The sequence below is a fragment of the Apodemus sylvaticus genome, chromosome 6 (genome assembly GCF_947179515.1).
Source record: "Apodemus sylvaticus chromosome 6, mApoSyl1.1, whole genome shotgun sequence".
Classification (NCBI taxonomy): domain Eukaryota; kingdom Metazoa; phylum Chordata; class Mammalia; order Rodentia; family Muridae; genus Apodemus; species Apodemus sylvaticus.
This window is the reverse complement of record NC_067477.1, coordinates 99,473,021-99,616,802: the sequence shown is the minus strand read 5'-3', so window position 1 is coordinate 99,616,802 and position 143,782 is coordinate 99,473,021. Positions and strand designations below refer to the sequence as shown.

General features: G+C 46.4%; 2 protein-coding genes across 2 annotated transcripts in view; both read left to right on the top strand.

Moving 5' to 3' along the window:
- The window catches only part of Taf1b (TATA-box binding protein associated factor, RNA polymerase I subunit B), a 63,570-nt gene extending 3,663 nt beyond the window's left edge, over positions 1-59,907 (top strand). Inside the window, exons 3-15 of the mRNA XM_052186044.1 lie at positions 2,795-2,882; positions 7,121-7,218; positions 7,492-7,587; positions 12,540-12,690; positions 14,364-14,514; positions 20,255-20,354; positions 44,923-45,070; positions 47,635-47,812; positions 48,672-48,718; positions 50,514-50,604; positions 57,036-57,106; positions 57,817-58,039; positions 59,506-59,907. Coding sequence (XP_052042004.1) covers positions 2,795-2,882; positions 7,121-7,218; positions 7,492-7,587; positions 12,540-12,690; positions 14,364-14,514; positions 20,255-20,354; positions 44,923-45,070; positions 47,635-47,812; positions 48,672-48,718; positions 50,514-50,604; positions 57,036-57,106; positions 57,817-58,039; positions 59,506-59,707 — 1,644 coding nt within the window. The 3' untranslated portion in view covers positions 59,708-59,907. The remainder of the gene's footprint in view (positions 1-2,794; positions 2,883-7,120; positions 7,219-7,491; positions 7,588-12,539; positions 12,691-14,363; positions 14,515-20,254; positions 20,355-44,922; positions 45,071-47,634; positions 47,813-48,671; positions 48,719-50,513; positions 50,605-57,035; positions 57,107-57,816; positions 58,040-59,505) is intronic.
- A 13,113-nt stretch (positions 59,908-73,020) lies between these two features.
- Grhl1 (grainyhead like transcription factor 1) lies at positions 73,021-117,316 on the top strand. The gene is made up of 16 exons (XM_052186043.1): positions 73,021-73,202; positions 76,570-76,756; positions 78,897-78,967; positions 81,584-81,974; positions 83,134-83,210; positions 84,533-84,689; positions 85,104-85,215; positions 86,368-86,462; positions 103,256-103,414; positions 107,836-107,887; positions 108,232-108,371; positions 109,454-109,491; positions 111,601-111,692; positions 111,929-112,014; positions 114,371-114,435; positions 115,724-117,316. The coding sequence occupies exons 1-16, from the start codon at positions 73,183-73,185 to the stop codon at positions 115,836-115,838; spliced, it is 1,857 nt and encodes a 618-aa protein (XP_052042003.1). The 5' UTR covers positions 73,021-73,182; the 3' UTR covers positions 115,839-117,316.
- Positions 117,317-143,782: the final 26,466 nt, after the last annotated feature.

Sequence of the window (143,782 nt, the reverse complement as noted above, 5' to 3'; positions counted from 1 at the left end):
AGTTTATCCTGTGCTTTGATGCTCACTGAGGCTCCAGTGGTTTAGTCAGTGTTAATTTTATACTGTGATTCAAATGTAAACACAGTGAAGGAGCCGGATGTCATAATGGAGGAGTCTCCATTTACAGATGGAGTCAGGGCACTATTTTTATAGGAATTGAACAACCGTAACTAATGGCTTCTTTTATTTCTGTCTTTGATGTTTCTTGGTTTGGTCTGATTAAGTCAACTACCATCATTTTTAGTTTGAAAGACTATAATATTGCTACTAAGCGTCCTGTTTAAGAGTCTCAACCGGAGGGAGTGAGGATGTACGGTTCTTGAAGGTGGATGACTTTTTTTTCCTACTGTTCAGGGGCATGATTTAGTGCATTCTGTGTGCTGGTCAAGGGTCCTGTTAACTACATCCCTGCCCCAGTGTGTTTCTGTAAAAGGCTGTGAACCTGAGAGGCTGCCCTCCACACAATAGACAAACCTGAGTGAAATTATACAACTTCAATTGTTTCTCTTGGCTTTACACTAACCCAGGCATGTTCAACATAGAATAGCATACCTCTGTGCTTCCTGGAGTTGTGTAGCATGGTGCTGTGGAAATTCAGTGGGTGAAGAATGGCCAGCAAGTGAGTCAGTACCTGGGACAGTGGAGGCTGCGACACAGTTCTCACCACAGCTCACCATGTGTGAGTCTTCAAGACCTTGGCACTCTGCACAATCCCAGCAAGGCCTTCTGTGTGGAAGGCTTTTTTCCTGGTGTGTTTTAGTCAGGAAAAAGAATTTAAGGTCCTTAATCTGGCTAGTTTAGATGACATATACTTTTTATAAGTTTTAAGTTTTTAATACAAGTATGTGCTTAAAATTTTGTGAGTTTGATAGATTTTGTAAGACCAGTGCATGCTTATTATAGGAGAATAAAAACTATGCGAGTGGAAGCCCAAGTCACCGACACTCTCAGTATATACCCGGAAGCTCCCTTCCAGTCTTTTGTTTTCCTGTGGAAAGGGATAGGGAAGCTTAGGAGACCTCTGTGTGTTTGTCTCGATGGTCTCTACTGTGTGGTTCAGAGCATCACAGATTTCTATTTAGTCTGTAAATATTCCACACTCTAACCATGGGGTGTTTAGCCTTCCCTAGTTTTTTGTTGTTCTGTGTCTTACATAGCTCAGGTGTAAAACACCTTCTCACCTCTGACAGTTCTGCTCTAGATAGCTGCTTCGGCGTTGCTTTGGCATGTCTTATCTTCATACTGCAGTCTCTTCAGTATATCATGTGCTTTGAAAACAGTATCTGCACCCAGAAATCTAAAGGCATGATCCTTATTGTATCTGAGATGGGTCTCGTGTAGCCCAGGCTGGCTCTTGGGGATTGAATAGGGTTGGGGCATGTTAGGTTGGTGGGGTACTCCTCAGCTTGTGCCTTTTATTCTTATGAGACTCATTCTGCCTTGGGGGGGGGTAGTAGAGCCCAGAACTCCGGAGCTCAAAGGGCAAGGGCTTTCCCAGGCTATCTGGAACCACCCCCTCAAAAAAGATAAGCTTCTTTCTCAATCTTTAAATTTAGAAAAATATATTAAGATTATTTACTATTTTAAAATTTTTATTTTTATACAGAAATAAGATTCAGTATTTTGGTTTTGGTTGCCAGAAAGTCAGTCTAAGGATAGTTTGTTGTGAATGGTACTATTACCATTTTAAAGTTCTTTATTGGAAATAAGAAGTCCTTTTATTTTACTTATTTTAATTTTTCAGATAGTGTCTTTGTCATGCCATCTGGCCTGGAATTCACTATGTAGACCAGGTTGGCCCTGCCTCTGACTCCCTAGTGCTGGGATTAAAGGCATGCTCCCCACACCTGTGGTAGTACTTTGGTAAATGAAAATCCCTTCTGAATTAGTGTTCACACACCCTTGCAGAAGGAGGACAAGCCTCCCTGTGTGACAGGGATTCAGGGTGGTGGTTGTTTTGTTGTCCTTTGTTTGTTTTGAGGGAGGGTCTACATAGCCCAGGCTGGCCTTAAATTCTTGAGCTCCCTGCCTTCACCTCCGAAGCATGTGCTGCTGTCTCTAACAGTAAATTGCTGCCATGTTAAAATGTAGTTTGCATGGGTAAAAATGAGTATATTTTATTTTTGGTCTTGTTTGATACCCCTTATTTTTAAAAAAAATTATATAAAAGTTATTTTTTAATACCTTTTTTTGTTTTGTTTTGTTGTTTTTTCAAGACAGGGTTTCATTGTGCACCCTGGCTGTCCTGGAACATGCTCTATAGACCAGGCAAGCCTCAAACTCAAAAATCTATCTCTACCTTCCAAATGCTGGGATTAAAGTCATGCACCACCATGCCCAGCTTTTTAAATTCAAAATTAATTGCAATATAATTGCATAGTTTAAAGTAAAGGTTTATGTGTTTGGTTACCGTGTAACTGGCTCTTTTAGGAACCAAAATCTTTTTAAATGAAAAAGTAGCATGAAGATTAACTGTCATAGCTAGGCGGTAGTGGAGCAGGTCTTTAATCCCAGCACTTGGGAGACAGAGGCAGGCAGATTTCTGAGTTCGAGACCAGCCTGGTCTACAGAGTGAGTTCCAGGATAGTCAGGGCTACACAGAGAAACCCTGTCTCAGAACCCACCCCCCCCCAAAACAAAAAAAAAGATTAACTGTCGTAGTATGGTTTCTCAGTCATCTGTCCAGTCACTCTCAGGTGTTCCTGGACACTTCCTTCCCAGTGTGCACTTGGCATATGTGTGTGCTTCAGGGCACAGAGCTTTCCTCCTCATTGCCTGTCTTTGTTTCCTGCAGCGCTCTGAGGAAGTGGTGAGCACCGCAGTTATTCCTAACACCAAGATCAACTCCATCAGCAGGGGGCTGAGACAGAGAAGCAAGCTTGGTGAGCACCGTGCCCACAGCAAGGCTCCCTCACACTTTCCTTCATGATGTGAGGGCACAGAATGAGTTTAAATACATTCCAGACAAAATGCCAGCCAGCATTTTAAGCAAAATCCAAGTAATTAAAGTCAAGTCACTGCTGGGGTCAACTTGGGAGCAAATGCGCTGACGTCTATGTTGTCCGTAAGCTCCTCTTCTGCAGGGGCACTGTTCAGCAGAAGGTAGTAACAGCGTTAGCTGTCTGTACCTGGCCTATGTCCTGTGCTGTGCCACTACTTGTGATGTGATTTTCTGAAATGGTTCAGCTGAGTGCTTCTCAGATTGGGCTAGCTCAACACCATATTCAACTTTGAACACTATTTCGAATGTTGAATCTTGAACATACCCTTTGAAAATAGGAAAGATTATTTGTCTCTAAAATAGCTGTAGAGTGAGTACTGATCCTGTGAATCCTTACAGTGGGCCATTATTGAGAAGGATCTGAAAATATCTGGCTAGCGCTTTGTATTTTTAAGAGTAACCAGGACCAGATGGATTCTCAAGTTGGAAACCACTGACCTAAGGGTAATAGTAAACATTTCTACAAAAGGTAGCTGTTTTGTACAAATATATGTGTGTATACATGTGTAGGAATATACATATGTGGACATACATGAAATATACATTGACATTCTTAGATAAATACCAGAGGGATGCTCAAAATACTAACACAGATTTCTGTTCAACCTTCAATAGTAACTTTAAAAGAGATGATTATTTTCTGTCTATGTATGTAGGTATTTGTGTACATGTATGTCTGTACCATGTATATGCTGCTACTCTTAGAGGCCAGAGGGCTATGTTACAGATGGTTGTAATCCCACCATGTAGATAGATGCTGGGAACCAGACCCAGGCTACTGAACTGTCCATCTCTCCAGCCCAATAGTGATTCTTTATAGGCTAAAACCTGGTTGATTTTTATTCAGTTTTATTAGAGTAACACATGATTAATTGTAACTCAGATATGTAAATAGTTAAAATGTATAGTTTGGGCTTAATGTCTACAGAACCTTGGATGCTGCATTAAGTGGTGTCTGCTAGTCAATAGTCACAGCATTGTCACCTGTGAAGGAAAACAGTGACACCATTGGTATATATGTTGGTGAGTGCAGAGTTAAAAAATGCAACATTGTCAGTTTCTACATTTGTATGACAGTGTGTGGGAACCTTGTACATGCACACCACTCAGAGGATTTAATCCTCTTAGCCTCTGCATGCATCAGAAATTATAGGCTTCCTGTTATATTTGAAACTCTGCCCAGGAAGGATTGGTTAGTCAATGGGGGCAGGAAACCCTGATATTCTGGTAAGCGAAAGAAGCTGGAGTCTTCACAGTGCACAGAAGCTATGTGGGAGTCAGTAACAGAGTTCAGAAGCCATGTGTGAGAAAGGGTCCTCACCCACGATTACACTGTCTCCAGTTGGTTGTTACCATAGCTAAACATATAATGCTGACTGCTCTGGCAATTTTTTTATGATCTAAGGGTTGTGGAGCTCACAAGAATAGTCCATTTAAAATATTTAGGAGCTGGGAAGATGGCTCCATCAGTGATGTACCTGAAATACAAGGAAGTCAGAGCCACAAAACATATATAAAAGCTGCTAATTACTGCATGCTCCTTGTCATCTTAGTATTGGAAGGGATGGATACAGATAGATCCTCAAAGCTTACTGGCCTGCCATCCTAGCCAAATCCATGAGTTTCAAATTCACTGAGAAATCCCATTTAAAAAAATAAAGGTGAGGGCTAGAGAGAAGATGGCTCAGTGGTTAAGAGCACTGGCTGCTCTTCCAGAGGTCCTGAGTTTAATTGCCAGCAACCACATGGTGACTCACAACCATTTGATGCCCTCTTCTGGTGTGTCTGAAAACAGCTACAATGTACCTATATAAATAAATAAATCTTTAGAACAAGAATAAAGGTGGAAGGGCTGGAGAGATGGTCAGCAGTGATGAGCACTTGCTTTCCTGTGATCTTCACTCAGTTTCCAGCACCCACGTGATGGCTTGCAACTGTCGGTATTTGAAGTCCAGGCAATTGGATGCCTTCCTCTGGCTTCTGTGGGCACCAGGCTTCTGTATGTGGTACATATGTACACACACACAAGCAGAACACCATATACATGAAATGAAATAATAGTAATTTTTGAAAGATTCAGAGTGATCAAGGAAGACCTTGTCAATGATCACAGATCTACACACCCACATACACAGCCACATGCAACCCACCTATAAGTGCACACATACTAACAATTACAAATACTGCACACAATACCGCTCATAAATACTTAGGATACATCTCATACCCAGGCACTGGGATATATCAGATTTCTTATTTTCAGTTTCTCTGTCTAACCCAGAACCATTTTCACAAAAGCAGAGTGCCATTGTGAGCTTGTTTTCCTAAATGTGTGGATTGCCCTTTCCTGACCTCTAGACATTATTTATTGGATCTTGACATCTGCATATTTGCCAACCAAAATCTGTGTTGAAATGGAACAGAAAGCTGGTGGATGCAGTGACTAAGTATTTCCACATAGGAATGCTTTGAGCACTGTAAAATATACATGAGTATGATGGCCAAGCCGTTAATTCCAGCATTAGGAGGCAGAGGCAGACTGATCTCTGTGAGTTCCATGCCAGCCTGGTCTATGTACTGAGTTATAGGACAACCTAGGTTACATAGGACACTGTCTCAAAACTAAAACAAAACAAAAACAAAAATAAAAATAAAAATCTCAAATAAACATACATTTCACCTATTTTTAAACGTGTCAAATAGTCAGTTTTCTGCCTTTTATGATAACATTTCAGAACAATCATAGATATTTGAAAAAAACTGAGTATAATAACAAAATGCTTAACTTTAGCATTTTTATACAAATACATCTGATTGGAATAAAGAATATACAGATAGAAACTATCAGGCTGGAGAGATGTTTCAGTGGTTTCAGTGGAGAGATGTTTCACTGGCTGCTCTTCCAGAGGTCCTGAGTTCATTTCCTAGCAGCAATATTGTCTTAGGGTTTCTATTATTGAGATAAAACACCATGACCAAAAATCCATTTGGGGAGGAAAGGGTTTATTGGGCTTATACTTCCAGATTATAGTACATTATTGAAGGAAGTCAGGCAGGAACTCAAGTGGAGCTGGAACCTGGAGGCAGAAGTTCATCCAGAGGCCAAGGAAAGGTGTTTCTTACTGGCTTGCTTCCCCTGACTTGCTCAGTCTGATTTCTCATAGAACTCAGGACCACCAGCCCAAAGATGGTACCCACAATGGCTGGTCCCTCCCTCACTGATCACTACTTGAGAAAATGCCATCCCTACAGCTGGATCTCATAGAGACATTTGTTTGTTTGTTTTTGGTTTTTTTTTTTTTTTTTTTTTTTTTGAGATAGGCTTTCTTTATGTAGCCTTGGCTGTCCTGGAACTCATTTTGTAGACCAGGCTGGCCTCAAACTCAGAAATCCACCTGCCTCTGCCTCCCAAGTGCTGGGATTAAAGGTGTGCGCCACCACTGCCTGGATGTAGAGGCATTTTTTCAACTTAGGGTCCTTTCTCTCTAATGACTAATTTGTGTCTAGTTAACACATAAAACCAGCCAGTACACACATGGTGGCTCACAACCATCTATAATAGTATCTATGTCTGTCCTCTTCTGTCATGCAGGCATATATGCAAATAGAGCACTCATATGCATAAGTACATAAATAAATCTTTTAAAAAAGCAAAGAAGCTATTCATGATTGAGTCTAGTAATGGATGCCCATGCTTTCAGCACTTAGGAGATGGAAACATAGGTAGGGAGACTGATACAAATCTGAGGCCACCTAATCTGCATGGCATGTTCCCTGCTGCACACAGTCACATAGTGGGATCTTGTTAAAAGAAACAAAACAAAACAAAACAAAAGTATGTACATATACACAGTATATACAAATACATATACACAATATACACATACACACAATATGTACAACACAAATAGACACAAAGTGCACGCACATACTACGTGTACATACACATACACAAAACATACATGTATATTCATAAAGTGTACATGTGTACACACAAGAAAACTATTTGAGGTACAAAAATAGAAGTCTTTTGGCCCATGTAAACAGAGATTGCATTATGTAGAAGCATCATAGTAAATTAGGAATATATGTGTCTAAAGCTTGTTATTTGTCCTTTAGAGAAAGGCTGGGATTGGTATGTGTGTGAAGGTTTCCAGTGCATACTTTATCACCAAGCAGAAGCCCTGGAGACCCTCGGAGTAAGCCCAGAACTTAAGGTAAGTAGCTAGATGTTAGCTATCATTGTTTGAAAAGTGAGACTTGAATGGACCTTCCCCTAACTCTTAGATTAGAAGTATATTTTGAGGTCTGTGTTTAATCCCCAACACTGAAAAATGAAATGGACTGTTAGTTGTTGGGTTTTCCCATGTCCCTGGTAAGGAGAAGCCGGTGAGAAGGCATTTAGATTAGGGCCGGCTGTAGAGTGTGAGAACTTGTGTGGTACCTGTGCCTGTGTGGCTGTCACCATCACTTGTTTCCTTCCTTCTTAGAATGAAGTCTTACACAGTTTTTGGAAGCGCTACCTTCAGAAGAGCAAGCAGGCCTATTGTCAAAACCCAGTTCATAAAAGCAGAAGGAAAGCCAAGGTGAGCCCTGGACCCTGACATGAGGCACTAAAATTCACTTTGTGTGTCAGAAAAACAAAGGCTTTGTGTGTGTGTGTGTGTGTGTGACTGCTTAAGTGTGGTGCTTGCCTGTGGATTTTCAGGGAAGAGGCTCCTGGTGCAATCCAGAATGATCTAGACTTTACAATGAATTGTGGCTGTTTATTAAACTAGTTGTAACATAAAATTTATCTTCTGTCTTAGTTAGGGTTTTACTGCTGTGAACAGACACCATGACCAAGGCACGTCTTATAAAGGACAACATTTAATTGGGGCTGGCTTACAAGTTCAGAGGTTCAGTCTATTGTCATCAAGGCAGGAACATAGCAGCATCCAGGCAGGCATGGTGTAGGAGGAGCTGAAAGTTCTACATCTTCATCTGAAGGCTGCTAGCAGAATAGTGGCTTCCAGGCTACTAGGATGAGGGTCTTAAAGCTCACACCCACAGTGACACACCTACTCCAACAGGGCCATACCTACTCCAACAAGGCTACACCCCCAAATAGTGTCATTCCCTGGGCCAAGCATATACAAGCCATCACATCTTCCTTTTAGAAGTTTTCGTTATTTTGGTTTTGGTCTTTTAAAGCAGGGTCTAACTTCATAGTCTAGACTGGCCTTGGACTCTAGGTAATCCTCCTGCCACAGCCTTTCAAGTGCTAGGATTACAGCCACCAAACCTAGCTCATGCATTTTATATAGATAATTTAAGGAATTTCTTATTTGTTTTGCATTATGGGGATCAAACTCATATGTTGTGAAAGCTCTATGCCTCTGAGCTCCCTGCCTGGCCTAGAAGAGGGCTCTTGAGGGACTTCTGTCATTTGACTGTTTAGTTTGTGGTATTTGTTTGTCTTGGATTTTTATTGTTGTTAGAATTTTTTTGCATATGCTGTTCCTATTATGATGATGGTGATGACTGTTTTTTGAGACAGGACTTGATTATTTCTCCCTGACTAGCCTTAGACTCATGGAGATCCACACTGCTTCTGTCTCCCAAGTGCTGAGATTAAAGGCAAGTGCCACCAGCCAGTTTATTTTATTTTGAGACAGGGTCTTATTTATCCCAGGTCAAGGATTACATTGGTTTGCCTTCACCTCCCAAGTGCTAGATTGGCAGACATAATTTTATGTTTCTATTCAGAAGCTCCAAGCCAGGGCTTTTCACATGCTAGGCAAGCATTCTAGCAACCGAGCTGCATCCCCAGGCCCTGTGTATGTCATTCCTTCACTTGGTCCTCCTACTTACTTTACCTGGCATCTCAATATCCGCTCCTTACTGTCCTTTGAAGTGAAAGTGAGTCCATCTGGGTGCCCATCGGAGCCCCTCTGTCTTTGAGCAGTTTGTTCTGAATTGCTTCCAAAGTGTGCTATGGTACTTTTAATTAGAATAAAGGGCAGTTCCAGTAGCCACCCTCCAGGACTAGTATGAGATTCTGACTCTATGTGACTCACATTTGCTAGAAACTTGGGAGGTGGTCTAGCATTTCCTTGTTTGGTAAGGTCCTCATAAGTCTGTATGCAAAGAACAGTGATCTAGGACCAAGGAGCCCAGGTCAAGATGAAAGACTAGGTTACAGAGGCGAGCAAAGGTGGGGGCCTCAGAGCTGCACATGGAACACTCACCTGTCAGAACAGGAGCCACACGCTCGTCACAAAAAACAAAGGTGCTCTGTGGTTTTATGGTGACTCTTAAAAGGAAAAAAGGAATTATGCAAAGTAGTAAGAATATGACCTTCAAATCTCATACTTGGTGTCTCTGGTTGTCCTTGTGCACTAGGATGCTGCCTAGCATGTACAAAACAGGAATGAAAAACTAGGGTTCTCTGTGACACTTTAATCTTAGGCTAACTGGAAAGTTACAGACAAAAGTTTTGTTGGTATGAGTAAACACCTGGTGGACAGTATCACATTAAATCCTGGTGAATAAGAAATGAAATTGGAAGCCCATCAGTAAATCGCATCATTTCTGTCACACTAGTATAGCTATACCCTTTTCTGAAAGGGAGAGAAAAATATATTTTAAATTAGAAATGATTTGGGGTGTCGCTTACAGACAACTTACCTAGCAGTTCTGGACAACACATTCCCCCCTCAGAATGTAGTTACCTCAGTAACTCTGCAAATGTGACCTGAGAGCTTTGGATGCAACTGTTCCAAGTAGAGAGGCCAGTATATGCATCCTAACCTACAACCTTTGAGCTATGGATAGCTGTTGATTCCATAGCAACTGATCAAATGTGTGTAGAAGAGGGCATTGGGAAGGATGTTGTGTACCCCAGACTGGCAATTGGGGACCCAGGTGAAGGGTTTTGGGAAGTGAAATTAACATGAATTATGGAAGAGAAGCAATGTTGAACTTCAGGCCTCGCGGGGACCACCGCCCAAGCCTAGACTAGGGGAGTGGGGCCCAGCAGGACAGAGGAGAAGCTGTAGAAGGGCTTTCTGGTGCTCTAGATGTGGGGTGTGGGAGGCAGGAGTCAAGGCCGACTGACTGCGGGGTTCTCAGCCTAAGCATCTACAAGGAAAGAACTGCCATGAACCGAAAGGGCAGGTGCGACCAGGGGCTCAGTTTGAGACAGCTGTTAGACATCAAGAGGAAATGTCACATATGTAGTGAGATAGAGTAGTCTGCAGTGGGGAAGATAGGAGTTTAAAACTGCCAGTGTGGATTATAGCCATGAAATCATCAAATCCGGGCTTCAGGCACACTAGGCAAGCATTCTACCTCTGAACTACAGCTTCTGACCAAGTGTCTTAGTTACTGTGTGATAAAACATCATGACCATAAGCAATGTGGGAGGGAAGGGTTTATTTTGTATACTTTCACATCACAGTGTGTCATTGAAGAAAGCCGGGCTAAGAACTTGGAGGCAAGAACTGCAGCAGAGACTGTGGAGGAGGAGTAACTGGCTGGCTTCTTGGTTTGCTCAGCCTATTTTATCACTGTTATTGTTTGTTTCACATGGAAAATGGAGGCATTTATGTGACCCTCCCTGTGTGGCTTCAGCCATCAGGACGCAGGCGGCCCCAGCACCCTTCATCTTTCCCTCAGCCTCCAGGATAACAGGCTGCTTGGGGAGCTGTCCCTTCCCCAAGACTTTGCAGTATCCTGATTGTTGCACATCAGCGATGGGCTCAGCTCCAGTCTTGTTTTTGCAACATTTCACCGTGGTCTGCTCAGCTTTCTGTCTTACACAGCCCAGGGTCATGTGCCCAGGGGTAGTGCCACCCACAGTGGGCTGGGCCCTCTGTAGCACTGATATTTAAGGGACACCACGGGCTTGCTCACAAGCCAATCTTGGCAGGCATTTTCTCAGTTGAAGTTTCTTCTTGCCAAATGACTAAGGTGTTAGCCCAAATTAGCCAGCACACCAAGACACACCAACATTTTATAAAGAATGCTGTGAATTAAACTGTGACATGCCAATGATTGTAAGAGTCACCTGGATTTCAGGGGTCTTAAAATGTGGGGTAGGAACACCATAGAAGTAAAATACAGTAGCTATGATTTAAATCCCAAGTTTGTTGGATGTCACCAAAAGGCAGACACAGAGGAAGACCGAAAACCTGAGCTCAGGGCCTTCCCAGGGTTACTGTGTTGGTGTGAAGTCAGGACAGCTGAGAGGAAGGATGTCTGTCTGGAAGCCAAGGAGACAGTATTTCATACGAGGACAGTGGTGTCCAGTGATGCTGCTGCTAGGTTAAGGAGAGAGAGGGCTGAGACTGATCAGACAACCAGTGGGGCTGAACTGGGGACATGGCAGAGAGATCAAAGGCAGCATCTATCTCTTCACTTCCACAAAGCATTGTGCTTCAAAGACATTCAGAAAAACTGGGTGGTACCTGTGGTCAAGGAAAAATTTTGTTTAAGTGGGAGAGATGATAGTGTATCTGGTATTGACAGACTGCTACAGTAGAAATGAGGGATTTGAGGTGAATGCACAAATAGAGAAGTTGGCTTTCAGTGGCTTACATAGCCCAGAAGAACTGGGAACAAGATGGAGTCTTTAGCAGAACAGTGGGCAGGTGGGTACCTGTGGGAATCTGTGGAAGTTCTCTTCCAGTTGCTTCAGGTTTTCTGAGTGCATGCTTCTTGGCCAGTTTTGTGATGCACCTTGCCTTGTGAGGCCCATGGCAAGGGCATTTAGTGTCATTCGGGATTTTTTGCTTCTGTGTTCTGTATGCTTCTTCAGTACATGAGTTTGATCTCCTTGTAATAAGGTCATGTTTCATGACCTTCAGGGATGAGGTCGTAGGAATATGAATGATATCAGTTCCTTGTAGCCATGTAAGCTAATGAGATCTCTAAGTAGCCAGTCCCCTGACTACTCTAGAGGCAGACCACCATTTCATTAGTTGACATGTGACAACAAGCAGTGGTATGAAATAGTACATCCTGGTCATACACAGAAAGTGCCATGCAGGAAGCGAGAAGTTGGGAAGAAGAGTGGTTGGAAAGGCAGCAAAGTAGAGTCAAAAACCAACTGAAACAAGAGAAAACAGGCGGTCTGGGCAAAAGAAAGGAAGCCACAAGATACAAAGTTAAAATTCCCAGGCAGAGGAGGTAGAAAGCTGCCAGTGTGGTGATCCAAAATGACATTGATGCTTTCATTGTGAGGGTCCTGACCCTACAAGAGAGGTACACCTGGAAGGAGGAGGTGTGTGTGTGTGTGTGTGTGTGTGTGTGTGTGTGTGTGTGTGTGAGAGAGAGAGAGAGAGAGAGAGAGAGACAGACAGACGGACAGACAGACAGACAGAGACTGTTTCCCCACTTAGCATTGTTTGCAGTCCCTCTCTGGGAAGAGTTGCTGATGGGGACAGTTCCCTAGAAAGGACTCTCAGATACAGTGACAAGCAGTAACTGTTTAGGGTCACAGAAGTTAACTTTTGAACTCCAACAGTAATTTCAGTTTCTGTTATCTTGTGAACAGGTATTAGAAGACAATCTGCAGTCCTCGGATTGGGGCAGTGATCTTGAGCTGCTAAGTGATACCATATGTCCTCTTGAAAGTGGAGCAGAGTTGCAGTCTGACCCTCAGACTCCAAAGACTTTCCCTGTCACCAAAGGATCACCAAAGTCAGGTAAAATGAAGAAACAGTCTAACTTAGCATCTTTTAAAACTTATTTATCGTGTGTGTATAGGAGAGTACACATGTAAAAGTCACTGGCTGCTCTTCCAGAGGATCTGGGCTTGATTCTCAACCTGCACATGGCAGCTCACAACTGTCTCTAACTCCAGTTCTAGGGATCTGGTGTCCTCTCTGGCCTCCGCAGATACTAGGCACACAGGTGGTACACACACACACACACACACACACACACACACAAACACACATGAACCAAAATAAAAAAAATTTTTTTTAAAAAAAAATGGTTTCTGGAGCTTTCTTTTAGTTTTTACACTAAAATTTGAATACAACTCAATATAAAACTCTAAAGTGCCGACTGCTACAAGGAAGCTAAGACACCAGCTACCATCCCACTCAGAAATAGCATAACTGCCGGAGGCTACATCCAGAAAGCTGTCTATTCGCATATAGAGAGAAAGGCAAGGGTTTTGTTTTGTTTTGTTTTTTGTCTAAGACAGGGTTTCTCTTTGTAACAGCCCTGGCTGTCCTGGAACTCATTCTGTAGACCAGGCTAGACTTGAACTCACAGAGGTCAGCCCGGCTTTGCCTCTCAGGTGCTAGGATTAAAGGCGAGGGCCACCACTGTGTACCATAATGCCTAGCAGAAAGGCAAGATTTTAAGTACATATAATTCAAATAGTTTCCATTTATAAAACAAATGCAAAGGGAGGGAAGCAGAGGTAGTCTGCTCTTCTCACAAATGTTCTGTTCATAAGAGACGTTCATTTTCAGCCTTCATTTAGGATTGTATCTTAATTTCTGATTTGGGACAGTAGTTCTAAAGTTGCCACCATAGGGCTGGCAGGATGACTCAGCAGGCTAAGGCACTTGCCACAAACTCCAATCCAAGTTCAATTCTCTAGGACCCACATGGTGGAGAGAGAGACTCTAACTCCTGAAATAAGAGTTGTCCTTCGGGCTCTACATGTGTGTGAGTCACACACACACACACACACACACACACACACACACACACACACACACACGCACGCACACAGCACTCTCTCGCTCTCTCGCTCTCACTTCCTCACCACTGCTGGCATGCTGGGATTTCCCCTCAAGGTAGAATTTGTTAGCTTTCTACTCAGCAATCACATTAAAGAGGTTTTTCTGATCTCCTGCTCAAAAGAGCCATCTTGCCCCTTTCTAGAAACTTTTGGATGTCCCTGCATTGATGTTTTTCTGGATAACACTTTCCTCTGTCCACCGCAGTAGTTGTTTATGGCTTAGTAGAGTGTAAATTACTGGAGAGGTGACACACAGGTCATTGTCATTTCCCCAGGCCTAGGGGAGTGGCACAGAAAGTGAGGTGGGTCTCTGTAGAGTAAGTAGGCTTGGCTATAGTGTCTGCTAAAGGACACCTGGAGGCTGGGTGGGGGATAGAGTGCTACCTCATCCATGCAGCTTAGAATTTCCACTCTGATTGTTTGACCTTTTATTTTTAAAAATAGCTTGCATTTACTATGTCAAAATTTACATCTCTTTTAAAAATCTCATTCTACCCTACTCCTACAGCTAACCCTGATTAGATTGTATACACAAAGTGAATCAGTCACAATTTATTTTGAATGATGATTGTTTTGTTACTCATTTTTAAAAATGTCACCGTGTTTCTGAATAAACAGCATCTGTCTGCTCTGGGTCTGTTGATGGAGTGCAGTACTCAGAGCGGAAGGAGAAGGGGCTTGTGAGGATGACCGTGCCCAGGACACTTGCTCTCTGCTATCTGTCCTTGCTCTGGCAGAGAGAAACAATTACACTTTCAGACCTTTTGAGGTAAGCTGAACTTACTTCCTGATTGTTTTTTCCTGATTATCTGTGTGAATTTAGGAACATGCTTTGGATATTTTTAATTTTGTAAGAAAGCCTACAATGAGGGAGGTCCAGGAAAGCTAGTGTAGTACATGGGCTACTTTCTCATTGTTCTAAGAACCTGACAAAACCAACTAACTTAAAGGAAGAAAGATTTGCATTGGGTTGCGGTTTAAGTGGACATGGTGGTGGTGGTGGCGGCGGCGGTGGCGGTGGTGGTGGTGGTGGTGGTGGTGGTGGTGGTCTTCTTGCTCACATGAGACCAGGAAGTAGAGAAAGGGGCTGCTGCTGCTGCTTTACCTTTGTTTCTCTTTTATATTCAGTCTAGGACCCCAGCCCATAGATTGGAGTCATCTGTATTCAGGGCAAGTTTTATCATAGTTAAACCTCTGAAAACATTTCTTTAGACATGCCTGAAGTGTATATGTCTCCTAGGTGATTCCAAATCCAGTCAAACTGACAATGATGAGAAATCAGTGCATGTAGCTTGGGTTCTAATTCTTAAAGTTAATTCCCCTTCAGTCTAATAATTTGAGTTTTTACTGATATAGTGGAAATTATACTGTTTATCTCACATGAAATATTAGAAAGTTAATTATCTAATGTAAATAAAATACTTTAAAGAGAAAAATGACATTAATATTCCTGTATTTATTAGGAAAAGTTGACATCAAAACTATAGAAAGGCCCTTTCACACAGTATTAGGCATTTGCATATTTCAAAATAGTCTACAGAATTTTAGACAGAAAGACTGGCCTAAGGTAGTAGACACTTGAACTAAAGCCATCTCCAATGCACAGGTTTTTATAACTAATGGGTCAAATGTATAAAGATCAGTCAGTTACTAAGCAGACCAAAAAATATTCATTTTCCCCTGTCCTTTATGTGTGTTCTGAATAATAAATTGAGTTTAAACAGTATATGGAATACATCCAAGGATTCACATTTGAAGCTAGACTTCTTTATCTTTCTGCCAATTCGTCCACATAACACATGACATTGAGCAAGCCTATAAATGTTTCTCTGTTTCTCCTTATGAGTCTATAATAGTAATGGCACCTTACGGTTCTAACTGCTTGGACCACTGGCATGCTGTGAGCACTTAGAGCAGTGTGTGCAGCATCATTAGTGTCCTGGAGAGTAGGATGTCATCTCCATCCATCCTCACTGTCACTGTTGTCATCATTGGCACTGTCCTTCTGTTAAGTATACTGCTCCTAGTTAATGATGGCAGTGCCTTAGATTTTGTCATATTAACCATATAAGAAAGCTGTTCTCAGGTGTGAGCCGCTGCACACAGACCACTTGTGAATCAGTGGACTTTACTCAGTTGAACCTTGCCTTGCTTGTGCCCTCACTAGATGACATCATCTTCTCCCAAGACTAATTATTATCTCTGTGCTGATGACTCTCCACTCTATCTCACCAGCCCAGGCTTGCCTGCTGAGGGCCAGACCCGTATATTCACCTGTATGGCTGCCCATGGTCATGACTACTTGATGCCTTTATTCTTAAAATCATATGACTAAAAATGCCTCACCATCTGTCTCCTTGATCCTGCACTCCTCCAGGGTTCCTAGCACATGCTATGGACCCTGGTGATATCAGGAATCCTAGGGCTTCTCCTGGGCTCTCCTCACTCTGCATAGACAGCCAGTCATTGTGTCCTAGCCCTTATGTACCTGACACAGCTAGCTCTAACCCATCCTTTCCTCCAGCCTCACCTTACCTCACCTGGATTGATTGCTTCCTGGGCTCCAGCTGCGCTCCTTCCTCAGCCTTGCTGTTCCTTCCATCCTGCTGCTGATAACCAGAGGGTCTTTCAAAAAGATCCTAATCATGATCATGCTTAATCGTGTCTTCAGAGCTGGGCCAAGGGGCTCGTCCAGGGCAGTCTGTAAGTGGGCAACAGAACTGCCCTAGAAATTTAACAGAGGGAGAACTTCTTCTCAGGGAAAACACTGTGGGTGGAATAGACAGTCCTCATCTTCAGCCTCCCTTGCTCACCCGCTCTTCCCTCTGACCCTCCTCTCCCACACAGGGAATTGTAAAATGCCTTCAAGATTAGATCCGGTTAGCTGGAGGGCTGTTGCCACCATGCTACTAGGAGTATACAAGCTGTGGACAGAGCTGAAGGCAGTAGGAGAAGGGGCTGTCACCACTGCTTCTCGTGTGCTCTGTTTTCACCAGAATGAACTCCTAGTCAGATCGTCCACTTGTCTCCTCTTGACCACAGCCCCAGCATTGTCTGGGGACTGCAGGGATCAGTCTTTTTATCTCTGCTAAATCCCTCCAGGGGGGTCTCCAGTGCAGTCAGAGCTTCTGCTAGAAGCTAACATTGTCTGCAGGGAGATAGGGCCAGCTTGGCTGGAATGTATGACCTACCTACCTACCTTCCTTCCTTCCTTCCTTCCTTCCTTCCCTCCTTCCTTTTCTTTTCTTTTCTTTTCTTTCCTTTTATTTTTTTAGACAGGGTCACTCTCCTCACTCTGGCCTCTACTCAAAGATTGCCTGACTGCCTCCAGTGCTGGTATTAAAGGTGTGTGTTACCTCACCCGGCCCTACATATGTTATAGTTGATGGTGAGCTGTTGTTTCCTTATTTATCTTCAGAGCAGCATATCCATAGGCTTTAGGATTAATTCTTCTTATCCCTTCATATTTACTATAATGGACCCTTCCCTGCTAGCAGTAACAATAGAAAGTAATAACAGTCAACATTTCTTGGACAAACATGTGTTGAGTAGCTGCTGTACTTGCATTATGTTCTAGAGTTTAGAGCCTTGAGATGCAGCGGGTGAGCATGTATGTCAAGTGTCCACTTTCATGGAGGGAGGCACGTGGCCATGAATAAAGAGAAGGGGATGAGCCTGGAAAGTGCAGAGCAGAAGGCTGAACTAGGCTGTGGGGTGAGGGTGCGGGGGTGCGGGGGAGAGCACGACTACATAGAAAGGGCTCTGAGCTGCTCTTAGAATGAAAGAGCAGCCAACCCAACCTGGAGTATCCCTGCATCCCAGGGACAGCAGGGCATCTCAGCAGGAGTGGGCTCTGATCAAGGCACAGAAAACAGGAGTGGGCCTGGAGGAAGAGGCTGGTGGGGGTGGGGAGGGCTGAGAAATGAGCAGGACAGAGGTGAGTTTGTACGTGAGTTTGCAGGGTCAGGGAGCTTTTCCCCTTCAAAGCCTCTTCAACACGTTCTTGTGTGTATAATAAATTTTAGTTGTTCTCACCTCCATTCCTCTCATTCTCATAACTTAGAAATATTGAGGTATAATTTACATATGATAAAAGTCTCAACATTAAGAATATGCAGTTCCTTAGGGCTGAGATATGGCTCAGTGATTAGGAGCACTTTGAGAGAATCTGAGTTCAGTTCCCAGTAAGCCCGTGGTATCTCAGAACTGCCTGTAAGTCCAGTTCTAGGGGACTGGCACCCCCTTCTAGACTCCATTAGCACTAGGCACATATGTATTATATATACAAATGTGCAGGCAAATGTTCATATGCATAAAATAAATAAATCCTTAGAAAGATACACAATTCAAACCAGGGGTGGTGGTGCAAGCCTTTAATCCTCTGCACTCAGGAGACAGCGGCAGGCAGAAGTATGAAGTGTATTCTAGGCTTGCCAGGGCAACACAGTGACACCATCTCACGAAAGAAAACAAAACAAACAGAACAGAACAGAAAGTAAAATGTGATTCAGTGTTTTTTGAGACTATCCACAAAAAATATGCAGCAGTCACTTTGATACACTTCCAGGACATATTTTATTATCTCAGAAATGCCCTGTGCCCATCAGGACTTTTAAGTGCTGACATAAATGGTGGGGAGACTGTAGCAGGAGTGGCCATCTGACCCTAAGGGCCACCCAGGCAGCTCTGTGGAGATGGTGTTCTGTACAGGGAAGGGAAACAGGCAAGAGGTGGCTGCTCCGATGAGGCTGTGCTGAGGGACACGGAAAGGATAAATGGGACAGACTGACCCACAGAGCACACAGCTCTAACGTGTGCTGTTGCTTTAATGGTCTGCAGCCAAGAGCCAAGCCGCTTGTTAAATTCTAATGTGTCTCAAATCAAAGCTACCAAAAACTGCAGTAAAACTGTGAGCAGAGAGTGTCTCCAGGAGATGTTGCAGAGGTCTTTGTTGGGCAGGAGAGGCGTGAGGGATGCTTTTTTCTCGTGCCAGTTCCTTTTCAGCAACTTCTTGGATTGATCCAGATAGGCTGCTGACAATGCCCACTAACAGCAATAGTGTGTTGGAATTTTGATTGAGCTGCTATCCAATCAAAAGTAAGCAGACTTTTGAGAAGTGTTTGGAACAGTGCTATAAACTGTGTCACTTTTAAAGCTCCACGTACCTCCAGACCTGCTCTGGGAGCATCTCTGCGTCCCCAGACTCAGTTCTCTTTCTTGCCTCTGCTTCAGCAGCACTGAATGAGCCTCTCTGGCAGCCCCTGACCGGGGCGTGATTCTAACGCCCTGTCTGCCTGACCGGGCAGGATGGGGGGCCAAGTCCTCATCTCTTGTTGCTCTCACTTCAAGCACGGGCCTGCCTCAAGCATGTATCCTCACATTTATTTTAAATAGATATAATATGTGTATGTATATATCAAGGAGTAAATAAATGAGGCGCATGTTAGCATTTGGAAGTCTAGATGTTTTGAATTGATAGGTATATATTTTATCATGTATATAATAATATTAAACCAATATTGTAGTTCACTATGCATAGATACTTATGTAACATAAAGCAATTAATGAAAACCCAGCTGGGAGAGGTTTTCATTTATTTTTACCTTGACTATTTAATTCTCAGGTTTCAATGAACTAAAAGTTAGAAGAATCACATTGTAATTTTGAAATTAAGTTTAGGTCAGTGTTTACTTTTCCAGGAAGCTGGTGTCAGTGGAGGGCAAGGCGGTGCATGCTGGGTGCTTATTCCCAACCAGCTTTTTCTATTTCTCTTGGTACTTGTTTAGGAATTTACGCAGGAGACCCTGTCCTGCATTCTCTATTTTGTTTCTTTCTCTAGTTTGTTGTTTTCTCAGCATACTATAGTTTATTGACTGACTGCCCACATCTTCTAACTAAAACACAAGATCTGTGGGAATGGGAATTTTACTGGTTGGGTTCTCTGCTGCTTCCCACTAGTGCTGACGGGGCCATACCCTAACATCTATTTTACTTGATGAATAAATACATGTTATAGTCCATTTTTAACATTTGGAGTTTTCTTCAGACTTAACATTTGACTCAAAATGTTTGACCTCTTTCTGTATACAAACGATTGGGATGAAAACCTTAAGAGTTTGTTCATCAGCCAGCATGCACTGGACTAGGTCCTGAAGACAGAAGGGAAACAGGAAAGAGGGACCAAGAAGAGCTTCCTGAAGAGGGGATTCACGGGGTGAGCGGGAGCTGGTCATGTGATGGGAGCTAGCCATGGAAGGAAGGCTGTGGAAGCCGGGTGACCACACTGGCAGACCCACACTCCTCAGACACAATGCATTGAATAGAGTTAGGCAATCTGGAGACTGTCAGCGTCGTCTTCATGGGTGCTGGGGACAGTAGCTTTTAAAATATGGAGAGGTAGAGTCCACTGAGCTTATTCTTTCTTCCCTTGTGAAAGGGGTAGATTTTCAGAAAGTTTATTCAGAGCAAGAATATAGCTCTCATTGAGATGTTTTGTCTGAAAAATACAGGTTTGTTGAAGAGGATCATATTCCGTACATAAATGCTTTTAAGCTTTTTCCAGAAGAGATGAAAGTGTATGGCCGTGACAAAGGCATCTTTGCTGTAGAGGTAAGTTCTGTTCTTTTGTGCATTGAAGTGACTAACATGACAGCATTATAGCTGCTTCTATGTTCTCTGGTGCAGTATTTGATTCTGCAATTTTCAGACATGTCTGGTTTCCAAAGTTGTAATTTAATGATGGGTAGATGTATTATTTTTTAAAATTTGCTCATATGATGGCTCTGAAAAAGATGTGGTTCTGTCCCTTCTTGCACACGGAAGCAGGGACAGAGTTTGTGTGTCAGGAGATGCTAGCTTAGTTTTCCACTTGTGGTAATTTCTCTCCTTTCTGAGACAGGTGTCACCCAAGCTGGCCTCAAACTCACCATCCCTCTGCCCCAGCCTGCTAAGTTGCCAAGATTACAGGCAAGTACCATATGCCAGGCCTCCCTTTATCTTCCTCTAGATCTGTTTCTAGTGGAAATGCTTCTGTCCTTCAACTGTGCATCTTTACTGCTATTAGAGTACTCAAAAGACTTCTTTCCTTTGTTCTTCATTAGATGATTGTAGGAATACTAAATATTAATATTAAATATTTTCTTCTATTTGCCACTTAAGGAATTATTGTCCTAGGCCTTTGTGGCCTCTGTGGCAACAGCACTGTTTGCATCTTAAGAGATATCTGTGGAATGCATGCCAGTGGTTTCCAGCAATGCCTATGGCAACTTAATAAAGACAGTGTTCTTTATGAGATGTGAAATTAAGGCTAAACCATTGTAACTTTTCTACAGCCTTATATAATGACCAAATCGTTAGACCTGGGTCTGGATTGTATCTCCCATATCAGAATTCTTCTGTACCATGACAGTTTCTCAGTCTTTGTAGAAAAAGACAGCTATTGAGGTTCCAGATCTTTTCTTTCAAAAGCCACTGTCGGACAGTAGTATATAAAAACTCCCAAGAACATGCATGGGTCTTGAGTAAAATTGACCAAAGTGAACAATTCATTGAGAAATATTACTTATAAAAAACAAAAACATACAACAGCAACAGAAAACTCTCCAGAACTTTGGATGAAAACAATGAGACTGGAACACTTTTACTTGAGGTTTTTCATACTTGTCACCTGACCTTGACATAGCTGGTAGAATAGTGCTGCCAGGATGGCACTGTTCCTGCTAGCTTCATTACTGGAGAGAAGCAGGGGCCAGGTGAAATAGTAGATTCCATGGGGCATGTTCAGAGAAAGCTCACATCCTACTGACCTGAGACTGACTACTGATGGATCAAGCAGACGAACAGTAGTTACTAAGGGGACAGCCCAGAATCTGAGCAAATGTACTAATGATGTCGCTGTGGGTAGGGAGACATTGGCATCAGTCAGCAAGTTGATATCTTGCCTCCCGCCAGTCAATTATGAGAGACTCACCTCCACCTTGGTTCTCAGATGCCAGAGAGATCAGACAGCCTGAGGTACACAAACATAACCCAAGGCCAACATCGCCGGGGTCTAAGCCCGATGGGCATTGACCTGCACCCAGGCCCTGGGCTATTCGGAGGGCCATCGGTGTGCCAACCCGGCCAAGAGGTTGTTTGCCCGGCCAGGAGGTCGTTTGCCTGGCCCAGCGCACATGCCACCATTTTGGCTGCAGGATGCCAGAGAGTTCTAACAGGCAAAGTCAACTAACAGTCATAGCCCAAGGCTAACATAGCGGGAGTCTAAGCCTGACAGGCCCTGGACTGCCCCCAGGACCTGGGCTGCTCAGTGGGCCATCTGTGTGCCAACCCGGCCAGGAGGTTGTTAGCCCAGCAGACTCTCCCGGCACTTTCAGGGAATGTGCATGCCGCCGTCCTGGCCACCTGACAGAACCAGTTAACACTCATAGCCCGAGGGGAACTTCGCTCGGGTCTTGGCCTGCCAGGCTTTTGCCTAGCTCAGGGCCTGAGCAGCTAGGCTAGCCTTGTGTGCATCAGCCCGGTTGGGAGATTGGCTGCCCAGCAGAGTGATCATCACTCGGAAAACGTCCTGCAGCAGTATACACCATCAGCACTCCCTGAAGGAGCAAACGGGCACCACTTGGTTCACAGAGACAATCTGGGACAAGGCACACTAGGGCTCCAAGGGCACCCAAGAGGAGGACAGCACATCAGCTATCTGTGACAGGGGAAACCCAGCCATCCAGTGTTGCGGAAATAGCCCTAGAGCCTCACAGGAGGCTCAAACAACAGCCAGAGACAAGACCAACTAATGCCAGAGAACAAGATGGCAAAGGGCAAATGCAAGAACACTACTAACAGAAATCTAGGCAATATGGCAGCGTCTGAACCAAACTCTCCAACATCAGCAAGTCCTGGTTACACCAACACACCACAAAAACAAGATTTGGATTTAAAAATCACTGGTCATGATGCTGCTAGAAGAACACAAAAGGACATAAATGAATCTCTTAAATACAGGGGAACATGAAAAAGCTAGAAACCCATGTAATGGAAACACAAAAATCACTTAAAGAAATTCAGGAGAATAAGGCTCAAGAGATAGAAGCCAATAAAGAAGAAACGCAAAAAAAAAAACCTTAAAGAAATGCAGGAGAACTTGAGTCAACAGGCAGAAGTCATGAAAGAGGAAACACAAAAATCTCTTAAAGAATTACAGGAAAGCACAAACAAGCAAGTGAAGGAGCTAAGCAAAACCATCCAGGATCTAAAATCAGAAGTAGAAACAACTAAGAAAACTCAAAGGGAGACAACTTTGGAGATAGAAAGCCTTGGGAAGAAATAAGGGGACATAGATGCAAATATCAACAACAGAATACAAGAGATAGAAGAAAGAATCTCAGATGGCGAAGATACCATAGAAACCATTGACTCAACAGTCAAAGAAAATGCAAAATGCAAAATGCAAAAAGCTTGTATCCCAGAACATCCAGGAAATCCAGGACACAATGAGAAGACCAAACCTAAGGATTATAGGTATAGATGAGAGTGAAGATTTACAACTCAGAGGGCCAGCAAATATCTTCAACAAAATTATGGAAGAAAACTTTCCCAACTTAAAGAGAGAGATGCCCATGAATATACAAGAAGCCTCCAGAACTCCAAACAGACTGGACCTGAGCAGAAATACCTCCCGTCAAATAATAATCAAAACCCCAAATGCACTAAACAAAGCCAGAATACTAAAGGCAGTAAGAGAAAAAGGCCAAGTAACATATAAAGGAAGACCTATCAGAATCACACCAGACTTCTCACCAGAGACCATGAAAGCTAGAAGATCCTGAGCAGATCTCATGCAGACTCTTAAGAGAGAACACAAATGTTAGCCAAGACTACTATACCCAGCAAAACTCTCAATCACCATAGATGGAGAAACCAAGATATTCTATGACAAAACCAAATTTACACAATATTTTTCCACAAACCCAGCTCTGCAAAGAATAATAGGAGGAAAACTCCAATACAAGGAGGGAAACTACATCCTGGAAAAAGCAAGATAGGTACCTTCTTTCATCAAACCCAAAAGAAGATAACCACTTGAATATAAAAATAACATCAAAAATGACAGGAAGTAATAATCACTATTCCTTAATATCTCTTAATATCAATGGACTCAATTCCCCAATAAAAAGACATAGACTAACAGACTGGATAAGGAAACAGGACCCTACATTTTGCTGCATACAGGAGACACACCTCAGTGTCAAAGACAAAAACTACCTTAGAGTAAAAGGCTGGAAGACAATTTTACAAGCTAATGGTCTCGGGAAATGAACTGGAGTAGCCATTCTAATATCAGATAAAATTGACTTTCAACCTAATGTCATCAAAAGAGACACAGAAGGACACTTCTTGCTGGTCAAAGGAAAAATCCACCAAGAAGAACTTTCAATTCTGAACATCTATGTGCCAAATGCAAGGGCACCATCATTCGTAAGCCATTAGAAACAATGAATTCATGAAATTCTTAGGCAAATGGATGGAGCTAGAGAACATCATACTAAGTGAGGTAACCCAGACTCAAAAGGTGAATCATGGTATGCACTCACTAATAAGTGGTTATTAACCTAGAAAACTGGAATACCCAAAACATAATCCACACATCAAATGAGATACAAGAAGAAAGGAGGAGTGGTCCCTGGTTCTGGAAAGACTCAGTGAAACAGTATTCGGCAAAACCAGAACGGGGAACTGGCAAGGGGTGGGAGGGAGGACAGGGGAAGAGAAGGGGGCTTACAGGACTTTTGGGGGGGGGCTAGAAAAGGGGAAATCATTTGAAATGTAAATAAATTATATCGAATAAAAAAAACTAAAAAAAAAAAAAAAAAAAAGAAACTTTACTAAAGCTCAAAGCACACATTGCACCTAACACAATAATTGTGGGTGACTTCAACACTCCACTCTCCTCAATGGACCGATTGGGAAAACAGAAACTAAACAGGGACACAGTAAAACTAATTGAAGCTTTGGACCAATTGGATTTGACTGATATTTATAGAACATTTCACCCTAAAGCAAAAGAATATACCTTTTTCTCAGCACCTCATGGTACCTTTTCCAAAATCGACCATATAATTGGTCACAAGACAGACCTCAACAAATATAAGATCGAATTAATTCTATGCCTCCTATCAGATCATTATGGAGTAAGAGTGGCCTTCAATAGCAACAAAAACTACAGAAAGCCCACATACACATGGAGGCTGAACAATACTCAATGACACCTTAGCCAAAGAAGAAATAAAGAAAGAAATCAGAGACTTTTTGGAATTTAATGAAAATGAAGGCACAACATACCCAAATTGTTGGGACACAATGAAAGCAGTGCTAAGAGGAAAACTCATAGCCCTGAGTGCCTCCAAAAAGAAAATGGAGAGAGCATACACTAGCAGCTTAACGACACACCTGAAAGCCCTGGAGCAAAAAGAAGCCAATTCATCCAGGAGGAGTAGAAGGCAGGAAATCATCAAACTCAGGGCTGAAGTCAATCAAGTGGAAACAAAGAGAACCATAGAAAGAATCAACGAATCCAGGAGCTGGTTCTTTGAGAAAATCAACAAGATAGATAAACCTTTAGCCGGACTGACCAAAGGGCCCAGAGAAAGTATCCAAATTAACAAAATTAGAAATGAAAAGGGGGATATAACAACAGAAACTGCGGAAATTCAAAAAAATCATCAGATTCTACTACAAAAGCCTATACTCAATACAACTGGAGAATCTGGAGGAAATGGACAATTTCCTAGACAGATACCAAATACCAAAATTAAATCAGGACCAAATAGATCATCTAAACAGTCCCATAACCCCTAAAGAATTAGAAGGGGTCATAGAAAGTCTTCCAACCAAAAAAAAGCACAGGACCAGATGGCTTCAGTGCAGAATTCTATTAGACCTTCAAAGAAGACCTAACACCAATACTCTTCAAACTACAGTGGTCCTCTCTTACTTCTCTAAGTGTGTACATGCATGTGTGGGAATGTGTGGGTGTGCATGGCTGGCTGTTTGTCTTCTTTCTAACAAGTACTGTTACGTCAGTGGCAATGGGAAGGATGTCATATTGTGTTATACAATTTCTTTTTTTGCTAGAAAAAAATAATTCCAAAAAAGAAAGTCAGTGTTTCATTCATTCTTTGATAGATAAAATTACAACATAAAATTTGTTCAAAATAAGATAAACTCTTTTATATATCCCCTTAGCTATCCATATCTTCTTACTATTTACCTGTAAAATTTTGGTCCCCATTTTTTAAAAATTACTTTTATTTTAAATTGCATGTATGTGTCTGTATGTGTGTGCACATGAGTGTAAGTTGGCCTACATGTTTTAAGTAGATTGACTTTGAGGGGCTTTTATTAATCTGGGTTATCTTTCGATAGTACTGATATTAGAATGAAAATTTACTGTTGCTACAGAAATCGCACTTGAGCTAGTGAGATTGCATATTGAGTAGAGGAGTTTTTCACCAAGCCTGTCAACCTGGGTTCAGTCCCCAAAATCCACAGGATCCAAGGAGAGAACCGGTTCCTCAAGTTGTCCTCTGACTATATACACACTCGTGCTACACACACACACACACACCCCACACATATGCACACACGCATGCAAGCACCCGCGCGCGCTCACACGATAAATAAATAAATACAAAAATCATACTTATGATCTAGAATGTTACATTTAAATAAAAATTCTGTAATACCTTACTTTCATTTCTAAAATTGTTGCTACTTTGGGTTTTGGGTTTTGTTGTTGTTGTTGTTGTTGTTGTTGTTTGTTTTTGTAGATTTATCTATTTTTATTTTCCATCAAGGTTATTGAGACACTGAGCTTGTTATATTTTTGTGAGGTACTGATTTGAAGCATTAAACCAGATGAACATATATGTCTAGAAAGACAAATAAATAAACAAGCCATGTCATGTGACTGATGTCTCCGGTATTAAACCTTCACAGCTTTCTGCACCAAGGTGAGACGTTGGGAGAGATTTTCTAGCATGTGATACTCCTTAGCTCCAGTGTCTACACCTTAAAGTCCTACCAAATTTGTGAGCAGCAGTCCCTAACATCTTGGTGCACAGAAAGTAAGCTTGGAGGTGGACTCAGTCCATGGGCTGCCATCTTTACTCCTTACTTGCCTTTTGCATCATGCCAGGAAAGATTGTGTTCCACGTGTGTGTGCACCTGTGATGGTGGACATCCATAGAAGCAGAGTATGTCTGCGGCTCGCACTTGGAGAAAGCAAAAGGCAATGATAACAGTGGAAGTCGTTATGCTGCAGGCAGCCCATGTGGATTTGCAGCACAGTAATTTTTTAAGTTTTTGAAGTTGGGTATTACAATCCCACTTGCTTTGTTCTTGTTAGTGTTACTTAGAAAAAACACACCTCCTGAACTTGTATGGAAGCACAAAGACTCCATAACTAAGTACTTTATGTAAAGACTATCATTGGTATTTGATAGAGATTGCATTGGATGTGTAGGTGGGTCACATTGGGTCACTTTGGACACTTAATGACTTCCTTCAATCCACAAACACGGTTGTCATCCCCCTAACTCCCCGACTCCTCCATCCCTCTACCTCCCCAATACCCCTACCTTCCCTCCCCCACCCCTCCACCCCCTTTGTGTTCTCTTCAATCCCTCAGCAGTGCTTCCCAGTTCTATCATGGAGTTCTTCCATCTCTTAGTTAAATCTGCAGTCTAGCTCTTGTCGACTTTCTTAACTTTCTGGTAGTTATCAGTGCATAAAAATGCTACTAATTCTTGCATGTTGATCTTGTACCCTATAAATGTATTGAATTCATTTTATCAGTTCTGATCTTTTGTGGGCTTTTTAGGCTTTTTATATGTTGTGTGCAAACAAGGATAGTTTGATTTCTTTTTTCCTATTTGGATGACTTTTCTTTCTCTGCCTTGTTCAGTTATCCTGTAACTGAAGTGTGTAGGATTTCTTACACACTTACTAGGAAATGTGGGAGTAGGCAGCCTTGTCTTGCTCCAAATCTCCCAGGAAGTATTTTCCACCTTTAGTTTGATGTTAGCTGTGGGTCTGTCCTACACAGCCTTAATGATTTCCTTCAATCTACCAACATGGTTGTCATCCCACCGACCCCTCCACCCCTCCAGGTATGCTCCTTATATCCCCGAATTGTGGAGATCTGTATCCTGAAGGGTGTTGAATTTTATTTACTGAATGCTGTTTCTGTGTACATCTGGTTTTTTCTTTCATTCTGTTGGTGCGATGTGTCACGCTTCCTGACTTGTGCGTGCTGAGCTGTCTACATCCCTGGGATCAGTCACACTAGGTTGTATATCTTAATGTGATCCTCCATTCAGTTTGCTAGTGCTTTGTTGAGAATCTTCTCATCTCTGCTCATCAGTGACACTGACCTACAACTTTTTCTTTGTTCTTCTCATCTTGTTTGGTTTTGGTGTCAGGAAATGCTATCCTCATAGAATTTTCCCCCTTTCAAATTTTTGAAATGGTTGGGGAGTAATTAAAGTTAGTTATTTAAAAGTTTGATAAAATACAACAGTGAAACTTCCCCGTCATACATATATTCTAATTAGAAGAATTCTTATTACTGATTCCATTTTGTTGTTTCCATGCCTTGTTAGGTTGTCTGTTGCTTAACCCTGAAACCTTGGAAGCTCATATTAGTCCAGGAATGGGCCATTCCTTTTAGGTCTTCTAATCTGTTGGCAAGTAGTTCTTTGTACACGCGAGTCCCTAATGCAGTGGTTCTCAACCTATGAGTCTCAACCCCTTTGGGAGGTTGCCTAAGATCATTTGCATATCAGATATTTACATTATTACTAATAACAGCAATATTACAGTATAAAGCAGCAATAAAAGTAATTTTTTGGTTGTTGGAGGGGTCTCCATGAGTATTAAAGGGTCTCAGCATTAGTTAGATTGAGAACTACTGTCCTAATGCTTCTTGTATGCCTCCAATGCTGCTTGTATTTCTCTGGTGTCAATTAAAATGTCTTCTTTTTGTCTTCTGTTTTATTTGAGGCTTCCCTCTGTTTATTTCTTTGTCTAACTAAATGTTTATTGACAAGATTTTAAAATTTCTTTTAAAAAAAATCACTCTTCTTTCTTTTGGGGAGAGGGTGGGGGTGGGTAGGTGTGAATGGTGTTGAGAATGATGGAACATGCCTGTAATCCCAGAATTTGGGAGGCTAAGGCAGGAAGAGTTTGAGGCCGACAGCCCAGGGTCAGTCTCAAAACCAAACCAAATCAATATCAGCCCTTTTTGTTTCATTGATTTCCATTTCCTCTCCTGGTGCTGAAAATCAAACACAAAGCCTGTGCTCAGCCCTGCTGTTCCCAGTGACCACGCTTGTCTTTCATTGGCCTTATCTGGTTAGTTTCTGCAGATCAACACTGCACTCGACAGATCTCTGCTTTTACTATTTAGCTGGTTTTGTTTTTTAGGGTTGTATTTTTTATTTTTACCATGCTAGCCATTTGGTCCAGACCTTGTGGGTCTTCTGGTGTTTCATTGCTGTTCTTTTAGCAAATTATATTCAGACACTTATATCCTAGGCAGCCCTTGAACTGAAAGTATTCCTCCTGCCTCATCTCCCCTACTGCTAGCATTACATACAGGTGTGTCTGTACCCTACTTTCTTGTACAGATCCCTGAGCTTTCTCTCCAAGCAACTTTATCCTCTCTGGGCTCTGCCTGTGAACTACAGCTATATAACTTCTGGGAATCTCCTGCTGACGCCTGGCTCCACCAGACCACAGGGCTGATGTGCCCCGTTCCTCATGGTGTTGGTGGACAACTGCGCTAGCAGGAAGCTGGGTGCTTGGGTTCCTTGCTCAGTTGTCACTCACCTGAAAACTCCTTTGCATACTCCTTCCACCTCTCTGTTGTTTGTGGTAAAGATCACTACCCAGAGTGATTAATCTCCCAGGGGAGAAACAGAAGTGTTCCAGTGTTGGGTTTTAAACATATAAAATGGAGTCAGTGTTCAGATGCTGAACAATTCTTTCCTGGATGCCTACAGGCATCTCAGCACTTACTCGATCTTAGATCTTAAAGTCCTAGTTGTCATCTGTGTTCCTGAGTATCATCACTAGTGTTATCTTTTTATAATCAAGACATCCCCCTGCAAAGTTTCAGCTGAGTGGTAGAGCATACTTAGAAAACTTCTCCTTAAGTGGGGTTTTGGAGGCCATGGGTTTGGATATGTAGAATACTTGTTTTATAATCCCGTCTATCAGCTATGTTTTCTTCCTTCGTTAGTATTTTAATTGTTAATGGTGATTACATACATTTAAGAAGTCCATCATGTGACCTCCACTTCCCTGTTTCTCTCCTCAGTACCTAGTTTCTGGTAATTATCATACTACTCCCATCTTCTGTGAGTGTAACTTCTTAAAAATACAGCATACAAGTAAGATATTTGGCTTTCTGTGACTTATTTTACTAAGTGTAATATATTCTGGACTTACTTGTATTATCATGAATAGTTGGATTTTCTTTCCTCTTAAAGCTGAATGTGTTTGTTTTCATTTCATTTATGTTGCGTGATAAAATATACTAATAACTAATTTAGAGGAAAGGGTGTTTATTTTGGCTTTCATTTTCAGGATATAGTCTGCCATTGTGGAGAAGCCATGGTGAAAGGAGCTTGAAGCAGCTCGTAATGTTACATCTGTAATTGGGAAACGAGGGGAACGAGTGCGTGCCTGCTGCTTGCTTATTTCCTTACTTGTACCCAGTGGGACTTCTCTACTCTTACACAGTTAGGGACCTTTTGCCTAAAGAATGGTTCCATCCACTGTGAACTAACGGACTGACGGAGTCTTCCCTAGAGCCTCGAGGAAACTCACACTAACAGGAAACGGTCACTAGGAAGCAGCCATTGAACAGTGATGGAGACAGAATAATGTGGTCAGAGGACATTAGCCACATCACTTAAGACAGTCTCTAATAGACATACCTACAGCTCAAGCCCGTGTAGTCTCTCATTGAGACTCCTTCCCCAGTTTCTAGGTTATATAAAGTAGACTGCAGAAGTTACCCATCACACTCTACTCCTTGTCAGTCTGACATACCAAACTTCACTTTTAAGCTATAACCTTCTACATCTTGTCCCCAACGTCTCTTTTTAAATATAATGTAAAATTTAAAAGTCCAAAGTCTCTAAACTATGGGCTCCTGAAAAAAGTAAAAACAATTTACATACTTCCAATACATGATGACACAGGGTTATGTTCTTATTCCAAAAGTGAATAATTAGCACATCACAGGGAAACATCAGATAAAACCAAAACCAAAATCCAGCAAATATCACATCCCATAGCTCACTGTGTAGCATGTGGGATTTGTCTTCTGGGCTTCAAAGAACCTTGGTAGCCCAATCTTTCCAGGTTTGTAAGACAGCTGAGGCTTCAGGGTCACTATTGGCCTTTTAGAGCCTTGCTGCAGCAATTCTGATCCTGCTACACAGCTGCTCTCCACGAGCCCCTCAATCTTGCATCTTTCATGCTTTCAAACCTGGTACTGGCAGAGCAGTGGTGGTGCATGCCTTTGATTTACCCCCCACCCCCCACCCCTGCTTTCCCTGGCACTTAGGAAGCAGAGGCAAGTGGGATCTGCAGGTTTGAGGCCAGCCTGATCTATATAATGAGTCCCAGAACAACCAGGACTGCACAGAAAAACCCTATCTCAAAAAGAAAAAGAAAAGAAGGAAAGAAAAATCTAGTACTTCCTGGAACTGAAATTACAGAAGATTATGAGCTGTCATGTAGGTGCTGGATCTGCAAGAGCAGCCAGTGCTCTTAACCACAGAGCTGTCTCCAGTGCTGAGCCTTTTCCTTTAATATGGTTTCATTACATTTATGTGGGGTTTGGGGGAGGGTACTGTGCCATGGTGCTTATGGGATGGTCAGAGGACAGATTGCAGGAATTAGTTCTCTCTTTTTTGAGGAACGGATCGTGCTGAGCTTATCAGACTTGGTGGCAAGTTCCTTTACCCTCTGATACATCTCTCCAGTCCTCTTGGAGAGCTTTTGAAAATAAGCAGTCTTTTAGGAATGATTTAGATTTATAGGAAAAACCATAATCCTAAAAGCAATACAAAGAACACCCATATTCTAACCTTTACTCAGATTTATCTATTGTTAGCATTTTGTTCTTTTTGGAAGTACTGGTTGTCTCTGTCTACCCGTATAGCCACATAATTCTACTTCTGAGTCACTGAGGAAAGTTAGCAGCCGTGGTTTCTTGCCCATAAATACTTTAGCACACTTTTCTTAAGACTAAGAATATTCTGTTACATATTGTAATTTACTTACAAATTTTTATTCTCTTTAGAGCTAAGTCATATAGATGTGCCCTAATTTAAGTAGCTTTCTGTTAATATAAGCTTTGTGTTTGGGGAGAAAAGGCTATAAAGAAGTCAACTGGCTATATGCCTGCAGTAGAAAAATTGATAAAATATGTTGTTTGTATTGACTACATTAAACAAATGTGGGAATGAATATAGACTGTAGCTACAAGAATCATGTGTGACTCTAAGAAACATGAGTTTAGAAAGCAAGATTCAGGGAAGTCTGTATAAAGGGATCCCATTTTGTTAGTATAAGTTATTGGTGGCTCAAATTCAGGATACCAGGAGACTGCCTCCAGTGGACAGAGGGCTTGGTAGGAAAGGTGCACACTAGGTGCATTCCTAGTGATGATGCCCTGGTTCCTGAGCACATAGTAGGCTCATGGTTCCTATCTTCCGTCAAAGATGCTAATATATGAAATGTATTCTTCTAAGTCTCTCAGAAGTTTAAAGGCAGCCAGGGGATGCTAAGTGGAGTTTCTGAAAGGGAAGACTCAATGGTAGTCTATGGTACAAGGCTGTTTTTATGTCTTACTCCTCCAGCTGTGAGGCATGAATTCCATGGGACTTGGGACTGTATTTGCTGACTCAGTCTCCTCAAGAACTGTGTGCATGGACAGGCTCAGTTGTGTGGTTGATCAACTGATGAGAGATGCATATGAAGCAAAATATATTTAAACACTGCTTTTGGGAGAGTTCAAATTGATTTGCTCAAGTTTTTGTTCTTCTACACAAACCAGAAATTTTTAGATTGCTTCTTATATAATCATTGTGTGATATACCAGAAGTCCATTAAATAGTATTATTTAGTTTTTAAAAAGGAATTCCATTAAGTTTGGTTAGGAAATGCCTTTGGGATATAGCTTCCATTTATAAGCTGGGGTATTTAACAGTAAGAGTCTCGGGTGTGTCAGTATCGGTTGTGAGATAAATCATCTTATCAGTTAGTGTGTGCTCCTCATCAGCAATGCTCACAAAGGGTGTCTCTGGGGAACGGTTCTATTTTTTGGGGGGCAGGGGAGAGCCATACTTCACTGCCAAATGAAACTGGTGATTTCATTGGATTATCTGTGATTTAGTTTGATCCTGACCTACTACACTCTAGTACCCAGTGTGCTCATCCCCAGGTTCTCATCCCCACACTACCCGGAGAAGAGACTAGAAACTTGCTTTGCACTTGATACCAACAGGTATGAATCTGCTGCAGAAAGTAGTCACTTAGCTTTTCCAGAGCCAGTCAAGAGGGGACCACCTGCTCTACTGGACACCAGTTCTTAGTTTCTTATGCTACGAGACTGTGACATTGGAACACAGATCCAACAACAGTCAGCATGGTTCCGAAGCTGTTCCTGCAGTGGCAAGTCCTCCTTGGTCCTCAGCTCCTAATTGTATTTGCTCACAGGTTAGATTTGCCTTTACAAATATTTCTGAAAAGCTCTCGCCTGCCCCACCGGGTCATGGTGGGGACCCAAGCTGTACTCCACATATGCACCGCATTCACCACCATGACCCGGTGAACATAGGAAGTACCTTTTGTTACTACACAGTAAATGTATAACCATTAAGATAATTCTAGCAGTTTAAAATTGGCTGGTGAGCTCTTTTATGAATCATAATATATGTGCAATCCATTTTATCCTTTCTCCATAAAGAATACATATTACGGTGCTTTGTCTTTTATTGTGATAATGTCAGTTTTCTTGGGACAAAAGTCTTATATTCACAGGTAATAAACTTATATTCACAGGTGCATCCAGAGCTCACCAGCGTCTTCTTAGCTGAAGTTTAGCTTCATAACAGCAGTAGGCAGGGTGTGGCCTGCACCTCTTTAATAGCCGAGCAGGAAGTCAGCTCTGATGGGGTATTGTAATCTGCTTTATCACGGGAGCCTGAAGTTGTGTAACAGAAACTCCAGCTTGTCCTTGCCTGTCCTAAAGCATTGCTTCATGAAGGGAAATAAACTCACTGGAATATTTGTGAAATTCAATTAAAATGCTTTCCCAAGCACTCTGTTTTTAAATGCATGCTGGAACAATTTATTATAGCCTTGTGGTCTTTTACAAAACATATTAATTGAGTGATTTCTTCAGTTGTAATTAAGTGGATCTGTGTTACTCTAGAAGCCCTGTGTCACATCTGGATCGGGTGGAGTAGTGGCAAACCCAGCCCCTGATTTTTCCAGGAGAAGGGGAAGATCTGGCTGCTCCTGAAGCACTGTTTGTTTAATGGACAGGCTGCTTCCCTTCACTCTGTGCTTTGCCTCTGCTCACAAAAGTGCATTCACTCCGCTATAGTATGTTGAAACTTTTCAATGGAAATGGCTTTTCACTAACAAAGGAAGCATTTTCTCCCCCTTCCCATGTCTTAGCTTTCCCCACAAAGTCTTGGCTTCTCCAGCACCTGTACCTCCACGAGCAATGACAAAAGGTGCGATTGTGTTCGGAGATGGCCGTGAAGATAATGCCACTGGAGTTTGTGTGGGCTCCTATGGGACTGTTTTTCTTCTGTGTTTTGTTCTATTTTTGTTATTTCAGAAGGTTTAACACACCTTAAGAGCACCAAGAACGACCCTCCCCCTCCCCCAAAAGGCTTTAGAAATCCTTTTTAAATCTTTGTCTGAGGGGAGCTGCTTCCTTCCATTAGATGTTCTGTTAGCCTCTGCCCAGGGAGCAGCAGCTTTGAAGAACTCCACCTAGACATAGGACTGGAGTGGGATCCTGAGAGTGTGAGTGGGTTGCTTTCTTGCAGGCAGGCCAAGGGAGGCCAGGCCAAGTCAGGTCTGACTTGGGCACAGACAGTGTGCATATTAAGCTTCTTACCTCCCTTCATCTTCTTTTCTGAGTTGTGACTCCAGCCCCAAGCTGGCAGCCTTCGTGCTGTGTCTGTTTACTTAATTAACTTGAAGATGACATGTATATATCTTTCTTGGTTCGTTTTTTCACTTAAAGTTCTGGGCAGTGGTGCTGATTCTAAAGTACCATTTGCTTCTAATAAAAACCTTTAAGGTTTTCCAGTAGTCAGGCTGAACACCTAATCTCCTTCAGGGGCACTCTGTCCACCCAGCAGTCAAGCTGTCAGTGAAACCAAATCATACGACCTCACCACGCTGGTCTCCATTAGACACAGTTCGGTTGATGAATGACCTCTCGTTTGGGCCGTGATTCCTTTGTATATTTATAAATAGACACTAGGTGGTATACATTTTCAACCACAGTCCTTGGCAGTCTTTCTAAAGCTTCCTCTCAAGATTCAGCCATCTTGTCATTGCTCACTAGACTTAGCAAGTGTGGATAAAGAAGCCACCAGAAAGTCCTTCTGAAGTACAAACACACATTCTGAATACTGATAAGCAGTGTTCTCTTCTTCCCTCCAAACAAGCAGAGAAAAAAGATGTAATGCCGGTTCAGCCAAACCCACCGAGTGGCACTCTGCCACGGTGATTCATTTTGCCTTGGAGCAATCTTACACCCTTTGTGAAACTAGGTCTCTTTTGGTCGAGGGAAGAAAAAGCCTCCTCCAGAGCTGTCAGTCACTGCTTAAGCACCACCAAATGGTGCTTAGTGGATCAAGTTTAATACACCTAGAGTGTCCAAGCCTTCCTCTAGAGCTGCTCACCATGCCACTCAGTAAGTCACCTGTGTCCCTGGAGCATACTTGTGCAATCCTGTTAGAGTAATAACCTGACAGCTTGACATTTACCTGGGGGAGATGAAGGCGAGTGTGCTGATTACAGGTGTGCTCGGCCCCTCCCCTCGGTCCCACTCCTCCCTTGGGGATCACTACTGCTAGACAGCATAAGGAGTCAGCTGATAGCTTCTGTTCCCGGCTTCCCACATTTAAAACATCACCAGTCTGTGTGTGTGCTTCTCAAGATTGTACAGTAAACCAGCTGAGGGTTTCTGCCATTCCAGGAGAAAAAAGAGAATGGGAAGCCACTGGGCCTTGCCTGCTACCTTTGCTTCCCCCTGCCTCAGGAATGTATGTTCCCGAGGCATCTATAGAGACCCCACAATGCCATTAGAGCATCTCAAACTTTCAGATGCGTAAGACAATGGCACACACCTGTCACTCAGAAGGATGAGCCAGGGGAATTGCAAGATCTGAGCCAGCCTGGGCTACGTAACAAGTTCTGGGACAACTTGCACTATTTAGTAAGAGACTCTTAAAAAAAAAAAAAAAGAGAGAGAGATACAATAAGTTCTGGAGTTGTTGTTTAGCCTGTGTCTTCTCAGACCCAGACTGCGTCAGAAAATCTGGTTATGAGATCTAAGCAGGCGCCTCAGTAATGAGCATCTTGCTGCTGATTCTGGATCTTGCTGCTGATTCTGGTAGAGATGTTATTTTGCACAGTGCACAGGAGTCTTATCTCTCTGCTCCATCCTGCCTTTGTATTCCACACTGAGCCATATAGAGTTTGAGGTTAGTAGTTGAGAATCAGCAGAGAACCCAAGGGTCAGTGGGAAGTGGAATACCTCTGCGCCTTACTAAACAAGAGAAGCTCTGGTTGCCCCCCACCCCTGACACTTCTGCTATGTTGGTCCGTCGTGGGCTCCGCTCATCGGTGAGAACATACTGCACACCCCAAGCGAGTCTCACCTGGGTGTTCTCAGTGATTATGTGCTGGCCATCTGAGCCTTAAGTCGTGTGTTGTCAGAGCTGACTCCCCACTCTGGACTGAAGGCAGTAGGACAAAGGCAAAAGCTCTTCACAGTCCTTCTCTAATCTGTGCTATGGAGCAGTGCCTGCACTCAAGCAGGCTGACCCACTGTGGGTGGGGCTGTGGTGTGTCCGTACGCAAGCTGTAGGGACTACTAAACCCTGTCTCATTGATTCCCCTCCTGGGACAGGAGTGAGGGTCAGTGGTGACACAAGTCTTTATCCCATTTGAGGCACGGAAAGGAAACACCTCATCCTACTCTGGGCTCCCGGAATAATAATCAGACAAACCGGACAGACTCTGCAGCTTCTCTCTGGTCTCATGGGAAGAAAGGCCCATATCGTTGTGCACATAGCTAGCAATGTTTCATGTCTCTGCTGAAGCATGCTTCCACTGCTAACATAAGATCTGGGTAACTGCTGAGTGGTGTCAGTTTTATCCATGTTGTTTTAAAATTGTCATTACTGTTATAATCTAAGCAATAAATATTGTTGGCAGATAGCATGTGAGAGAGGGAGATGACAGTTTATCTGGGATGTTTTAGCACACAGGAGAACTGTCTAAGTAGAAATATACAACAAGCCGTTGGGTTGAAAGCTTAGTGTTACAAACTTGGGTGTGCCCAACATGGCTGAGAAAAAAGCCCTTCTCATCGGAGTCATGATTTTTTGTTGCTTTTGGTGTGTGAGTGTGTGTGTGTGTGTGTGTGTGTGTGTGTATACAGTGTCTCACTGTAGTCCTGGCTGGAGTGGAATTGTGTAGTGAGGCTGGCTCTGACCTCACAGAGATGGGCTTGTCTCTGCCTGGTGAGCACAGAGATTAAGTTTGTACACATCACACCTGACTTTTGTGGCTTTGTTGCAGTTGTCTTCAGAATTGTTCTATATTGCTGAAATTTATGACTGCATACTAGTTTTATAATCAAACTTAAATGTTACTGAAATATAGTCGTAATTTAAATATATAGCAATGATGGAAGACTTTTAAAAAATAATGGAATGACATTGAATATCCTTTAGTCATCTTTAAAAACATTTTGGGTAATTCATAAATTTAAAAATTGGTTCTGTCTAAAAATAATATTACCCAAGAGTACTATCTCATACCTATAATCCTAACACCTACCTTGGGAGGTAGAGGCAAGGGGATCACACATTGAAGCCAGCCTGGGATACGTAGTGAATGAAGGCTACCTTGAGCTGCAAAGCAAACCCAAGGGCCAAGGGAAATACTTAAAGACGGAAATTTAAAAGCAAGATCTAAAATGCCAGATTGAGACTAGATAAATGTAAAATCTGAATTTATGTATAAATGAATAGCTTAACATTATGCGTGTTTATTTTCTCCTTGGTTCATATTTGAAAAGATGGTGGCCAATTCATGGCCAGCTGCTGAGACTGACAGATCAGCTCTTTGTGTGGCAGTTTTGGAAACATACTTAGTCCTATTAGCCTACCAAATTGCTGCTCATTAACGACCTGTTTGTCAGGAATTTGCCATATATTAAATCACTTTTTTGAGTGAGGTGATTTTTTTCCAAGGGGATATATACTGCTCTAGTGTTTTGCTTGCAGGTAAGAAGTATTCTCTTATGTCTCCTCCTTGCCTTATTTAAAAGGATTAGGGCTGCTGTAAATCCTGTCAGCCATGCTAAAATTGTCTTAACTTCAAAGACACTCCAGGCTCTGCAGAGAGAAGCAAAATTCTAAATGAATTATGATTTTTCTAAGGAAATAGATACTTTTCTTCCAAAGATAAATGAGAATTTATTTTTCTTTTTTTCTTCTTTTAAATTGGCAAATTAGAATACAGTTAATAGTATTTTAGCAATAGTATTTTACAAATAAGTAGAATTATTTTATCTCAACATTAAAAGGATTTTAAAAGAACACATTGCCCCTTGGAATTGACAACAGTCCCCTTTATATTCCCCTGCTGTGGATTACTTATGTGTTGATAACACATTAAATGATAATCATGTTAAAATAAATACAATACAGCATAGAGTGGGTACTGCACAATGCTAGAGGAAATGAACCGGCATAGAGTGGGTACTGCACAATGCTAGAGGAAATGCACCGGTATAGAGTGGGTACTGCACAATGCTGGAGGAAATGCACTGGCATAGAGTGGGTACTGCACAATGCTAGAGGAAATGCACCAGTATAGAGTGGGTACTGCACAATGCTGGAGGAAATGCACCGGCATAGAGTGGGTACTGCACAATGCTAGAGGAAATGCACCAGTATAGAGTGGGTACTGCACAATGCTAGAGGAAATGCACCAGCATAGAGTGGGTACTGCACAATGCTAGAGGAAATGCACTGGCATAGAGTGGGTACTGCACAATGCTGGAGGAAATGCACCAGCATAGAGTGGGTACTGCACAATGCTTGAGGAAATGCACCGGCATAGAGTGGGTACTGCACAATGCTAGAGGAAATGCACCAGTATAGAGTGTGTACTGCTCAATGCTGGAGGAAATGCACCGGCATAGAGTGGGTACTGCACAATGCTGGAGGAAATGCACCGGCATAGAGTGGGTACTGCACAATGCTAGAGGAAATGCACCAGTATAGAGTGGGTACTGCACAATGCTGGAGGAAATGCACCAGTATAGAGTGGGTACTGCACAATGCTGGAGGAAATGCACTGGCATAGAGTGGGTACTGCAAAATGCTGGAGGAAATGCACCGGTATAGAGCGGGTACTGCACAATGCTAGAGGAAATGCACCAGCATAGAGTGGGTACTACACAATGCTGGAGGAAATGCACCAGCATAGAGTGGGTACTGCACAATGCTTGAGGAAATGCACCGGCATAGTGGGTACTGCACAATGCTGGAGGAAATGCACCGGCATAGTGGGTACTGCACAATGCTGGAGGAAATGCACCGGCATAGAGTGGGTACTGCACAATGCTAGAGGAAATGCACCAGTATAGAGTGGGTACTGCACAATGCTGGAGGAAATGCACCAGCATAGAGTGGGTACTGCACAATGCTTGAGGAAATGCACCAGCATAGTGGGTACTGCACAATGCTGGAGGAAATGCACCGGCATAGAGTGGGTACTGCACAATGCTAGAGGAAATGCACCAGTATAGAGTGGGTACTACACAATGCTGGAGGAAATGCACCGGTATAGAGTGGGTACTACACAATGCTGGAGGAAATGCACCAGTATAGAGTGGGTACTGTACAATGCTGGAGGAAATGCACCGGTATAGAGTGGGTACTGCACAATGAAGGAGGAAATGCACCGGCATAGAGTGGGTACTGCACAATGCTAGAGGAAATGCACCAGCATAGAGTGGGTACTGCACAATGCTGGAGGAAATGCACCGGTATAGAGTGGGTACTGCACAATGCTGGAGGAAATGCACCGGCATAGAGTGGGTACTGCACAATGCTAGAGGAAATGCACCAGTATAGAGTGGGTACTGCACAATGCTGGAGGAAATGCACTGGCATAGAGTGGGTACTGCACAATGCTGGAGGAAATGCACCAGTATAGAGTGGGTACTGCACAATGCTGGAGGAAATGCACTGGCATAGAGTGGGTACTGCACAATGCTGGAGGAAATGCACCGGTATAGAGCGGGTACTGCACAATGCTAGAGGAAATGCACCAGCATAGAGTGGGTACTACACAATGCTGGAGGAAATGCACCAGCATAGAGTGGGTACTGCACAATGCTTGAGGAAATGCACCGGCATAGTGGGTACTGCACAATGCTGGAGGAAATGCACCGGCATAGAGTGGGTACTGCACAATGCTAGAGGAAATGCACCAGTATAGAGTGGGTACTGCACAATGCTGGAGGAAATGCACCAGCATAGAGTGGGTACTGCACAATGCTTGAGGAAATGCACCAGCATAGTGGGTACTGCACAATGCTGGAGGAAATGCACCGGCATAGAGTGGGTACTGCACAATGCTAGAGGAAATGCACCAGTATAGAGTGGGTACTACACAATGCTGGAGGAAATGCACCGGTATAGAGTGGGTACTGCACAATGCTGGAGGAAATGCACCAGTATAGAGTGGGTACTGTACAATGCTGGAGGAAATGCACCAGTATAGAGTGGGTACTGCACAATGCTGGAGGAAATGCACCGGCATAGAGTGGGTACTGCACAATGCTAGAGGAAATGCACCAGCATAGAGTGGGTACTGCACAATGCTGGAGGAAATGCACCGGTATAGAGTAGGTACTGCACAATGCTGGAGGAAATGCACCGGCATAGAGTGGGTACTGCACAATGCTAGAGGAAATGCACCAGTATAGAGTGGGTACTGCACAATGCTGGAGGAAATGCACCGGCATAGAGTGGGTACTGCACAATGCTGGAGGAAATGCACCGGCATAGAGTGGGTACTGCACAATGCTAGAGGAAATGCACCAGTATAGAGTGGGTACTGCACAATGCTGGAGGAAATGCACCGGCATAGAGTGGGTACTGCACAATGCTGGAGGAAATGCACCGGCATAGTGGGTACTGCACAATGCTGGAGGAAATGCACCGGCATAGTGGGTACTGTACAATGCTGGAAGAAATGCACCGGTATAGAGTGGGTACTGCACAATGCTGGAGGAAATGCACCGGCATAGAGTGGGTACTGCACAATGCTAGAGGAAATGCACCAGTATAGAGTGGGTACTGCACAATGCTGGAGGAAATGCACCGGTATAGAGTGGGTACTGCACAATGCTGGAGGAAATGCACCGGCATAGAGTGGGTACTGCACAATGCTAGAGGAAATGCACCAGTATAGAGTGGGTACTGCACAATGCTGGAGGAAATGCACCGGCATAGAGTGGGTACTGCACAATGCTGGAGGAAATGCACCAGTATAGAGTGGGTACTGCACAATGCTGGAGGAAATGCACTGGCATAGAGTGGGTACTGCACAATGCTGGAGGAAATGCACCGGTATAGAGCGGGTACTGCACAATGCTAGAGGAAATGCACCAGCATAGAGTGGGTACTACACAATGCTGGAGGAAATGCACCAGCATAGAGTGGGTACTGCACAATGCTTGAGGAAATGCACCGGCATAGTGGGTACTGCACAATGCTGGAGGAAATGCACCGGCATAGTGGGTACTGCACAATGCTGGAGGAAATGCACCGGCATAGAGTGGGTACTGCACAATGCTAGAGGAAATGCACCAGTATAGAGTGGGTACTGCACAATGCTGGAGGAAATGCACCAGCATAGAGTGGGTACTGCACAATGCTTGAGGAAATGCACCAGCATAGTGGGTACTGCACAATGCTGGAGGAAATGCACCGGCATAGAGTGGGTACTGCACAATGCTAGAGGAAATGCACCAGTATAGAGTGGGTACTACACAATGCTGGAGGAAATGCACCGGTATAGAGTGGGTACTGCACAATGCTGGAGGAAATGCACCAGTATAGAGTGGGTACTGTACAATGCTGGAGGAAATGCACCAGTATAGAGTGGGTACTGCACAATGCTGGAGGAAATGCACCGGCATAGAGTGGGTACTGCACAATGCTAGAGGAAATGCACCAGCATAGAGTGGGTACTGCACAATGCTGGAGGAAATGCACCGGTGTAGAGTAGGTACTGCACAATGCTGGAGGAAATGCACCGGCATAGAGTGGGTACTGCACAATGCTAGAGGAAATGCACCAGTATAGAGTGGGTACTGCACAATGCTGGAGGAAATGCACCGGCATAGAGTGGGTACTGCACAATGCTGGAGGAAATGCACCGGCATAGAGTGGGTACTGCACAATGCTGGAGGAAATGCACCGGCATAGAGTGGGTACTGCACAATGCTAGAGGAAATGCACCAGTATAGAGTGGGTACTGCACAATGCTGGAGGAAATGCACCGGCATAGAGTGGGTACTGCACAATGCTAGAGGAAATGCACCAGTATAGAGTGGGTACTGCACAATGCTGGAGGAAATGCACCGGCATAGAGTGGGTACTGCACAATGCTGGAGGAAATGCACCGGCATAGTGGGTACTGCACAATGCTGGAGGAAATGCACCAGTATAGAGTGGGTACTACACAATGCTGGAGGAAATGCACCGGCATAGAGTGGGTACTGCACAATGCTAGAGGAAATGCACCAGTATAGAGTGGGTACTGCACAATGCTAGAGGAAATGCACCGGCATAGTGGGTACTGCTCAATGGGTTTCTTCCTCTAGCTAGCAGCCAGCCTGCCCGCTGCCATGGAGTAACGCTGTCCTGATTTAGTTACGCATGAAACTAGGTCCCAGACTTTTGAGTCCTTTCTTATATCTGACATCTTTCTTTGAAAATAGTTTAAAACTCATATTTTTGCCTGTAGAGCATGGGTCTTGTTGCTGATTCATGGTGCATTGTAAGACACCCAGATCCACTCACGTCTCATCCCTGTCAGGCATTCCTGGAGTCTCTTGCTTGGGGTTTTACAGTCTCATTATACAATGTCTAGAATGTGCATCTCAGCAAGCTTGCAACATTTCTGCCAAGAACAGCTTAGCAAGGTCCTCACCTTAATGAAAACCTGGGGTTTCCTGAAATCCCATAAAACACTTGTTCATATCACTAGGCATGTTCATAAGCTTCATGTGGACAAATCATATGAAAAACAAAAACCAAACAAGGGCAGAGTGTATTCTCAAGAAAACTCCAGACTTTTCTAAAATTTCAAACAGGATCATATATGCCTTTCTGTGGAGGCATTACTATAAAGTTGAGCTACAGAGTTTTAGTTTGTAGACTTAGAGCTGACATTGTCTCCCTCCTTCACAGACGCACAGATGTTAGGTTATGGGCTGCACCTGCACGATTTGACAATGAATGGGAAAACACAGGAGAAGAGGGGAAACAGTGTATGTTAGAGCCATCATGAGAACACTGGGACTTGAACTGATTGATTGATTGATTGATTGATTGATTGATTGATTGATTTGTGATACTGAAAATGGTACTACAATGTCGCTAAGGCTGGACAAGACTGCCACTGAATTGTATCTTCCCCTATGTCTCTAGATGAGTCTCAGCTTTGTCTTCCTCCAGATCCAAGGCAGGAAGTAATGATGTCACTGGATCGTGAGCAAGGCCGGCATGAACTTTATGAGCCAAGCAGAACTATATGACATCTTAACTTAGTATCATTATTATTTAAAATTACCAAATTTGGGGGCTGGAGAGATGGCTCAGTAGTTACGAACTCTAGCTGCTCTTTCAGAAGACCTGGGTTAGTTCCAGGACCCATGTTGCAGCTCACAACTGTCTGTAATGCCATTTCCAGGGGATCTAACACTGTTGCACATATATACACAAAGACAAAAAAATACCAATACACATAAGATAAAGATAAATAAAATTACCAAATTTGAATAGTAAGGATCTTTCATATTTTTCTCAGTATTCTAAATTTTATTTGATGAATACATAATACTTTTTTTTTATGTGACTGGATCTCACTATATAGCCTTGGCTGGCCTGGAGCTTACTGTGTAGACCAAGCTGGCCTTGAACTCACAGAGATGTCCTGCCTCTTGTCTTCCAAGTGCTGGGGTCAAAGATGTGTACTGTCATACTTAACCCTATAATTATATAATACTTTTATTACAGTTGTTTGTGTATCTTGTAGGGGGAGGTACAGGTGTCACAGTGCACATGTTATATGGCATATGTGGACCTCATAGGACAACTTACCAAGGCCAGTTCTTTCCCTCCATCATGTGGGTCCCAGGGTTGAACTCAGGCCATCAGGCTTGGTGGCGAACCCATAGAGTGCTTGTACCCATTGTGCCATCCTACCAACCCATAGAGTGCTTTTAATAACAGATTTATTTATTGTGTGTGTGTGTGCATGCAGATGCCCATGGAGACCAGAAGAAGAGGGTGTTGGCTCTCCCAGAGCTGGAGCTCCAGGTGATCATGAGTCACCTGAGGCAGGTGCTGGGAACTGATCACTGCCCTTCTTGCTAGAGCAGCAAACGCTCTTAACTGCTGAACCATCTCTCTAGCCACCCCATCCTCCACATGTTACTTTTAAGTCAGAAATTATCTTCAAAATAATTTTCAGAAAGTTTTTAAATAATTAATATTACAAAGATTACTATCTTGATTATGTCTTTTTAAAATTTCAGTCTTGGCCTGACTATGAAGACATCTACAAGAACATGATTGAAGTCGCCATATTTTTAGATTTGCCTCGTTTCCCAGACATAACTGAAGACTGCTACCTCCATCCCAACACTCTGTGTATGAAATACTTACTGGAGGTCAATCTCCCCGGTGAGCTGTGGTGTGCATAGGGAGGAGGCTTGGCTGCAAAACTCTGTTAAGCAGAAGAGTAGGGCCTTTCTTTGAGCTGCAGACTACTTAAGCCATCTGAAGGAGTCCATAGTAACAGGAACTTAATTCAAATGCTTTCTTAAAATAATTTACACCATATAACACAGTTAAAGGGACACTGCTCAAAAACAAATTTCCATCTTTGTGTGATTTATGCTTGGGAGAACTTACATGGTTTCTGTGGCAAGCTGACTAGGTGTAGGCAAAGAATCTCTGTATGGGCTATTGATGACTGCTTGGAAAAGCTGCTCTGTCCATCTGAGGACATTAGTACTGCATAGTGACTTCTGCTTCAGAACAGAAATACCAGCCAAAGGTAATGTCGGCCTTTAAGAGTGGAGGAGGAAGGCCAGACCGAGCTAGCAGTGAGACCTGATTGAGAACAAGTACAGCAGTCCCCGAGGCTACTGGCATGGCACTGGGAGCCTGGGGACATTCACAAGCTCCAGTTTCCAAAGCCCTGGAGAGCAGTATGGATAATACAGTGAGCTCTTTAGGGCAGTGAGGACTGTTATGAGAGCCTTAACCACCTCATGCAGAACACACGTGTCGGGTAATCCTAGTGTAGCCTGTGACACTAGCCAATCCTGAATTTCATACTGGACTAGAAATACTAGAAGCCTAGGATTTTTATTGTCTGCCTGATGGTTTGTTTTGTTTTGTATTTTGTTTGTAGAGGGAGAATATTGAATCAGGGTATGTCTATGTAGTCTGCAAGCCCGATATCTAGACCTGGCTGGCCTTGAACTCTGTCTCTGCCTCCTGAGTGCTGAGACTATAGGTGTCAGTCACCATGCTCAGCCTTAGAGTAACTGTTGCTGTGTTATTGCAATGCATGTCATTTCCTCTTGCCTTACTCTATTGTAGATGGCCTCTGTTGAGTTCCTAGTCTATCAGGTGAGGGAAAGCAGTACAAAATAAGATATTGACAATCTCTGCATGTTGGGATTCACATTACAAACCAGCCATTCACTTAGGAGTTCTCAGGGAGCTGTCTTAGTATGGAGGCAGGTCTGACTGGGAAAGCCAGTTGAAAGGTGTTACACAGGAATCCTAAGAAACCATTGGTATAGCAACGACCTGTGACCTGAGAACCAACCAAGAGAAGCTTGTGATGCGAAATGGGGGAAGAACTGTTGAGGTGAAGGGACCAAAGAGCTGTGTAAATAGAAACAAGGAACACTGCAGGCTTTGGGAACATTTGAGACCTGCTGGGGCTGGGAGCTGAAAGTTTTAATGGGTTCATGGCATCAGAAGTCTGATGACTGATTATACCTTATGATCAGAAGAAGGGAGGGAGCCCAGTTCAGGAGGGAGACAAGGATACTCAGTAATGGAGAGGACAGATTGGATGGGTATCAGTCAGTGCTGACCTGAGTGCTTTAGGCAGGTTTAGGCAGGTTTGGTCATGCAGTGTTCATAACCATCAAGAAGTCACTGTGCTAGCTCATACTTTAGTGTAACACATCTGAGGTCACATGGAGCTGGTCCAAGTGACAGGACTCCACAATCTCCTTTTTCCTGCACCGTGTGCTCCCTGGAGGGAAAGAGGTCTGTGCATCAGACCTGTGTAGAGTCCATTCTATCTGTTAGAAAAGGCTGTGCTGCACCTCTTCTATGTAGGCTAGTGAGGAATTTGCTTAATAAATTTGAGTTTTCAAAGCATACTTCTGTATAATCTTATTTTATCTCATTCTGTTCTCTCATAACCCACTTAACAAGTAAGGATGATATTGCTAGATATATGGGTTCATGCCTATAATTCCAAACCTCAAGAGGCTGAGGCAGGAGGATCATGACTTTGAGGCAAGCCTAAGTTACACAGACAAATCCTGTCCTTAACAGAAGAAAGAAGGGTGGGGAAGCTGACGCTGTGTGGCTGTAATCATGTGGCTGCAGTGAGAAGCCTGCATGAAGGTCCTCAGGTTTCAGGACCTAGACTCACTAGTAAGCCTTCAAGCTGCAGACACAGCCTGTGCTAAATGCAGAACTTCTCTGGGAAAGCAAAGCATCTAGCTACGAGCTTTCATAGCCTCCAGAGCTCTCTGAATTCCTGGAGAAGGTTGACCTTGAAGGAGGTGAGTGCACCTTGCTGTAGAGACACAGATGAGGGGCATGTATGGTACAGCACAAAGCTGGTATGTGTCTGTCTGCATGAGACCCAAATGTGTCTCGCACATACATGTTTTAGGGTGTCAAGTAGGTCTTGCCAAGATTTGCCATTACTATTTCCACACTGGCCTCATTTTTTAAGTATTATTTTATTTAAAAAAAAAAAAGCTCTCAAAATTCCTGTTTGACATCATGTTTTAAATAAAAGGTTCCTGGGTAAGGTGTTGCATCCCTGTAATCTCAGCCTCCACACCAGAGGCTGAGGCATGAGAGGCATGAGTTCAGGGCCAATATGGGCTAAATGGAGACCCTGCCTTACAAACAAAACAGATGTGTAAAGATAACTTAGAAATGTGGCCTAGTTTGTGTTTAACTGTTTTGTTTTTCGACAGATGAAATGCATACTTTAACCTGTCAAGTAGTAAAGTTGACTGGAATTGGAGAAGTGGATTTTCTGACGTTTGATCCTATAGCTAAAATGAAAAGGACAGTTAAATATGATGTGCAGGCTGTGGCTGTCATTGTAGTTGTGTTGAAGCTGCTGTTTTTGCTGGATGACAAGCTGGAATGGTAAGTCAGTGGCAGGTGACTTGTTATTGCACTGACTCCAGTTGTTTTAACCCTTGCTTCTGCCAGCTGTTCAGGGTACAGGAACCCTGTGCTTTCACAGGGGGTGGGAATCTACTGTGTTGTAGCCGTAGGGCTTTCCAGAGTGCAGGAGCCCTGTGCTTTCACAGGGGGTGGGGAATCTACTGTGTTGTAGCCGTAGGGCTTTCCAGAGTGCAGGAGCCCTGTGCTTTCACAGGGGGTGGGGATCTACTGTGTTGTAGCCGTAGGGCTTTCCAGAGAGCAGGAGCCCTGTGCTTTCACAGGGGGTGGGGATCTACTGTGTTGTAGCCGTAGGGCTTTCCAGAGAGCACTCACATCTCTCGATCATGCCTGCTTTTGAGTAGCAGCATGCATTTGTCATCCCAAGGATTTCTGGTCTTTAAAGCACCATACATTGTAAAAAATAATTTGGCACCATATCAGGGTACCTTTAGGCTCCTGGCACTATATCTCTGAGATTATTTTAGATTATAAAGGTACTCTGCAATGTTACCCTCTTGAAAGTAACAAGAAATGAAGACCTTCAGTGTCTTTTTCCTGGACAGTAATTGCCTCCAATTTTGGTTCTTTCTCTTCAGAATTCAGGTTTAACTGTCCAAGCTGAACAGTTATGGTTGAACACACCTTTAATCCCAGCACTTGAGAGACAGAGGCAGGAAGATCTCTGTGAGTGCAGGCTAGCCTCTTCTCCAGAGAATTCCAAGCCAAATGGGGCTACAGAGTGAGACCCTGCCTCAAAAAAATAATTAATTACTTAATTAAAATTAACTGCCCAGACACATGTCATCTAATGCCGTTGCCCTGTGTCTTGCCCCTCCAGGTCTTACTCAGATCTTGCTGAAGCGTACAATGAAGAACACAGAGAAGGTACTGGATTCTTTTATTAGTCAGATTCAAAGTGGTTATAAATGATGGATTAAAAGGTAGCTGATGTACAGAAAAAGATGAACAGTCACATATACATGTGTCTGTATGTGCACCAACTGTGCGCATGTTTACTTTTCTATATATAGATCTAAATGTAGTGTCTGCCAGGAGATCCACGTGTTCTGTCACTGTTGTTCCACATTCGCCGCTCACCAGCCAGACTAGACCAGAAACTTCCTCCACAGCCGCGTGCTGGCCCCTCTCCGTGAGGTGCTCCCATTTCCTATCCCCACAGCCCTTCACACTCTGCACGTGCCTGTTTATTCCCCTGTGAGCAGTGTTCTGCCTGTGCTCCACACCCTCTCACTACACACAGGCTCCCCACCAAAGCCAGAGCTGAGCACGCTGGCCACCGCTGCTGCTGCCTAGACTCTCCTGGATTCTAAGTAATGGCCTAAGCACATCTGTCCTTGTTGGCCTGCCTGTGTCTGTAAACTCTGAGATGATGGTCCGGCAAGCGAGCTGTAAGCAGATGCACAGTGACTCTGTACCGAGCACAGGGCTTCATCGTGGCCTCACCGGCTCTCTCCCACTGAGCTACATCCTCAGCCTCCTTTTGCTTGTTTATTTTTAAAGACAAGAGCTCAGTAAATTGTCCAGGTTGGTCTGTGTCACTTTGTACCTGACTTAAGGTCCTCCTGCTTCAGCCTCCCAAGTAGCTGGGTTAGAATCCAATGTTATAGATTCAGTTCATATCTGTTTTTTATCTGTTTGTTGGACAGAACAGAGTTTCTGGCCCAAGAATAACTCAGTGCAGTTTTGTGTCTATATGAATTCTTACATTCATATGTAGTTCTGTCTATAGAAGGATTTTTATTCATTAGTTTTAAAAGTTCAGGTTTAATATTCTCAGTTCATTTGTGTTTTTCATAACATATATTTTCTATAACATATGTGAAGTTAAACACTTTTTACTGTCCCATACTTACAGGAACACATACATAGGGTTGAACTAGATGTCTTCTGGGGTTCCTTGAATGCTAGAGGTAATGTCAGGAGAATGGGGGTCAGAGAACCCAGAGATGACTTAACTGTTAGCTGTCCTCTGCCTCCACTGTTCTCTGGGTAGTTCCCCCACCCCCTCTGGCTGTATGGCCTATGAGGCTGTATCATTTGGTTATATTGGCCATTTGAAAAGATTTGTAATTAGACACTAACGAGGCAGTTCTTATTAGAGGATACTAGACAGTAATCCTGTTTACACTTGCCGTGTCTGGGTCTGTTGTCGTTCTAGCCTATGCCTCACACACAAGCCAGCTTTCCACTCCGTCCACTTTCTTCCTCATGGGCAGAGTCTCTGGATTAAGAGTAAGAACATCTATCCCTGAGGAGAATGGGACTCATGTGCCATAACTCCACTCCACACGCCTATCAATCCTGTGCTTATCAACACAGTGCCTAAGTGTGTCGGAGTCCTACCGGGAACTAGGCTGTGCATGCTGGGTGTGGGATGGGGAAGAGGCACGGGGTGTATAGCAGCTAGCAAAATGTGTGATCTCTTCTCCAGGAGGCATCAAGGCCTTCAAAGGTGAGAAGAAATGTGCTAAAAGGCAGTTTTAGGACAGTCTTGTGGGGCCACAACGTTGTCGCACCTTACAGCAGAGGGAGGTGGTTCTGCCCCTCCTCTTCAAGAGCTGTCATATAAATGTTCTGTTTAGGAATAAACTCAGATTTGAATAATGTGTGTTTTGATGTGATGGATTCCACTACTGAGCATGCATTTCATTTCTTTCAGACACACCACAGTTTGATTTCAGAAAATGGTACCAAGTTATGAAGAAAACTTTTGATGAGAAAAGACAAAAATGGGAAGAAGCAAGGGCCAGGTGTGTCCTCTGTCCTTTGTGTCCTGCTCTGTGTCCTCTGCGCCACATCTGTTAGTGTGTACTTGGCAGCATGTGGCTTCTCTCTAGACATTTTGGTCCTGTATGTTCAAGCTGGTTTTTCCCCCCTGGGGTTGGGATTCCAGCTCAGGACCTCACACATCCTCTGCCCCCCCGCCCCCACCTTTGCCTTCTTACATCATTCCTAGGTAACCACATTTGCTTTTAGATTTCCCCGTTGTTCTTCTTCTGACCTCTCTCTGCTCTAGGACCTAGCCTAGGTACCACACTGCACCTCACACTTGCATTCGTGCAGGGTGCACCTTGCCTGCGTAGACATTACTCTCCTCCCATGTGTTCTCTCAAAGCTGGTCCTTTTCCGTGTGTGCATCCCAGTATTGTGGAGATTGTAAGTGTTCCCTGTGGCATGTGTGATTGGAAGGTTTTCCAACACCAGTGACCTCTGAGAAAACCAGAGGGCAGACAGTGGGCTTTTGTCTCTCACCCTCAGCTCTTGTCCCTGCAGCACAGCTCAGGGCTCGGTCCGTGACTGTGCAGCAGGAAGAGTGTTGCTTTAGGGACAGAAGTATGAGGTCCCGTCTTCACAGACTCACTCTGTGACATCGCCTGCTTACCCCAGCTCAAGTTCAGTTCATTCATAAATTTCTAAGCATTATCTATTTAGTAGGGAGCACATCTCTACTGATCTCCAGCACAGTTTCATTTCTATTAAAACTGAGTCCCACAAGACAGAAGAAAAACCAACATCTCTTTATATAAATTTGCACTAATATTGATGTAATCAAATCATTTTCCATCATTTGAGAAGAGGAAGTTTCTAATGTCTGAAATGGTAAGTTGCTCTAGTTCCCTGCTGAGCAAATTAGAGATGGCCGGCCCTTGGAAACTAGTAAACCATTTTCAAGTTTCAAAGCAAAGCTTTTATTTTTCCCCTAAACGTCAGAGAAACGTGTTCAAAGGCAGATAAAGCACCATGGAGAAAAAGTTCCTTGCAAAAAGAGGAGTGACAGGTTTTTGCTAGACAGGCTCAGGGCACAGGAGTGGTGCGGCGAATGCATTCGAACAGGTAAGTGGGCTCAGGCTCTGACAGCAGAGGACGGGGTGTGGAGTGTGTGCTGACAGCCTGCTGGTTCCCAGGGCTGGCCGGCGTGCTTCCTCTTCTTTGTTGGGTCCTCCTGGCCTATAGATAGATGAGTAAGATGTGTCCTGGGCACTTGTGGAGTCAGCCTCCTCTGTGGTGTCAGCTGGGTGACTTCGCTCATCCTAAGGGTTGGGTGTTGCAGGGCTGTGCTGTGTAGTCTCCTTGGCTTGCCCCAGCAGGTCACCACCTTACATTTCAGACACTCCCAGTTCATGCTGCAGTGTGAGAGTCGGTTGCATGTCTAAACATACTGACATTAGCTACTTTAGGGGAGTGTTTACCAGCAAAAAGGAATAAGTCCATTTATAAAAACCCTTTTCCCAGGCATTAGACCCAGAGAAGAGATTGTCTATAGGATCCCATGCCAAAGCCATCCTCTACACAGTGTTAATACACACAGGTGGTGGCGGCTGCCATATAACTGATGTCACTCACTGCCACCTGATGTGTGGGCACAGCGCCCCTAGGAATGCTGAACACCTGCTTCTTTGTGTCATCTCTGCCAACCCATCTTCACATAAATTTTTATTTTCTGCCTTTCTTTCTAAAGATTTTTATCATCTATTATCTATCTATCATCAATCAATCTAGCTAGCTAGCTAGCTATCTTAGGTTATTTATTTTACTTGGAATTGAACTGTTGCTCTGGACATCACCTTTCAAACTGTCAGATGGTTATTAACACATTTTCTTCAGATAAACCTTCTACATTGAATGAGATTTTGAAAAATACTAGTAAAAACAGTAGTATAAAAAACAGCTTAGTAGGCGGCCTTGATGGCTGACAGTTTATCACAGGGGTTGAGAAGAACCTGAATGAAAATGTAAAAGCACATGCAGAAAAACTCATTCCCAGGCTGGGGGAGATGGCACAGCGAATGAACATTAACATATGAGTTCTAATACCCAGAACCCATGTAAAAGCCAGATATGGTGATAGACATCTGGAATCCCAGCACTGGGGAGACAGAGACAGGAGGGTCCTAGGACTTACTGGTTGCCCAGTCTAACCTAATTAGCAAGCTCCAGGTCCCTATGAGAGACCTGCCTCAAAAAAGCAAGGTGAAATGGCTCCTAAGATTGACTTCACACACACACACACACACACACACACACACACAAACACACACACACACCCACACACACCCACACACACACACACCCACGAGGAAGAGAGGGGGGAAGGATGAATGATAAAAAAAAAAAAAAGCTTGCTGATCTTTTGGGTTAGGTAAAAATTTCTTTAATATAAAATTAAAAGCATAATCCATAAAAGAAAAATTGGTAAATTAGACCTTAGAAGTAAGGATTTTTTCAAAGGTACTTAAGAGGAAATGAAACCCTGGGCTTAGAGAAGGTGGTTGAAGCCGGGCAGTAGTGGCACCTTTAATCCCAGCACCTGGGAGGCAGAGGCAGGTGGATTTCTGAGTTCTAGGCCAGCCTGGTTTACAGAGTGAGTTCCAGGACAGCCAGGGCTACACAGAAAAACTCTGTCTCAGGAGATAGATAGATAGATAGATAGATAGATAGATAGATAGATAGATAGATAGATAGATAGATAGATAGATAGATAGAGGCAGGCAGGTTTCTGAGTTCAAGGCCAGCCTGGTCTACAGAGTGAATTCCAGGACAGCCAGGGCTACACAGAGAGATATATGAGAGAGAGAGAGAGAGAGAGAGAGAGAGAGAGAGAGAGAGAGAGAGAGAGAGAGAGAGAGAAGGTGGTTGAAGCGGGGCATAGAGGTACACACCTTTAATCCCAGCACTGAGAGGCACAGGCAGAGGGTCTCTATGGGTCCAAGGTCTCATTGTGAACTCCAGGGCAGCCGTTGCTACATAGTGAGACATAGTGAGACTCTCGTCGTGGGGAGAAAAGCCAGAGAGAGAGAGAGAGTGGGGTAGAAAAGCCAGAGAGAGAGAGTGGTTGCAGATCTACTGAGTATCTGATGAGTAGCAGATAGAGATCTGATAAAAGAGTTTTATGTATAAAACATAAAGAATTAATAAAAATAGGAAAACAAGTCAAGTTTTCAAATGAAAAACTAAAGATGTACAGGTCACACAAGCGACACCTACCATAATTAGAAGGGGGTCTACTCTGACTGCAGTTGCTCCTGCTAAGTATAGAAGTATGAAATAGGACAGCTACTTTGAAAAGTTCAAGTGAAATAAAAAATGTATGTTCCTGTAGAAATCCATATAGAAATGTTTGTAGTGACTTTTGCTAGTGACAAGATAAATAACTGGCATATCCATGTCATACAGTCCGCTGAGCGACACCACACAAAGCCTTCTGATACAGCAAGGAGTGTGACTCCTGACATGCAAAATGAAAGACCCAAAGGTTGCAGTGTGTGTACGTCTATTTATATAACACTCTCCAATGGCTGAGCTTATAGGATAAAGACCGTGGTTGCCCAAGATCAAGGGTGTGGAGAGGACTGACTACAAAGGGCCTGGCTTTTGGAATGATGGGACTGTTCTGTGTATTAGTCACAGTACTGATTACACAGCTGTGTGTGACTGCTAATTGGAAGTGTCCTGAAAGAGGTCTCATTACATGTAAATTATACCTTGATTCTCTTTTCAATCAGTGAAACAAACCATGTCAAAAAGAGGGAAGCATCTAGATAGGGTCTAGGTAGAGTCCCAAGGCCTTTGTGGTGTATCTGTTTGGGAACTTTGTGTACTGTGAAAAGCAGGCAAAGCAAGGCAAATATCTGGAGAAGACTGCATTTCAGGAAGCTGTCCAAACAGTTGAAACATTAAAAGCTTCAATTCCCAGCCCATCTTCTTGGGGCGTGGCCTGGGGATGGTAGTAATGCCTCTTTGATTGTGGTGGCTACTTGTTTAGGTCACCATTACCAAACACCTGTCCAGACCTGTCATTCCAAGGAAAGCTTAACAGTGGACGTCCCTGAGGACTTGACTATACAGGACACTTGTAAGAAAATAAATGATAATTTTTAAAAGTTATTTTAAATAAAAAAATAATTAAAAATATAATTAAATTCACCACAGATCTAAATGACAACCTCGTTAATATTTTGAGTGTGGTATAATTTACCTAAACTTAGTTTACACATAATTTACAGGAAGACATTCTTACATTGCCTATATAATCACAATTGTGCTAATTTGAATTTTTTTGATGTTTGAGGAAAAAAATCTCTGTTCTTAAATTGGTTGAAGTGATCATTTGTTTCTAAATCATATTACTAAACTGTATGTTTACATGTATTTTTCTTAACTAACATTTAAAAATTAGAGGAAATTACCAATTATTGAGTTTTACAGGTAAATAGAGATATTTGTTTCTGGCTTGCTGCTCCTTAGTGTCTTTTCTAGAAAGTTCTGGTTGTCTCATGGGTACGTGTGAGCTAGGCACTTTGCTGGGCACTAGATGTGCCATACCTCAGTGATTGCACAGGGTTTGTCCAGTATTATTTGGTGGTTGCTTCTCTTGTTAAGACAGAATCTCAGGTAGGCCTGGCTGACCTCAATTCACTGTGTAGCTCAGGCTGGCGTTGACCTCCTCCTCTGAGTACTGAGGATACAGGGCTGTACCACCACTCTCTGCAGCACATAGCAACACCTGTCTTTTTTTTTTTTAAGATATAGTCTCACCATGTAGTTCTGGCTGGCCTGACACTTGCCTCTGCATTCTGAGCACTGCAGTAAAAGGCATGTGCCACCTCCAGTGGAAGCCTCACAAATACAATGTAAATTAGTCCTCATAACAGCTCGGTAAGAGCAGGAAACAGGGTTTGTTGGCTCATGTATTCATCTAGTCCATTATTAATGAATACTTAAGTTGAAAGCCTACTGTGTGCTATCCCATCTATTAACAAGGAACCTAGAGGGGACAGGGACCCCACAAGAAGACCAACAGAATCAACTAACCTGGACTCTGGGGAGCTCCCAGAGACTGAGCCACCAACCAAAGAGCATACAAAGGCTGGACCTAGGCCCCCGACACAGATGTAGCAGATATGCACCTTGATTATGTGGGTCCCCCAACAACTGAAGTGGGCTTACCCTGACTGTATTGCCTGCCTGTGGATCCTGTTCCCCTAGCTGAGCTGACCACCTTGTCTGGCCTCAGTGGGAGAGGATGGACTTGTGCCAAGACTGGTTTGTGCCCAGGGGGGCCTGCCTCTTCTCTGAGATGAAGGAAAGGGAAGATGGGGGAGGGGCCTCAGAGGGGTGGGGCTGTGATCAGGATATAAAGTGAATGAATAAATAGATAAAGTAATGAAAAGAAAAAACGAATATATAGCCATAGTGGTGTTGGGGAATGAATGGGAAGACCTTGACCCCACAGCTTATGAGAGGCATAGAGGCATTAAAATGAAGTGATTACGTTATATGTCTGGTGTGTGCCCTCGAGGGCACTATGGAAGGCCTAGAACTGTTTGTCTCCTTTATGCTGGGAACATGCACAAGTTGAGCAGACCCTCTGACTCAGTGTCTTCTTCTGTGCCATGGTGTCTTTATTATATTTTTTTTTAGTAGCCTGAATCACGAAAGTAGATTTTTTTTTTTTCTGGAAGGCTCCTCCTTAAGGAAGTGCAGGAAATGAGACATGCAGGAGAACAGGAATGAGCTTTGAAGCCTGAGTGCCGGCATCCCTGCTGGCAGTGTACTCATGGCTGCCTGGGCCAGAATGGGGGGCCACTATTCACTGCTGGTCACCCATCAGCCCAGCCGCAGGAAGCCAGATAGCACTTAGCCTTTGTCTGGGGGTGGGATGCGGTGGGGGACACTATGGACCAGATCATCCCAGCACCCCCTCTGCAGTGAACATGCCTAACTGGCCTTCTCTCAACAAGATCAGATTCTTAGGTCTGCCTTGCTAGAATCTGGGTCTTTCCTTCCTATTCTCAGCAGAAAGGTGGTGGTTTCCAGGCACTGGGTACCAGAGAGATGGGTACTCACTGTCTATTTTGTATGGGTTTCTAGACTCAGAGGGCACAGCCCTCAGTGATGAACGTTTGGGGTGAAGAGAAACAGCAATGAGAGTAACGAGCAAGGGAGTGTGTGGTGATGGAAGCCAACTCTGCTGTATTCTGAGTAATGGCTCCTCAAGGGTCCTTGGCGCCTACAAGAATCACACCGCTGGCCTGCTCGCTCTGGGCGTTTCTTTCTGGAATGGAAGCACTGAGAGTTGTAGGCAAGCACCCAGAGCTGCTGAGTTTCAGGTCCTGCCTCTGTTTCTGAGCTCTGGGCACCCGCCTCTCATTCTGCTTCACTTCTGTCCTACCTTGTACAGGTATGCTTGGAAAACCAAAAGGCCACTCTACCGTTCACACATTGATAAGTCAGTCGCATATAAGAGAAGAGGTGAGTCTGATGGTTTCCTTTCTGTGCCGCATAGCAGCACTGTTGGGAAGACCAAACATCTCTACATGAAAAGCAAGGGCATGCACAGACTTTGCACTCAGTGGGGACGCTCTTGTATATATATATCCTTCCAAAGGATAAATCACAGATGTCCATATTCTGGGAACTCGCCTGCTTCTTCATAGCAGAGCTCAATTTCCCTGTAAAACTGAGGTCTTGTGTTTCTGTGACCGTGAGAGCTCCGTCAGGCGCCCTGAGATCGGCCTGTGCTCTTTTTAAGTCACCGTTAAGTAATTTCCTGAGCCCCTCGTGCAGCTCCAGCCTCACTTAATGCTCCAGTGTATGTCACTGCAGTTAGGAAGCCAGCTGGGTGTGAGTGTGAGGCTGAGGGGAGGAGGGGAGGAGGGAGGGAGGGGAGGGAAAGGGAGGGGAGGGAGGGAGGGAGGGGAGGGGAGGGAAAAAGGGGGAGGGGAGGAGGAAGGGGAAGGGAGGGAGGGAGGGAGGAGAAGGGAGGGAGGGAGGTGAAGGGAGGGAAGGAGGTGAAGGGAGGGAAGGAGGGAGGGAGGGGAGAGGAAGGAGGGAGGGAGGGGAAAGGAAGGAGGCTCTGGGTTGTGAAGCCAGACTGTCCACCACCACCCCTATAGCAATCCATTCCGGTGACTCCAGGTGTTCCTTGTGCACTAATATCTGTCTCTTCTCTCTATCTCCAGAAATGGTGGAGAATCTTCAAAAACAATTCAGTACCCTGGTTGGTTCAGCAGCTGTGGCTGAAAAGCAGGCCCCTTCAAGTTTTCAGTTCAACTGGACTGAAGAAGGCACTGATAGCCCTTGTTTCCATGGACATAGCCTCCAGGGACTCCTGATAACAAAAGGCCAGTCCTTGATAACCAAGAACTCCCTGTATTGGCTCAGTACCCAGAAGTTCTGCAAAAGGTACGCATGTTTTTAATACTCCAAAAGCATGAGGCGTGATGAAATCTCCAACTCAGCCTGAAGAGCTCCTTTCTCTTCCTTTTTGAGGTTATAATATAATTACACCATTTCCCATCTCCCTTTCATCCCTCCAAACCCTTCCATATACCTCTTTTTGCTCTCTTTTAAATCCACTGCCTTGTTTCTTTTTCCATTAATTGTTTCATGTATGTGTGTACATACATTTGTCTTAATACATAAATACACCCTGCTCTGTTTGTATGTACTGTTTGTATGTGTGTTTTCAGGACTGACCATTTGCTGTTGGACCGGTTGCTCAAGCTCTTCCCTGGGGAAGTCTGCTCCGCACTCTCAGCACTCCTTAATTGCCTGTAGTTCTTGTGTAGGGCTGAGGCCTGTGGGCTCCCCATCCACTTAGGCATCTATCTCTATTGTCATTGTCCTTGTTCCGCTCTGGTTTAGGCAGCCGTGTGTGAGGCACTGTGTGTATAGCATCTGACATTAGGAGATACAGTGTCTCAGCAAAGGCCTGGTCCTCGGCCTCTTGCAATCCCCGTCCTCCACTATGTACTCTGAGCCTCAGGTGCCGGAGTGCTTTGTGGACGTATCCATCAGGACTGGGCGCCACACCTCTGCATTTTGATTGGTTGTGACTTTCTGTAATAGTATCCATCTGTTTCAAAGAAAAATTTCCTTGATGATAATGGTGGGGGCGGGGTGGGGGGGTGGTGGTGGTATTGAGGAGGAGGAAGAGGAGGAGGAGGAGGAAGAGGAGGAAGACTACATTTCTCTATGGGCATAAGGACATACATTTAAGTATAATTAGGAATTATGCTTGTTTAGTGTAAGTGGTGGCTGTGAGATTTTTCATTCCTTAAAAAAACAAAAAACAAATAAAATCACCAGGGTTGGAGAGATGGTTCAATGGACCCCTGTTGCTCTTGCAGAGAACCTGGGTTCTGTCCCCAGCACCCACATGGTCGCTCACAACCCTCTGTAGCTGATGCCCCAGGGGATCCGATATCCTCTTCTGACTTCTGTGGGCATCAGGTGTGCATGTGATACACATACTTAAACGAAGGCAAAATAGGTATGAAGTAAATCTAAGATAATAAGATAAAATAACTGCAGGAATTTAGGACCACACACATAACTTGGATCACATTGCTCTAAGTGCTTGGTGTTTCCCTGTCTTTAAACTTGACTGTGGGCTATGCAAGCATTTCAGAAGCAGAGACTGATACAGTGAGCCCTCCCAGGCCCCGCCTAGTGGATGTGGACAGGGGACTGTGTTCTCTTTGTATAAGGAGCTTCAGCAAAGTTCCCAAGTTTCCCTCTGACTCACAATACTATATAAAGCTAGCTGTATCTGCTGGGGAAGGGGTTTGGAGGGTGGGCACTGCAGGGCTGCCAGAGCTTCTGAATTACTATTGAAAGATAATACGCCTTTTCCCTTTCCATTCTAGCTATTGTAAACATGTGACAACTTATGAAGAATCAAATTTTTCTTTGAGTTACCAGTTTATACTAAACATCTTCTCCTTCTTACTGAGAATAAAGACCTCTGCTCTCCATGAAGAAGTGAGCTTACTTGAAAAGAAACTTTTTGAAAAAAAATACAATGAATCAAAAAAGAGCTCAAGGTCCAAGAAAGTAAGAAGACATTGAAAAGCCAGAGAGGGGCTTGCTCTGAAAGGCGCTCTGAGGATAATGGGGCCGGCCTTGGTGCTATGTTCCAGGGAACTGTGTGAGTCTATTGTTGGCAGGCATACACTTTGACATGTGTCTTTATATGCATTGTAAAATAGGTGATCTTTGAATTATTTTCATAAATACTTTTTCAGAAAATTAAAATATTATGTAAATGACACCTGGAAACTTGTATTTGTTGTATTTTAAAGTTAAACTTTGTTTTTACACTTTCTCTTTCCAAGATGGAAACTAGCTATGTAGTTCAGGCATAGAATTGGGTATGCAGCTTAGGCTAGCCTGGAACTCACTATTGTAGCCCAGGCTGGCCTCAATGCATCGCCATCTTGAATCTTGGATTATAAGCATGCACCAATGTGATTGGCTTTGAATTTACTTTCTTATATTAGATTATTCCTTTTTATACACTTAATCCCAGATTGACCAATGGTCTAAACAACATAATCATCTACTTACACATATGTGTAAGTATTATGAGGAAGCAGTAAAGATGCCTCGATGACCCTGGGGTTGGGGAAAACCTTCTAAGTACATCTCAAACTAGAAGGCAGAAGAGAAGGAAAGCAGTATCACACAGTCCACAGCCACCTGAGGGACATGCTGAGCGTGCTGTGGACAAAGGAACAGTTTATAATGTAGCAAAGGTGATTGCACAGCAATAGGCAAAAGACTGAGGAAATCTAGAGGCCAAGCCAAAAGGACATGAAGTGCTGTCCCACAAAATGGACTGTCAAGTGTTTTAGAGAAGTGTAGACTGGGGAGGACAATGGGAAGTCGCCATTCCTGCTCAGAGTCCATGTTCTCAGTGCACACTGAGAGCTGCTACGTTCTGGTCACAATCTGGGCATTAGAGGTCCAGCACCAAGCAACCTCCTGCTTTAAGGGTCATGTGATCTACTTGGGAGATGATCAAAAGTCAGTCTGTCTTATGGGGAATTAAATCAGGCAGGAAACAGTGGGGGTAACCGTGATAACAAGACGTACCCTACAAAGCATGACCAAGGAGGACCTTCTAGGGAGGTAATATTTGAGCAGAGACCAGCTAGCATGAAGTGCAGTATAGGGAACAGGCTGGGTTCCCAGGGAAGATCACTCTGAAGTGACAGGAGGAAAGAGAGTACAGCCTATGGAATAAAAGATGGGGCGCGTCATCCAACCCGTGGTAAGACCTGGGGTTTGTCCTGCATTGGCACGAGAAGCTTTGGAGAAAATATCAACAAATACCTGAGTAAACTGTTTTGCATTTGCTGAGTTTCAGGTTTTGATTTGGCAATCAGTAATGAATCCTGACTTTTGTAAACAAATGCCTTTTGGCATCTCTGAGGGGAATCCCATGGTCTCATTATAGTTAATTAAAGTAGAAGTTTACAGTGACTGATTTTCAAATGTTAAACCAACCTTTTATTCCAAGAGTATTCCTCACCTGGCCCTAATCCGGCATCTATTTTATACATTAAGTCTAATTTCTGGAAAATATGTTTTTAGATTTGTTTAAGACAACATTTTGATATGTAGCCTGAGGTAGCCGTGACTCAATTCCCCTGAGCTCCTAAGCAAGCTGGGCATTAGAGGCATAGCTAATATGCTAAAATTTGTTAGTAAGTCTTTGTTCTCTGTTCATGAGGTACATTCTGGAGTTTTCTTTTGTTTGGTCTTAGATTTCCTGAGATCTCAGCATGTTTCCATCACTCAGAGAAGTGAGTTCAGCATCCATCGATTGGACGGTGATAGTCCTCAGCTCTGACCTAATCCATAGGAGCTAGACCCAAGCTGGCCACGTGGCACAGTCTGGAAGCACTGGGCCTCCTCACCTCACAGTCAAGTGCACTGACGCTTGGGCACAGGGGTTTGGGGTCTGGAGTAGCACGTGTCATCCCCAAACCTAAGGAACCAATCCACTTGGCCTCAAAAATGTAAAGCTTTGAAGGAGCTGATGACACAAACTACATGCAGCAGAGACCCCGGCTCTCCTGCAGTCTGATCTCCCCAATGGAGCCTGACCATTTTAGTTAGGGTTTTAGTTCACAGGCACAACCATGCACACCGGGAAGACGCAGACACTTCCTCTGCAGAATCCCGCATGCCGCTGGCTATTCTTCGTAACCTCCCCACCCTCCCCACCCTGAAATACATGTGTTCTTCTATAGTTGAAGGCTTGGCATTTCCCTTAAAAACAGAATGCCTTCCTACAGCGCTAGTGCTGGCTTCCATGCTCAGGAGCAGTGGGCTTTACCATGGGAGTGCAGTGCTGGCTCAAGTGGGTGAAGAGCCTCTTCCCCTCGAAGGGCAGCTTCTGAGGGCACGCAGCGAGCCTGCTTGCCATCAACACACAGTAGAGCCCAGGCCCCAGCGCCTGCCTCCACAGCCAAGACGGTGAGTTCCCCAGTAGAATGCCTGTGCTTCTTAGCCCCACACCACAGCCCTGGTCACTGGCATGGAGTCAACTGTGTAGACACAGAACGACACTGGGAAGGGGCTCTGCCCCCAGATCTCCCAGAAGACGCTGAGCAGAGTTCCTAAGCATGGCTGCTGTAAAAGTTGTAAGAGGTGCTTGAGTATTCTAGCTAATTAGTAGTGGAGATTTTTTTTTTTTTTTCCGAGACAGGGTTTCTCTGTATAGCCCAAACTGTCCTGGAACTCACTCTGTAGACCAGGCTAACCTTGAACTCAGAAATCTACCTGCCTCTGCCTCCCAAGTGCTGGGGAGAGTTTTATTCCAAGTAGCTGGTGAGATTGTTTAGTTTGGGGATTGTTTGTTGTTTAACTTAAAATGCCTCTCAGTTCTTGAAAGCTGAGTAAACTCACATAGTTCAGTCTCTCACAAAACATAGTCAAGTAGTTCTTACTGTGTGCTCCATTGTTTGCTGGCCTGCGGCATGCCAGGTTGACCTGCGGCATGCCAGGTTGACCTGCGGCATGCCAGGTTGACCTGCTAGCACCAGTGGCCAGGAAGACTCAGTAAACGAACAGCCTGTGTCTGGGCCCACCGGCCGCTCAGATGGACTGAACTCATGTCAGCACTGCTGCTCACATTAACTGCACCATGTGATTCAGTGTTGCATAAAGTAGGAAAGACCGCCAGTCTCTTACTGTAAAGGCTCCCAGGAGTGGGCTGGGGATACGGCTTGATGGTGGGAGTTCCTGCTGCACAAATTCGAGGTCCTGAGTTCAGATCCCCAGTGTCCAGGTACAGCCTAGTCTGCAGCACACAGCGTGACCTTAACACTAGGCGGGTGGTTCCCCAGGGCTCACTGGCTTGCCTGTCCATATACACCAGAGTGTGGGGGGGGGAGGGGCAGGGAGGAGAGAGCTTCCTAAATCCTAGGGGAAAAAACTAACCCCAATGCTAAAAGCAGCAGGAGAGTGGAAGATGTTTGTAGCTTTCTCTTCTTAGAAATTCACACCACAAAAGTTTTTCTGGAAAGGCCTCTGTCTGTTGGAGCACTCTGTCCCCACCCTCCATGCCCAGTGCAGCTGCTTCTGTGGCTTGGTTTTAGTGTCCCCTCTCTTCTAGCTGATGTGCTTCCCACCGTGCAGCCCTGACCATAGAAGGGTGCTCAGAGAAGGGCTATCCCCAGAGTCCTGGTCCTTCTGCTCACCCAGCAGGTAGGACCGAGTATCCCCTGCATATGCCCCGTATGTCTCTGCCTTCCCAGGACCTGCAGTGGGCACCTCCCCTGGTGCCTCGCACTGCACCCGCATCCCTGGTGCCTCGCACTGCACCTGCATCCCTGACTTTGCTCCCGGGCCTTTCTTGGCACCTGAACATTCCTGTCTTTGATTTATTCAGTACCTACAGTACATCCTGCTTGGCACATTTAGTGTTGTCTGTTTGCCTGTGCTCTCCTGTACAAGGTCATTTCTTGAGGCACCTTAGAGAGCCCTATAGCTGGTAGATGCTCCAACTGTGTAATGACTAAAGAGGGCCATGGCTAACTGCTCCTCGCCCCTCCGTCACTGCAGGGCAACAGACTCATCTGTGTCCTTCCAAGCATTGGTTTGGAATCACTCTGAGCTCTTTAAGAGACAGGGAAACTGGCATTGCTTTCATGGTCATTAAAAAGCTGTCTTCCACTTAGTGTTCCAAGGCCCCACTCGTGAGACTGCTCGGCCTTCTCGCTATTCTGACATGGCAGCACATTATTTTATGTTCAGCCTCTTAACCACAGTGACGTGGCTCCCTTTATTTTATGAGTGAGGCCGTTGAGACACTGAGTTCATTGATTGCTTAGGATCAAACAGGAAGCCAAAGAACCAAGATCTGATCACAGGCAGCCTGGCTCCAGAGTCCTTGGGCTGCTTTTACTCACAGAGCTTCCTTTCTCGTCTGGGGGTGGGGTGGATGAGAACACCGGCCTCTAACTACGGAAATCCTCAGGACCTCGCCTACCTTCGCCCCAAACCTGGTCCCCCTCAGAGGTGTCCCCTGCCTCCTACTTGTAGCTATGACTCTAGCCTTCCGGGCCTGTGGCATCCATCTCAGCCCCATGGTGCCACTGCCCAGCGCACACAGACACTCTGCCACTCTTCAAGGGGGATTGCAAAACCTCCCGTCTCTTCAGGCATTTATCATACCTCAGCCTGCAATTTTCCAAAAATAGATTTACTAGCTCTCTGAGGCTCCAGATCTTCTGCTGGCTCCTTGCTGTCTAGAGGCCCAATGGCTTGTCACTGGACCATGGCTCCTGTACCGCTTTCCCTCTCCTGCCTCCTGTGCTCGCTCAGCTCAGGCAAGCCATGACATCTCATTGCCCTAGGCTCTCGCCGGGGCTAGAGTTGCTGTCAGGATTGGACAACATTCTGCTTCTCCCAGAAGAATACTTCTCCTCCTGAACACCCTGCCTAGATGTCATCTCCAGCCAGCCTTCCCCACCGCAGCTCCCCGGGGTGAGTTCCTTCTTCTCAGAGCACACACATGGTCAATGAATAGATGACATCTGGGCAGTATATGGCTCTCTAGACGGAGCGACTGGAGAGTGGGGGCCGGGTCATCTGTGCACCCATAAGTCCAGGTAGGTCAACTCAGCATGTGATCCCCGTGGCTCTGAGGGCCCAGGAGACCTTGGGCTAAGAAACTCAAGACCTTGTATGAGAAAGAACTAGAACTCCTAAGAGTGCAGGCAGCTTTTAAAGGTGTGTTCCAGGGACACACCACACATCAAAGTCAAAAGGGACTCTAGTGAGAGTGCGGTGCTCTTCCAGAGGACCTGGGTTCGATTCCTAGCTCCCACATGGCAGTTTACAACTATATGTAACTCTGGCTCTAGGGGATCAGACACCCTCTTCTAGCCTCTGTGGGTACCAGGCATACAAGTGGTGCACAGATATACCTGCAAAACGTCGGTACCGATAAAATGATTAATTTTTTTTAAAGAGGATTAAAGCACATCTAAGCCGAGCATTGCCAGGTGAGCCCCTGGTCCGAAGCAGCAGCACAACCTGTGCTTACGCTTCACTCAGACCAAGCACTGTCCGCTCCTAGGCAGCCTTCGCCAGGTTCCTCGAGCAGGCTTCTCCTCGCTGACGCCTATTGCCGAGGGCCTCCCCTCCCCCTCCAGGCTGTAGCTCGTTGTTCCAGTTAGCATCCTAAGATGTCACTCAGTATCCTAGACACCAGGCTGGGGTCCACGGCCCAGAGAGGACGTATAAAATTGAAAGCAAAAACGTGTGATTGTCAAGTCAAGCAAAGGAGCTTGTCAGTGCAGGGATGACCGTGAGAACTGAGTCACTGGAGCGTGGGCCTTGAGCCACCTGAGCCATCTGACCCGTCCTTGTTCTCCTCCTGCAAAGCAAGGCTGTCCCCATGCCCCTCGCACGAAGATGCATGTGATGCTCCAACAATTTCAGATAGATATGTACTCTTTGTTTTCATTAATTTATTCTCTCATATACTACTGTGGTTTCCCGCCCTCCTCTCCACCCAGTCCCTCCCCCTCTCACTTCCTCCCTCCCCATCCACTCCTCTGTTTCCTTTAGAAAAGGGCAGGTCTCCCAGGGACATCAATCAAATTTGGCATGGACAAGTTTTTTATATGAGATCTCTGACCACTAGTTATTCCTAGGGGTGCTGCTTCAAGAAGTAATGTGGCGTGTGAACCAGCAAGCACGGTTTGGCCTCTCAAAGCCCATCTGGGAGTTTTCTTCAAGTGCCACTGAATCCGATGGCTACGCCCATTCACTGTTAGTCACAGGTCAGAGGGCTTTCTGGAGGTTAAGGCCTGTGCTTCTGAGCCCAGGGCTTTCTGGCAGTGATGTTGCAACTACTGAGCTCTTGCTGGGATGATCAACTGACAGCGAAGCCACAGCAAAAGAATGTGAAGTATCCTGGTTCTTGTAGTTGCCAGCAAGCGGGTGACGCCCTGTCCCACGGAGCCATCTCTCCATTCACAAACAGAAGCACAGCTGACTGCTTGGGTGACTGGAGGCTGGATGAAGTCCCAGGTACCTGACAAGACTCACCCTAGATTAGTAGACCTGGCAATGGCAGGAAGGATGGGGGAAGGGGGCAAGCTCCTGCAAGCATGCTCACGACAACTGTCACGTTTGAAAGTAGAGCATACGGACGACAAAACTGAACACAGTCCTGGGAGTGAGTGGTCTCAAGGTTCAAAACTGCTTAGGCAACCACAGAGCCAGATGCGTCACTAGAAAGTACCAGCTGCAGCTCTTCCGTGTTGAGCGGTCCAGGATGCTCTACAATGGGGGCCATGGGTTAATCTTGGAATCTCAAGGCAGAAACATCAAAACCTTAGAAAGTGAGTTGTTAGAACAAGAGGCGTACACCCCACAGTTCCCAGCTTTGAGAATCTGAAACTAATTATCTCTCTACAGCAACTTCTCCATCTCTGAGAGATGGCCTCAAACTACCTCCAAAAGCTTTAAGGATCAGAGGCTCTTGGGTGTGTCTTCTTGGGGACACTTGATACTCCCCAAGGAGGACCAATGTCATTACTGTCCTCAATAACAATGACCACCGATGCTAATATGCTTGGCAGTTTAAAAAAAAAAATGAGGTAAAGTTTTTGTCCTCTAAATAGCTTGTTCTAGGATAAGGAAAATTCCAGAAGGCTGTAAGTTCAGTGTTTATTAAGCTCCTGTTATGCACCTGAAACTGTATGGGACATCTAACTTTTCTTTCATTTTCTTTGTGAGAGTCTTACTGTACCTCTCAGACTAGCACTGACCTGCTAAACCGTTGGACATGATGGGACTACAGGTATGTCCCACTATGTGCAATCTATGATATTTTTCTTTTAAAACTAGGAAAAGTCTTTAATAATAATAGTCATTGTAGCCTGATTGTTCACAGGGACTCAAAGGTTAAGCTTCCTACATCCCAGGCTGGAGGGGGCTGGGAGAGTCAAACTCCGTTGCCTCCCACACCCTGTTCCCGGGAGTGGAAAGTCCTTGTCTCGGGCTGGCAGAGGTCTGAGATGGTAAGCTGGGTGTGGCAGATGGAGAGCTGGCACAGAGGCTCAGCCATAGTCATTGAGCTGCTTGAGATGTCCCTTCCTTACCAGCCTTTCCATCAGGCCTAAAATCACCGAAGGCAGTGAACCCCACAAATGGCGGTTGGCGGCAATGGGGTGGTATTCCCAAGGACTACATAGGTTCCTGCTCTTACAATGTCCGTGTTGTTGGAGTGGAGAAAGAGTACTGGGGAAACTGAAGGCCAGTCCTGGCACTTTCTGGGCAAGTTCTATTATTGCGCTACACTCCCGCCTGCTCAGGATCTCTAGAGAAGATAGAAACCATCTTTAAATGCCCATGTGCCAGGGCATTATGCCATGTGCCAATGGGAGTTTTTTTTTTTTTTTTAAGTTTAATTGTATCTTTATTAATGTTCAAAGCTAGCACACAGTAATGGGTTTCATCGTGGTGTTTTCATTCATTGTGTCATTTGTCCTTCAGTGCCTGCCCCCCTCTACTGTCCCCTCCCTCTGGATCACCCCCTTCTCCCAAATAGCCTCACTTCTGCCCTGATGTCACAGTCTCTCACACACACCCTCCACTGTGGGGAGTTCTCCAAAGCCCACAGCATTCCAGTTAACTCCACAGCACACAAAACTATTTCCCTCACGTTCCAAATGGAAATTGAGGACCATGAGGGGCGCAGGCTGCTCAAGGCGAGGAGATGCTGACCTAGGATTTGAATCCTCGTCTCCTAGAGTCATGTGGGACTGAACTTAGGAGAGAGCAGAGCAGCCTGAGCTGTGGTCTGATGGGGGACTGAGCAGAATCCCTGGGAGTAATTCTAATGGCACAGCAGGTTGGCCTTTAAAGCCAGGGGAAGATGCTAAAACTCAACACAGGCCCAGAGAACACAGTAATGAGAATACAATGCATTGGAAGCTTTCCACTGAGGTATCAATTAGGAAACATGTTGGGGGCAGATGTGAAAGGAACCGCAATGGCCAGGGTGTTTCTGATCACAGCAGTCACTCTGATAGCTCTGGGACACAGGGATGGAACACATGACCTGTCCACCAGTTTTCTTTTACTGAGGCCCAAAGAGACTGTGTTGTGAGCAAACTAGTTAACCAGGAGGAGCATCTGTGCCAAGACCCTCTCAATGTACAGCCAACCTTGACACATTGTTTTCAGACTTCATTGTTACCACACATCTGCACTGGAGTGGGGGTGGGGGTGGAGGTCCAATGAGTCCCTTACTCTGACACCCATCTCTTAGGACACAACCCTCTTTTCAAAACAATGCCATTGACTTGGTGTGGTGTGACATTTCCATAGCCCCAGCTCTTGGGGGAGCCTATGACAGAAGAATCATGAGTTTAAGGGGTACACAGTGAGACCCTATCGAAAAAAACAAGCCACAGCAGAGCAATGGTGGCACGCCTTTGATCCTAGCACTGGGGAGGCAGAGGCAGGCGGATCTCTGTGAGTTCACGGTCAGCCTGGTCTACAAAGTGAGTGAGTTCCAAAAAAAAAAAAGAGAGAGAGAGAGAGAGAGAGAGAGAGAGAGAGAGAGAGAGAAATAAAAAGCAACAAGCACATTTCCACAACATAAATAAAAAGAAGGACGGCAGCTGGATGTATTGCTACCAGCCTGGACTCAGCTTCAGAAGCCTGAGGGGGAAAGATTGAGACCAGTCAGGGCCATACAATCATCAGATTCTATCTCAGAAAAACAAAGCAGAAACCAAGAGCACTATCCCATTCTTAAGTTTAAGAAGGCCCTCCAAAGAGATAAGCTCCACTCCTAACCAAAAAACAGTAAGATACTGTTTTCGTATCAATCTCTGACAATGCCTGGTGCTGATGCAGTCATAACTTGGGCCAGTTTGAGCGGCTACTTGTCTAAAAGGCACAGCCTTTCAGGGAGAAAGTCTGTAAAGATCTAAAACATTCCACCTGTGGGCTGCTGTGAGCTAGATCAAGGGCTGGGGGAGCTTTGCCACACAGGTCTGCAGACCTGAGTTTCATCCCTGGAACCCAAATAAAGGCAGAAGGAAAGAGCTGACACCATGATGTTGTCCTCTGACCGTCATATGTACACCTTAGCGCACACATGCACACACATACACACACACACACACATCATGTGCACACATGTGAAAGAGTAAAATATTAATTTTAAAGTTGCAACTCCAATTCTAAGAATCTATCCTATGACCATACTTGGCTTAGCATGCAAAAATGTACTTGGGAGGACATTTAATTGTGAATATTTGTGATTGTTAAAAGCTAAGGGAAAATTTACTGCTCACCACTAGCCTCTGTCACACACCAAATCAAAGAAATATAGGTTTCACTGTACTGACATGAAAACTGTGGAAACCATAAGAAGTCATAAGTTATCTTATCGAAAACCGTATATGCTTGCAATCACATAGAGAAATCCGGAAATATGCACACAACACTTACTCATTCTCCAGGGCGTGGGGACGGTGGGTGGAGGAGCCCGATGTAACTCTAGCTCTTCTGTACTGCTGGTGTGTCTTTCTTCCCTTCCTTACTTGTTTCTTAGTTTATTTACCTTGAACTGTGAGTACATATTAATGTCCATGATTAGAAATAATGTGAACATATGGATAAGGGCCTTCAGGATGGCTCAGTGGGTATAGGAGCTTGTCGCCAAGCCTGAGAGCGACCGGAGTTCGATCCCTGGAGTCCATATGATGGGAGGAGAGCACAGACATGCTGTGGCTCATGCTCCCAATATACCCACCAAATACATACGTGTAAATAATTTGTAGCAAAAATAAAGACACAATGCTAACAGCTTTCAGACGTGGACCTGAATTTCAGTGTGTATTAGAAATAAACAAGATAATCCTATCATGAAGTTTACTAACAATACCTAATTTGTTTTCAGTGTTTGTTTTGTTACAGGGTTTCCTGTAGTCCAGGCTGGCCTGAGACTCACTATATAGATGAGGACAACTGCTTCCACCTCCCAAGTGCTGGAACTACAATTGTTCACCACCATACCTAAGTCCTATTTTTTAAAATTTCTATAGCTATGATCTAATACCAATGGACCTTCCTGTTCTGTTTCTGATTTTATGGCTTAGCCTGTCCTCATTGGTCCTGTATATTTGGGACCTATCATGTGTCAGACATTGAACCCAAGGACCAGTGCTCCTCGATGTCCTCTATACTAGAGGATCATTTAACTTAGCCCCACAGGTAGGCCAAAGGGACTAGAATCCGGGGCCTTGGGGACCTACAGAAAACCGTGCCATTCAATAGCCATCTCTAGGACATTTTCCATGTACACACCAGTGCTGGGGACCAGGCACTGACAGAACAATGCCCTCTCTGGGAAAGCTCACCTAAGATCTCAGACACGGAAAGAGGGCATGGCAACTGTGCTGGAACTATGCTGCTGGCATTGTGGATGGCTCACTGGGCCAAGACGCGGGGAGGCCAGAAAGGGGAGTGGAAGTACTCTGAAGTCTGTGGTGTCTGAGTGACGTCTGCCAACCTCCAAGGGTGGCAGCTGACTTGGGAAGGGAAGGCTTTATTGGGAGTGGCATGGGATTGTGCTCTAGGAAGGGCCACCCTGGCAAGAGTCTATGTGGGTGTGCATTGGTGCCAATGTGTGTTGCATGCATGCACATGTGTGTGTATACACACATATATAATTTTCTTAAATTTGAAACTATCAAGTAAAGAAAGAACAGGCCCCAGGCCCCAGGCTCCAGGCCCCAGGGCCCAGAGTTGCACTAGGGCTGAGCACAGAGGCTGGAAACAGCTCTGAGCATCATGTCTGTGGTTACTGACTGGGGCACTAGCGCCTCAGAGAACTGAGAACACAGGGCGGGGAGGTGAGAGGCAGCTAGCACAGGACAAACCATGGTCAGCCCTTAGCAAGAGCACACCTGCCTCCCCAGTCCACCACCTCTCACTGGCCCTGAGCTTCATTTTCCTCCAGCTGCCCTTTCTCCCCTCCTGGCTCTTCTCCCTCTGTGCCTTTGATGTTAGAGGCTCCAGGACTCAGGGGCCTTTGCTTCTTATATGTTCCTCCCTGCCTTGGGGCTTCAGCCATTTCAAGGCTTTGAATTCTGCCCTCCGGATGACCATGCCCGGAGGTCAAATTTTGGTCCAGATATCCCTACTGGACTCCAGACTAGTATCCATCTGCATGACTTGTTTACATAGAAGGAAAAAGGACTTTAAACTTAGCACATCCTAAACAGGATCCTTGCCCACTTATAAACTGCTATTCCTGCTGCCCCTCACCATCTCAGGGGACAACAGGCATTCTATCCAGCTGCTGAAAACCCCTGGTCATTCTTAACAAGAATGACTGGTTTTTGTTTGTTTGTTTGGTTGGTTGGTTGGTTGTCAAAGTTTCACTCTGGGACTGGTCTGAAACTGGAGAGCCTCCTGCCTCAACTCCTGAGTCCTGGGATTGTGGGCACACTATCTATCAGAGACACTCTCTCTAACCTGCCTTTTGGGTCTCAGCGAATCCTGTTAGTTTGAACACAAAGTCATCTAGAATTCAAACCCTTCTCAGAGTTCTATCACCCCAGGTCATGCTTCTGGCTACTATTTATCTTTTGCTTGTATTTTTGAAATTGTCTCCTACCGATGGATTCCCTACCATTCAGTGGCCAGCTTATTTTAAAACACAAGTGATTCTGTCTATGCCCTACCCCAAGCCCTTCAAAGCTTCCTCACTCAAGGCCTTACAGAAACCTGTGGGGGCTCTACAGTTCGCACCTGTGCCCAGTTACCCTCCGGCCACACTGCTCTCCTAGCTCTGCAATGGACACGCTGATGTCCCCTCTATCCCGGGCCACGGCTATGCCTTCACCCTTATGAAATATGTTGGCTGCCCGTCCCTCACCATCTTCAAGTCCAGAGAGTTCCACTCTCTTTTTCCCACCCATCTGCAAAGATTGCCATCTCTCCGCACACCAAAGGAGTCATCCTGACTCCCAAACTAGGATGCTCTAGGAAGCAGGAAAATTTGCCTGCTGTCTCTGCCTTGTCCTCCGTGTCTAGATCCCTGTCTGTACTGTAGTAGGCCTGGGGTTGAGATTAAAGAAGCCGACCCGTTGAAGAAGAAAAAAAAAAGGGGGGGGGGGCAAAAAGGGAGGAAAAGGTAGAAGCCAATCTGGAGCTGGCCAAACAGAAAGACCACACAGGTAGTAGCTAGGAGTTGAGGATACTAAAGCCCAAATGCAGCTCGGAGCAGATAAAGAGCCAAGCAAGAACAGGTGCCCTCAGGAGGCTGGTGGGGACCCCCCCCCCCCCCGAGCTTGGGAAGGCGGCTTAGAGTGATGCTCTTGACACTTGGTAGGTACCCAATGAACAGGGACTGCTGGCCGGGGAACTATGGGTTATTAAGGAGCTCTGCAGACTTGCGACTGTCACACAGTGGACACTGAGGGGTGAACCAGAAGGAAACCTCCGAGCCTGCACATCTGCAAAGAAATTCCCTAGGTATTGCCCAGGCAGAGGCCTTGAGGCCGGAGAACTGACCGCGAGCGAGAACTGGAAGGTGAGACGCGCCCACGCGGGTGCGCGCCGAAGCCTCTCGGCGCCGGCGGCACTACGGGACGGCGCCACCGGGGCCAGCCGCGCGCCCGCGCGTAAGCTCCTCAGCGCCGCCGAGCACCGCCGAGCACCGCGTGGCCCCCGCCCTCCGGTCCGGCCCTCAGGCTCCTCCCCAGACCTCCATCTCACCAATCAGGAGAAGCTCCCCGCCTCTCAGTTCCATAAGCCCCGCCCTGGGCCGGCGTGCCGCCAGCCAATGGGAGGCCGAGCCCAGCGCCCAGTGCGCGCTGCCCGCGCCGAGCCGGCTCAGAGCGAGAAAAGCGAACCCAACCCGTCGGGGCCGCCGCTCCGGACCCACCGCCTGCCGTCGCGCACCGCCCGCCGCCGCCTCCTCCCCCCGGATCGGGTGTACTGTCCCAACCCGAAAGTCCAGTTCTACGGCCCGGCAGCGGCAAGCGAGCGCGATGACACAGGAGTACGACAAGTGAGTGAGGCGCGGGCGCGAGTCCGGCCAGGGCCCGGGGGCCACCGCACCTGCCGCCGCGACGGCGCGGGCTCCCGGACCTGCGAGGCCGGGCGGGGCGGGGCGCGGGGGGGGGGGGGACAGCCGACCTGCCGTCGGAGGGCTCCGGGGTCCGGCGCTCATGGACCGGTGGGGACGGGGGAACCCCGGGCAGCCTGCTGTCACCTGCCGAGCGGCCGGAGTGAGAGATCTAGGGGAAGGTTGAAGTGTCCGCTGCCCGCGCGTTTTCTTCGCTGCGGCTGCTGTGTGAGAAATCTGCTGTGGGTGTTCTTGGGCCCTTGCATCACCGACGGTAATTACAGAAGACTATTTTTGCCGTTTGGGAATATCAAGAGGAAGAAACTGGCGAGCAGGGTGATAAAGTTAGAAACTACTCTCGAATCGGGGTTGCTTTTTGGAGTTTGGGACATAAGAAAGTAGCGAGAAATGTTGAGTGATGATGTAAGAGGTGATCGGACTTTGGCAGGATTTGGAGGGGGGAGTTCTCAATTGTACTCGCAACTTTTCTATAAATATGAAGATGTTCTGAAAGATCGAGTATCTTCTTATCTCGGCTCAGTAAATCTGAAATGGAGAATTGGTTTCACAGTTAAGGGTAGATTTTTCTCATGCTTGCTTTCTGAAGGGGGTTAGCTGAGTGTGGAATCAGCAAGAGATTAATTATCTTGTCTTGTAGGAAATGAAGTTGAGTTAGTGCTCGGTTCTCCTTTTAGAATCCTGACCCCATAACTCTTGAAGGTCTGAGGCTCACTTGAAAACACCCATGAACCTGCAGGGCTGGAGCAACAACTTGGGCTTGAAGAAGTGGGCTGCAGTTCCTGTGTTTATTTCTCTACTTACTTACTAGGCAAAAGTCCCCGCGCCAGCCTCTTGGCCTTAGGCATACTTTGGAAATATAAAATGCCTTCAGGGTAATTGCAGACATAAAGCCACTTGGAAAATATTTATTTTCTGATGCTTGTACCAATGTTGGATGGGATAGAAGAAGGGAAGCTTGAAAAACTAGCATTACAACTGTTGAATGAGCCAACTGCTGTCAGAGTCTTCTGGAAGTGGCTATTAGATTATTAATAATAGCTCAGCAGTACACCAGGGACTCTCACCAAGGAACCACGATCTCTCTGTCGGCCTCATGACCCAAAGACTTGGAGGGGGGTAGGAAGATGCCAGGTTGTGTATTTCTTTCTTTGGGTAAAACTTGAGATTTGTAAAGTCTTCTTGTTTTTTTTTTTTTTAATACTTCAAAATAATAAGCTGCCTCCAGATGTAAACCCTTAGAATCATCCTTTTCCCTCCCCTTTTCAAAGATCTCCTTTTTTCTTCTTTTTCTTCTTCTTCTAAATCTATATCTGTTTTTGAAGGATTTGGGTGACTGCCAAGCCCAACCTTTGTTGATTCCTTGAGAAGATAATCATACTTTCTCCACTCACTTTTAGAAAAGGTAGGTCACCTCTAGGCCATTTACACATTTCATTTGTGTGTTGCAACGAGAACTGGGCCTGGACAGCCATAATTCAGATAAGTTCCAGACACCTTCGTTCTTGTTCCCTCACACACAAAAAAGGACTGCCTCGGCTTGCTAAAGTCAATGTTCCGTGTTTTCTTTCTATTGACTTATTAAATAGTACCAGCGGAGCAGTTGTTGAGACTGTTGACAGTTCCAGTTTTTGGAAGCAGTAGTGTTTGCTCGAATCATTTAAATTAAATCTCCTGTAAAGTGCCCCTAAAATCACCATTCATTTTCTGGATTTTTCCCACAAACTGCACTGTTAACGTGAAATAGTCCTTGCCTGGTGTGAAAAACTAATAAAGATTTTATTTATTTGGGGGGAAGGGAGCACTGGGGATTAAGCCCAGGAAGCCCCTTAACCCAGAGCAGAGAAGTCATATGCACAACACCTTAGCTATGCCATCGGATCCTAAAGTCTAGGAAAAGTTTTTTTTTTTTTTTTACATTTTATTTATTTTACTTTATGAGTTTGTGTTGGCATTTCCCTCACTCTCCCAACATTCTCTCTCTCTCTCTCTCTCTCTCTCTCTCTCACACACACACACACACACACACACACTCAGAGGACAACCTGTAGCAAGTCCTTTCTATCTACCATATGGGTTTTAGAAATTTAACTCAGTTACCTTTATCAGCTGAACCATCTTACCAGCCAATGAAGATTTTAAAGTGATTAATTTGCCGTGTGTGTGTGTGTGTGTGTGTGTGTGTGTGTGTGTGTGTGTGTGTGTGTGTGTGTGTAGGAGTCTGCTCTCTTCTTCCACTGTGTAGGTCCCAGGAATGGACCTTCAGGCCATCAGACTCATGAGCAAGTGCCTTTACCCCCTGAGCCATCTTCCCCGGCCCACGTAAAGGTTTTGAAATCGTATCTGTCCACTGTTTTTTGAAAGGCTGATTTCCATTCTGTGCCTTCGTTTGTTGTGGGCTAAGTGTTTATCTCTAAGATGAGCCTTTCACTCCCATGCCAGAAGATTATGCTGCTTTATTGATTTATAGTCCCCTTTGGCTGTGCTCCAGGCTCCTCCTGCTGGTAACTGTAGAGTCTTCTAACTTTCTCAGATACCCTGAAGGATTAAGTGAAATGTCCCGTTTGCTTTATGTCCCTTCTTCCTGCCCCTGTTTCTCGGAAGGAGCTGTATAAAGTCCTGGCTTCGGCTGGGGAAGGAGGAAGCCGCATGTAGCAGTGGCCTTGAGTGAGATTGGACAGCATCCGTACCTTGCTGTATCCCTTGTGTGTGGTTATATAGTTTAAATAGTCCTGAGTCTTCTTGGGGCTAGTTTTGAATTTTGACAAGTAGTATCATCTCAGTGTCTTTGAGAGGGGGTCATTAGTTCTGCCTTGCCTTCTGAGCTTGCCTTCGTCTGACTTACTAAGGCTATTGATGTAGCTAACATGCCACAGGTGATTTAAAATATGCCTTTAGAAAAAGTGTTTTGTAAACCAAATCTGAATTTTCTGAACATTTTTTATTTATTCCAAAATTATCGTTAAGAGGAGTGTGGACACAATTTCAGTTACTTTATTGTGTTTCCTTCAGAAGCTGTTGGTATTTAATTGATGCTAATGCAGGAGATGGAACCAGTGCTTTGCCCATTTGGACCAGTTGCTATGCCACTGGCTGCCTCCCACTTGTAATTACATCCTGGCACAGGGCCGTGTGTCCTATTTTAGAGAAATGTCAAAGAACTGTTTGTTCAGTTTGTTTTGTTTTGGGGTTTTTTTTTTTTTTGCTTTGTTTGTTTGTTTGTTTTATACAGCTTGTAAGCTGTCTTGCTGTAGGAAGTATGGATTTAACTTTTGAATCTGTTCCTCTGAAGCAAACGGCCAGTGCTGGTTCTTCAGAATGAAGCCCTTTACCCACAGCGGCGCCCCTATACCAGTGAGGACGAAGCCTGGAAGTCATTCCTGGAAAACCCTCTCACTGCGGCCACCAAAGCGATGATGAGTATCAACGGAGACGAAGACAGTGCGGCCGCGCTGGGCCTGCTCTACGACTACTACAAGGTAGGCCACAGGCCCTTTGCAGCTGCGGGCGAACCATGCCCAGACGCACCTGATTCAGCAGCCTATAAAACAGCCATTTGCTGCCGGAATGTCAGGCCGCTTGCTTCCCTAGTGACTGTAAATAGTTTAATGACTCCTCGGCTTCTGGTGGTTCAAAGCTGAGCATCCGCCATCATAGAATCAAAGGGTGGTTTTTAAACAGCCGCTCTGGCCCTCACTGAAAGAGACGCTGCTAATGAAAGAAGGTAGTAAGTAGCCAGCCTCCCACCCCCCTTCCTCCTCCCCCCTCCCCTCTCCCCCTCCCTTGAGTATTTTAACAAACTTGGTTCCTGGTTTCATGGAAAAGGGGTTGTTGCTGACTGACCAGTGCTCTCCTGGTCTGGGTGCTCAAGGTGACCGCCTTTTCTGTAGCTGCTATTACGAAGCCTTGGGAGCCACTGGGGAAAATACACTCTTTTACAATTCTGGGACTTGGTTCTAAGATCAGACTACACTTTCTTTTTCTTTAAGATTTCTTTTATTTATGTGAGTACACTGTAGCTGTCTTCAGGCACACCAGAAGAGGGCATCCGATCCCATTACAGATGGTTGTGAGCCACCATGTGGGTGCTGGGAATTGAACTCAGGACTTTTGAAAGAGCAGCCGGTGCTCTTAACCACTGAGCCATCTCTCCAGCACACAGAATACATGTTCTTTGCCTGTTGTTAGACAGTTGAATTAGCCTTAACTCTCATGTGTAGGGATTTATACCATTCTGCCTGATGGTTCTTAATGGAATTCTAGTAATTCAGTTGCCACTCTCTGGTGGCCTGTGTCATAGTGGACACAGGACGGAAGGCCAGCCTGTGTGACGCTTTGGACTCTCAGGCCCAGCAGCCGGGATGCATTGTTAGGGTTCAGCCCCAGTCCGTTTCCAGCCACAGGCTGGTGCTGGGGTGTGGCTGGCGCTGTCCAGCAGCAGATGCTCCAGGGATGGCCATTTCAGTTGGTTGGCCGTCGGCATCTTATTACTTGGTACTAGCAATGCTTTAAAAACAGATTGCCAATCCGTCAAACAGTACTTGGTATTATCTTTTTTTAAAAAGATCTATGTAGGACTGAAGAGATGGCTCAGCGGTTAAGAGCACTGGCTGTTCTTCCAGAGGCCCTGAGTTCAAGTCCCAGCAACCACATGGTGGCTCATAACCATCCATAATGGGATTCGATGTCCTCTTCTGGAGTGTCTGAAGACAGCTACAGTGTACTTGTATACATAAAAAGATCTATGTAATTGTAGTTATGTGTATGCATATGAGGATGTATAGGAAAGTTTCTATACATGAGTGCAGGTGCCCTTAGAGGCCAGAAGAGGGACCTAGATTCCCCGAAGCTGGAGTTACAGGTGGTTGTGAATGGCCGGCCTACTGTGAATATCAGGTCCCAAACTCCTGTGCAAGGACACCGTGCACTCTTGACCCCTGAGCCATCTCTCAAGCCCCTTTAATTTGTTGTTCATGGTGAAATATGAAAGAATTCTTGCACAGCAAAGCACTGCATCTCAGCAACACGTGTGCGCCCATTTGGACCATGTCTCAGCTGGGTTAATGTCACAGGGTGCCAGTGTCATTTGTCTGCTTCTTAGCTTTGAGGCAAAGAAAAGAGGAGTCAGAAAAGGAGTAGATCGGAGCTGGGGAGATGGCTCAGCAGTTGGGAGCATCGGCTGCTCTTCCAGAGGACCCTGGTTAGTTCCCAGCACCACATGGTGACTCCAGCCGTATCTAACTCCGGCTCCAGGGCCCCCGATGCACTCTTCTGACCTGGGCACCCTTCACACGTGTGGTGTACAGACATAGGTGCAGGTCAAACATTCATACCCAAGAACAAAATATATACCATACAATTTTAAAGAAGAAAGGAATCTTTACTCCCACTATAAAGTCAGTCTGTGGCACCACGGGGCTGCTTGGCAGTGGCTCTTCACTGCTTGCTGTGGTGATCGGACCGTTAGTTCCTTGAGGGCAGATGCTGCCCAGTGCTCAACAGATAGTCAGGAGATGAGGGAACCAATGAGCCTCCTGAGAAAGAAAAGGATGCTCCTTCGGGCGAAGGCCTCTCCCCTGGATAGGGACTGAATCCCTCTCATTGACGTTAATGCTTTAGGTTCCCAGAGAGCGCCGGTCATCAGCTGTAAAGCCTGAGGGAGAGCAGCCAGAAGCAGAGCACAGCAAGAGGTGAGTGCTTCCTACAGCAGCACAGCCGGCTGGGGGATGCGAGGGGAAGAGGCGGGCTCTGCCAAGCAAACCCCGGAAGGGCCTCCTGGAGAAGATGGCAGAGGGACCTGTCTGTCATCCCAGGGTCAGAGTCTATTGCTGATGTGCCTCTGTTACTCTGAGAAGTTATCTGTTTATTTAAGCTGTGTTCCCCTTCCTAGAAAACATAAGCATCAACTTCTGCTGCTCCGGAGGGAGGTGCTAATAAAAGCCTGGAGTGTTTGTTCATCTGCATTGAGACCCTCTAACGGGAGATGAGACGGGGGGATGCATCTTAAAAACAAAACAAAAAGCCTGGATGTGGTGGCACATGCCTGTAACCCCAGCACCTGGGAGGCAGAAGCAGGAGGCTCAGGAGTTCTAGCCAGCCTGGGCTCTTGGGAGAGTCTGTGTCAAATAACGCAAGGCTTGGCCTGCAGCTTGAGGATGGAGCGGTTGGTCGTGTGAGGCAAGGTACCAAGTTCAATCCCAGATCTAATAAAGAAGAGAGAAGTTAAGTACCAGTGGCCCTTGAATAGTTGTCATAGTTAAAAACTCAATTAATGTCTGAACTCCTCTTGAAGGCATCTTTTAAATATTTAGATTGCATCTTTCATAAATTAAGACTAAACCTTATGGCTATGAAATGTTTTTAAAAGACACATTTTACGCATTTGTGTGTATAAACCTGTTTGTGCATAGCAGGGTACACATACAATTGTCAGAGCTTACGTTAGCTTACGGTTCCTCCTGCCACTAAGTGGCTTCCAGGCATCAAACTCAAGTTGTCAGTCTTGGGGGCAAGCACCTTTACCCACTGAACCATCTTGCTAGCCCCTAAAAACAGCTTTTAAATTGACCCATGTTCTATTAGTAATAATAAGACAGCGGGGTGTGACAGCGTGTACCTGAGATCCCAGGGAGCCAAAGCCAGCTCAAGGCCAGCCTGAGCTGTGTAGCTAGATTCCATCTTGAGGTTGGGGAGAATGACAGAAATCGACTTAAGGAATGAGTAGCAATCCCTACCCCACACTCCTGACAATTATTGCTTTACTGTGGTTGTGGTCAGTTACAGATAGTTTTTGGAAGTATGCATTTATTCCACTTAATTTGTTTCATAAATATTTTCCATATTGCTATTTAAATCTTTATAATTAGTTTTGGCAAGTGGCTTATTTATAGATTTTATCTACTTCTTTACTTTTTATTATGAATCTTTTCAAGCACAATAGGAGGAGAAATGGTAGACACCAGCATATATTCAGTGCCAGGCTCAGCAGCTGTAATGTTCAAGTTTTTCTCTCTTTCTTAACAGTCAGATTAATTCATGTTTTATTTTATGTCCCTTTGCTGGAGTGTCCTGAAACAAACTCAAAATGTACTTATTTTTGCAGCCATATCTAGTCTTTTGCAATGACAAAGCCACAGTGAAACCTTTGATTCTTTGTCCCAAGTTGTCCTGGTTGACCTGGAGCTTTGAGTCCTCCTGCCTCAGCCTCCTGACCTTTTTGTTAGGATCTCAGGATGGATTTATAGTTCAGGGTTTGAATAAGTTTTGCTGATCTTGAGATGTGTAAAATCGCCATTGTTTTGTTCCTTTATGTTCCTTCCATTTGTACTATTTCAGGGGACTTTAAAAACACAGTCACGGACCAAAGAAATTTGGTGATAGAACACTTGCTAAGCTAAGCTAAGGCTCTGGATTCCATACCCAATATCAGGAAAAAAAAAGTCAAAGCAAACAAATTTTTAAAAGTTTCCACCATTTGGGGCTGGGGAGACAGCGCAGCAGGTAAAGGCCTTGCTGGCCTGGGTTCTTTCTGAGGGACACAGCTAAAGGGAGAAGGATAGCACTCTCCACAGACTTGACTTCTGACCTCAGTGGGCTGCCACATACCTCATACACATACACACACACACACACACACACATGCACACAAACAAGTACACACATGTGTACACAAACATATACACACAAACATACACAAAATAATAATGAATATTTTAAAAATTAAACATTCATATTACCCAAGTATTAAACCACAGTTAATTTTATATAAAACATCTCTTGATAACATATGATAATGAGTTTTCCTTGGGAATGACAGTATCAGTATTAGAAAGTGATGCTTCCTTGTGAGCATCTGTGTACCAGGCGTCGTTCCCTGAATTCCAACCTCAGCACCCACCCATCCGAGAGAACAGACACCTACTGCACTGCTTAGTGTTTGTCAGGTTGACACAAACCTAGACAAACCTACCTAGGCCGAGGAACTGCCACTGAGGAATTGCCTCCAGCAGATGGGCCAGTGGGCTTGTTTCTGGGGCAGGCGCTTTGTTGATAGTAGATTGATGTGGGAGGGCTCAGCCCACTGTGGGCGGTGCCATCCTTAGGCAGGCAGACCTGGGCTCTATAAGAAAGGTATCTGGCAAGTGTGTATGGAACCCAGACCATCAGGATGTGGGTTTATCCATCCTAGAGCATGTGCTAAGTATGTATAAAGCCCTGGGTTTGAGCCCCAAGGCCTGCTCCTCCCCATCTTTAAAGCACTGTATCATCAAGGTTGAAACTACAGTGTCTCTTCTCCTTCCCTGAAGAAACAGCATACCGAATGTGACGGAGCAGCCCCTCATTTCTGCTGGAGAAAACAGGGTGCAAGTGCTGAAAAACGTACCCTTCAACATCGTCCTCCCCCATAGCAACCAGCTGGGCATTGATAAGAGAGGCCATCTGACAGCTCCCGATACAACAGTCACTGTCTCCATAGCGACCATGCCTACCCACTCCATCAAGACAGAAATCCAGCCACATGGCTTTGCTGTGGGAATCCCCCCGGCCGTGTACCACTCTGAGCCCACCGAGCGCGTGGTGGTTTTTGACCGGAGTCTTAGCACTGACCAGTTCAGCTCTGGCACTCAGCCTCCCAATGCTCAGCGAAGGACTCCAGACTCCACCTTCTCCGAGACCTTCAAGGAGGGCGTTCAGGAGGTACAAAAGACAAAAAAACGTCTTCCTAAGACAGCGGCATGTTTGTCTAAGTATTGAGTTCCACCTTTTCCTGGTTATGTAAGCTTGAAGCTTAGCCCAGAATGAGTGGATCAGGAATAAAAGATTTTTTTTTTAAGAGAAAGGCCTGTAGGTATAATTTGTAAGCTAAACCTACAAATCCAAAAATTATCATCAAGGGCACATGGGTAATCTTACCAACAGCTGAGTTAACAATTATGGTTTCTGCGAAGAGATTTGCAGGAGAGAGAGGGAAAGAAAGGGAGCCTGTGCGTAATCTCCCACTGACCACAGTGCATCCTCATAGTGTTTCTTAGGCCCATGCAAGCTCCTGAAGCCAGCCTGGCGTGGCAGCTCTGTCAAGTGCTCGCTGGGTGCTGCCTGATTAATGGCATGATCCCGAATCGGAGGTGGTCCCTGGTATGTCCTGTAGACTTTACAAATGAGTGCTGCAGACTTCTACGGTCATGCACATAGGGTGTTGGAAGCAGTACTTAACTGCCGTTGCAGGGTCCTTTAGGTGTTGAACCCCGCCATTCCCCAGGAAAGGGTAGCAGCAGGCTTACCCAGCCCTGGTACAAGCCTGACTCTTGGCCCTTGTATTTTGGCTGCATATCCTAGACTCCCAACATGTGATGTGGGAAAGATAAGAAACGAAAAGGGTGCATCTCAGGAGTGTGTGTGAGTGTATGTGTGTGTGTGCATGTGCATGCATGGGCACATGTGTATGTATATAGATACAGATATGTGTGTGTATTATAGTGACATGAGTGGTATATAAAATTAGACATTTGCTTTTTATTTTATCTATTTCATTCATTCATTTACTTATTTATTTATGGGTTTGTTTGGTTTTGGTTTGTTTTTTTTTTTTTTTGAGACAGAGTTCTGTCTATGTAGTCCTGGCCATTCTAGAACTCACTCTGTGGACCAGGCTGGTGTCAAACTCACAGAGATCCTCCTGCCTCTGCCTCCTGAGTGCTGAGAATAAAGGCAAGTGCCGCCACTGCCTGGCTGATACTTTTTTTCTTAATTTAATTTTTTAAAATAGATTTAGGATTTTTGTTTTGAGATGAGCCCCTGGACATTAGTAGCCATGCTGGTAGTTAACTGCTCGAGGCTCACTCCATTGATATTTCAGGTTTTCTTCTCCTCGGACCTCAGCCTTCGGATGCCGGGCATGAATTCAGAGGACTATGTGTTTGACAGTGTTTCTGGGTAATAGTTGTTTTTTTGTTTGACTTCTGGATTGTTGGCATCTGTGGTCATTTCTCTCTTTGGTGTATCAGCCCTAACAAATCTGAGGTGGCTCTGGTGAGCTTTTCACCTTCCTCTGATTCTGCCAGCTGTAGCCTTATCTTGGGTAGGGGACTTTGGATGTGCTGATTCGGTGTGGGACTCTGGTTTTCGGTTTCCTCAGCTCCTGGTGTTGGTACTTTTTCCTTCCCTTCTGTGGTGTTGAGGGATGGAATCTGAAGGGGGTGGGGCTTAAGGTAGATCACTATGGACCCTTCTGCTCCCAAAAGTGTGCAGATAGCTGACAGTTAGTGGACAGAGAGTTATTATCCTTGTTAATGATAAAATAAACAAATGTAACTTTTTCCCCCTGGCCTGGCAACTTGGTTCTAGCTTAGCAACATTGCACAGTACTCTAGAAATAGGAGCACTTTCTAGGTTTATGGAAAGTATATAAACAACTCAAGATTTTTTTTTTAAGTCTAGGATTTCATTTTTTCATTTTATATGTTTAGACTTCCTTTATAAGCATGTCCCAAAGTACAAGAATCACAGACTCACAAACATTAGGGTTTGCGATAAAGCTGGCAGGCTTTCTCAGTGACAGGTCAGATAGTAAATATTTTAGGCTCTATAGCCTCTCCGTAGGTTTTTGACTACCCAGCTTTGCTGTCATAATGAAAAGGGGTTCACAGATAAGGCATAAGCAAGTGGTGTGGCTATGCGCTAATAAAACTTTATTTATAAGCATAGGTATAATTGACCAATTTCCAGTGTAGGAAGGCTCTGAGTGGCTGTGTAAAATAAGAGGAAACAGGCCATTGTGGAGTGCTTGCTTAGAGACAGAGTGCAGGCAGAAGCAACAGAGAGTGCTGGCAGCTGAATGGATGAATGTAGGACTCTCAGCCCCTGTTTGCAACCTTTGCTCCATAAATTCTAGATTGGCAGCAAGCCCATGAGGTTCCTTCTACTACCTGCCCACTTCCTGATGTCATTTGTAGCCCAAGTGTCCAAATATCTCTTTGTTAACATTAGATCATAGAACTTCTAATCAGTATTTCATAGCCCACTGAGTTTCCAGTCATTAAGTCCTTGGGCTTAGGATCCTGTTTATCAAGTAAAGGGGGCAAGTGCTACTTCTAACATAGCAGTCAGCTGGATGTTCGTTGGTGGTCTGCTATCTAAGAGCCCACCAACCCCCTACACACATATACACACACACACACACCATAGCACTTTAGGATTGCGCTAAAATGTCCAGGAAGCTTCCAAAAGACTGGACCTGTCACTTCTTTGTCCTATAGGAACAACTTTGAGTATACCCTAGAAGCCTCAAAGTCACTTCGGCAGAAGCAAGGGGACAGCACTATGACGTACCTGAATAAAGGCCAGTTCTACCCTGTCACCCTGAAGGAAGGGAGCAGCAATGAAGGGATCCACCACCCCATCAGCAAAGTTCGAGTAAGTTCTGTACTGAGTCTGCTCTCCAGAAAGCCTCGCTAGGTGACTCTAGGCCTAACACTTGCAGGTGTCTGTAACTGAATAAAGACCGCAAAGTGCCGAGCTGTGTGGCTTGGTTTTAAGGATCATTCTTCCTTTTCTTCCTATGTCTCTGAGTGTGTGTGCATGTATACATATGTCCTTGGAGGCCATCAGATTCCCTGGAACTGGACTTGCAGGCTGTTGGAAGAGGCCTTTTGAGGGCGGGGGAGAGAACTCAGGTCCTTTGGGAGAGCAGCAAGCGTCCTTAGCCACTGTGCGGTCCCCGGAGTCCCCCACAGTCTTGCTTTAAGCTGTAACTCTCTGATCAAGTGCCTTTCTCTGAAGCTGCTCACCCCTTGGGGTCCTCATGCTGTACCTCATTCTCGTCCCCAGAGTGTGATCATGGTGGTTTTTGCTGAAGACAAAAGCAGGGAAGACCAGCTAAGACACTGGAAGTACTGGCACTCCCGCCAGCACACGGCCAAACAGAGGTGCATTGACATTGGTGAGTGGCCCAGAAGCCCACCGTCCTCCTCACAGGCTCCAGGGTCCAGCTTGCCAAATCCAATTACCTTTGGCAATAATGAACTTCCTGCCGAAAGCATTTGAATTTTGGTGCCAGCCACAGATGTGTTCCAGGCAGTGTCCTGTGGCTCTTGGAATCAGGGCTCTGTCCTCACTTCCTCCATGGGGCCCGTGCCCAGGCAGTGGTTTGCCATGTGATTCTGCAGTCAGGGACATTAGCCAGCCAGCATAAGAGTGTCCCACTTTCAGCCTACGCTTCTCTTTATCCCCTGCTCTGCTGTCCTAGGGGTGGGACCTAGGACTGCCCACGTGGCGCTCAACCACCGTGCTCCTCCCCGACCCAGTCTGCACACTTGGAGAGACACGATGTCTTCTTTAGGTCATTATCTGGCTTTTACTTAGAGTTAACGACAGGAAGATTTCCAAAAGAAATGACTTCTGCAGCTATGGTCTGAGCTAGCTTGCTCCTCTTCTTAGTTTGTGATAACCCAGTGATGGATGCCCAGAATGTACTACTACTCTACAACACCTCTGTCCCCTTCCGGTTTCCAGTCTTACGACACCATCACCTGTATCCCAGATGGCTGTCCATCAGAGGGTTTCTGTTTACCTTTTTAAATTCTCAGGCTCTCTTTTTTGTAAGAATAAAAAGGACTGAATCTGTTGGGGCAAGGTCTTTCGATCTAGTGCAGGCTGGGCTCCAACTTACTTCACAGCCCAGGCTGCCATTGAATTCACAGCAAAATCTACCTGCTTCAGCCTGCCAACTTCTGGATTATAAGTTTGTGCCTCCACACCCAGCTTAGAATAACTAAGTTGTTGTCTTGGTTCCATAGGTATGTTTTGAGATGTTAGGACAATTGGTTAAACTTTTTAGACTAAAACTTCCTAATTTTGACCCAACAATTCGGAATTAATTCTATCTAAGCTTGCCTCAACTTAAAAAAAAAAAAAAAGATTTCTGTGATCATTTTTTTCCTCCTTTATTTTTCAATTTCTTTCACTCCAACAAAGTGCTCATTTAAGTCGTCCAGAGGATGATGCAGAAACCTGAGTATTTCTAGGCCTGCTGTGAGCTCACACTGAAACTAACCAGCATGACTTTCTTTTTCTTGTTGGTTGCTTCACACAGCTGACTACAAAGAAAGCTTCAACACCATCAGCAACATTGAGGAGATCGCTTATAACGCCATTTCCTTCACCTGGGACATCAATGATGAGGCGAAGGTATGTCATAACATCCAGGGTGTGTCTCATCCCTTCAAGCTGTCTTAAAAAAAATGGGAGGAGCTTTAAAATTTCATGCGATCTGTTTTGCAGGTTTACCTTTCTCTCCCTCCTAGATGTTATGAAACTGTCCTCTCAGTTCCCACCCTCCTCCAAAGCTGCATTTTTCTTGCCGTCCCTCAGCACACATGTGAGCCCTCCAGGTGGAGCTGTCACCTGCCAGTGCCTCCTGTCTGACCCCCAGTCCCGCCCAGGCCCTCATTCATCATCTGGCCCTACTTCCTCATTTGCACAGTAGCATCTGCACCTTCCCCTTCCTCCTTCCCTCCCTCCTGCGAGGGTGATGATGTAAGGATGAGTGCCTTAGCATCCCTCCAACCAGGTAGGGTTCCTGCACAAAGGCTACATCTGCGTTGCCCGTGGTTACCAAACAGCAGAGGAAGATTCTTCTGCCTCCTGCAGTGCACAGTGGCCTCAGATTCAGAGGGTCACTTGGATGATTTTCTGGGACTTTCCTACCCCTGTAGGGACAAGCAAGCGTATTCTTAAATTAGATTTCCCTTCACACAGTGGTCTCTCCATTCTCTTCATTGAAATTTTTAGAACTTTGCCAGTTGGTGGTGGCTGTCAGGAAGCAGAGGCAGGGGATCACTGTGAGTCCTAAGCCAGGCTCCTCTACATAGAGAGTTCCAGGCCAGCCAGAACTACATAGTGGAAACCTGTCTCAAAAAAGAAAGAGGGAGAGGGGGGAAGAGAGAAAGGGAGAGAGAGAGAAAGAGAAAGAAAAGAGAGAAAGTCTCAAATACTGAGAGTTTCTTGAGAGTTGGGTGACATTTGTTCTGTCTCCTGTGCCATGTGGTTGTATCTAAGGCACGGGGAACATGCTTCCACTACAGGAGACAGTCTGTAGGAAGCTCTGGTGCTGTGACAGCTCTCCTGCCAGCCCACACCACTCCATGTAGATGTCAGGTAGCTGCTCCTCCAGACTGGGCCCTGGATTAAACTTTAGAGGGGCTGCTGCGGGAAGCAGGCACACCACTTCCTGATGGTTGGCTCAGTTATGTAGAAACTTAAAACTGTAATAGGATTTAGTGCGTGGCCTCTGAGAAGCCCTGAGAGAGGAGATGGCCGTGTTCTTTGGGTGCTTCTGGTCTCAGGCTCCTGAGAAGTGCTTCCTGCACTTCTGGGAAACCGTGGAAAATGGTAAAGCACTACGCTCTCGGTTCTGACTTGCGTGAGACCTATGGAAGGCCCTAGCTCAGTTTTGGGTTTTGTGCTTTTGGTTTGGTTTGGTTGGTTATGGGGTTTTGTTGTTGTTTTTGTTTTTGTTTTGCACCTTTACTGCCACTGAGAAAGCAAAAGGCAAATGTGGCCAGTTCTGCTCTCTGTTGGGTGTGGCCAGGATTAATAAGCACTTGTCAGGAGCCTGGGAGTTCTTGGCTGGGAGGACCTGCATATGGGCAGGGTACATTGTTTGCGTGATGTGTCACTCTCGAGGGTGAGAGTAGCAGGGCTGAGAAAACAGGGACAGCAGGCTATGCTCAGAAGGCTGACAGGTACTTACACCAGAGACAAGTACTCCCTGAGCAGTCTTCAGTCTACTTAAAACAGGGAGGCGGAGCTGGCGCCCTCCTGCACCCAATTCAGAACCTGAGCACAGCCCTCCCCTACTCCCTGGACATGGTGGTGTGCCCTTTCTTAGTGAAGCAGCTCCCTTTTGAGCTGACACCAGACATCAGTTTCAAGCATGTGTTGGAATCCAGCAAGCAGATCCTTAGCTTTCCCCAGCCAAGTCCGTGCTTCTGTTTTCAAACTTAAAAGTAATTAATGCCTCAAGGTAACTAGAGCTGGTGGGTGTTCCTGCAGAATCCTGTACAGGCGGGAGGTTTGTTTACTTACTTACTTTATGCAAGTGTCTGCCTTCTTAAGTGGCTCCCTTTGTTGGTCTCACTTCATTTTTAATTAATTCAGTGTTGTCTTAGTAGTGCTGAGGATTAAACCCTGGGCTTCATGCTTGCCAGGCAAGCTCTACCCTGGCCCAGCATACATTAATTTCTGCTTCTCTTCCACAGACGTCCATGTTGGTGGACAATGTATGGAATTCTGTTGCTCTGATTTCTAATGGTAACACATGTATTCTCTTATGAGTAAGCCCAGAATTCTCACCCAGCATCCGCCTGGGTCCTATACATAGGCTTCTGCCTCTCACTTTGATGTCACTGTTTTGAGAACAAACAGAGGCAGATCATGAATGTCTTAGCTCATCTGGTACTTGGGAAAACACTGCTCCAGCCTGGACTCAACTCACAGTGTGCCTCTGCACACGCAGGTCATGGGTGCAAGCAGGAACCTGCTGGAGCCACAGAAGCGCCAGGGGGAAAGCTATTCGTTATTAAAGCAGTAGCAGAAAGAGAAATTGCTTTGAAACCTAGGAATGTCTGGGTGTGGTGGCACATGCCTTTTATCCCAGCATTCGGGAGGCTGAGACAGAGAAACCTTTTGAGTAGGAGTCCAGAGTGGTTTACACAGCGAGTCCCAGGCCAGCTGCATAGTGAAGACATTCATTGGCAGCTGGGCGTCTTTTAAAGACTCAGAAGTCTACAGACAGGTTACAGTTCAGCCATTGACCTTCCGCTAGGCAGTTGCCCCAATCTGTTCCTGAACACCAAGCTGGACCGCTGGGCGGAAGGTCCGCAGAAAGAAGCAGCATCTGCGTTTGGACCTTAAAAGATGCTACCGTGTAGGACTGATAGTGCAAGATACAAGGGGCCTGTCACCCATAGAAGAGAGGTCAGGCAGTAAGGCACAGGCATAGAAGAACAAGGTGGGTACGCGCTTGCCTGCAAGGACAGTCCCCTTGTGCAAGCAGGTTCCTTCCACCCTGAGGGAGCCACACGGCGTCCAGCTAGTGACTGAGGCTCCTAGCAGGGCTAGCTGCAGACTTCTAACTTCCAGTTCTCGGGTTCCAAGTTGTACCATTAGGACTGCAGCTCACATAGGTCACATGTTAAATGGACTTTTGTGGAGTAGCCTAAGATCTTAAGGATAGTGTCACCCTGTCGATAAGGGAGAATGTGTACATTACTTTACACATGAAATGTGGAGGCTAAAGTCTTCAATCCAAGCCTCTCTTCTGTAATAGTTCTGACTGGAGGGAAGAGCTGTGGTTCTGCTGGAGCTCCTGGCTTAGAATCGACTCTTATCTGGCTTGGCTCATACACCTTAATTAAAGGTTTACACTTACAGCAGCATTGAGGTTTGATTGTCTTAGGAATCAGGAAAAGCCTAGAGATCTAAAAATAAATAGTGGGAAGTTAGAGGGAGCACCAAACTGTTTGGGTGACTGTCACAGGCAGCGCTGTGCCGAGGTGCCCCGCCCTGTTCACAGTCCACCCAGAACCGTGCACCACACAGCAGTGCTTAACCCTGTCCAGAGCCTTGTGCAGCTTGGTGAAAGCAGGCACCCGAGCCCAGTGGGAGACCCTGAGCTGGGAGGCAAGTGCTCTGGGCCGGGCGTTATTGTTTGAAGCTCTTGTTACCGGTAGGACAGCACTGCAGGCTCACTGCAATTCATAGAAATTACCCTAGACAAACCCTTTAGCTGCTGAGCCCAAAGTTTATATTGGATGATAATATGCTGTAGAGGAATGGAAATTATAAACCAAAGAGCTATTGCCTGAGAGTTCAGTGGTTCAGGACAGCACCGAGGAAGGTAATCCAGCGGCAGCTGGGGAGAGGCTCTGATGACCACCAGAATGATAAAGAGGAAGATAGCAGCAGTCAGGTGTGGGCCAGGCCCCTGGAGGGAGGGAAATGCTTGCAGAGAGCCTGGTGTGCTTTGTGTGTTGTGTCTCCCAGGATTTAAGGCTGCAAGGCCCCTGGTACTCTTTGTGAGTCAGGATTTAAGGCTGCCAGGCCTCTAACAGGAGGCTGTGTGTGACCAGGCTGCTTGCTGACCAATGGAGCTGCATCTTTACATGCTGTGATCCTTCTGTGGGTGTGACAGGCCAGTGGCAACACACTTTTCATCTCTTTCTAGTTTGTTTCCTCCCTTTTCTTGCCTTCCATACAGGGTCTTAGGCTGAGGAGAAAGGGCAGGGGCAAGGACGGTCAGAGGCAGGGGCTCCAGCCCACGCAAGAGCTATGGTCAGACTGTATGCTGTCATAGTCCAGCCACTCCGGGATGGGATCTTTCTGTCATGGAAAGGCTCGAGTTACAAAATAAAGCGGATTAAAATGTCGACGCCCACTTTGAGGTCCCAGAAACTTCACGGTGAGGGTTCCTGTGTTTAGGTGGAGTGGCAGCTTTCCTTTTGTCTCCTTGGCTCTGCGAGAGCCAGCCAGTCACATTCCTGGGGCAGGGCCATCAAGGCTTGAGGCTGTAAAGAGGTGTGGCTACCCTGGTAACTTGAACTTGGGATGTTTTGTGTGTGCTTGTGGGATGCAGGCAGATGAGTTTAATGGCCGTTTGTTTTTTTGTCTAAGCATAATGTTTGGAATTCATTGTGAGAGTGTGGTTTTTTGTTTTGTTTTTTTTAATGTCTTTGGACTGAACACATTGCTTGCATTTAAAGGGATTCCATTCTGGTGAAGCATCCATGGGAGTGGGGGAGGGTGCCATTAAAATAAGGCGGTGCCATGTTTGGTTGTATTAAGCAGGGACAGGTTTGGTTTGTTTCACAACTTATTTCCAGTGTGAATGGGAGGGCGGGAGGGAAGAGAGAAATGAGTCAGTCAAATGTTGTGCTTGTAATTGCAAGGGACTTAAAACTGAAGTGTGCACCAACTGGGCTGCCTAAGACTGCTCGGGAAACACTGTTACTTTTAAAACAAAGGCGGTGGGCCAGCATGGAGGCTCAGCAGGCAAACTGCTTGCTGCAGAGCCTCACAAGTTCAGATCACCTGACTCTGTGTGGTGGAAGGAGAGAGTAGACCCCCACACTCTCTCCTTTGAACTCCTCCCAACCCCCCCCACATATACTAAATAATATTCATAAAATTACCTCACAGAAGCAACTCAGAGTCTAGGCAGACCATGAAGCTAACTAGATTGTAGTGGCTTGTCTGCACACACCTAGCCTTCTGCTCCCAGCAGCACTCAGGGGAGCCACCAGCTTGGCTGGTGTTTGACAAGGGTTTTCACTCTGCAGTTTAAAGGCAGACAGGGGCGAGGAGATGGCTGGGTGGGCAAAGCACTTGAGGACCTGAATTCACAGCCCAGGCACCCTCAGCAAAAGCCTTGTATGACTGTGCACACCTGTAACACCAGGTCTGAGCAGCAGACAGGAGGACTGCTGGGGCTTGCCCATTGCTGGGCTAGCTCCAGATTTGGGAGAGACCCCATCATCTCAAGGGAATAAGACAGGGTATTGACAGAGCAGAACATAATTCATCCTCCTCTGGCCTCCCTGGCACACGCCAACCACCACACATAAATTAAATAAATAAATAAATAAATAAATAAATAATAAATAAATAAATAAGTGTAATAAAACACTCACTAAAGTAAAAATTTTAATAGTATATCCACCAAACAAAAAGCCACAGGCCTATGTGGAGCGAGGCGTCTGAGAACTGAGCTGTGATAGAAATACAAGCTCATGTCCTTGAGGTGGCGACTGCTCTGGGGACTAGCGCAAAGATGATCCTCTCTGAGGCATCTTTAAAGCCAGGTCTTTGTGGCTTTGTTGCACCAGTGTTCACCGTGTGTATGCTCTGCAGAGTCCTGAGCAGTACACGCGGAATCACGGCAGGTCTTTGGAACCCACAGGTAACAATAGCGAGTATTTATTCAGCACATGCCTCAGGCTGAGGGCCTGCTGAAGGTGTCTCTGACTGCCGAGGAAACACTTGGCAGCTGAAGAAAGCCTTACCTTGTAGTGAAGTCTGTATCCTGTGGAAGGAGTTTCAGGCACCCTTGCCTGGTTAGCCACCACCCCATTGGTGGTGTTGCCTGAGTTAGGTGTTTTCTTTGGGGGGTGGGGAGTGGAGCAGATTTTTACCCTTCCTCCATTCTGCCACTCCCAGGGAACAATAAGCTCCTCTGTGGAGACGGCTCGTTTGACAGCTTGTCACCCTAACCCTTCTTCTCGGGTTCCTTCCTGGAAATCCCATCTGTGGCTTTCTCTGTCTTTCAGTCAGCTTTGCCACTCATATGTTTTGTTTTTTAAATTTTTCATATCTTTGCTACTTTAAACCAAAACAGAACCACTGTGGCTCTGGCCTGCTGTGGAGGCCTTGTGAGACCTTATAAGGAGTCAAGGGTTCTTATAAATGGAAGCCACAGGTCTTCCTGGCCTTTTGTTAAACAAACGAGGATTTGGCCCCTCTGTCAATCCACAGACTTCGCCTTGAGCCCTTCTGCTTCTAGAACTTTTGGTTGGCAGTCGGCTGGGTGATGCTGAGTCTCCTTTGTGGCCCATATGCTCGTTCACGGTCCTGTTCTGTGCGGTGGGATGGAATGCGGACTGTGTTTGCCCTCACTCGCGCCCCCATCCAATTTTGCATAGTTCCGAGCACACATTCTGCTTCTTTGGGACAGCAAGTGCCAAATCACTGCATCTGCCAAGTGTCCTCAGGTTCACCAAGTCTAGGCTATGCAACGCAACAGGGGGAAGGGGCACAGGTAGGTCCCTCTAAGTGTCTTCCCCTCCGTGTCTCCCTTTTATCTCCGTGACTTTTCCCCTGGCTCTCTGCATGGCACAGAAACCGAGACGCCGTGTGGGCGGTGTGGGAAGCGGCTGTGGCAACAGCGTGCTGACTCGAGCTTGTTTTCCCTTCAGGGAACGCCCCTCCTGGTCCTGGCCGTGGGAAGACTGCGAGTCAGTACTTTTTCTCCTCCCACGTCCCTGCCCGCCCCACCCCTTCCTGCCGGGCGGCTCTTTTCTTTTGATGGTCATTTGATAGTCTGAGAAGTTACCAAAATGCTCAGCTGCGCCCTTGAAGCCCTCAGAGCAGTTCGCAGTTCCTGGTGACAGTGTTCTTGTAGTGTCTTTAGGACAGCATAGCCACCTCCCACCAGAGCAGGGAGCAGTGCGACGACGCACCCGGATTAACTGGTGGATGCTGAGTGGGTGACTCAGTCTCAGTGATACTGTCTCAGTGCCGCACACTCATTAACTGCATGAGGGTGGCTGCCAGGGAGGACGTGCAGAGCTGGGGGCGGAGGGGGGGAGACAGCACGAGCACGGGTTTGTTTGTTTGTTTGTTTGTTCTGGTGGGGGAGGGCTGTGTAAAGCCCAGTAGATGATCCCTACTAATTAGACATTTGGCCAAGAACTGGATCTTGATTTGTAGTTTAAAATCTTACACTATCAGCTTCAATTCAGGTTCTTAGCCTCTTTGACATGTATTAGGGAAAAAATGGTGATTTTACCCTCTCTGGTTAGTGCTATTGGAAATGAGGGGAATGTTCCCGATGTTTTCATTTCAGCTGTTGGATACTTTCTCCCCGTGAAGAGTTACTTAGAAAGATCTTTACACTGATTTGGGTGACTAAATTTGAATTCATCCTACAGTTTCTACTTTCCTTTTAGAAGATAGTTACATTCTAGAAAGGAGCTTATAAATATCCAGATAATTTGACTAAGTTGAATATTTTTAAGAGTTATTCATGATTATGAGTACACTGTAGCTGTGTTCAAATACACCAGAAGAGGGCATCAGATCCCATTACAGATGGTTGGGAGCCACCATGTGGTTGCTGGGAATTGAACTCAGGACCTCTGGAAGAGCAGTCAGTGCTCTTAACCACCGAGCCATCTCTCCAGCCCACGTTGCATTTTAATACATAAAAATAAAAACAATGGAGTGTCCCAGAGGCCACTGGGATTGTGCCCAGGATGGCTGTCTCTGTGTCTCCTGGAGCGGTGAGGCCATCAGATGAGTCCTGCAACAAGGAGGAGTTTGTCACAGACTCTCTGCTTGGTTCGAAACTAGGAGACCTTTGACTTCATGCCTCATGATCAAGGTGACCTTCGACTCCTTGGCCTCCTGTCCCAGGTGACATCTTCTGTCGTCTAGGTGTCCGTTTCCCCTCACCTTCCTTCCCTCTTCTCCAGGCTTACACGGTGCCTCTCCACAAATGGCCTGGCTCTGGAGTCCTGGGAGCTGGGCCCTAGTAGGCTTTGCCATCTGTTTTCTCTCCTTCTCCATCAGTGCCCTCTAACCCTGAACCTCACAACTTGGCCCCGTCTGTCTCTAGTGAGAAGATTGTAAGAGCCAGGCACCATGGGTAGTGTGGGGTCCCTGGGAAGGGGGGCCATTGAGGATCTGTGCATATGGGCGATGGCAAGCTGCTTCAGTTGCCATGGTAACCTTACCTAAGCATCTTCCCCAGTTGAACCCCTTACTTTTTCTCTTTCCTTTCCCCTCCATTGGAGTCTTTCTTGTATGTGCATCTTTTTTTTTTTTTTTTTTAGTATAGAATAGAGTTTATTCAGAGTAGGGGATGGGGTTAGTGGTAGAGAGAGGGAGAGAGAGAGAGAGAATTGAGAGAGAGAGAATTGAGAGAGAGAGAGAGAGAGAGAGAGAGAGAGAGAGAGAATTGAGAGAGAATAGAGAGAGTGGAGTGGAGGCTGGCCATGACCACGGGGAGGGGGGAAGAGCCCAAGGGGCAGAGAGGTGAGAGAGTGTGGGAGAGCGGAGAGCAAAGAGCTTGTATGTGCATCTTAATGCACAGGGAACAAGTAAGCAAGGGGCTCTCCGCTCTGAAACCAAGCCTTCCCCACCAAGTCAGTCCAGAGTGTAAGGGCAGAGCGCCATTGGCTCACCCCTGAACTTTTCTGGGCAGGTGTGACTCATTTCTAACACCCTTCCAGGGAGTTCTGCACACATTGTCAGTGCTTTGCTCCTAGACAGAACACCTGGCTTAAGAGGTCCTGTTGCAAAAAAGCTCGCTTCCCTAACCGTGGCCAGTCAGCCAGTCATCCACCTGTGCAGCTCAGGGAGGGACAGCCATCAGAGCAAGTGGCCTGGCATTCTCCAGACTGTGATGTTCATCATTAGCGAAGCCAGAATCACGTTCTTAGGTCTGGCATCAGCAAGGCCAAACCCCATGTTCTTAGGAGTTCCAAGGAAGATGCATTTCAGCCAGTGATTCATCGACTGTTCAACATTCCAGGAAAGCATATTTGAGCTGGACTTTACCTTTCTGGGTACCTGCTGTGAGTGTAGGCTGGAATGAGGCAGTGGAGCCTAGTCTGAAGAGGGAGCTGACATGGGGCCCAGCATGCATGGGGGATGGAGAAACTATGGTGGTCTTGTCTTCTGCAACTCCAAGATTATGTTGGAGACTGGGAGAGCTGTAATCCTTAGCCTATCTGTAATTTCACTGTGATGAAATTGCAGTGTGGGGTAACCTGTCCTAAATTAGTCTTAGTGTTTCTATTGTGGGGATGAAACACCATGACCAACAGTAAGTTCAGGAGGAAAGGGGTTATTTGGCTTACACTTCCACGTTGTACTCTATCACTGAAGGAAGTCAGGACAGGAACTCAAACAGGGTGGGATCCTGGAGGCAGAAGCTGATGCAGAGGCCACAGAGGAGTGCTGCGTGCCACCTTGTACCCAATGGCTGGCTCAGCCTGCTTTCTTAAGGATCCAGGGCCAGAAGCCTAGGGAGAGCCCCACCCACAATGAGCCGGGCCCTCCCCCATCAATCATTAATTTAAAAAATGCCTTCAGCCAGATCTTATGGAGGCATTTTCTCAGCTGAGGTTCCCTCCTTTCATAACTCTAGCTTATGTCAAGTTGACATAAAACCAGCCAGCACAATTATTAAGAAAAATCTAGAGCTGAAAAGATGGTATACTTGGTGACCTAATTCAAGTTCTGTTGCTGTTGAGAAACATCATGACCAAAAGCAATGTGGGCAAGAAAGGGTTTATTTCATCTACAGGTTACAGTCTTATCATTGAGAGGAGCCTTGGTAGGAACTGAAGCCGAGACCGTAGGGAACAGTGGTTACCTCTGGCTTGTTCAGCTGCCTGCCTAGGGATGATGCTTCCCACTGTGGGCTGGGCCCTCCCGCATCAGTTAGTGGTTAAGAAAATGGCCTCCGACTTGCTTACCCGCCTGTCTGTCTGACGGAGGCAGTTCCTCAGTTGAGGTTCATGTTCCCTAGGTGTTCCTAGGTTGGTATCAAATTGACAAAAGCCAACCAGCACAGTGGATATAGCATTTTCTCTGCAAGTGTGAGAATCTGTGTTCCATCCTCAGAGCCCATGTAAGGTGTGCATGCCATCAGACCTGGCAAAGAGACAAGCTCTTCATAGGCTGAGGTTCAAGTGGCCTGGGTAGAGCGCGGTTCCTCGGAGAGTCACCCTTGTGCCTCTGGCCCCACATCACTGCCAGCCTCAGTCCTCCCCTTCCACATAGCACACATGATGTCTTCAGACACATCCCAGGTCTGGACACCGGGCTTGCTCTCACAGTCCTTCTGACCCTGGAATGGTCAGACACTTACAAACTTTATTCTTCAACTCCTCTACTTTGTTCCTGGGCAGTCATTTCTGAGTGAGTGTTCTGCCTCCCTGTGTCTCTTCTGCTCCCCTTCCTGTGAGGATAGACGTGGGAGGAAGAGCCAGCCCTGTGACCAGTGTCATGAGGCTGCCAAGATGCTTCTGGGAGAATCCTTGCACAGCAGTTGAGGATGTGGAAGAGGATTCAGAAGAAGCCCTCAGCTAACAACATCCCTTGGTTTCAAGCTGCATTTTACAAACCAATTGAAATGTTTTTGAAATATTCTGAATGCATGAATTCTCAGCCAGGAATGAGGAACTGTCCTAGAAAAATGACCTGGATGTTTAAAAAGAATCTTGCAGAACATCTTTGGCCTGTTTGGTAGTTTTTGTGGTTAGGTGGTTTTTTATTTTTTTTTTCCTTATAACTATTTTGGGTGGGAACTTTAGTTGCAGTCTTAATGTGATTAATGCTTTGATTAGTTGAATAGCATCATACTTTTTCTCAAGATAAGTAGCAAGGAAGTGTAGAAATAGAAAAGTTAGCATTGAAAGTTCCTTCCATAGCAGAAACCCAGCCCAGCCAAAGGGAACATGTCAGTCAGTCTGTTTGTAGAATTTAGCAGTAGTAGAACTGGAAGTGGTGCGCGCGCGCGCGTGTGTGTGTGTGTGTGTGTGTGTGTGTGTGTGTGTGTGGTGTGTGTTCGTGCTTTTGTCTGCACACTCATCTGCATCCACACCTGTTTTGTGGAGGAGACGCTGGGTGTGTAATTATTCATCTCTTTATCCCTCTGATGGCTTCTGTAAGAGACTTCATGATCAAATCAGCAGAGGGAATTTCTCTGCCCTAGAAGAATGCTTGGAATGCTTATTTTATACGGATTTGATTGCCTTGGTCCATTCTTATTCATTCAGAATGTGAATTCAATGGCTTTTTAAATTACTTTATGTGTATGGCTGTCTTGCTACTTCTTAAGCGCAGAGACATCTGGGGTTGGTCTTTTCCTTCAGCAGTCCCTCAGCCCTCTGAGTATAGCTAGACAGACGGACAGTGTGGCTCCAACATTCGGTGATACATCTCTAGCACAGGCTGGATAGCTTGTAGAAAGTGCAAATGTTGAACTATGAAAACACACACTCTATGTCTTCTCTTTTATTAAAAACATATGCAAGGGCTGGGACTATAGCTCAATGGTAGAACCCTTGCCTCTTGTGCAGAAGGCTCTGGGTTTGATCCCCTAAATAAGTTAAAAAACAAACAAACCCCAAAACCAAAATCTTTTGGCTGGGCAGTGGTGGTGCACACTTCTAATCCCAGCCCTTGGAGGCAGGTGCATCTCTGCGATGGAGACCAGCCTGATCTACAGAGTGAGGTCCAGGACAGCCAAGGCTACACAGAGAAACCTTGTCTAAACAAACAAACAAACTACAACAACCAACCAAAACCAAAATGAACCACTTGCTTTGACTAGAGATGACTGAGCTGTGATCTCCAAGGGTCGAGTGCCAGACAGCACAGAGTCACAGCTGGAGCTCCCGCCCGAGCACAGGGGTTCACACAGAGTTAATCCTGAGAAAATTTCTTACCTTCTTTGAGTATCTGAGGACGGGTATGACCTTACTGAGTAGCAAGATCTGCGGATAATGAATATTCCTGCTTCATAGTTCAATGCCTTGTGCAGAAGTCCTTTTCAATTAAAAAAAAATGCATGTAAGAGGAACTGAACTCTTCAAGGAAGAAGTCATGTATTAAGACAGGTTTCATAGTCTTAGTAGAGTTTTGAAGTTAAAGGAGACCTTTGGTCACTGCAGCCTGCCATCATGGAGGAGAGCAGCCCCTTCACAGGGAAGCAGCATCCTGGTTGATCATGTGAGCACCACATGGTGACACCTGAAGGCGGTTTTGGTGTCTGAAGCTGGGGTGTCCCAAATCCCCAGACGCATGGCCTGTCCCTGTGGGTTTGGGGCCATGTAGGGGTCCGGCAAGGCTGTTGCGTAAAGCAGTATTGGAGAGAGAAGCTCCCAGGGCTTTTGTGTACAGTGGTTCCCCTGAGGTGTTTGTGGGGAGGGAAGATGGGGACAAGAGATCTACATGTCTACCAAGTTCCCAGGCCAAGGTGAACGAGGTCACATCCTGTAAAGTAACAGCATTTATAGAGAGTAAACTGGCAAATGTATGTATGTTTATGTATTTATTTTGCGTCTGTGTGCATGAGTGTGCTCATGTGTGTGGAAGCAGAGGTTGATACTGGGCATCTCCCTCAGTCACTTTCCACCATACGTTTTGAGACAGTCTCTCCCTGAGTCTGGAGCTCACCAACTCTCATCTCACCTGGTGAGGGTGGGCAGACCCCAGGTACCCTCTTGTCTCTGTGTCCTCAGCACAGGACCCCGAGTTGTAGGTGTGACTCAAACTCAGGTTTTCATGAGTGCCACTAGGCTGGTACCTGAATTACTCAAATCATTTTACCTGCAGTAATGACAGTAAGGTTTGGGGCTCATCCTCATCTGCTGAGGACAGAGACTGTCACAGTGAGGCTGGAGATGGGAGGGACCTGGAGCTTGTCTGCCTTGGCTGGTCATGTGACCGCAGGGTCCAGGGTTACAGTGCTAGTTACTGGACAGAGCTGGTGCCAAATTTGGTTGCTTTGATTTTCAGACCAAATCTGCCTCTGTTGAGCACCTTACCCTGCCCAGCAGAAAGCAGAGGGTGGGAGAGGTGCTGCTCTCCGTGCGAGCCTTTGGTGAATGCCTGAACCAGCATGGGAACTACTTCGCTTAGCCCAGGATGCCCATGATGGCCCAGCATATTCTTCCCTGAGGCTACTGCAGGAGCTGGATTGTTTTCTTTGAGGTCTTCATTGTCCCTCATACAGTGTGCATCTATCCCCTTGGTCCCACTGTCTGGTGTGCTCGTGTGTCTATCTGATCGGGGACACAGTTTTTAAATGCCCAGTTAGGATGAGTCAGCCTTTCTGATAACTTCTGAAGTTTTTTAAGTTGAGAAGAACTTTCATAAAGAGGAAGCAGATGTGTCTGAGTGAGAACTTGGAGCAAGGGTGAGAGGCAGCGCTTTGGAGCCTGAGGCTCCGTACTCAGGCCAATCCTGGCAGCTCCTGCTCTGAGCAGAGACTTGAAGCGGGGAATCAAGGGGAGGGCAGATTTGGGTTGGATTACTGTGAAATCCTCTTGCCAGGGGAATGGCTCTTTGGGTCAGAGACTTCCTGGAATTGGTGAGCTAGAGTGTACTTTCCCAGGCAGCCATTTTTTGAGTTAGGAATTGTGCCACATGGCCCAGGATGGCAGAGGCTTAAATTTTCCATCTGACTGGAAGGTAAAATGGACAGTGGTTTAGTAAATCACTTTTATTGTTTACAAAGATTTACAATGTAAATCTTTTAAAATCTTTTAAAACCATTTTTTCTTATTAATTTTATTTTTCCCTTTTCAAATATTTCTGCCTCTTTCTTTTGTGTGTGTGTGTGTGTACATGTGCATATGTCACAGCATGCTTGTGGAGGTCAGAGGTCAGAGTTCTCTCCTTTCACCGTGTGACCCAGGTCATCAGGCCTAGCAGCAAGTCCCTTTCTTTACCTGATGAACTGTCTCAGTGGCCCCTGTTCTATAGGCTGTCTGCTGTCTCTCATGTGCATATTTACGGATTACTATAAAACATTCTTTGAAATATGTACAAGAAGGCATCAAGTGGAAGCCCAGATCTTTCTGCAAAGCAGTTCAGAAATCCCGTGAGCCACTTCCTGCTTGCGTATCCAGACTTAAGTCTTTTTAAAAAATGAAAGCAGGGCCGGGAAAGTGACTCAGTCAGTAAATGCTTGCCTTGCAAGAATGAGTACCTGAGTTTGGCCTCTTGCACCCATGGAAAAAGCTGGGTGTGGTCGTGTGCCTTTGTCATCCCAGTGCCAGGGAAGCAGAACAGAGAAGATGCCTGGGGCTCCCTGGCCGTCCAGCCCAGCCTAACTGCTGAGCTTCAGGCTGATGAGAGACTGCCTCAGAGGATCTAGATGGTATTACAAAAGAGAGCACCTGAGGTGTACACACACACACACACACATACTTTTTTAAAGAATTTATGTTATGTATGTAAGTACACTGTAGACACACCAGGAAAGGGCATTGGACCCCCTTGTGAGCCACCATGTGGTTGCTGGGAGTTAAACTCAGGACCTCTGGAAGAGCAGTCAGTGTTAACCACTGAGCTATCTCTCCTGCCCAGGTCATTTTTTTTTAAGTCAAATTTTTGTTTATTTACTGGAAATGATTAGAAAAGTATTTAGAAGCAAGATACCACAATGCCAGAGGGTAAACAGTCTACAGAAGGGGGCACACCTGGGCACCCTCCATCCAGATCTCCAACCAAAGGATGGAAATAGGAGGTTGTGGACATGAGCGATTGCTTCACCTTGGTAGGAAAGCACCCGGGACAGCCCAGCAGTCCTGGAAGTTCAAATGTGGAAGGACAGTGCCCTCTGCTGGACGTAGAGATAGCTCTGTAGCGTGCCTGTGTATGGCAGCTGCCCAGGCCTGTATGAAGAGAGGTTTTACATGGAGGACAGGATCTGACAGGGCCTTTGCAGACCTGGGGAGGCAGGGGAGGGCTGTGGGGTGGACCTGAGCAGAGACTGGCCGGGTCAGCAGAGAGGGGACTGACAGTGCTCAGTGTGAGAGAGAGAGCTGGTGAGAGGACAAGATAGGGATGATCGTCAGATTTGTAATTGGGTGTGTCCCAGTCTGTTTAGGATGCCCTGTCTTTCTCCACTTAGAGTACACAACCGTCTAGTCTAGGACCTGCACTTTGTTACTGTGGGGCTAATTCTCTTTCTGTCCTGCGTCTTTCTCTTTCATTCTGTACCCTGTCTAGCACACAGTCCCCACGACTTATCCATTTACAACCCAAGGCTGAACAGTGCTCCCCTGGCGTAGCCTGCCTTTGACTGTTGGGGCCTAGTCATTGGAAGGAATCCTGGTCATCTGATACAAGGGTCTTAAATCTCTGAAATTCCCCATTTAAAAAAAAAAAAAGCCTGACTCTGATACAGTTTACTGTATGGTGTCCATAAATAAGTCCCAAAGCCAGTGGCCTGGGAAATCAAAAGCACCTGAGCGTGTTAGACACCGTCAAACTGAGAACCATGAAAGTGGGCAATGGCGCATGTTCACCAGCCGCACAAAGCTCCACCATCTGCACTGGGTACCAGTTTGCTGTACTGCACTGACTGCGTGTCTCCATTTGCTTAAATCTTTGAGGAAACTCTCTAGAAGGTGTACATGGGGTAACTGAGTGAGAGGGGAACACGGGGTGGACCACCCTCCGGCTTGCTCTTCAGAAAGGAGACTCTGGTGTGTGCTCAAAGGCCACTGACCCTGCTGGGCTTAGTGGAAATCTATAAAAACCGTCAGTGAGGGTCAGCAGTACTTGAGATGGTGGTGAAAGGAAACAAACTTGTGGACCAGCAGGTGTGACCTCAGAACCTGTCCGCTGCTCTCTAGTGCCCTGTGACCGCCTGGTGGAAGTGTGGTCGCTGATGGCCTACTCAGTTACTGTTTTCTCCCTTGTATAAAGGCTCCCCCAACCCAGCACAATGTCTTCCTGGCTTCTGATATGTTTCAAGCACATCTCTATGGAGCCTCCTTCAGTGAGGAATGTGATAGTGTTCTGTGACTGTTCGGTAGGCCAGCATAATAATTAAAACTGAAGAAACTTTGCCAAGTGCAGTAGCTACCCAAATGTGGTGAATCCAAATTATATTTAAATTATGAAAGGCCACCCAGAAAGGAGTTTCTTGACATTATTGGAATTAAATTATTCTCTAAGGACTTAGTCCAATGTGATTCTGTTACCAGACACCTCCAAGAAGGAAATGAAGGTATTTAGTAGGAGTGGCTGGATTGCAAGGGAACTCTGCTGGAATTTTGTAGTCAAGCTATAGATTAGGAGACCCAGCTTTTGTTAAAAAGGACACGGGCTGCTACAGACTATCTTTAAAGGTGACACCAAAGGTACAGGTGGTTCCAGAGAGTGTGTAGAGTTGTCCCCAGCAGCCAAGAGACATATTACAGTGTCTCAGGCAGATGCCATCAGTCATGACAGCCACATTGTCCACTGTCCTGGCTGATACCCAGGAGCGATCCTGGGAATAAACAGAACTTCCATGCTCCCCTCTTCCTCTCCACGCCTATGGTCACTGCTCCTAGAAGACTCCTTCGCTGCCTCTTGGTGGCTCTCAGGGGAGTGTCTGTCGTGTCAGCATTTGCAAGGCTAGGCTGGGCCAGCTGCTGGAGTTGCCCCTCACAGAGCCTTCTCTTCCTTCACAGGTCTTCATCTCTGTGAACTGCTTGAGCACAGATTTCTCTTCTCAGAAGGGCGTGAAGGGCTTGCCACTCAACATCCAAATCGACACGTACAGCTATAACAACCGCAGCAACAAGCCAGTTCACCGGGCCTACTGCCAGATAAAGGTCTTCTGTGACAAGGTGAGAGAGCCTCGGGACTTAGGGAAGAGCACCTGAGGTAGGCTATCCCTCCACACAGAGCAACTAATCTCTAATGGGTGCGTACTATCTTACCCTTGCGGGAAAAGCAGCACTGTAGAAGTAAGGGGAATACTCACTGGGACTAAATGACTGAGAAGATTGGATGCTGCCTTTTGTGGTTGTATCTGGTAAAGGAAAGGATATGGCCTTAGTCCTGGGCCCAGATCAGTAACTACTGTGTTGACCACCCTCCACCTGACTCACTGCCCTGAAGGCTCTTTGGCAGGCCATCTCCCAAATTTCTATGTTCCAACTCCTTCCTGGGAAACATACTTTTGCCAGGTGCAGAGCCAAGGTTTCTGTCAAATCATGGAGACTATGATAGGGCTGTTGTGTCTGACCACTGGAGGGCGCCTGGAACCTTCGAGTTCAGAGAGCTTTCTCAACAGCCTGCTAGATGGGACACATCTGCAGGCCAGGGTCTCCACCTGTAACACGGTATCACAAATTCAGTGATGTAAAGTTCAGCGTTACTGGGCCGACACTGAGGTGTGAACAGCATTCCTTTCTTGACTGTCTCCTCCGCATCTTTAGACCGCCTCTGATTGTCCTGCCTCCTGGTCCCTTGTGATTACCTCCAGCCTTCCCTCCCCCTTGCCATGTAATCTGCTTCTTCTCCAGCCCCAGGATCAGGTGTGGGGATTACTGGAACACAGGTGCTTCCTGTGGCCTGCACTTGGAATCAGTGAGTGACAGCTGGTGGGCACTAGCACCTCTGACCTAGGCCAGTCTCTTCCCATCTGACCACATTCCCCTGGAGCCCAAGAAACCCTGATGATCCAGATGTGTGGCACCAGCACCTGAAAGGCCAAGAGAATCTGGAGGTGGAGGCCGGCCTGGGCTATACACAGAGACCCCGTCAAACAGGCAGAGAAAAATACCTTAGGAGGAGCTGTCACGGAATGTGTGTGCTCTTTTTATAATACTAGAGAAATTGTAGTTTTATTCAAACATTTTTTCCACATCTGATGTTTTTGTTACATCTCTCCTGACACGAATTTCCCTGTGCACCCCTGAGAATGCATGCGTCCATTTTCTGAGTGCCATGAGGCTCATGTTCACAGGGCCTCGGCTCTCTGCTGCCCACCTGCATCCCTGGCTCTGCTTGGCCCACTTGCCCCTCGGTGCCTTTCGGTCACCTTCTGGCTCTCAGGGCTCTCACTTTGTGAGTCTGGTCTCATCTTGTCATCAGAAACCTGAAGTAAGGCACATTGGGTTCCTTTGGGGAACCTACAGTAGACTTCTTTCCAAAGGGAGTTGTACTTTTGTTGTCTCCTTGTCGTGAGCTGCTTAACTGGCATTTGATAAATGACGGTTTTTCATCTTTCAGGAGCTGTAGCCACCCAGCACATTCTTAGAGAAAATGGGGGCAAAGTTGGATTTCTGAAGTTGGAGCTCAGGCAGCTATTCTTCCATAGCTCATATGTCTCCCTAGCCCGCCCCGTTAGGTTCTGAGACACTGTCATATGTAGTTCATGCCCGTTATACAGGCAAGACTGGCCTTGAACTCCTGACCCTCCTGTCTGTTTCCCTGAACTTAATTAAGGCCTATGCTGCCATCTCGTTCAGTCCCCACAGAAGTTGGTCTCCATCAGGGCCATAGTCATCTTAGCCCTGACAGGCTGCGGGGCCTTTAGGCTGATGTTTGGGGACAAGCTCTGCTGTGCCCAAGCACATTCCCAGTAGGTGACGATGAGAGAGGGGCCGAAGAGCCTATGGTCAGATGTCCCCGTCCTGTTCCAGCACTTTCTTTATCACCTTGCAGTATCTGTGAACTAGGAATGACCTTCAGCTTGTCTGCATGAGAAGCGTTTCACCTTAGGCTCTTGTGCTGGCATAAGGTCCGGCTGTCCGTTCACGGATGCTGCACAGACTTGGAGCTGGTGCTGCTGACAAGGCCGCAGCCACCCAGGTCTATTCTGTGCGTAAGATCTTCCTGTCTATAACTCTTTCCAAGGTTTTTCTCTTCTACTGGTCTAAGCAGTTGACTCTAATGAGGCTCCATGTTCTCGAGTTGGCTGTCATTGGGTTTGGAACATGTCTAGCTATTGTTTCTTCAGACATGCCTGCTCCTTTTCCTCGGGTTCTGCATCACCCACAGCCTGTAGTTAATTGTTGTTTGATTTTTCTTACTTCATTTCAGGTAGTTTCTTCCATTGTCCTGGGTTTGCTGATCTGTGGCCATCCGTTGGCAAACTGAACTCCATCCATTGGTGTTTGCATCTCTGACGTGGCAGTTTCCATCCCTAAAAGTTCAGGCTGGACTCTTTCTAGGTCATGTCTCTACTTAGCAAGCAGTGGGTTGGTTTTTGCTGTTGGTAGTGATGCTGTTCTTCTTAGTTGATCTGGGTGGTTCCTATGGTGGTCCCTAGAAGCAAATAGAGTCTTGTGCACACTGGGCACTGTCCCACTGATCCGAATTCTGAGCCCAGGTATAGTTTTTCCATAGCCTTTGAACATGGGGGATAAAGTTACATTACTGGCTTAATGTCTGTGCCTGGGTTCCCCTCAGTGGTTTGGTTTCCTCCCTGGTTAGAGACTGCTTGGCTGTCTTACTGAGTACTGAACCTTGTGCTTTTTGCCTTGCTAGGTGGTAGGTGACTTCTTATTCCTGGAACTCTTGTTCAGGTTCATCCTGAGACCCCATTACATTTCTTGGAAATGGTTTGCTTTGTTCAGACGTCATCTTCTGATCTGATAGACTGCTCTGCAGCCACGCTGTGTCAGGCTAATTATTCTGCACCGGTGAGCAGGATTTTCCCGGGTGTTGGCTCAGTGCCCCGTGAGAGGAAAGTTTTTCCAGTCCAATTGGTGAGAACAGACAGTATGTTTACCCTGAATTTTGGGCGGTGTTTCTCCTGCTGGGGGGTGTTGTTCTTCGTTTGTAGCAGTCTCTGCACCTGAGTACTGAGCTCTCTGACTTGAGTTTCCTTGGTGCTTTCTTGTCCTTCTCTTCTTCAGCTGGGACCCTGGAGGCACCTGCAGGTAAATGGCCTGCCCTGCTCCCTCCACTTCTGCAGCAGCCATGAGAATGTTTGCTTCCTGAGTCTAGCAAGGTTCTGTCATTTCAGAGTAGAGCGCAAGTCTCTACCTTGGCAGGAGCTGAGTTCCTTGTTATGGATATGGCTGATAAGACATTTGGTGTAGCTGCCTTTGGGGTGGAAGTGTGGTTTCTCTTCTAACTGAAGTTACGGTTAGGTTGTTGTTGTTTATTTGTGTGGGGGTGCTCATGTGTGTGTGCACAGGTGTGTGGGGAAACCAGAGTTTCATGTTGGATATCTCCTTTATTCATTTTTCCACCATATATTTTGAGGCAGAGTCTCTTGTGAACCCAGATCACCAGTTTGGCAGCTCTGGTGAGCTACCTTACTCCAGGGATGCACTGTCTGGCTTCAGCTCACTGGGGTTAGAGGCAGGGCAGCAGTGCCCACCCCATACCCAGCAAGTATGAGCAGGCTACGTGTCTACCATGCTGTACATTAGCCCCTTCTAGAGCAGGCAGGAGGTTGGTGTTCTGCTTTCAAACCTGATCCTCATCATGTAATGATGCCAAAGATCAGTGAGAGGCCCTCTACTTCCTCCTTCCTAGCAGGGAGTGTATTTAACAGAAACCAAAGCCGGCAGTCTCTTCCTGGCTGGGCCACTGTAAAGTCCTCCTTACCGCTCAGAGACATTATCACTCAACCAAGCACAATGAGTCAGCGTCACATTTTAATGTGTTGAATACTGTCCCATTTCAGGGCGTGGTTTTACTAGTGAGGTTTTGTGACTATTTTTGTGGGTTCAGTTGCATGATACTACTACTCAGCAGTTGACACACATGGCACAAATAAGCACGAAGGCCTCTTGTGTCATCTTTGTTTTTGTGAATGACACCTGATTGTTTCTGTCACTCACAGGCACCATGACTGACAGTGTGATGACATCTACTGCACAGGGAATATTCACAGGGCCAAATTCTAGTTTTTCTTTCATGGTCCTTTCCTGTGAGGTCGGGGAGGCGCCCACACCTTGGCGGGCATCGTGGCACGCTAGCGTGGTCTCTAAGCTTTACTTTTCGCCCGGCTACATCTATTATGAAGAGGAATTTCAGTTTATTTATGTTTAAAATAGATGTTTGCTGGGATTGATTTCCTGTAGTTAGAAATGGTTTTAAGAAGTTTTAAAAATGTAATTAGATATGTTAATTGTCAAAAGGAGTTTCCCATGTGACCTTTCCAGACAAGCTCACCATGTCAATGAACGGGGTAGACTTCTAAAGGGAAGCGGGTGTGGCGAGCGCATGCTGGCGCTCACTGCAGAGGAGAGAACCCAGTAGTTCCTGGAGGATCTGCTCAGACTCTTGTCTCCTTTGTCTGCAGGGAGCTGAACGGAAAATTCGGGATGAAGAACGAAAGCAGAGCAAGAGAAAAAGCAAGTACACTGACCCCAGTTCCCAGGGACTGCCTAATGGTGGCCTGCTGTGCCCTGCAGAGTGCAGGCTAGACCAGGGGTGGTGCAGACATGGCGAGAGCCCTGCTGCGCAGATGAATGCAGAGCCCTGCTCATAGAACTGCAGGCCCGTGGCATGGGTTACCCTCTGCTCAGGCCTTTTGGATGCTGGCTCTAACTCACTATGTAGACCAGGCTGGCATCCGAGTCATAGAGATAGACCAGCTTCTGCCTCCTACGTGCTAGGATTAAAGCCATGCACCACCATACCCGGCCAGCCCATAACTATAATCTCTTGGTGGCTTCTGTTTTTTTTTTCTCCCCAGTTTCTGACGTTAAGGTGCAACTGCTTCCCTCACACAAACGGACAGACATCACGGTGTTCAAGCCCTTCCTGGATCTCGACACTCAGCCTGTCCTCTTCATTCCTGATGTGCATTTTACCAACCTGCAGCGGGGCAGTCATGTAGGTAACCAGCCTCCCGGGAGAGGCTGCTAGGCCTGGCAAAAGAGAAGCACTGTGGCATTTTTTCATAACGTCAGACTGCAGTGGCACTTAACCACTTACTGAGCTCTCAGAAACGTTCAGTCACGGTGACGTGATGCACAAGGCCAAATCTGTCACTGGGTTCCCCTCGTATCTTTCATGTGGAAGCTCATGTAAAACTGTTGAGAATAGCATCACAGTTGGGGTGTGAATCTGTAGTCTGAGTTCAGCTTGGTGACACCTGTGTCCGAAGGCCCTCTTCCTGGAGTCCCCATTGTTGGATATCATCAATGTGCCCTACAGCCATGGCTTAGCAACTCAGACTAAATTTTACTATTATCATTATTATTGTTGTTTGGTTTTTTTCAAGACCAGGGTTCTCTGTGTAACCCTAGCTGTCCTGGAACTCGCTAGGTATAGCAGGTTAGACTCAAACTCAGAGATCTGCCTGCTTAGCCTCCTGAGTGCTGAGATTAAAGGCATTCACCACCCCCTCCTGGCTAACTCATGCTAAATTTAAAAACTAGCTGCACCCTGCTTTGTGGTGCAGGAGTTTCAAGTATAGCTTTTCTTTTTATACTAAGGTAAGGTAAATATCACAGAGGAGACCCTGCCATACGTTCACTGGCACAGATTTGTAAGGACTAATGAGTTTTCAGAGGTGTTGCCAACCTGTGATTCTAGCGAGCAGCCTCAGGGTAAGCTGGAGGCTGTGAAGGGCCTGTATCAGTGAATACCTGAGACTTTCAGGTCTCCGCAGTCTCCTGTGGGCTCTTTCAGTCTGACATCCCGTTGTAGAAACAGCCACACACAGTGGGTGGATGAAGGAGCATCTCACTAGATGCTGAGATCAGCAGCCTCCCGCAGCTTTGGTCCACATTCAGAGACCAGCCTGGGCCAGCAAAGTGGAAGAAAGCCGTGGAAATCTGTACATTAAAAGATACGGCTACAGGATTTGGTGTTAGACTGGTCACATTCAAAATGGTCTCTCTCTTAGGACTAATTATGTTCTGAGATATTTGACTGTGTTTGGATAACAGTCTGTGTGTGTTTGTTCCTAGGTTCTTTCTCTCCCCTCTGAAGAATTGGAAGGTGAAGGGTAAGTCCGCCCCCCCCTTTGTCTCACTCTGATAAACTCATTCAGTTTTGAAGTAATCTCGAACTTACAGAACCATAGAGATACAGTAAGAATCTGCTTCCTTCCTAGCCATTTAAGCACACCTTTCTCAGCCAGGTGTAGGGTACCTGCCATCCTAGTGCTTTTGAAACTGAGGCAGGAGGATGTGAGTTTGTGGCCAGCCAGGGCTGCACAGTGAGGTCCAGGCCAGCATGTTATAGTAAGACCCTCCTTCCAATAGAAAAATGAAGAGCCGGCCCAGAGCCTCCATTGCAGAGTGTCAGGTGCCTGTGTCCTATAAACAGGGGCCTGGCCTACATCCCACAGTGTGGAAGGGAGCCTTGTTGACTCGCTTGCAGACTCTGTTCAGGTCTCACTGGCTGTACAGTTATGCAAGTCCGGATCCAGTTCAGAGCCTCCTGTGGCGGTGTCTCTTTAACCATCCCAGTCTGGAACAGCCTGGTTTTCTGTCACCTTCAGGGCATCTTCAGTTGAGGCCTCGCCATGCACTCCAGCTGTGTACGTCAGCAGCACCACCCTCTGGCATCTCCTCCCCTAGGCCCCAGTTCAGTTCATCTCACTCCTGTGCCCTCAGTGAACACTCGCCGGAGCCTCTCTGCCTAGATTTCCTCCCTTTTCTTTTGGGTGCTGTGGAGACTGCCCTGTACCCTGTGAATGCCTCACTCACCTCCAGACTTCCAGTTTCCTCAGTATTTATATCGTACAGGACTCTGTTACTTTAAGTTCTGCCCGTCACTACTGGTCACAGGAAGTCACTGATGGCTTCCGTTACCTTGGAGCTGTTGTCCTTCGGAGCACCCTGGTCCTTGTCTCTGGTTCCCCATAGGAGAGGTAGTGTGTAGCATCCAGGACGGGACCCTAGATGTCTCTCTAAGGTCTCAGTGCTCCTGTCTATAAATAGCCTGCCTACCTCTTTGGGCTGTGTGCACAGAAGTCCCCTGCTGTTAGAATATCCACAGAGACCCTTCCTGCCTCATCCTTCATGGTAGCTTTGGGGCCGAATTTTGAAGAACAGTAGAGCCTGCCTTGGTAATTACACTTTTCCCTCACACAAAAGTACGTAGAGTTGGGACACCCAGCTGCCAGCCCAGCCTTTGCCCTCTTCCTTCATCTCAGTGTGTTGGTTTTGGCTTTTGAGACAGGGCCATCCCCTGGCCCAGGCTGCCCAGGACTCCCTGTGTAGCCGTGACTGGACTCCAGCTCACGAGCTCTCCGCCTCGGGCTTCTAAGGACTGGGATTGCAGGCCCCATGCCTGGCTTTTGGTTCTGTTTTTGCTTTCCCCCTCTCTGACTCTCCCAGCACGCATCCGTTGCTAGCTGTAGTTTATCCCACTACTAGGCCTGTGCCACTGGTTCCATTTTTGGTGTTTCAGACATGGCTCCTGCAGACACCTTTGCCAAGTGCTGGGTGGGAGCGTGGAGCTGAGAAACAGTGGTGCTTCCCAGCCTGTTCTGAATAAGCACTTGCTGCTCTTCCCGGTCACCTGTCCCTTCGCTCTCACCTCGCAGGCCCTAACCCAGTACGCGCCTTGCCAGCAGTGGCTCAGACCTGTGCACTTTCCTCTCAAGCTCCTTGTCTACTCTCCCTGCTCTTTTCGTGGACACCACAGTACGTCAAGGCTTTAGAAGCCACACTGTGGCTGTCACTCAAGCCCTCGAATACGCTGTGCTACCTGTGGCCTTGGAGCTCCGTGCAGCACAGACCACACGTTTTGATCACAGCTGTCCACCTGACAGAACTTGTACAAATTCCCTGTGACGTGAGTCCTTAAAGCTGAACAAAGGAGGCCGCCTCACCGCTGCTGCCGAGGCTGCCTTCTGTTGAGGCCTTTTGTGTTCTCCTGCTGGGTGCTGAGTTGGTGGAGGTCCAGCAGCGGGGCCATCCAGCATGCCATTGGGTGGCCCAGGCCACCACTCATGAGCCCTGCCTTGGCTGTTATCCGACTTGGACCACATAAAGAATGGGCGGAGTCTGAGTCTACAGTGCAGTGGTTGCTCTGAAGAACTCCTGCTTGTGCAGTTAACGGGACTCGAAACGCCTGACCTGACTCTGCATTGCCTCACCCACAGGTCTGTCTTGAAAAGGGGGCCATTTGGAACTGAAGATGACTTTGGAGTTCCTCCACCTGCTAAGCTGGCTCGGCCAGAAGAACCGAAGCGAGGTGTGTTGGCTGGCAGTGAGGAGTGGGAGTTCTAAGCTGCCAGTGAGCTCATGAGCATGGCCTATCTGGCCTCACCCTGCATGTTCACCCTTCAGGCCACCAGCACCTGTTAGATCCCAGGGCTCACACTGTGGTGCTGTATGTTGCTGTCCCTTATGGTACGAGAACCTGTGATCTGTCGTGTTTTGCTCGTGTGAATTAACTGTTCTCTTCTCCCCGCCCCCAAATCACCATAGTGCTGCTCTATGTCCGAAAGGAATCAGAAGAAGTCTTCGATGCCCTGATGCTCAAGACCCCGTCTCTGAAGGGCTTGATGGAGGCAGTAAGTAGGCCTCATGGCACCCCCTGAAGCATTTTATTAGACAACCTTATTTCTCTGTCACTCTGGAACCTCGGCCTCTTTTCCCAGCTCTGCTTTGCGTATGTGTATAGCATTGCCTGCGTGTGACCTGCCTTGGGCATCCTCTCTTGACTGCAGGTCTGTTTTGCCCCTTGTGACTGTCCTGAGTTGGTCTGTGAATCGCTCTGTCAAGTTCACTCTGCCACATTCAGTGAATTTGTGATAGCCTAAGGGGAGTTTAACTTTTATCTTCTTGATTAAAAAGAAAATTCAAGTAACAAACCACTTAGAAGTTGACAATAATAGTAAAGCCTTAGAAATGCCATCCATACAACAGTGGCTCAGTTGAATGTGGTAGCACAATCTGTCATTTCTAAAACTCAGGAAGCCAGGGCAGAGACTGAGAATTGGAGACAAGGCTATCTCAGCTCTCAGCTGTCTCTGCTTCCTCCTTGTCTCTGCTAGCCATGCCTTCCAGACTTTATCCAGAGCACATCTGAGCAGAGGCAGAGGTGACCTCCCACCCCAGGAGCTGGCGGAGGCTGCATTCAGCCAAGCGTGTATCTCTGTGGGGCAATGGGAAGGAGGTGCATTTGGACTTCCCCTCTGACTTGTCTTGGCCAGAATTCTAGCATCAGTGATGTGTCCTGACATTTTCCAGCCGTAAATCATGGACATTTTGATCTCAAAGGGATGCATAGTTGAAATTGGACTAGAAGTTGTCCTTTGACAACTGTAGTATGCTAAAGCCTCTTGACAAACCTTTTAAAAATGAACCAACAAAAACCATGGTCTCACTGTGTAGTCCAGGCTGGTCTAGAACTTTCTGTATAGCCCATTCTGTTCCTAGACTCCCTATTGCTGGGATTTCAGATGACCACACTCAGCTTTGTCTAGGTGCCATTGTAAGCACTGGAGGCACCAAGGTAATGACGAGATGCTATGGAGTAGTAGATTGCCCAGCTGGGAAGACAGAAGTGAATAGAATCAGCGAATAGAATAACTCATAGGTAAGACTTCAGATAGGGAAGTGCAGTGAAGGAACATAAGTCAGATGAGGTGACAGTGGGCCCAGCACCCCTCAGGGGACCCTTCCTGCATAGTTTGGCCTTAGATCAGTGGCCTTCTGGCATTAGCTCATTAGCCTCCTGAGTGCCGGGATTACAGGCATGCCCACTGTCTTAGTCGGGGTTTCTATTCCTGCACAAACATCATAACCAAGAAGCAAGCTGGGGAGGAAAGGGTTTATTCAGCTTACACTTCCATGCTGCTGATCATCACCAAAGGAAGTCAGGACTGGAACTCAAGCAGGTCAGGAAGCAGGAGCTGATGCAGAGGCCATGGAGGGATGTTTCTTACTGGCTTGCTTCCCCTGGCTTGCTCAGCCTGCTCTCTTATAGAAACCAAGAACACCAGCCCAGAGATGGAACCACCCACAAGGGGCCCTCCCCTCTTGATCACTAATTGAGGAAATGCCCCACAGCTGGATCTCATGGAGGCACTTCCCCAACTGAAGCTCCTTTCTCTGTGATAACTCTAGCCTGTGTCAAGTTGACACACAAAACCAGCCAGTACACCCACCATTTGGGCTTTTGCATTCCTTAAAGAGGACACAAACTTTGAGTGGCATTTCCATGACTCTCAGAGATGAATGCATTTCTCAGACCAGCACCATGTGCATTTGCACATGCTAGGCCTGGTGTGCACTGGTGCTCCAGTGAGCAAAGCTGAGGCAGTATTGGCTTCTGGGTGGAGCAGATGGGGCAGAAGACATCAAGGAGTGTGCACAGGAAGCTAGGCCTACTCTGAACACAGGCCCTGCCACACCCTCCTCTCAGGGTCCCAGCTAGCTATGGGTGTTTCTTCCACTCAGTTGACTTGTTGACATCTGAATTAATTAGGGAAATACCAGTTCCCTTCTTCCAGGATGTGGTCTGGGTCTTAACCCCCTCATAGCACAGGCAACACACACACACACACACACCCCACCCCACCCCACAAAAGACGGTTCAGTGCTTAAGGACACTAGCTGTTCTTCCAGAGGACCTGAGTTCTGTTCCCAGCACCCGTATGATGGCTCACAGCTGTCTGTAATTCCAGTCTCGGGATCCAGTGCCTTCCTCTGGCTTCCAAAGGCATCAGACATCTGGTTTATAGATACACATGCAGGCAAAACACATACACATAAATGTAAAATTAATTAATGCATACACATAGACATGCACATAAGTAAAGAGAAATCTTAAAAAGAAAACAAGATGAAATGAAAGATGAGTATAATCGTGGCTGTCTTTTAAAGCCTTGGCAACAGCACACTTTTTATTCTCTGTTCTTTTAGATCTCAGACAAGTATGATGTTCCCCATGACAAGATTGGGAAAATATTCAAGAAGTGCAAAAAAGGGTGAGTACTGGCAGTGTCCTGTGCACCCTGCTGGCAGTCGCCCGCAGCACGGCTGTGACATGCCTTCAGTGCCATCGTCCAGAAGCCTCCAGGAAGTGCAAGTGTTAAGACTGGGAGAAAGTAGAAGAGCTGGTCAGGGTCACACTGTAGCCCAGGCTAGCTCTGAACCCATGACAATCCTTCTATTTCAGCCTCCACAGTGCAGGGAGTGTGGGCGAGAAACACCAGGCCTCCCTTTTGTTATCAAAAATTATATTAAATTTATCATATTAAATCATTTACTCAATATTGATCTTCCTTTGAAGATCAAGGTTGGTTTTTTTTTTTTTCAAAGAAAAGACAAATCTGTGTTTGCCCTTCCCACGCCTGGCCACTGAGGTGAGGTGGCCACACATTCCAGGGCATGTGAGGAACCTGCCTGAGAGTGTCACCACCCCTCACCAGCCAGGTGCTAGGCTGACACAGTCCATGCCCCTCGCCTAGTTTTTGAGATGGGTTTGAGTGTTTAGAAGTGAGGCCTCACCTGTGATCATGTGGTTCGGTGACACAGGAGCTATGACTCAAACCAGTTTTGTCTGTCCCACTCACTGCCTTTCCCTTTCTTCCTGAGCACCCTACCCTGGGCTGTATTTTCAAGCTATAGATAATTGCTTCTTGTCAAGAAATTAAATCTTAGTATATTTGTGTGTGTGTGTGTGTGTGTGTGTGTGTCCATGCTTTGGAGAGCCAGTTCTCTCTCTCTACTGTGTGGGTAGCAAGAATAGACCAGAGACCACCATGCTTGGCTGCAGGCACCTTTACCTGCTGAGCCATCTTTCTGGCCCCAGAAAAATGACTATTTTTAGATCTGTTAAAATTTTCTAGATGAGTCTGATGGGACGGGTTTAAACTTTGAGGGTGGCTTGTCAGGAAGCTTCCCATGGAGATGAGTTCAACGGAATCGCTCTCTGCAGTATACAGCTACAGATACTCTGCAGGGTTAGTTTTCCATACCGGGTACCACTCAGTGGGTGAACACTAGGCCAGAAGGGATCAAAAGGGCAGTGTTTCCTGTCTGTCACCTGCTTCCACCACTGGGATCCTTTCCTCAGTTCCCTCCCTAGCCAGTTCTCACTGGTCCTGGCCATAGGCACCGTGGGACTCCCTGTCCTTTGGATGAGGCAGCTGCAGCATGGGAGGGCGTCCCCATAAGTCACAGCCAGCCAGTATTCAGCCGATGAGCAAATCCAAGGCTAGCTCCCCGGCCAGCCAGGAAGGAGGGTAGAGACTCATGTCCTCTCTTTCCCAGGATCCTCGTGAACATGGACGACAACATTGTAAAGCACTACTCCAATGAAGACACCTTCCAGCTGCAGATCGAAGAAGCCGGCGGGTCGTACAAGCTCACCCTGACAGAGATTTAAGGGGGCCGTGGGGGGCACTCAGCTCCCAGGCGTGGGAATTCAGTGAAAGTGTTCCATAGATGTTATAGTTGGCCAGCTGAGGAGCCCAGGCACCTACCCTGCAGAACCTTAAATATCCGGGAAGGAACCTTTCACATTGGAAATGGCGCTGTGTATACCATGCTGTGTTGCTGTTTTCCTTGTGATAGAAATCCATGTGTCGTCGTCATTGTTGTTTGAATTTCTGATGTGCTTAGAAAGTGAACCGTGAGAACTTTGTACCAGATCTAACAAACCGTGGGAACCTTTGGGTTATCTGCTGCACTACCTGTCAAAATCTGCCTGTGTCCGTGAGAGCAGCGGGCTGCTGGCTGGAAGAGGGGAGGCAGTAGCTTGTCTTTGAGGATTTTGTGTTCTCGCCTGACCTCAGTCTAACTCTGACTGCCTTGAGGAGTGGGCCCAGGCCTCAGCAATAAAGGCTGAGCCTTCTCGCTCCACCTCTCCTCCTCCAGTGTTTACTAAATAGGGTGCATTACTGGAACCTTCCCTTGCAACTTCCTTGGACATGTTGACTGCCTTTCTGATGAAGAACTTACGTGAGTGACGGTGTGAAGTTAGTTCAGTTAAAGCTGCGTTGTATATAAGTGCAATATCTTTTTGAAGGTCTGCCTGTAAATGTGTATATATATATATGTCTGATATAAATATATAATATATAAATACGGTGTCTGTGTACAGATAGTGAAGGCGAGCAGGAAGATCTACCTTGAAAACCCTCTTAGAGAAGAGGTTAAGTTATTACTGATAACATGGACGAAGCAGGTAGAACGCCGTTTTCCCAAACACAAGGAAGTGTTCCTTAGCATAGCAAAGAGCCATCTCGTGTGGCAGGGCCATCTGCTGTTGTGAATGTTGTCACTGTGTGGGTTTCTCACCCTGAGTGGAGCTCATGGAAGACTGGACTGCAGCTTCTATCTGAGGTGTGTGTGCAGGTGTCAGCCAGCTGTGCCCATGCAGAGAGAGACAGCTGTCGTCATGAACCAGCGATGCAAACCAAAATGGGCCGATCCTACAAGTGCCGTGTTTCAGAGCATCCAGGCCTCAGCCACTGCATGCTTTAACTGGAAAGCATTCATGAATTTACATTACTGTGGTAGGCGAATGTTTTGTACACACTTAAATATTTAAAAACAAAACCAAACTTTACAATGTAATTGTATAACGAATCCTGTAACAGAAATACAATTGCGGGTTTCTTTAGGTTCAGGGAGCTAGAATAGGCCATTTGTATGAGTAGGACTGTTAGCTGTAGACTTAGATTAAAAAGTACTCTAATGAAGTATGTGAACAAATAGCTGGTTTTCTAAGATACGGGATACGGGTCATATAACAATATTTTCTATTTTGTTTTATGAAATCAGTTTTATCTGTTTTAATTGTATCATTGAACATATGTTTTAAACCAAAGGGATTGAATTTTATATGTCTGTTCCACACGATGTCGGCTCCTGTTATTCAGTGTAACTCCTTTACTCAGCCTTGCCCTTGCCTTGACTAACCCGGACCTCTGTGTAGACCAGATGGCTTCAAACTCTAGAGTTCTGCTCCCCAAGTGCAGGGATTGAAGGCATGGTCCCCACATCCAGCAGTGTTTGTAAAGCCCAGACTGACTTTGAATTCATAAACCTCCTGCCTCAGTCCCCCCAGCACTGGAATTACATGCATGTACCAACCACCATGTGTAAAATATGCTTTTAATGAACCTGATGCAATTAATGAAGTCAGCTGGCCTGGAAGAGTTCCTGTGACTTCTGAGCCTTTTCCCTGACCACATCCTTAGTCCCACAGTGCAGTCTGTGTCTGCAGCCTGGGCTCCTGATGGCTCGGTGGCTTAGGTCCAGCATGGGAAGCTCATCCGCCCAGCCCCGACTGGCTCAACTCCTCACTCGACTCTGACCTACGCCTCGGAACCTGGCATTGCCCAAGAGGCAGCCACCCTGCCCAGCACCGGTTACCTTTTAGGCATTCAAGAAACTTACAATGGTAACTTTTCCTGCCTTTAGACAACCCAGGCAGTTTTGAGGCTAAAGCAGAGGGTTTTGTGAAATTTCTAAGCTCAGAAATAAGCCTAGGTAGGACTTGGACCGCATGGCTCAGTGGGTAAAAACCCTAGTGAACAGTGATGGCTAAAGCAGAGATAACTTGAGAAAATGGCTCAGGGAAAGGGTGGTTTCAAGGAACAAGAGACCCCAGTGGGAGGGTGTTGCAGAGGGAGGCCCAGTGGGTCTCTGCACATGGACAACTAGCTGGGTCTTGGGAGTGTTGAACGGGTATACGGTGTTCTTCATTTCTGTGCTCCAGGAAGGACTGTGTGACTGTCCTCCCATGTTGGTGGCATTCACATCCTACCTGAGGTCACAAGCAGTGCAAACAGGCTCTGACATCTGCCTCCTGCGGGTTAAACCCGGTGCCCAGAGGGGATCCCAGGCTGTGCTCAGGTCTCCTGTGTCTTAGGTGCACGACTCCGGATCCTGAACTCTAAGCCCATCACCCCCTGGTCCCAAACTCCTGTATCTAGTACACATTTCAAATCTCTGAATCAAATACAAATGTAACATCAAAAAAAAAAAAGTCCAATTGGCTACCAGAATGAACATCCCAGCTCCATGAGAAGGTGACTGGAGTTTAGACAGCCACCTCCAAATCCTCCAAGAAAGCTACTGAGAAGGTGCTATGGGATCAAAGTGTCTGGAGCGAGCTCTTTCATGGGATTAGAGCTAAAGATGCCACTGACTCCACCACCGTGGTCACAGAGTGGAGAGTGGCTGTACCCAGCCAGGAAATAGAATGACATTCATCTGGTCTTAACGGACAAAATGAAGGAGAAGATGTGTTCTGGGATCCAGAGACCTAGGGCAGGTGCCACATAGACCCGGAGCTCTTAGGTGTGGCTGGCAGGAGCCGTGTCTTCTGCAGCAGCAGACCCACTGGCTGGACATGAGATGCAGCGCCTCCTCCCATGATTGATTGACAGCATCCTGGATGACTGCTATCAATGTAAGGAGATTGCTTGGAGGACGCAGGCCTCTACCTTGAAATGAGGACATGTGAGAAGGTTGACTAAGCTCGAGAGGTGGCTTCCCCGTCCCCAGCGGCCATGGCCTCCCTTCCCCCCCACGTGGTATCCCCCTGCCTTCAACAAAGCATTCAGTGGTAGGGATGAAGGTTGTGCATTGGCGCAGCAGCAGCCTTCTGCTCCCCAACACTCATGTAGCCATGGCTACTGCTCAGTGTCCAGTCACCCAGCCACAAGCAGAGGCCAGCACTAAGCCGAGCTATAACACCATCTCCCATCATAGAAGGGACAGCATTTGACTCTTATTGGAATCTATACTGGATTTCCTTCACCCTCCTTGCATGATTAATACTCCTGCTAAAACTACCACCTGCACGCTTGCATGCTTGCAGAGTGCCCTGTCCACTATCACGATATTCCGCACAGCACTGCCTCTGACCAAAACACCCGCTTCACAGCCAAAGACATGACCCAGTGAGCCCACGCTCATAGAATCCTCATGTCTCACCGTGTTCCTCACTGTCCCAAGGGCTATCTTTTTTTTTTAAGATTTGTTTATTATATGAGTACACTGTCACTGTCTTCAGACACAGCAGAAGAGGGCATCAGATATCATTACAGATAGTTGTGAGCCACCATATGGTTGCTGGGATTTGAACTCAGGACCTTTGGAAGAGCAGTCAGTGCTCTTAACCGCTGAGCCATCTCTCCAGCCCTTTTTTTGTTTGTTTGTTTGTTTGTTTGTTTGTTTTTCAATACAGGGTTTCTCTGTGTATCCCTGCCTGTCCTGGAACTCACTCTGTAGACCAGGCTGGCCTTGAACTCAGAAATCAGCCTGCCTCTGCCTCCCAAGTGCTAGGATTAAAGGCGTGAACCACCACCGCCTGGCTCCAAGGGCTATCTTAATAGAGCTGCATACTGTCCCTTTGATGACTCCATCACAAGGCCACCTAGCTCTTAAAGGGCTAAAGCAAGGTTCTCCAGAAAGCTGCATTTGCTCTGAGTCAACATGAGCACAGACGCTGAGGTTTCTGCTCTTGAGACTCCTCCCATCCAGGAGTCAAAGGATGAAGTGTCAGTGGAACCACTGTGACCTCCCAGAAAAACTGCTTTCCGTCTTGTCGTGGTGGCACATACCTGTTAATCACTGCAGTTGCAGGGGGAGGGCCAGGACTTGGTCAGACTCAGCTACGTAGATAGTCATGCCAATGCTACAAGATCATGTATCAGAACAAGGAGCTGGAGCCGTGGCTTAGCCTCAGGAGTGTGCATCTCTTCTTGCTGAGGTCTCAAGTTTGGTTCTCAGCACCCGCACTGGTGACTTAACCTCCACATGTAATTTCAGCTCTAAGGAGTTTGAGGCCTCTGGGTAACTGCACTCATGCATACATACACATACATTTGCAGATTTTTTTCAAATAAAGTATTTTAAAATCTTTTGAAAAGGAGCGAAAACAAAACCTTTTGTTCCTGTTTGTTATTCTGTGCCCTGCTGACCCCATGGTTCTTAGATACAAAACCAAGGATGCTTCTACCAAGACACACGGGAGTCCACTGAGCTGGACAGGACAGCTGCCCCCTAGCATGTGACACAGACAGCCCATGGGTGGAGCCACCCACCTTGAGGGCAGGTCCCCTCTCCACTAATGCTCTTTGGAAATGTCCTCACATACCCACCTAGATGTGATTCTCCTCATCAGTGCCTTAGGTGTTCCTTCACCCAACCAGGTTGACAAAGTTAATCATTATGAAGGCCCAGACTCTTCAGGAGGAAAAGGCTTTTCTATACATGCCTCAGTCCAAGCACATTCAGAACACACAGAAGGTAGTTTATATATAAATGGCAGCTACCACCTATAACCAGTCACAAACTGAGAACTATGATAGCCATAATTCCTCATCATCATAAATACAGCTATGTATAGATCCACATCTAGTGCAAATCTCTGTTCTCTCTTCTTACTCCCATACTATATGTAATGTAAGATAAAGTGACTTTTATTGGTATTTGAGAATCACATTTTGACAGCATAGTATTTTAAGGTATGGATTATTAAGAGAGTATACATGGCTCAAAGATGCCACCTTCCCCTGGGGGAGGGGATTAGGCTGTCTTTGACTGGGTAAGAAGAGGCATGTCTTGTTTGGAGATGAAGTGTGGCTTAAGGTGATAAGTATGGTTACTAAATTGTCAAAGGGTGGACAGGGACTAAGAGTTCCCAGGAATCTGGCAAAACATCTCTACTAGAGATGAGCCCTGGGGGTACTGAGGCCTACTGTGAACTCAGTACTTGGTAGAAGATAAGAGAGTCCAACAGTTCAAGGTCATCCTTAGTATGCGGTGAGCTCAAAGCCAGTCTAAGCTACATTGGACCTTAACTGAAATACGAGTCGCACCCTATATCATAGTGTATGAATCAGTGGACCGATCCATCTACTTGCACCATCCAGCCCTCTGGGATCAGAGGTTGAGTAGAGCAGGAGGTAAAGGAAGGAGAGACCCACTCTCTCCCCTTCGGCTGGTGTATCCGCCTCTCCTCCTGCTCTCAGATACCCCCGCTCCAAGTTCTCAGGCCTTCAAACCCAGTCCAATACTGACCACTGCTCTGCCTTCTCTACCTCCCCACCCCCTAGACCAAATTAGTTCCCCTGGGTCTCCAGTAAGCAAACAACCTTCTCTGCCTGGATAATTTTGTGGTCTCCACCCTTACTCTCCCTTACACATGTGTGCATGCATTAAAGAGCCGATGGAAGATAACTGTATGTGGTTATATAGAGATGAACAGGACTGTCCTCTGTAGAGAGAACAGCTTATGTATTGTGTGGATGCATCACCTATAGACTAGGTGGTGAGACATCGGGAGGCAAAGAGAATTCTGGGATAGTGCCGGGCACAGGAGTCACCTGGGAAAATGTGACAAGACAGATGCATGGTACCTGAACATAGGTAACCAGCCACATAACAGAATGTAGGTTAAAATAAGTGGGTTTATTGGGGCTGGAGAGATGGCACAGTGGTTAAGAGCATTGACTGCTCTTCCGGAGGTCCTGAGTTCAAATCCTAACCACGTGGTGGCTCACAACCATCTGTAATGAGATCTGATGCCCTCTTCTGGTGTGTCTGAAGACAGCTACAGTGTACTTACATATAATAAATAAATCTTTGGGCTGGAGTGAGCAGGGCCTGGAGCAAGAAGAGGTCCTGAGTTCAATTCCCAGCAACCATCTGTACAGCTACAGTGTGCTCATATATATAAAATAAATAAATAAGTCTTTTAAAAAGTGGGTTATTTTAGTTACAATTCTAGTCAGAGAAGAGCCTAGCTACATGGCTAAAGTATTTGTAAATGTCTGAGTCTTATTTCTGGAAACATGGAGCTGGGGAGAAACCAGAATTAACTTCTACAGTCCTCTGTATAGAGAGACTCTCTTATAAGCATTACCTGTCAATAAAAAAGTCTATGGCCAATGAACTGAAACAGGAAATAGGAGATGGGACACTGGCAGAAAGAGAGAGGATTGTGGGAAATACTGAGAGAATAAAGGGAGATTCGAGAGACATGCTGAGGAAGAAGCAGGTTAGGACAGATAACCATGTGGAAGACAGAATAATGTGAATGGGTTAAATATATTATGAGCTAGTCAAGGAATGAGCCAAAGTTAATAATAAGTAGTCTCAGAATTGTCATTCTGGGAGCCAGGTGTGTGAAAAAAGGAAAAATGGATTTTTTTTTTCTTTTTTACATCTCTGCAACAGGCAACAACCACCCAGCTGGACTTCCTATTTCCCTTCAGTGATGGATAGGGAGGTCACAGGAGCCTCACCTGAGTACTTACCCCATGTCACATGGCCTCAGAGAGGAGCTAGAGTATTCATTTAGGGGAGGGGACTAAAAGAGGGCTTCATCTACGCAGCTATGGAAAGGCCATCTTTACCCCTGCTGGATGAGGATTTTCAAGGCTCCTTCATCCTGTGGAAGGAGCGCCCTCACTCCTGTAAACTCAAGCCCAGGAAACTCAAGTGAACGTCAGTGGACTCAGTCCTTGCTTTGTGACTGGTGGCCTTAGGAGGGAGGGCAGCCATTGTACCTCCCCTGTGGAATGACATTTTAGTGATGGGATTGTCTACTCATGTGTAGCTTGTCTACCTATCAATTGATCTATTACTGATATTTATCATCTATCAAATCTCTCCTCGATCTCTCAGTTCAGTCGCTTCTACTCATTCTGTTTCTCTGGAGCACTGGAAGTCACAGAGATGACATGTCCAGTTAACCAGCCCACGTGCCTACTTCCTAGACTGTGTAGGGTGACTATGTAGGGTGACTGTGTAGGGTGACTGTGTAGGGTGACTGTGTAGGGTGGCTGTGTAGGGTGACTGTGTAGGGTGACTGTGTAGGGTGGCGGTGTAGGGTGACTGTGTAGGGTGGCTGTGTAGGGTGGCCCTGTGTGCAAGGTAAAGGCTGCATGTTCTTGGGCTACATGGGGCTCGGCTCCGCTGTAAGGAGGGGGAGCCCTGTTCTCCACAGCCCTCATGCCTGGAGCCTCAGGACCCCTCTTTTCTGTAGTTTCCCACCCCAACAGGCAGCACTCTTCTCTAGCCTCACCCCGCCCCCATGTCTATGCTATACCAGGGAGAGAATAGACTTTTTGCTCTGTCCGTGCAGATGGAGGACGTGGTGTGCCCAGCAGCCTGCACTGATGCTGTTACCGGGGACCAGCACAGCGCACTTCATCTGCTTGGCTGCTAATGAGAAGGCTAAACAAACATCCTACAGGCATGGAGTTCAGCGGTGCTCCCGGACCACAAGTCTCTATCCAGGAAGTCTCCAGGGGAGAGAGAGAAGCCTGTGTCCATTATCAGCTCTGCTGAGAGTCTAGAAACAGTGTGGTTGGACAGGGTCCTCTCCATCCCCAAGGGCCATATTTGTCACCCAACCACAGGCAGAGCTGTTATGCTGAGCCTTCTTGTGAAGACACAGTGTCCTTCTCGGACTCTACCCTCTCACACCAAGGGTGACTCCTTTCCCATTGTTATTCTCTGGGAGCCCACCCTCCAAACAGCGCATGCCCAGCCCAATAAACACAGCAAAGTATCCGTCTGCCTCTCATCACTATGGCTACTGCCGTAGCTCCACAGGCGCCGGGCTAGCCGTTGAGGGCACTTGTGGAGCCCCCCCCCCCCCCCCAGCCTGTCTCTCAACCTAACAGCCATGTTCCGGCAGCTTTCAAAGGCTGAATGGTTAGGAGGAATTCAGCCAAGCAGCTCTGGGCATCCAGACAGGCTGTTGGTGAGGCTGGAGAGGTGGCCTCGTTGGTAAAGTACTTTACCTTGTAAGTATGAGGACCTGAGTTTGTCTAATTAGCCCTATATCTGGGAGATCTCAGATCAGTTTCTACTGTTTCCAACCTGTATATGGGCCATGCTTTATCATTTCTTTTTGTGTTTTCTCTCTCTCTCTCTCTCTCTCTCTCTCTCTCTCTCTCTCTGTGTGTGTGTGTGTGTGTGTGTGTGTGTGTTTTCCATGCTGGGCCTTTTTGAAAGTAATACGGTGTGGTGCCTCTGAAATGAGATTCCTCCCTTTCTCAGTGTGCCCGTCTGCTCACCAAGTGGCTTTTCTGAGCTGTCCACATTCCCTGTGCTGGATCTTGCGCTCTAACTCGGTAGTAGGCTTCAGACTTAGACAACAAAGCCTCCTGGGCTTTGTTAAAAAGCTCTGTGGGGGAACGGAGCACAAGCCACAGACAGCCCTGCCTAGCCTTCGATTTCTCCTTGCACAGGAGACCTTGAAGGTCAGCTAGAGGTGGGATCCCAGGGCCTCCCAGGGTCCTTTCCTGACCGTGAGCCTTTGTGAATGTGCATGGCTTTCTAGTTTCCCAGAACCATGGTGGGAACTTTGCAAAGCACCTATGCCCCTTTCATTGTCCAGTTTTCCCTTCTTAGCTTCTATTTACATGTGAACATGGTGTGCAGATGGGTGCATTTAAATGTATGGGGTATACATGTGAGTGTGGTACATATGTGCCTGTGGCCTTGTCATATATATAGAAGCCAGAAGTTGGTAGCATATGTCTCCATCAACTCTCTCCACCTTGTGTATTGGAGCAAAGTCTCTCCCTTGAATCTAGAGCTTGCTGGTTTCAGTAGTAGTAGCTAGACAGTGCATGCCGTGGATCCCCTATTTCTTCCTCCTGAGCCCTGGGATTACCAGGTTCCTACACGCGCACCCAGCAGTTATATGGGTGTTCGGTATCTGAGCTCCGGTCCTCAAGCTTGCACAACAAGTGTTTTTACGCACGAAACTATCTCCCCAGCACCTCCCTTCTAGCTTTTTGGTTAGTCTGGAGTGTGTTCTGTCACATTACCACGAAAATGGAGCCACTTTGACATATTTTTTAACCAAAGTCCCCTGGGGAATACCAGATGAGCTTCAAGTTGGATCAAGCAAAAGCAGCCTTGTAAATGGGGTTTCCAGAGAAACACCAACAGGTCAAATGGTAACTCTTCTCCCAAACTGAAGCTCTCTTGGAGTTCCAGCCCATCCTTCCCACTCTGTAGCTCGGTGCATCCTTGGGAGCTGAAGAAGACAATGGACACAGCCGTAAAGGAAGGAACAAAGAACTGATACCACAAAGTCTCAGGTGACCTCAAGAGTTAAATCAGACCAACAAGGGGATGCATTGAATAGTCCTATTCACATAAAATCCTAGGAAATGCAAACCAATCTACTGTTACAGATGGATCTGGAGCTGCCTGGGACAGTTCATCCTGAATGGAAGCATAGTTTCAGGATAAGGCAGAACTCATTAAAGTTGGCCAAATTGCTTCGCTTCATCAGAGCAGTTTTCGTACCTAATTATGTAACTTCAGTTACGCTACCTTTTGCTAATTTTTGGTTTTGTTTTATTTTGCTTGAGATAAAGAGTCTCATTGTATAGTTCTGGACCTCCTGGAAATCAATGTAAAGCAGCTGACCTCAAACTCAACAGAGATCCACCTGTCTCTGCCTTGCTAAGCTGGATTTAAAGGTGTGCACCACTATGTCCAGGAAGCTAAGCTGTTTGAAAGTTGGGTCTACTGCCTACTAACAACTGACGCCCGCTCTACCCCACCACAGTGCTCACAGCTGCCGTGGTGGACAGCCCTGGCCTTGTATGTTGATGCTAATTCCACTCCTGGGAGGGGCTACAGACGAGAAGTTGCCTCCTGAACCTTCTCCCCACCTTAACTTCAAATAAAGGCTTGAGCCAGTGATTGGGCAGGAGGAAGAGGGAGGAGCTGAGAGTTTGGGGGAGGAGAAAAGGATGGGGGGAGGGGGAGCTATGAAGGATCGAGGACGGTGAGGATGGGGAGAAGCTCGTACCCTGGAGAAACCGCAGGTTATCTGGGACAACATAGATGGGAATAGAGTAGTGTAGTGGGAGATCCGCCCAATTGGGGCATATAGCTTGTATTGTTATTGAGTTGCGATTTCTTTTACCGGGTAATTGGGTTGGAAAAATATAGCAACAAGCTCCAGCCTCCCTTCCCCAGAGTCCACAGGATCCTGGCTAATAGGTCCTCTCCCAAGTCCTAACCCTTGCCTGCCTCTGGGCCTTTTCCATGGAAAAGTTGGCCTGGCCAATATCTTCCATCATAACCCCTCTTTCCTTCTCCCCGGCTAGCATGACCTACGCCATGTCCACTCATCTGAAACCTCAGAACCAGGGTCCAGGCCTAACCCTGTGCTCTCCCAAGACCCCATTCATCCCTGTACCAGAATCTTCTATGTCATGACAATATAGGAGAGCTGGGCTTTCTCTTTTAGATTCTAGAAAGTGCTTTGGGAGAGCCTGGCTTAAGTATCTGCCAACCTCAGGAGACTCAGCAAATGGGGGAACAACCAGTCATTGAGGGCTTGGCATCCAGCGGTGCAACCATGGCCCTTGAGACGAGGGCACCTTGGCCTGGTGGGGAAGAGGTGATCTGAGAGGGCAGGAGGCCTCCTGGTCTACTTTCTTTTCTGTTGCTGTGATTAAACAACCACAACCAAAACAAACAAAACCACTCCGACCAAAAGCCACTTGGAAGTGGAAAGGCTTCATTTCATCTTCCAGGTCACAGGCCATCCCTGAGGGAAGTCAAGGTAGAAACTCAAGGCAGAGGTTGACAGAACCTGTGGGGTAATAGTGTTGCTGGCTCACCCACAGGCTTGTTGTGCCCAGCTAGCTTTCTTATACAGCCCAGGACCGCTTGCATAGTGATGGTACCACCCTGAGTGGGCTGGAACTGCTTGTATCGATTAATATGTCACAGATATACCCAAAGACCAAACAGTTGGATTAAGAGTCTCTTCTCAAACAACTCTAGGCTGTGCTAAGTGGACAACTAAAGGTAAGTAGAATATCTTATAACTAGGTTATAAGGTGGTCACCCAGTGACCTATTTCCTAGTTGGCATATGGACATACCACCACCGGCCCCTGGCCACAGCCTGTTTTGACAGGGCCTGAGGGATAGAGGAAGCATTTGTATCTTCCACCTGCATCTGAGAGCCTCTGCTTCCAGGTAAGAACTGGAACTTAGCTGCAGTTCTGGGAGGCCACACCCATCGGAACCCTGACCAGGCAGCTGGGTCCTCTGTTCTGCCTCCCAGAACACAACAGCAACCTCACCATGTTCCCCACAGTCAGGGCTGCAGCCTGGAGAAGCCCCATCCAGACAGGGAGAAAGAAAGAGGGGCCCTCCCTCCACCACACATGGGCCAGCCTGCCTGTCAGTCCAGAGACCAGCTGGCCTGCCAGGGCTAGCTACACCTTTCCTGGTAGCTGACAGCCATGCCAGGAGCTGCCCATGGTCTGCTTTAAAAAAAAAAAAGAAAGAAAGAAAGAAAGAAAGAAAGAAAGAAAGAAAGAAAGAAAGAAAGAAAGAAAGAGAGAGAGAGAGAGAGAGAGAGAAAGAAAGAAAGAAAGAAAGAAAGAAAGAAAGAAAGAAAGAAAGAAAGAAAGAAAGAAAGAAAGAAAAGAAAGAAAAAGAAAAAAAGAAAAGAAGAAATGGCGCATTCCTGTCCCTGCCAGAGGCCCTTGCTGACGAGGGCACGAGTAGGGGACAGTTGCTTTGGTGCCTAAGCAGAGACTAGAGTCTAGAGTCTCAGGTGGGTCCTGCAGCGAGGACAGGGCCACAGATACAGTGTCATTAGCCTGAGGCCCTGGCTAATAACATCTGGACAGAGCTTTTCCCTCACCTCGAGGCTGCCCAGGGGTAGCCTCAAAGCAGCTGTGTTAGGGTAGAGTTTAGGGCGGAGGGCTTCTGAGGTCCTGTGCAGGTAGGACTTGTGCCTGGTTCAAACACTGCCCAGCCCTGCAGGTCACTCTAGCCCTGCAAGTGGGCCCTTGCATGCTGTGCTCTGTTCTCGAATGCAGCCTGGCAGCTCAAGCTGGCATTCCTGGAGCAGGAATGGGTGGGAGGCCTCTGTGCCAGGAACATGTGAGATCTACAACATTCAGAGTCCTGGAATCCTCTGGAGGCCAGAGCTGGAAGCAGGAGAAAGTTCATGTGTCTTCCAGCTGTGCACTGAGGCCAGTCTGAATCATGCAGCCACTAGCCAGTTGGCCCAGACACTCACAGGCTAGCTCCTGGCCTGGCTGTCAGCTACCCGGAAGCAGGGCATGGTAGCGCATGCCTGAAGTGTCAGCCCTGGGGAGGTAGAGGCAAGTCGAATTAGATGTTCAAAGTCGGCCTTAGCTACACAGCTGGTCTAGGCCAACCTGGGATAGATGAGACCCTGTTTCAAAAAACCAAACCAAGGGGCTGGAGAGATGGCTCAGGGGTTAAGAGCACTGACTGCTCTTCTGAAGGTCCTGAGTTCAAATCCCAGCAACCACAAGGTGACTCACAACCATCTGTATTGTAACATGATCTGACTCCCTCTTCTGGTGTGTCTGAAGGAAGCTACAGTGTACTTACATATAATAAATAAAAATATCTTTTTTTAAAAAATCAAACCAAAACAACAACAAAATAGTTAAATAAATCAACCTAATTTTCAATAAATAAATTATTCTAATATATAAATCATAGAATAAATAAAGCATGAGACTAATATACAAATTAGATTTGTGATGAGAAATTTATGCGATTTCAAAGTACCTCCCCACTAAATACTTACAATTTAGTTTACATTATATATATATATAAAAAAAAAGCCACCTTGCAGTAGAAATGCCCACAGAAGTGCCTGATGTCAGGGACCAAAATGAACATTGAGAAAAACCAACCTAAGACCATCTGTGATCCAGCCAGACTGAATTTACAGGTCACCAAAGAGATGCACTTTGTTAAAGGCAAAGAATTTATATGCAAGTGAACTGAGCCTGCAAGTGAGAGACACCTGCTCCTCCTCTCAGAGTTTGATTAGCATCCAGGACTGTTAATAGGATAAGGATGCAGGGTGGTCTGAAGCTTACAGAAAGGTGGTGAGCAGGGGTGTTATCAGTCTATGCATGTGGGTCCTGGGTAGCTTTATGTCAACTTGACACAACCTAGAGTCACTGGAGATGGGGGAGGGGGGGAGACTTCATGCAAGCCTATAGGGCATTTTCTTTTTTTTTTTCTTTTTATTTAAAGATTTATTTATTTATTTATTATATGTAAGTACACTGTGGCTGGCTTCAGACACCCCAGAAGAGAGCACCAGATCTTAATACAGATTGTTGTAACCCACCATGTGGTTGCTGGGATTTGAACTCAGGACCTTTGGAAGAGCAGTCAGTGCTCTTAACCGCTGAACCATCTCTCCAGCCCCTATAGGGCATTTTCTTACATAGTGATTGATGGGGGAGGGCCCGGTCCATTGTGAGTGGGACCATCCCTGAGCTGGTGGTCCTCAGTTCTATAAGAAAGCTTGTTGAACAAGCCACGAGGAGCAAGTCAGTAAGCATCGCCTACCTCCAGGTTCCTGCCCTGTCTGGGTTCCTGTCCTGATTTACTCCAGTGATGGATGTGGTCGTATAAGCCTAATATACCCTTTCCTCCCCAGCTTGCTTTTAATCTTGATGTTTTGTTGTGACAGCGATGGGACTGGTCGCGTTGCCTCTGCAGTCGGGAAGGAAAGATGAATTGATGCTGGTGCTCGCTTGCTCTTTATTCAGTCTGGGACCCAGCCCATGGGATGAGGCATTCGCGTTTAGGTGACGTTCACCTAGCTCAGTGTACTAGCTCAACACAGGGTCTTTTTTCCATAGTCACACCCCCCGTGATGTGAATAGTGTCTTAGTTAGGGTTTTACTGCTGTGAACAGACACCATGACCAAGACAACTCTTATAAAAACAACATTTAATTGGGGCTGACTTACAGGTTCTGAGGTTCAGTCCATTATCATCAAGGCAAGAGCATGGCAGCATCCAGGCAGGCATGGTGCAGGAGGAGCTGAGAGTTCTACTTCTTCATCTGAAGGCCGCTAGTAGAATACTGGCTTTCGGGTAGCTAGGACTAGGGTATTAAAGTCCACACCCACAGTGACACACCTACTCCAACAGGGCCACACCCACTCCAACCACACCTACTAATAGCGCCACTCCCTGGGGCAAGCATATAAAAACCATCACAAATAGCTAAGCCAGAATATAGGTTTTAGGTTCAGGTGGGACCCATGTTTGCAGGGACCCCCATCCTAGCCTGATGTCTGGCTCAAGGTAGCCTCACTGTGAGGATGGGAGACCCAGGCTAGGCTGTGGAAAGGAAGGCTGGGAGGAAACCTTATTGAGGACTTGTCATCCACAGAGACCTCCCAAGAATGTGGTCACAGGCTGAAGAAATGGCTCAGCTTCTGGGCAGTGGTGGCACACGCCTTTAATCCCAGCACTTGGGAGGCAGAGGCCTGCAGATTTCTGAGTTCAAGGCCAGCCTGGTCTACCAAGTATCAGGACAGCCAGGGCTACACAGAGAAACCCTGTCTCGAAAAAAACAAAAACAAAAAAACAAGCAAAACAAAACAAAAAGAAATGACTCAGCCATTATGAACACTAACTGCTCTTCCAGAGGTCCTGAGTTCAATTCCCAGCAACCACGCGGTGGCTCACAACTATCTGTAATTGGATCTGATATCTGATATCCTCTTCTGGTGTGTCTAGTATGACAGCTACAGTGTACTCATACACATAAAATAAATAAATAAATAAATAAATAAATAAATAAATAGAAGAAGAAGAAGAAGAAGAAGAAGAAGAAGAAGAAGAAGAAGAAGAAGAAGAAGAAGAAGAAGAAGAATGGAATTAAAAAAAATAAAAGAGTGTGGTCATCCCCTTCAGAGAGCCAGTGACCCAAAATCAGACTGGCTGACGGATACATAGACCTTCCTCAACCTCCCTGGACAGCCAATGGCTGGGCAGAAAGATGGAGGTGGGACTTTTAGATCGGGCAGGCAAGGGACAGAGGGGGTTGGGGGGGGGAAGAGAATCGCCGTGATAGAGACGCAGAAAGATGAGACCCACTGGTATGTGAGAATTTGTGAAAGTGGTCCTAGGTGCCACTTCCCCTATTGGGTCTAGAGTAACAGAGATGAAATATAGATTTTTAAAGGATGTTAACTCAGGAATACCACAGGGGAGTGTTAGCTAGCCATGGGGGAAATTTACAAGTACCCAACCATTCCATTGAGCTAGCCAAAGCATATCAAAACTAGCTGGTGTGTGTGTGTGTGTGTGTGTGTGTGTGTCTGTTTGTCTGTCTGTCTGTCTGTCTATCTTTCTGTTATTTGCAAATCCAGAGAGCTCTGGAGCCAAAGCAGTTTAACTAATTCACCACTACTCCACCAGGTGGCCATGTCACTGTCCCCCATGGGACAGGAACAATGCCTCTCTATAGCCTGAGTCAGCAGTTTCCTCGTAAGGCCACTGTGAGCACCGAGTCAGAAAGTTTATTATAGGACACACCCAGGGATGGGCACACACCGCTCTGCCGGTAACTCTGGAGACCTGCTTCTATTGACTCTAATACCCCACACAACTGAGATCTGCTTTCTCTTTCCTCCCACAGTAAGCGGCTACATGGACAGCCCCACCCCATGACCACACCCATCATTCATGCTCGTCCACACGCACACTGCTGCTGAATTTGAATGGAGTTCTTGTGTATTTCCTTATTTAAATGCTGGAACTTGGCTCAGGGCTGGTGTATGATATGAAGGGGATCTACCCCTGACCTACATCCCTAGCTCTCTATTTACATTTTAGTTTGATATAGGAACTCAACAAGTTGGGCAGACTGGCCTCAAACTTGGGATCTTCTGTTTCTGCCTTCTTCACAGTAAGATGCTCAGGGTTGAAGGAACAGCATTTCTGTTCCCCTCAGCCTGAAGAATTCCCTTGGGCTTTTAGGGACCTTGCTTGACTCTGGTGTGTGTGGTTCATTTGTTTTTTTTTTTTTTTTAATCTTTTACTTTTTTATTTTATTTCATTGTACATGTATGGGTGTTTTGCCTGCATGTCTGTGTGTGCCTAATGCATGCAGAGGCCAGAAGAGGGCATCAGATTGCCTGGAACTGGAACAGACAGTTGTGAGCCACCATGTAGGTACTGGAAATAAAACCCGGGTCTTATGGAAGAGCAGTCAGTGCTCTTAAACACCAAGCCACCTCTTCAGCCCTGGGTTTGTGGCTTTGACACTGAGGGCGAGCTGGTTTACGATAGAGCATGGTCGGTGATTTTGTTGAAGATATTTTGAGGGTTGAGAGGAAGACAGGCACTCACAAAGAAAGGCACACATGGATGGGGGTTTGCACTTCCTAGAGACTAGAGGAAAGTAAGGTGTGGGGCCAGGCTCCTTCAAGACAAAGTTGGGGAAGCTAAGACACACCCAAGTGTGTCTTACAGACTCCTCAATGAAGAGTTAGTTCTCTCGGTAGTAGCCATATATGCCTTGTTGGTGGTCCTCAAACTACACGTCAAAGGTTGCTAAGATAGCCTTTTCCCCTTCTCTTCCTATCAGAGAGATATGTGAGGTGACCCTGCAGATGGCTTGGATGGAATTATTATCTGATAACATAAAACCAGGAGCCACTAGGGTTACACAAGCATGGAGGTCCTTTCTCTGAAAATGGGGCTTTCTGGCAAGATTTCTGGAAGATGGCAGGTTTGCGGCTGGGAAGGGAGCCGGGCATGAAGACCTGAGTTGTGCAGGAATCCTATATCTACTGACAAAGGCTTCAACTGGATTCCAGGGCGAGGGGCTACTGCTCTGCCCTGCCTTTATATCCTGCCTCAGGAGTGCAGGAGCAAATCCCCCTGCCTGCCACTGTACTCTGGAGGTTTTGTTGGTTTGTTTATTTCCTCTTGTGGCTCTGATCTGAGTCTTCCATTGGGCCCTGTAAAGGAAAGACCTCGTATTCTGAATAGAACAAGCCTGAGTTGGGGCCTCTCACAAGGTACTTGTTTCCTTGGTGACATCCTCAGAGGTTGTTAGGATGAAGGAGGCGATACAGTGACACACTGTAAATGCCACACACAGGCTCTTGTGAGCAGCTGGACGGAACTGAGATGAATGTGGTGTCCCAGTTTTCCTTGTAGATCCCATTGTTTGGAAGAGAGAGAGAGAGAGAGAGAGAGAGAGAGAGAGAGAGAGAGTGTATTTGTGTATGTGTGTATATGACAACATGTGTCAACCTTCTTAGCATAAGTGGACTCCTGTGACATTAAACATTAAAGTCTTTTTTTCAAACATCCCTGTATTTTAAAAATATATATAACAAAACCATCCATCAATCAAGTCACCCATTTATAGGTGAGGTCTAAGTCAGCACAGTCAGTCACCAGGGAAATGCAAATTTGTGTCCCAGTGAGATGCATTGTCTCTGAGCCCACCAGGACAGTAAAAAGGAGACAGCGCCAACACAGCAAGAGGCAGAAAGGTGAGAGGCAGAGCCACAGAGACGCCATTGCTACTGAGAAGCAAAATGGTGGAACCACTTTGAAAACCCAGTTTGCTGAACAAAACCCAAAACTACACAGGAAAGCGTACAGAATGTGTGGCTGTGTCCCTGGGAACTTCTATAGTGACAAAAGGCAGATCCATGGGTGTAAAAGCCACAGACTTGAAGGGCAAGGGACTGGCTGCAAAGTGACACAGACAGCGTGACAAATGGCCTTGACCCCAGCCTCACCTGCTGGGCAGCCGAGGGGCCCCTCCTCTAAGCCCTCATGCTCCGGACTTCCGATCCTCACCCCTGCTTTCTGTCTTCTTAGAATGGAGTTTCATGTAACCCAGGCTACCCTCAAACTTCCTGAACTCCTGATCCTCTAACCCAGTGGTTCTCAATCTTCCCAATGCCGCAACCCTTTAATAAGGTTCCTCAAGTTGTGGTAATCCACCCACCCCCAACCATAAAGTGATTTTTGTGGCTACTTCATAACTGTAATATTGCTACTGTTATGAAGTAATGTAAACATCTGATATTCAACCCCTTTGGGGTCATGACCCACAGGTTGAGAACCATTGCTCTAGCCTCTTCTTCCCACTCATAGATAGGGTTACAGGTGTGTCCCCCCAAGTGGCTCATGGCCCTCTTTCTCTGTCTGTTCCTTCCTGCTCCCCAAAGCCTCCTCACATGCAAGCACACCCTTTGCCTTCTTTTCCTCCTGTAATACTCAACTCAGACCTAGCCAGAAAAATGGGGTTCTAACCCTAGGAGCCAGTAGTGTGGAGCGGTCTCCTGTTTGCCTCAGGCACCTCTCCTAGTCCAGGTGAGACTGTCAGGTCACTGTAGACTCTGTCTCTACCCTCTGGGAAGGCAGCCAGAGCTGTCTGTCTGAGGGACCCTAGGCCCAGCTCAGGCCTTCTAGACATTACTGAAATGAATGGCCGGCAGAATTGGGGTCATTTAACTCTTCCACACTCTCTAGATGGGATGATACACAAATGGGGAAAATTTTTTTTTATTTGGTTTTCTTCGAGACAGGGTTTCTCTGTATAGCCCTGGCTGTCCTGGAACTCACTCTGTAGACCAGGCTGGCCTCGAACTCAGAAATCTGCCTGCCTATGCCTCCCAGAGTGCTGGGATTACAGGCGTGCACCACCAAAGCCCACAAATGGGGAAATCTTTTTTTTTTTATTTGGTTTTCTTCGAGACAGAGTTTCTCTGTATAGCCCTGGCTGTCCTGGAACTCACTCTGTAGACCAGGCTGGCCTTGAACTCAGAAATCTGCCTGCCTCTGCCTCCCAGAGTGTTTGGATTACAGGCGTGAACCAACACCGCCTGGCCCACAAATGGGGAAATCTTAAAGATAAATGTTCACCAAGGCCATGCCTAGTCAGGACCACTAGGCCATCTGGAGTCCCCTCAGAACTTTCTAGAAAGTAGAGAGGCTGCTTGAAGCCCCATATTCTAGCCCCATTTCTGCCACTCTAGAAGGAGCCTGATGTAGAATAGGAGCCTGACTCTGTAGGCCACCTCTTCCAACACAGTGCAGAGGTAACCACCCTGGGTGTGTCCCTCCTCAGGGGAAGTGGTGGACAGGCCCACCCACTAGACCAGGAGGGGTTTTCCCTGGAAGAAGTAAGGTTACAAGAAGTAAGACAGTCTTGTAACCAAGAGTCCCACCTGTCTCCACCCAGGGGAAAGCACCAGCCAAGACACCCTGGTCCCTCCCTTCCTTCCCAAGGCAGTACTTTGTAGACGGGAGCCCGGGAGCCCGGAAGCTAGGCAGCCGGGAACTTGAATGGCCTCCAGCCCATGCTCTGACACAGCTAAGTGGGAAAGTGTGATCAAGTCCAAATGGAGCCCTAGGGCCTGACTGGAGGGCATGTGCTAGGAGTCCTGAGACCTAGCAGAGGTGACCTACACAACCACCCACCCAGAGAGTGAACTGAGTGCTACCATTTCCTGTAGCAGGCTTCCCACCACTGTCAAGGTCTCCACAGGTCCCCTGATTGACACATCCAGCCACACGTGTGAGGCATCCAGCTGGCTCCTTCTCATCCGGGCCTAAAACACTAAGCCGCTCCCTCTGGCTCCTCACAAGCAATTCTCAGCACAAGGGTACAGCTAGGGGAAAAAATTAAAATAATAAAAATAGTCCATGGATACTTTGGCAGCCTGTACGGGCAGTGTCAATGAGGATATCATCTCAGTTCTGAAAATAATTTAGCTAGGGAAGTTTCTGGGCAAACAGGATTCACAATGTCTATAAAGCAAGGGAGGCACTGATTTTGGGCTTAACAAGAGCCCTGGGATACGAAGAGTGGTCTGCTGGATTCATACACATTAAAGATTATTTGTATGGTTAGGAAAATTCTGAACAAAACCACATGAACAGATGTGCATGTGTATGTGTGCCTGTTTGTGCCTGCCTATGTGTTTTTGCAGCTAAGAAACTGGCGCCTGTGTTCTGTCCCGGTAGAACACAAGGATCTGCTGTCTGCCACTCTTGAGGTGAAGCCCTGGTCCCTATTGTTTATCTTCAGGAGCAGAGACTGGGAGTGGGGGGGCTGCAAGGGTGGGGTCCCGGGGACTCAGAGGCTCAGGTCTTCCTCAGAATAGCCAGTCGTCAGCTGCTGGAGTTCATTTGTCATGCAAGAAGCTTAGCCTACAGTCTATCAGGGCTCCCCAAGCCTGGCTCAGGGTTTTACTGCTGTGAACAGACACCATGCCCAAGGCACGTCTTATAAAGGACAACATGTAATTGGGGTTGGCTCACAGGTTCAGAGGTTCAGTCCATTATCATCAAGGCAGGAGCATGGCAACATTCTGGCAGGCATGGTGCAGGAGGAGCTGAGAGTTCTACATCTTCATCTGAAGGCTGCTAGTGGAAAACTGGCTTCCAGGCAGCTAGGATGAGGCTTTTATAACCCACATGCACAGTGCCACAGGCCACACCTACTCCAACAGGGCCACACCTTCTAATCGTGCCACGCCCTGGGCAGAGCATATGCAAAGTCCCTTTTGAGGTGACTTTTGGCAGCACCTTGGACTGACTGGGACTTTTGGGACAGACAAGGGAGGCCCCATTCAAGAAGCGAGAGAGTCAGCAGTTAACGCAGAGCGTAGAGAAGAGAAACCTTTTAATGTAGTTTTGTATATTTCGGTTTTCTGTTAAGAGGACAAACTGCTTTTATTCTCTGTAATCATTTAAATTATTTTATTCAGTGATTTAATTACATTTTCTTTCTTTTTGGGGGACTTGGATTTGGTTTTTCTCGAGACAGGGTTTCTCCTGGAACTCACTCTGCTGGGAATTGAACTTAGGACCTCTGGAAGAGCAGTCAGTGCTCTTAACCACAGAGCCATCTCTCCAGCCCATGATTTATCTCTTACAATACATTATTGTTGTTAATATTGTTAGTATAGGGCCTTGACAACTCTACACTAAACTACATTCCCAGACCACTACAAATTATTTTTAAAATAAACAGAAGCCACAACAAGGCCATTTAATTTAGCAACACCTGCAGAGTCACTGCAAAGCTGCTAGCATAGCACAGTCCCTCGTTCATCCACACAGCCCTGCCCAATGCTGACACCTTTGATACCATGCACACCCGTCACAGGACAAACAGGCCAGCCACAGAGGTCACCAGTTCTCTCCACTTTGCTCTTTCCATTTCCAGAGCCAGCGCAGGACCGCAGTGTGTCTCTCAGCAGGCCACCTGCCAGCTCAGAGATGTCGTCTCAGTCCTTTTAGGGTTCCATCATCGTTTGGGAGAGCCCGGACGAAGCTTTGTGTATCATCCCTCCCTCCGATGTTGTGTGATAGTTCTTGTACAGGAAGACTGTACCTTGCTTTGTTATGTTGATACTGGTTGTCAGTGAGTGTAGGCCTCATCACTTGAGAAAAATGACGTCTGCTAGGTTTCTGCCTCCCGTCCGTGGGTCTGAAATATACTCCCAAGAAAGAGGAGAGAAGGTACTGTCCCTGACAAGGTCATCACTAAGTGTCACATATTGGCCTTCTCTCCCATTTCCCTATTTATGTGCACATTCCTAATCTCCCCTTCACAACCCTCACGGAACCTCCTCCCTACCAGGGGCTAAGTTAACTCATTGTAGAGGACTGGTTCTGATACTCTGAGGAAATCAAAACCAAAATTTTACAACATATCCCTGATGTAAAATGACATATTTGCTCTCCATGTCCCTGCTAGGAATGTAATAGCAACTTTTCAAACATTGAGTTACAGCCCAGGCCCTTACAATAACTTGCACATAAGCTGTGTACCAGCCATCAACTTAAAATATACTGTCCAGGGCTGGAGAGATGGCTCCGCGGTTAAGAGCACTGACTGCTCTTCCAGAGGTCCTGAGTTCAATTCCCAGCAATCACACAGTGGCTCATAACCATCTGTAATGGGATCCGATGCACTCTTCTGGTGTGTCTGAAGACAGCAATGGTGTACTCACATAAAATCTATTAAAAAAAAAAGCATTGTGCCTTTTCCAGTTCAATCTCTTATGCCATTTCCAATTCAATCTCTGTGCTTAATGGTCCATTAATTAAGACATGAGGTTTCAGCTCTGGTTTCCTGCCCCAATCATCATGTCTGCTGCCATGCTGGACTGCTGCTGTGGTTTGTAAGCCTCTAGAACCATAAACTATCCCTAATGAAATCAAAGGGCTGTCATTAATTGCTGTACTGTACTGCTTAAGAGAGATAATGACAAGAAAAGACCTGCACAGGTTCCTTAACTCCATTTTTAAAACTTAAAAAATATATGTATATGTGTATATATATACACACATATACATATACATCATATACATATACGAGTGTTTTGACTACATGTATGTCTGTGCATCACATGTATGTAGTGCCCACGGAGGCCAGAAGACAGTGCCATACTCCTTGGTACTAGAGTTACAGATGGTTGTGAACTACCCTGTGGGTTCTGGGAATCAAATCTGGGTCCCCTGGAGGAACAGCCAATGCTCTTAACAATTGGACCATCTCCCTAATCCCAACCTCCTCTTTTGTGTATATTTTCTACCTGAGGCTGATTGAGTCCATGATACAGAATCCTGGAGACAGAGCAGGCTGGTGACTCTGGCTGCCACTCATCCCACATGTCAAGGTCATAGCTGTGCTTCTCCCTGTCACGTGGAAGATGCCTATCTATCAGTCATTACATGGCAGGCCCCTTGGCCAAACCTTTATATAAGCTTGATTACATTTAATCCCATGACATCCCATCAAGTAGATTCATCTCCATTTAATAGGTGAAGAAACAGCCATTGGGAAGTCAAGCAAGGTTGTGGGGTAACTGAGCCATCTCTGCCTTGCTCCTGCTTCAGTGGTTGGATCTGGGTTTCCAGTGGGAGCTAACTGGATGAAGGACGGATGCACATAAAGAAACAGACAGCTTAACTGTTTGGCACCAAGGGAAGCAGCATGTGGTGAGTGTCACATACATGTATGTGTCACATGCATAAACACAAGTCTCTTCATAAATTTGGAGGTGACAATCCTATTATGGGACGGAGAAAGACAGGTGGGATGTGGTCATCAGAATAAACTAACCTCATGGTGGAGAGGGGCAGAATGAGCTACGACCTGTGCTGGGGTAAGGAGTTTCGTGGGGAGAAGGGAGAGGCTCCTAGTCATGGGGTGCAATTGTCACTGTGGTTGACAAAGAGTCACCTGGTTCCAGGGAAGCGGAACCTGCCCGCCTGTAGTGAACTCTGAGTGGGGGGTACTCTACCTTAGACTGGGAATTGACTGTAAATGGTTAAAAATCATTTTACGCTGAGCCAGGAGGATGGCCAGCTTGTAGCCATCACTTCGGAAGGCTGTGTGGTACCCAGGGACCGCAGTGCTTGAGCAGAGACCTGGCACTGTCCTGGATGTGGGAATGGAGTCAGGCATCCTAGCAGACTTACACTCGGGTCCCCACAGGCACACACACAAAGGCGGCCTGTGCGATGCCTCTGGGCTGCCAATGCCTGGAGCTCCCTTCCCGGCCCGCCCTGCTGCCCTATCTGGGCCCGTGCCAGCACCACACTAGGTCATTAGGGAAGCCTGTTTGGCAGTACATCTAATTGCAGCCTGTTGCCTGGGCAGACAGGCCAGGCAGCCACGAGACACTTGGATGGTGGCCCTTCTGGGTCAGGAGGTAGCTTAGGCAGCTGCCCAAGGCTACACAGCTTTTCAAGTCTTTCATCTGTTTGGTGGACAACAGCCTTGGGGAATTATGTCTAAGAGGTGGCAGGGTGGTTTGGGTGGAGAGGCATCTAGCTGTGGGACTTGCAGTCACTAAGCAACAGGGACCAGCTACTTCCAGCTGCTAGGTCTCCCTTTCTTCCTCTCTCTGCAAAATCAGCAGTCCCCGTGATGACTTCTGGCCCAGAGCCTCAACAGCTTTGGCAATGGTGAGACTCAGGAGCTCAGGCTCTATTGCAGACCTACTAAGGTTCAAAGTGGACCTACAACCTGGGTTCTCCATGTCTTCTCTGCGCAGGGTCATAGGTCTCTTCCTAGGCTCACATCAATGCATTGAGCTCACCCTGTGTGAGGAAGTCTCTTGCTAAGAGATGGAAACGCCGACAGGGAGGCACATTCATGGCAGCAAAAATTCACCTCCAACCCCTGGGTGGCCCTTCCTGTCCCTTGATACCCAGATCAAACGAGCACCATAGAGAAACGCCCAGCTGCTTCTCTGGGACTGACTGATCTGGTCCCGTTTGCTGCCCTCTGTGGATGGTGTGTCTTGTTTGTGGGTTAGTCTCTCCAGCCTAATGCTGAGCAGCTTAAGGGCAAAGAGTGAGTTTGAATTCTCTTTGTCCCCAGACCCCTCTCCTTCCATGCCGGCCATGTGCTTGGTCCCTCAGAGAAGTCTCCAGGAGACTATGATACTCTGGCTCTATTCCTCCTCCCGTTCCCTCCCCTCCTCATCCCCTCTCCTCCCCTCTTCCTTCACACCTCCCCCTCCTTCCTCCCCTCCCCTCCTCCTTTGCCCCTCCCCCTCCCTCCTCCCCTCCTCCCCTCCCCCTCCCATCCCCTCCTCCTTCACCCCTCCCCCTCCTTCCTCCCCTCCCCCTCCTCCCCTCCTTCTTCACCCCTCCCCCTCCTTCCTCCCCTCTCCCCTTCTCCTCCCCTCCCCCTTCCCCCCTCCCCTCCTCCTCCCCTCCTATTCCTCCTTCTCCTCCCTTCCCCTCCCCTCCTCTTCCTCTCCCTGCCTCCTCGTAAAAGACAAGCCTCAAAGGGAAAAAGGGAAGGCACCCAGCCTGGAGACACACAGAAGGAAGGCAGAGGTTGTTTGTCAGGATGTAGTCACCTACAGTAGGTCCCTGGGAGTGAGTCTTCTGGCTGGCAGTAGCTACAGGGCAGGAGTTAGCAGCCAGAAATTTGGGGGAAGAAAGCTCTGATTGGGCGAGGAGGTGGTTCCCAGGACCATCATTCAGATTTGTTTATTGTATTTATGGGTGCACTGGAACTGTCTTCAGAGATACCAGAAAATGACATCATATCCCATTACAGATGGTTTTGAGCCACCATGTGGTTGCTGGGAATTGAACTCAGGACCTCTGCAAGAACAATCAGTGGTCTTAACCTCTGTGCCATCTCTCCAACCCGGTGGTGGTGTTTTATTCCTCTGTACCTCAGTTTCTTCACATGTAGCATGCAGCTTAAACAGGGGTGGGGGATGGGGGTGGGAGGGGTTGCACCTCGGCACCCACACAGCACTGGCCTTCTTCTGCTGTTCGATGCATGTCTGTAGCCTGAACCTGCTTTGCATCAACAGCTACATCAGACAAAGCATCCTTGTGATTTCTCTCTGGAGACCACTAGACCTCAATTTCCCCATTTGCAAATAAGTGGGCTGACCTGGATAGTAACTGTCTTAACTACCTCTATGAACCTCTGTCTTCCATCCCCAGGGCCTCCGGGGAGGAGCCAGGAGCCTGGGGTCTTTAGCAGAAAACACTAACCCCTAACCAGTCTCCACTGACAAGGTGTTCAGGCAACCAGAAAGCCAGCCATGTAACCCAACCCGCTCTGTGTTCTGGATTTCTGCTGCTCCAGGTCTGGTGAGCGCCACTCAAAAAGAAATAGACTAACAGGAAGATTGGGTGGGCCCAGGCCTGTCCCAACAGCCCTCTTCTCTCTAGCTCTGTTCCACTGTCCCAACAGTCCCTCAGCTCTCTAGCTCTGTTCCACTGTCCCAACAGCCCTCTTCTTTCTAGCTCTGTTCCACTGTCCCAACAGCCCTCTTCTCTCTAGCTCTGTTCCACTGTCCCAACAGTCCCTCCGCTCTCTAGCTCTGTTCCACTGTCCCAACAGCCCTCTTCTCTCTAGCTCTGTTCCACTGTCCCAACAGTCCCTCAGCTCTCTAGCTCTGTTCTGCAGAGCAGGCTAGAGCAGGGAGAGCAGGCTAAGAGCTCTGTCCCAGGTTGGTCTCACAGCTGGATCCCCGGCTCATCACATGTGGAATGGGTCTCTGAGCACACCTAGGTCAAAGATTCCCAGGTTCCATTTGTCTGACCACAATATTGCAGAACAGACTTGGGAGCTGTCACAAAGTGGTTACTCTTATCTTTCCCAGGTCTGGATGTCATATATGCCATCTGTGACTTCCATCTTGCCCCAGACTATAAGGCATTTTAGTAGGGGAAAAACGGAAAGACCCACTCTTAGAATAATAAACATTCCTAATATTTTTTTTTGTTTCAGTGCGAGGTCTAAGATAGAGGGGTCAGTGTCTGGGGATGGCCTTCTTGCCATGTCACCCACGGCAGTGGGCAAAGAGAGAACAACAAACAGAGCCTGGTGGGGCCAAGGCTGCCACTGGCTAAGGGACTCACCGCCTCGCCCACTCCTGGAAGGGGAGAGCTCTTGTAAAGGCCCCACCTTTGAATGCCACCAAAGATCAAGCTTCCAACACACGAACTTTGAGGGACCTGTTCAAACCAAGCCTAATTTGAAAAACAAATTTTAAGATGAAAATTCCATAGTAGGGATGAAAAACTCGGTCTCTGTCCTTGTTTTTGCCTGTTCATGACAAAATCATGAACACTGACAATTTGACCATAGTTCAGAGCTAATTAGAAACCCAAGGCAAAGGCCGGGTGGAGTTTCACACACCTTTAATACCAGCATTTGGGAGGCAGAGACCAGAAGATCTATGTGAGGAGCTCAAGGCCAGCCTAGTCTACATAGTGAGTTCCAGGACAGCCAGGACTACACAGTGAGACTATTGAAAAAAGAAACCAGCCGGGCGGTGGTGGCGGTGCACGCCTGTAATCCCAGCACTCTGGGAGGCAGAGGCAGGCGGATTTCTGAGTTCAAGGCCAGCCTGGTCTACAGAGTGAGTTCCAGGACAGCCAGGGCTATACAGAGAAACCCTGTCTTGAAAAAAAAAGAAAGAAAGAAAGAAAGAAAGAAAGAAAGAAAGAAAGAAAGAAAGAAAGAAAGAAAGAGAGAAAGAGAGAAAGAGAGAAAGAGAGAAAGAGAGAAAGAAACCAAGCCAAACAAACAACAACAAAAAGAAACCCAAGGCTAACCCATCTCCAGATCTCAGGCCAGAACTCGCTCAAAGAGGAGACCTGTCAAGCTGACCCAGCCCTGGTAACACCAGGACCCAGAAGAACCAAGTTTGCTATGTCAAACCAATTGTGTCCAGTTGATTTGAACATCCTCACTGGGTTCTCGGTGGAAGGGACAGCCAATCTTGTTACCTTTCCCCTGTCTGTGGTTGGTTTTCCACCCTTTGTCATCTAATCAAATATGGATCTTACCAGAACACCTGTCCCCAGGAGGCCAGTAGGTGGCTTTTCTTCAGAGATAATTCAGATGGTGGAGCCCCGAGGACCAACCTAATCTCTCTGTTCCCTCCCGTAGCTCCAGCCACCTTCCCCCCCCCCCCCCCCCCCCCCGGTTTTGAGACAGGGTTTCTCTGTGCATCCCTGGCTGTCCTGGAACTCACTC

Coding starts and splice junctions, on each gene's coding strand:
- Grhl1 (XM_052186043.1), top strand. CDS start 73,183: ATGACACAGGAGTACGACAA. Junction 84,690..85,103: donor ACCCCATCAGCAAAGTTCGA/GTAAGTTCTGTA, acceptor TCTCGTCCCCAG/AGTGTGATCATGGTGGTTTT. Junction 109,492..111,600: donor GAAGAATTGGAAGGTGAAGG/GTAAGTCCGCCC, acceptor CCTCACCCACAG/GTCTGTCTTGAAAAGGGGGC.